Below are 144,179 nucleotides of genomic sequence, written 5' to 3' on the forward strand. Positions count from 1 at the left end.
GAGTGTCTGGTCCTCTCCTTTGACGAGCCGAAGGGCCTCATTTCCTGCACATACCAGATCTTACAACAACCCCCCTTGATACCTACCCATCCATATCAGCGCAAATGGCAGCTGACATATGACACAGAAATCTCGCACGCACAGTGAGATCGTTTATGGCGCGACATGCCCAGGGTTTTCCGCAGTATCCCTAAGAGGGAAAATGCTTATAAAATCATGACGCAATGGTATTACACACCGGAGCATTTTCACAAAATGTTCCCTGCCTCCTCCCCCAAGTGCTGGAGGTGTTCGACTGCACCTGGCGATTTCATACACATCTTGTGGGCTTGCCCGCTCCTGAACTTGTTCTGGAAGAAAGTCCTTAGTCATATAAACGGGTACTTGATTTCCCCCTGCCTGAGTCTACCAACACAATCCGGCTGGGCATCAAACCGACCACCTTAAAGGTGGTCACCCGGAGCGATTGGACTATAGCATAGCATATGCTTGGAGCAGCCAAGCAACACTGGAAGAAGACGGAGCGCCCCCTATCGCAGCTTAGTACACGCACCTATGGCATGTTATAACCATGGATCTCCTTACAGCGCGACTACAAGCACGTGATACACGCTTCACCGCAGTTTGGCAGCCCCTAATTCATTATCTTTGTAAGCTAGAACATGCACGTTATCTTCCCGCCAAGCTTAGAGCGCTGCGCCTTTTCGAAGATGCTATCCTTCCACCTGATCCCGGCAAGCTGCTCCCGCAACCGGCTCAGCCTAGCGCGTGACCTCCTTGTATAGACCATAGGCTCCCCACTGGCTTAGATTAGTGGCCCCGCCATACTTCTCCCCCTCCCTCCCACTCACTCACTCACATGATCTTTCTCTCTACTACTTTCTCAACGCTACCACTTACTCTCTATCTGGCATCCTTCTTTCTGCTCCTCTCGCTTCCTTCTCTTCTGGGCCTTTGGCCCCTGTTATAGTTGTGACGTTTTTTCTTAAAGGGCCCTGTGTAGCACCACAACAAACTAACATTGCCTGTTTACTACGCTGCCGGCCCGACAAGGGTTTAGGCGATATACTGTGTATCCAATACTGCACTATTGCCTGTTCTTAACTACCTACTACGCAGCCGGCCCTGAATACTGTTATATATTTGCTATGTGCATGCTACCTATGCCCCGGAGTGTGAACCACGTTTCTCTGCCCTGCACCTCCATTGGGGAAATTTGTTCTTGTTATGTACTGCTTTCTTTCATTCTCATAATTCTGGGAGCTGAGGGTGGAGGTGGGGGGTGTAGAGGGGCGATTGAGGATCATTGCTGGGAGATGGAGGGAGGGATGGCGGGGATGGAGAGGGGCGCGGCCTGGTTGGGGTAGGGCAAGCGTGGGAGGGGGTTGGGGTACAGTACACTGTTTTTTCCTGCACGCTGTTTTTGTGGGAAGGAATTTGGTTTTGGATTATTTGTTTGACTTTGACTTGTGTTGGCACACATACATGTAGGATGACACTCTGGACGGTGATGCGCTCGACCGCAACCAATTGCCACTTCCTACTGCACCCACTGACATGACACAACGCACTCAGGACAATGACACTCTCACCTTCCTGACGTGTATCGTCCGAGGTCTCAATGACCACTGAAAGGTCCGACGGATACTACAATACCTATCGAGACACGCGATAGGTGTAGCCATGCTCCAAGAGACTCATTTGAGGCCGGACAGCCCTACATTGTCTTATAGAGGTTTGCATAATAATACGCATGCGGCAGGCTCTACTTCCAATGCTAGGGGTGTATTGACCTGGGTGAACCCGAGGGCCTCCTTGACTCTCACACCCATAGCTACGGACTCGGAAGGCAGATACACCATCACGAAATGTGCCGGCAAGGGCATGACCTATCAACACTTATGGTCCCAGTTTTGATTGCCCCTCTTTTTACATAATGCTGGCTGGCAGGGTCAGGGACTTAGGGGAAGGATATGTTCTTTGGGGTGGTGACTTCAACATGATGCGATACCCGGCGTTAGATCGCTCCGACGGTCCTGACAGACGCCCCTCTGCCTCTGCCAGAGTGTCAGCAACTTAAATGACGAGACTGGGACTGCAGGATGTTTGGAGGGTCAGGCACCCGACGCAAGGGGGGTATACGCATTATTCGGCACAACACAACATTCATACCCGCATTGACTATTGGCTGTTGTCATCGTCCCTCCTCTCTGCGGTGCAGGCCTGCGTGACGCTACCCCGTACCTATTCGGATCATTCCCCGGTGTTGGTCACACTTCGTGCCGGCACAGCGTCCTCCCCCTATTATGTGGCGTCTTGCAACGTACGCATTTTTGGATGATGTCTTCAGGGAGGAGATGGCAAAGGCTATTGAAGAATTTTTTAAAAGAATTATTGGTTCGGTAGACTCCTTTTTGACCGTTTGGGAGACCTTTAAGGCATACATAAGAGGCGTGGCCATCTCGAAACACGCGGGCATCCTAAAGTCCATATGGGGGTGTTTAGCACTTCTAGAAAATACGCTTAAAGATATAGAAGCACGCCACCATAGAGATAATAGCGCGGAACTGACCCGGGAACTTGCAAAAACTCTTCGAGAATATCATGACGAGGCAGACGCGGAGGTGAAATACCTGGGGAAATACTCCAGCCAGATCGTACGGGGAGGGAGAACGCCCAGGGACGGTTTTGGCTAGACTCGCAAAACAGCATAGGCATGGTACCAAGACACCGATACTCCGATCGCCGCAAACGGATGAGGAGTTGACAGCAGAGCAAGTAGCAGAACGCTTTTGGAAATATTACGCTGCACTTTATGGCACTAGAGGATTGGCCTCAGAGGAACAGATCCTTGACTACCTAACGCATGTTCAGTTACCCTGGCTTACAAACACCCACCGTGAATTTCTAGTGCGCCCCTTTGAGAGAGAGGAGGTGGTCTGGGCATTGTCCTCCATGAGGGCGGGGAGCGCTCCAGGCAGTGACGGTTTTCATGCCTCGTTTTATGAAACATTATCGGATATATTAACGCCCAGGCTGCTTACGCTGTTTGAGCAGATAGCGGAAGGGGGGGTCGATGCCCCCACGATGAGAGAGGCCATTATAGTGGCTATTCTTAAACCAGGCAAACCCCCAGAAGACTGCGCGTCCTATCGACCACTATCCCTGATTAACGTGGACGATAAGATCTTTGCGAAAATTGTCGCAAACCGACTCAGTCCGCTGATCCCCAGATTAGTGGCCCCTGAGCAAGTGGGCTTTGTCCCTAATCGGAATTTGACATATAACCTTCGCACAGTTTATGCGACGTTCCAGCACACGCGCCCGGAAGTCCCGGCGGTTGCTGTCTTCCTGGATATGGAAAAGGCCTTCGACTCTGTCGAGTGGCCTTTTCTCCGACTTGTGCTCCGGCTAAGCATGGGCGGAAAATCCGTTCCGCTCGCGAATTTTGCGGATTTTCGGTAAATTCGCAATCCGCGAACGCTCGCAAATTTACTGAAAATCCTCAAATTCGCACGCAGCGGATTTTTTTTCTTGGTGATACAATTTTGCGGCGTGCGTGTAAGTTCGCAATTGCGAACATGTAGTTGCGGCGGGCAGCAACAATCTCGCAATCGCGAAATTACAAAATTGCAATTCTGCACAAGAAATCCACTAGCAAGCAGCATAGACCTTCTGAAAATGATGATTTTTATCAGAATAACTCCTCAGGTTGACATTTGCCTGCACTTTTTTGGATTTGAGGCCTTTTGACTTTCTTTGGCTCACTTTTGGATTAGAAATCAACTTTCACAAGTAAGCTTGTTTGGGGCATTACAGTTGCTGTAATGCTGTTCTGCAGAAAAACGAGTTTTGCAAAAGTGAAAGCATTCAGCAGGTGCAAAAGTTCAAACTCATCATTAGTAACCATTCCCTGTAGTGCTTCCTGACTGGGGCCCCTCCAGAGTTCAGTTGCTAGTTGCAACAATTGTATGACCCTGCTCTGACCTCACACCAGGCTCATAGAATAGCTACAAGTAGGCCACAAAGGTCCTGGAAAAAAAATTGCATTGCAACAGAAAGCAAATTACAGATAAGGAAGCAGGTGCCAGACTGGAATTTTAAAACAGTGACACATTAATAAATCAACCCCAAATTAATTCATGTCAGTTGAAGCAGGGCAGGTGTGCTTGCTTTCCCCCCCCATAATCTACAGTGATGATGAACCAGAGGGTGGCATTGATGTACCAGAGGGTGGCATGGGGGAAACAGAGGGTGGCAGGGGTGAAACAGAGGGTGCTGGGAACCTGTGATGATGAACCAGACGTAGAAACAACATAATCGCGACCGTTGCAAGCCGACATGTAAGTTCGCAATTGCAAACTGGTACAAAACCCTCGCGAACTGGCAGAAATGCTTGTGAACACAAAAAAAAATCTGCAAATTCGCGAGAATTCGCGGATTTTGCGGATTGCGAGTTCGCGAATTCGCAAAATTCGCGAATGCCAGATTCGCAAAATTTGCCCATGCTTAGCTCCGCTGCATGGGAGTAGGGGACCTCTTTATTCAACTGCTGGACACTCTTTATTCCTCCCTGATGGCGAGAGTACGAATTGGATCACTCATTACAGAACCCTTTACAATAGGCTGGGGCACTCAACAGGGTTGCCCCCTCTATCCTCTCTGGTACGCCCTGGTCGCGGAACCACTGGCATGCGCGCTCCGTGAATATCATGGCCACCGGGGAATTCGCTTTCCGGGATACAACCTGACAGTTTCTACCTATGCGGATGACACCTTGCTTTATGTGCAGAACCCGGAGGAAACCCTATCGAGAGTACTGAGGGAAGTGGTCTTGTTCAGTTCGCTGTCTGGGGTACATGTGAATTGGAATAAAACTGTCATGTTCCCACTCACCCCTGCCACCAAGAGGGTAGACTCTGATTATCCAATACAGTGGACCACGGACTCTGTACGATATTTGGGCATCCGGCTACACACGGACCCAGAGGAGGTCCTTCGGGAGAATTATGGAGGGGCGATCTCCAACCTGTAAGACACAATTGCTAAATGGATTGATCTACCCCTGTCCCTGCTGGGACGCATATCATTGAAAATGGTAGTCCTCCCCGGCCTGCTATTCCTGTTCAGTAACATCCCGATGGTCCTGTCGAGCACTTTTTTTAAACAGTTGCACGCACTGGTGCTGCGGTTGGTCTGGGCTGGTAAGCAGACCAGGGTGGCGTGGAACATTCTTATCCGACCCTATGAAAAGGGTGGCTTTAACACCCCGGATATGGAGCTTTATTACTGTGCGGCTCAAAGCGCACATGCCTATGGTTGGATGCATGGCCCTACGGAAGCACCACATTTGAGGATTGAGGGAATAGTGGCAGACCCGGTGCCGCTCCCTGCTTTGCTCGCCCACCCCAGGGATCGGCACACGGGCCTTCTAGATTCGGTAAACGCTGTGACGCACGCCTGGTTCCATCTTATGGAAGCGCAGGCTTGCCCATTGTTGTACGCCCCGGTTGCACCACTGGCTTGGTGCACATGGCTGGGCCCTTGTAGGGACAGGGGTGTTCTATCCGCTCTTGCTAAATTGAATATCAATACTATGGGTGACCTCTTTGCCGGTGGCTCTGCCCGTACTTGGGAGGACGTAGACTCAGACGGAGATTCGGGTGCCCAGATTTTACCACGCTTCCAGTTTCACAGGGTGAGATAAGCACTGAGAGCGCTCCTGGGGGAAGACATGGAGGAGCCGCAGGTGGTCCTGGCGTATGAATTTATGGCCTCTGCTAAATCACCCACTAAATTAATATCGCGACTATACGGAACGGACGACGCATTATGCGAAACCTCGACTAGCGTGGCAGGCGGACTTAAACGTGGACCTCCCTGAGGATAAATGGAGGTATTGTTGCGCAAGCATTTGGAAGGTGTCGCTCAACTGCCGACTTCGCCTGTTACATTTTAAGTTTCTTAACAGGGTCTACTATACCCCCGAGCGGCTGTGCAGTTACAGACTACGAGAGAGCCGTAGCTGCGAGAGGTGTAGTGCACAGTATGCAGACTTCCTGCACCTGGCCTTGACTTGCCCGAGGGTGGCGTACTTTTGGTTAGCAGTATACAAAGAAGTGAATGTCATCACCGGTCTGGCATTAAACCCTCCGCCGCTTCTCGCCCTGTGGGCTATTCCAAAGATATTGTGCAAGAGTTGCGGAGACTGACAGACATGGCTTTTCTACTTGCTAAATGCTGTGTTGCGCTGACTTGGATGCGAGGGCCGACTCCGACGATGTCCAGATGGGAGAATGACATGCTATATTGCTGTACGCAGACTGGTCTATACAGTGACCTACTCCCCCCTCGAAACCGGCCGAAAAATTATTGGGCGTTGTACTTAGAGAGGAGGGCCGCACGAGGCAGTTCCGATACAGGGGCCGAGACTTCAGCCATAGAGCCAGACGACGAGACGGTGCATCACCACTTGACGAAACAGAGACATTACATTAGAGTACCGCGAATACTGGCGACAGGCAAGAAGATGTGGCCGTTGATGACACCACAGTGTTAGGGGGTGCGGTTGCCTACTGTACGGGTGATGATCCATACTAATATAATAAAGAGAGAGCCCAAACTTTTGAGGCGGGTAATCTCAGAAACCACAGCACCAATCACAACACCCAATACAAAAAAGGGCAGTTGCAGCAGAAGGACATAGGCTATGCAGACGCCCACCATATACATTTAAAAGGTAAAAGAACCGTGCCAGCAAAGTAGTCCCTTGTGGGCGTGTCTGCGTTGTGCTGTGGGCGTGTGCTGGGGGCGTGATAAACACTGGGGGTGTGTGGTACGTTCCGCCCTTCATGACATGTCTCTTATAGGGTGCTAATCCCACCCTTCTCCCTTTAAATACCCCTGTACCCCATAATCATAACCCACCCTTACTCCTTAAAATACCCCAACACCCTTTAACACTAACCCATCTTAACCCTATAAATATACCCTGTACCCCAAAACCCAAACCTATCCCTAAACCCTAAAACTACCCCTGTACGCCAAAACCCAAACCTAGCCCTGAACCCTATAAATACCCTTGTACCTCAAAACCCAAACCTACCCCTGAACCCTAAAAATACCCCTGTATCCCAAAACCCAAACCTAGCCCTGAACCCTAAAAATACCCCTATACCCCAAAACCCAAACCTAGCCCTGAACCCTAAAAATACCCCTGTACCCATAACCCAAAACTATATCTAAACCCTTAAAATACCCAAACAACCCAAAACATATACCTCAGTACTCCAAAACATATACCCCTATACCCATACATACCTTATCAAAACATAAAAAAAAACATGCTTTTACCATTCATGCATTTACAACGAATTTCGCTGTAAATGTGTGCGTGGTAAAATCATATAAAATGTAATGCCATGTGTTATAATGGTATTGCGGAGTCATGGTACTTTCGTAATGAAAGTATGCGGAGTGATGGTATGCGGAAAGAAAGTTGCGGAATAATGGGTGTTTACCCTCCCTCGGTAAGTACACTGGTGGCACAGCGGCCCACATCTCCAGCAACATACTCATATTTTTTCACCACCCATTTGAAAAATGCACAGGTCTCTCTCATTGATGGTCAGCACCGACATACACTCTTAGACAAACTTCCCGCCACAAGTTCTAGAATTGCGAACTTTAGAGCTGGGGAGCTACGTTCGAATCTCGGCATCAGCTCAAAATCCTGTGATTCCAGGCAAATCGCTTTGTCTCCCCGTGCCTACCACAAATGAATGTGTTCTTCTGTAATGTAAATTGTGCTCATGCCATGTTGTCGAGTTTGGGCTATATAATATTGCAAGGAAAAATAGTCCCATGCTCTCCACACCACTGGAGTCAAGCTATTCTGGCTGAAGATGGCTGATAGCCAGTAAATTGTCCTAGGATGCTTGAGTCCGGTCCAGGAAAGACATGGCTTGGCAATTTAGTTTGGAATGTTCCCATGGGGCACAGGGTCAAGGCTGAGGTGGTGTGGAGTGCTAAAAAAATTATGGATTTAGGTCCAGATCTCTGTATTGGGGTGAATGTATAACATTGTTCTGCATTCTGTCCATCAACTGTTGTTTATACATTCCTCCCTTTATGCCATGTCTCATATCGTGTGGGCGGGTGCGGGGCGCGTGTTGTGTCAAATATTTCATTGTTTTTTCTTCCCAGGGTCTGTACATTCCAGCTCCGGGTGTTCACCCTGCTCCAAAACCCACCCTTACTCCTTAAAATACCCCAACACCCTTAAACACTAACCCATCTTAACCCTATAAATATACCCTGTACCCCAAAACCCAAACCTATACCTAAATCTTAAAAATACCCCTGTATCCCAAAAACCAAACCTACCCCTGAACCCTTAAAATACCCCTGTACCCCAAAACCCAAACCTACCCCTGAACCCTAAAAATACCCCTGCACCCCAAAACCCAAACCTAGCCCTGAACCATAAAAATAACCCTGTACCTCAAAACCCAAACCTACCCCTGACCCCTAAAATACCCCTGTACCCCCAAACCCAAACCTAGCCCTGAACCCTAAAAATACCCCTGTACCCCAAAACCCAAACCTAGCCCTGAACCCTTAAAATACCCCTGTACCCCGAAACCCCAAACTACCCCTGAACCCTAAAAATACCCCTATACCCCAAAACCCAAACCTAGCCCTGAACCCTAAAAATACGCCTGTACCCCAAAACCCCTACCTGTACCTAAATGCTAAAACTACCCCTTTGTCCCAAAACCCAAAACTATATCTGAACCCTTAAAATACCCAAACACCCCAAAACATATACCTCAGTACCCCAAAACATATACCCTTATACCTATACTTACCTTATCCGAACATTAAAAAAAAACATGCTTTTACCATTCATGCATTTACAACAAATTTAGTTGTAAATGTATGCGTGGTAAAAGCATATAAAATGTAATGCCATGCGTTATAATGCCATTGCGGAGTCATGGTACCTTCATAATAAAGTATGCCGAGTCATGGTCTGCGGAAAGAAAGTTGCAGAATAATTGGTGTTTACCGCCCCCCCCCCCCCCGGTAAATACATTGGTGGCACGGCGGCCCACATCTCCAGCAACATACTCATATTTTTGCACCACCGATTTGAAAAATGCACAGGTCTCTCTCATTGATGGCCAGCACCGACATACACTTTTAGACTCACCTCCCGCCACAAGTTCTAGAATTGTGAACTTTAGAGCTGGGGAGCTACGTTCGAATCTCGGCATCAGGTCAACATCCTGTGATTCCAGGCAAATCGCTTTGTCTCCCCGTGCCTACCACAAATCACTGTGTTCTTCTGTAATGTAAATTGTGCTCATGCCATGTTGTCAAGTTCTCGCTATATAATATTGCAAGGAAAATAAAGTAGGGAAACTCGAGTTCACACACTACTCAACTCACTCTTAAGTGCATCAGCAGTGCACTGTGAATCGGAGCGTTTCACAGGCCTGTCACAGATAAGAAATGCTATCAAAATGAAATCCTACGAAACAATATACTACTGGCCGGCAGCAATTCATACCCGGACAACGTCGGGACGGGCTGCTAGTATGTTAATAAAGAAGATATTTGATTTTCATTGATGTATACCTCGTTTTCCATATTAACATCCGCAAGATACTCATCTTTGCGAATAAAACCTGCTTTAGAATGCTGCTGTGTCTTGGCTGTTGTGAGCACCTCCTTTAACGATGGATTATCTTTCTGCCATAAACGTTACCTGGCCATATTTTATACGCATCCCAATCTAAATTGGACCCTCAACTGTTCCTCGGTAGAGACCCCAAAACTGCAAGTGGAGGCCAATTTACACAGTTCAGTGTTGTATTGTTCCTCAGATTCCCCTTGACGTTGCATTCTTGTCATGCAGTGGTAATGCACAAGTACAGTGCTTTTTTTGGGAAGATAATGCAAGTCAAGTTTTTTAAGCAAATATCTAACTCCTTCAGATTTGTAGAATCCCTGTCGGATAGGTCAGGGAGATATTCAAATACCTCTTACCCCTTAGGCCCTAAACAGTGCATCAATAAGGAAATTTTCTATTGCAGCTGAGGGAAGTGCCCCAAAGCCTTGCATAGTGACTGAAGGTTTTACTCAATCTTTGCCATTGTATGGGAGGTGCCGTAAGGAAAAATGGTGTTGCAGTAAAATTTAGCATGATAAATGATCAATAAAACAGTGTAACCACAGCGAAAGGGCAAGAAAATACACATAAAGTAAGCGATATCACAAAATGGGATTACTTTCAGTGAGGAACACTAGTAGGCACCCTCAATACCTGAAATATAGATATCAAAAATGATAACTGATACATTGAAAGCCAATGCAGTACTTAAGTAACAAGTTAGCCACATCACACGGTGTCAGTGCTTGCAATGTGAAAATGTTACAGATTCAATCCTAAACTTACTACTATTTTGGAATTCACAGAATGCACTTACTACTTTCAGCATTCACAGAATGAACTAAAGACTCAATCCTAAACTTACTACTATTTTGGTATTCACAGAATGCACTTACTACTTTTGGCATTCACAGAATGAACTTAAGACTCAATCCGAAACTTACTACTATTTTGGTATTCACAGAATGCACTTACTACTTTTGGTATTCACAGAAGTTAGGATTTTGTCTTAAGTTTGTCTTAAGACAGACTTAAGACAGACTTAAGTTAGGATTTTGTCGTAAGTCTGTCTTAAGTCTGTATTAATTTTGACTTAAGACAAATTTAAGACAAAATCCTAACTTCTGTGAATACCAAAAGTAATAAGTTCATTCTGTGAATGCCAAAAGTAGTAAGTGCATTCTGTGAATACCAAAATAGTACTAAGTTTAGGATTGAGTCTTAAGTTCATTCTGTGAATTGGGCCCGCAGTCTTTCCCACACCCAACACAACATACAAGATCTGTAAATACCGATTAATTGCTGTATATGAAATGAGAAGGCTGAATCACTGTGCTCTACTTGTATGGTGAATGTGATGTTGGAGAGGAGAGTTTTGTGTGCCGCTACTATTCCATACGCCGCTGAGGAAGCACCCTGAAAAAGCACAACCATTTCCTGGTGTACAATGTGACGTTTCAAACAATTCTGCTGTATTTGTGCGCCCTGACGCACCACTGAGGGTGTGCGACTTGGTACACGGCATGATGCAGTAACACCAACATGTCCGATTGCTTCCTGGTGTTGATATAACATTGCCCAGCAACAGCCTCTCCCCAATTAAAAATTTGGATCGAACGCCTCAATAACTATTTCGTCGCAACCCGGGAGACAGATGAAGCAGTAAAGAGGTCCCTGCTGCTGCACTACGCCGGAGACGAAATAAACTATTCAAGCACCTGCCCAGCACAGGAGCAGCGACTGATTATAACGCGGTGGTGATCGCGTTAGACGCCCATTTTGACCCACAGCTGAACCCTGATTTCGAACAGTTCAAACTACGCCAAGCCCGCCAGAGTGAGGGAGAGTCCATGGACACGTTCTGCGCCCGACTTCGCAAACTCGCCAGCACGTGCACCGAAGATGACCAATCGAAAGAGATCAGGGCACCACTCATCCAAGGATGCCGCAATAAGACATTGAGAGGCCTCATCCTACGCCAACCGAAGATCGCGCTCGAAGATATTCTGACACCGGCTAGATCACATGACCGGTCCGCAGCCAGAGCGAATGAGATGGACCAAGCGCTAATCAAGCCGTAGGGACAGTCTGACACCATCACGACGGAGCGAGCAGATGCCCTTCGAACCAAGCAAAAAGGGGACTCGTTCAGAAGGCCGAAGCCGGAAACATCCAAACCAAGGTGTGGATACTGTGGACACGAACCACACACCGCGAAGGACTGCCCTGCACAAGGAAAGACCTGCACCAACTGCGGAATACCCAACCACTTCACCACCGTATGCTGAAGGCGCAACAGAGGCCGTGACTTCAGAAACCAAAGGCCCCTGACACAGGCAGTGCGACAACTGTCAGTGACAGAATCAAAGCCATCCGAAGACAAGGGCAGGAGATACCAAGAGCCGGCTGATTACTCCCCGGAAGACGACGACGAAGAGGTGTACCTAATCTCTTTTGCGCTGGAGCTCAAGCAACGCCGCAGGCTTCAACCAACGTGCATAATCCACGTGGGGGGAACATAGATAAAGGCGGTCATTGACACTGGAGCAACTGTAAATGTCATGGGCATCCAGCAATATCGCCGACTACGGCCATGCCCTCCAGTGATGCCGTCCAAGACCAGAATCTATGCCTACTGGGCGGACACACCTCTCCCATTAAAAGGAAAAATTTCTGCCCCATCAAGGCAGACGACCTCGAAGTCGCAGCGACAATTCATGTCATCGACAGGGAAGCAGACACTTTACTGAGCAGCCACACAGCAAAGGACCTCAGACTCATCTCTTTCGCAAGGAGAATCCAGACTCACCAGGTAGAGGAGCTACTTAGTCAGTTCCCCAAACTGTTCCAAGGGCTTGGGCGCATCAAATGTGACCCCATCAAATTACACATCGACAAGACAGTCACCCCAGTTGCTCTGCAACACAGATGAGTCCTGTTCCACCTGCGGCCACTAGTAGAAGAGAAGCTAGAGACCCTGGAAAAGCAAAACATCATTGAAAAAGTGTCTGGCCTACACCCTGGGTGTCCCCAATGGTCATTGCGGAAAAACCAAAGCAGCCAGGAGTCTCTGCATCGACATGAGGCTACCAAACAAAGCCATCCAAAGGGAACGCCATATCACGCCAACAATGGATGACATCATCGCAGACATAAATGTGTCCAAGTGGTTTTCGAAAATCGACTTGAATGCAGGATATCACCAGCTCCCATTATCAGAAGAAAGCTGCTTTTTCACCACCTTCAGCACCCATCTAAGACTACGGAGATACCAAAGGCTGAATTTCGGATTATCCTCGGCAGCTGAAGTATTCCAAAATACAATACCCGAAATGCTATCAGCTTTACCCAGAGTGCTAAACGTCAGCGATGATATTCTGATCCACTCAGCGACGGCTGCCGATCACCACAAGCATCTCCGCAACACACTGAAACACCTCAGAGAACATGGAGCGACTCTGCATAAGGACAAATGTCAGTTCTTCCAGCCATCCCTTGAGTTTTTCAGGTATATGTTTGACCAAGAAGACATCCAGTGGACCAGAGACAGTCGCAGGCAATCAAGGACGCCCCCGCAACAACAACACCAACAGAAGTACGTCGTTTTCTAGGCATGGCCATGTACTGCAGGAGGTTTATCCCAGGACTGGCCACCCGAACAGAACCACTGACGGCCCTTACAAGGGCAGACGCCACGTGGCAATGGGGCCAGAGAGAAAAAGAGGCATTTCAAGGCATAAAAGATGACCTTCTGGGAGAAGCTACGTTAGCGTACTTCGATCCAGCGAAAAGAACGGAAGTACTCGTCGATGCAAGCCCATAGGACTCGGAGCAGTGCTGGCCCAAGAACATGTACCTGGCCACTGGGCAGCCCTAGCATTCGCCAGCAAGTCACTAACACCCACAGAAACAAGATACGCTCAAATTGAGCGAGAGGCACTAGCCATCAAGTGGGCCTGCAGCCATTTTCATCTTTACCTAAAAGGGAAACCGTTCATCATGGTCACCGACCACCAGCCCCTCGTTCCTCTCTTCAAAGGGAGCCAAAAATCCGGGAGCCAAAAATCCTGCAGATTTCTAGTCGACACACCCTATTCCGCCAGAGGCACAAGAGGACACAGAAGATGCCGAACACTATGTCCACATGATATCCATCGCGGCATGCCCCCAGAGTATGACCCTGGACAAAGTCAAAGAGGCGGCCGCCACTGATGCAGTGTATGCCAGAACCCTGCAAGCTGTCCACGAAGGGTCGTGGATGAATTACCTCTGCCAAGCCAACTCCTGGAGTCCAGAAGACCGCGAAAACTTAACGAAGATGTGGCGGATACGGAATGAACTCAGTGCCACAGGTGACGGAATCCTGTTAAGAGGGTCCAGGCTGGTGAGACCGCAATCCCTAAAACACAGGGCAACCCAGTTAGCCCATGGAGGGCATCAAGTAGTAACCAAAATGAAAGCACAGATGAGGGAAAAGATTTGGTTCTCAGAGCTAGTGCAGATGGTTGAGGAATATGTCTGTCGCTGCCCGCCGTGCCAACTTGACAAGTACCCCGGAGAGACCAATCCCAGTGATCACCGAAGAAGCGTGCACCCTCCCTTGGTCCAAGGTGAGCATAGACTTCGGGAATTTCCCCGGAGGGAAGCACATGCTAGTATCGTGGACGCATTCTCAAAGTACTCCATAGTGGAGCCAGTTGCATCCACTGCCTTCAACCACGTGGGCCCCATCCTGGAAAATGTGTTTGCTATGTTTGGATATCCTCACGAGATACGCAGCGACAATGGGCCACCTTTTCAAGGCGCTGAGTTTGCCACCTTCCTAAGACAGCGAGGAATCCATCACCGATGAGTCACCCCTCAGTGGCCACAAGCCAATGGCGATGTCGAACGCTTCATGCGTATACTGACTGAACAAGATGTTCCGCATAGCAGTGGTTGAACAAGTGGGTCCGGAAAAGAGACTTCACGAATTCTTGAGAGAATTCCGGAGCATCCCCCACTGCTCCACCCAAAGGAGCCTGTGGGCACTGATGCTCCATGGCCCGAGAAGAGCCCTGCTTCCCACCCGCCGAAGTGGTCACCAGACCCTCTTGAGGCAAGCAGCACGCAAGCCTGGAGAGGTCGCCAAAACCAACAAGTAAGCCTCCGCCGCTGTGTCACACCAAGAACGCTCCGCGCTGGGGCCACCGTCCTTCTGCACGACCGTGGTCCTGGAGGGAAGTTCAGAACAAACTACGAACCCGGGACCTGGAAAGTCACTGCAAACCACGGAATCATGGTAACTGCCCAAAGAGGAGAGTAAGAGGGGTCCCAAAACGTTTTGTGGTTCAAGGAAGTCCCAGCAGCACACCCTGTGAGTCCCTCCAACGATCAACCAAATGGCACAGCTACCCAAGTGCAAGAGACCCCCAACGGAAGACCGAGGAGTGGCGGAGACCGAGAGACTCCGGAGACCAACACCTTGCCACTGTCTGCTCCGAATCCAAATAGCCTAGCCCCCGGCAGCACGCGGCTGCATGGCTGCCCCCAGAGATACAGTCTGAGACCAAACCCTCGTCCGAGCCAGCTCCCGGGGGACTTTGCCTGCTGATGATACCTGGCCATCACACCTGGAGATCCACGCAAGTAACAAAACCCGTGTGCCTGCCATTTGAACTATTTGAACTATTTGAACTGTGTGAACTATTTTGTTTTCAAAGACTGAGTTGGATAGGGATGTGATAGTTACCGGTCTAGTCGCAACTAGACTGCCGCACCACATCCGCAGGCCAGGCGTGGCCTGCGGCGTTAAATAAAAGGAAGCACCAGCTCGGGGGTGATACTTCCGGTTCCAACTATTGGTGTGGCATACGTTACTGCTCGCGCTGCCCCAGCCCCTGCGCATGCTGTTAGCCACCCAAGGCCCGCTAAGCCCACACCACAGCCAGTATTATTCCCGTTTGACTTCTTATAGAACCTCCAAATACTCACGTTCTTTCAATGTGACATTGATTCAGACTGTGTTGCAAATGCTTCCAGCTGTGCTACTCTTATTTAAGTTCTGTAGTGACTCTGGCGCTGCATTATTTGTGTTTGTCTTCACCATTTTCTTTACCACTTCTCCTACTGCTATGTACTTGGCTAGAAATCCTGAATCTTGAACTTTCTTCTGTTAAACAAGGGGCCAAGTTGTTACCTGTGCCTCGCTCTTCCTATGGTCCAAGGAGGTGGTCTTCTCTATGGTTAAGAATGTGTCTGTTGATGGGAGGTGGACAACTGCCGTATAAAGTGTTATGAGCCGTAAAAGCACCCCTACTGATTTATTTATTTTTATTTATTTTACAGATTTGTAGAGCGCATGGCTGCCCATGGGCGTCCCAGCGCTAATAAACAAGAACCTGGTGGGGCGTGCCTTATGGGAAAAGCCATGTTTTGAGTGCTCTGCGGAATGATAGAAGGTTAGGTTGGGCTCTAAGGCTTGAGGGAAGCGAGTTCCATAGTTTAGCCGCGTTATATGAAAACAGTCGGCCGCCAGAGCGGGCTTTTCTGATCCTGGGTATCGAGGCTAGGTTACAGTTAGAAGAGCGGAGCGTTCTTAGAGTGGTGTGAGGTGAGATGAGATTTTGGAGTATAGAAGGGGCCTTGCCGTGCAGAATCTTGTGGGTCGTGCAGAGAGCCTTAAATTGAATTCTCTCTTGAATGGGGAGCCAATGTAGGGCCTTTAAGGAGGGTTTGGCTGAGCAGCGGCGATGGGTTCCTGTAAGGATGCGGGCTGCGGCATTTTGAGCCATTTGAAGTTTTGCCAGAACTTTTTTGGGGGGCCCCAGGTACAGGGCGTTGCCATAGTCCAAACGGGATAGCACAAGGCCGTGGATAAGGAGTTTGCGGGATTGTGCCGGAAGCAAGGGTAGGATTTTCCTTGCTGATTTAAGCAGGCCATGACAAGTTCCAGTGGTTTTCCGCGCTTGGGCTGAGAAATTAAGTTCTTCGTCTAACCAGATGCCCAAGCTCTTAATTTCTGGTTTGGGCACAGGGGGAGGGATTCTGCTTCATGTTCTGTTTTTGGATGTTGTCCCTTCTTAACTGCCATGTATGTACCACAATATTCTGCATGTCTTGACAGAATACACTATATGATGAGCATGGCTTAAATAAAAAGAGATTTAAAGAAAAAAAAAGAGTGTGGCTGTTTCTCCTGTGACTGCTTGCTCCTATCTTTCCTCTTAGCTGAGAATGTTCCCTTTCCTTGTATTAGGCACCTTAAAGACGTTTCATGATCAGGCTCTGACTTACTTGGAGATTCAGTTCCACTGCTTGAACAATCTGTGGCGTGAAGTCTGGGAGTGCACAGCAGCCTCTTCTGTAGTATTCCGCGATAGTTGTCTTTATTTATACTTTACTCCTGCTGCAGCCTTAATCTGTTGACAATGGACTTTTCTGGTCTAGCCTGAGCCAGCGCGCATGCTCTGCAGTGTGAGACTTCTTGTATGCACTCAAAACTAATTTGTGTGGTTCTGACTCCCCCCATGCATTGGGTTGGCTGTTGCCTGTGACATTTAGTTATTGTAGCCTGCAAATGGCTGAAGGCGGGCGCATGTCCCAACTCTTTTTAAAAGGCGCTGTGTATTTCACATCGTGCCTTCTGGAAAACAGGTCCAGCAATAAATGACAACCTAGTCACCCGCTATGACCCAACCAGAAATCTTCGCTCCACGGAGGCTTTCCTGGCCGTGGTGCCTAAGGTCAAGAGAGCTAGAACTGGAGGTAGGATGTTCTCCCTGAACGCCTCAAAACTGTGGAACTCACTTCCTCTACAGCTCCGGTCCAATCCTAACCTGCTCTCTTTTCATAAACAATTGAAGACCCTTCTGTTCGCCAGGTCCAACGAGCTTTAACTTCTGTCGCACCGCTCAGCCTTGTCTATATACTCAGCGCTTGGACGCCCGTGGGGCAGCAATCGCGCTATATAAATCGACATACAATACAATACAATACAATACTCCCACAGCGTTTTGCTTGTGGGAGCGAGCAGCTGCGCGCAGGGCGGCAGATGCATTCCTGTGCCCGCCCCACCACTCCTCTTGAGCTGCTTAATTGTACCTTTCCGCTGCCAGAAGTTAAGAGCGTCATACAGAAATACATAGCTATATGCGTGCCGTGCTTAATAGGTTTGGCTATTTATCTTGTTACAGATGCATACCTCTGCAGTGCATTAACTGATAAAGGTTTTTTAATGTTATAAAGTCTTGCATTATCAATAAAAGTATGAAGACTCGCCCCACTCTCTCCGAGCAGCAGCTTTGTCAGACTTGAGCAGCGTTTCTGCAGCCAGGACAGGGGGCGCGTGTTTATCCTACATGTAATGAAATATTGTTTCTAAAGATTTGGCAGCTGCTTTAATGCCCATTCACATCTGGACTGGATTCCCGTGCTGCCACGCTTCCACAGGTTCTGCCCTGGGTAGAAATTCACAGTCTGGGCTGCAGCATAGGGAGCTAGTTTGTCTAGGATCACACAATGTCCTGAGGCAGCGAAGCCGACTTTGAATCCGATCTGCTACAGTCGGTAATGTGCTCTCTTTATTGTGTTCACTGCTGGGCTGGTTTCGGAATCTGAATTTCTGGTAAGCTGCTCTCCTGTCCCCCACTGCTGTCAGAACCTGTCACCTTACCAAGGAGCCGCAGTGCAGTCCGTCCCCATTTCATTCAACCTCAACTTCCTAGGCAATCACACTGCAGCCCACAGATTTATAATTGGAAGAGATACCAATTACAAAATCAGGGGGTATAGTAGCAAGGGCCTTTTTTCAGATAAAGCGGCAATATTATTATCGCCCTATTAGCAAGCCTGCACTAACATGCATTATCGTAAGCTTTCCGGCGTTAGCTGCCGTTTTTCCTTTCGCCTTGCATGCCAGCGATAATTATAGCTAATGACATGCAAGATAGGCGTTCCTTAAAAAAATTACACAGAAAAAGTCGCTATCACCACTTCGCTCTATTACCAAAGATGTCATGCGATAACAAGAGTCGCGCTAAGCCCCGAGTAACGCATGAGTTTAACACCTGATGAAATCCTTACTAAAAATGGAGCTACATGGAGGTACATAAGGGAGACGAGCCCTGATCTCCTTCTGAGGAGCCACAACACCAAAGCGGTATAAGTATGCAGAGGCTTTCCAACTATGGTGTCAAGGCACACTACTGTGGTGTTCAGGCACACTACAGACAGCCGCCTCGAGCTGTTTCCACCTCATTCAGGATCTATTATCGATCCCCTGTTGTTTACAATGTCACCCAACACTTGTAGTGGAAAACAACCCCAGGCCACTATTTATGCCTAATGTGTTAATATCTTCTGTGTGATATAAAAAGACCTTCAGACTAAAGTGACAGTAATACGTGGTGGAGTCTTAGGTCAGACACAAATAAGGGTCAAAATACAGAAAGCTGCCAGATTGATTATATTTACAACCACATTCATTAGCGACACTTCACAGTTTTTTCCAATGAAGCATTACTTGCCTTTTATCATGTTTCTTTAAACACTAGTGCTCACTTCTGCTTTGCCACTAGCAGTGCACCCCCCTCCATTTCTGCCTTCCAGGTATTGCCTCTCCTTCTCTCTGTTTCGCTCCTCAGTGGCCGTAAAGTGGTCACATTGCTTTTATTCACAACCACACACATTAGCAACACTTAACAGAGTTTACCAGGAAGTGCTACTTTTGTTTTCTCGTGTTTCTTTAAACAAGTGTTCACGTCTCCTGCTTTGCTGCTACCAGCTGCTTCTCCCCCCTCTCTTTCTTCCACTTATTGTCTCTCTTTCTGTCTCTCTCGCCCCTCCTCCTCAGTGGTCGCAAAGTGGCCAGATTGGTGTTACTCACATCTACACACATTAGTGCCACTATACAGAGTTTGTCTTTGAAGTGCTACTTTTGTTTTCTCCTTTTAGTTTAAACAACATTGTTATCCCTGGGTAAGGAAGTGCACCATTCCTGGAGGTACTGCAAACCCTTGTGCAGCCTCAGCACATAGAGGAAAAAAAGGTTCAAAAGACAACAAGCATTTGCAATGCAATAGGTCTTGCATTTACGCGAGTTTGCGCTATTAATCGTATGGTAAATTACAGGGCACAAGTCCTAAAAAAAGAAGTGGGGGGACCAACCTATTTAATCAGTAAGCAAGTGGCATCACAGCACGTGACATCAGGCCACATGACATCACAGTGCGTGATGGGCGTGACATCACAGGAAGAGGCATCACAAGAAGTGACATCAGATCTTAAGCCCTCACATACATATTTAGCAGGTGTATCATGAGTACATTGGAGCCCATTTCGAGTATACTTGTAAACTCTCCTGAATTAGGCAGAAGATTCACACTTTTGTAAGCTACACATTAAACAATGTTGCCTTTTGTCAGAGTAAAGCTTCCTCTAGCCATAGTGCTTTAAAAGAAAAAATTGGGATATTTAAATTATTTCAACACCTCCTCAGGGGTAGTAAGCACTATTTGAATGCTATTTATTTTGTGCAAATACTGGGAAAGACCAACACATCTGCAGTTGTTACAGTGCATGCATATCACCTAAACAGAGACTGAACAAAGGGAAAAGCTGCCTCTCAAGTATGTGTGAGGTGCTAACAAGGTGTGAGCCTTTGTTTCTCCTCTGCTGCATTTGCTTCTGGGTGTGAGGCTCCTGACTGCTGCCAGCCAGGAGTCTTGAACAAAAGGAGGCCTGATGACCCCTCAGACTCGGCCTTTGTTAAGAGTCAGCAGGAGTCAGAAATAAGAGAGCCCCGTCCCGGCCTGCACGTTGTTGCCGATGGAAAGCAGATAACAACGTGCAGGCACTGCTGAAAGTGTCCCGGTGTTTGGAAATTACACCGGGACGAATTCAGCTTCTTTTCAGTGGGGCACAATTTCTTTACAGGGTGGTTGGCTTTCCCCCTGTGAAATAAGTGGGTGGACGCCATCCACCTGCATGTACTCCTGACTCGTGCCCTGGTAAATTACAATGGGGCATATTAGCAAGAACCTCCTTAAAATTATTGCTGTTTTAGCGGCAGGAAACTGCTGCTGAAACGGCAATAATGAGCTTGCTAATATGCGTTATAGAATTCCAATAGAAGCCCAGCTTAGATGTCCTGCACATCTAACCTGGGTTTCTATTGGAATTCTATAACGCAAATTAGCAAGCCCATTATCGCTGTTTTAGCGGTAAAACAGCGATCATTTTAAGGAGGTTCTTGCTAATATGCCCAATGTCTTTTATTTATGTTTTGTTTTTTAAAACAAATAAAAGGCATTGTCATTTACGATGCTAGTAGTTTAAATTCTCGCAAATGCGAGACCTATTGCATTGCAAATGCTTGTTGGCCTTGTGATTGCTGCCCCGTAAGCTAATATGCTCCCGCGTCCTTTGGTCTAGCCACCTCCTCAGTACCCAACTCCGCTTATTATTTATAACGGAATACTTGGAGTTATTCCTAACAGACAATGAGGGGAGTTCGAACTGTTTATCCTACTCCTCTGTCTGATTAATTCATTTGTATCACCAATCGGGTGGTTTTGTTCCCATCAGTCTGAATGTCTTCACCTGAGATTCCTGTGGCTTCTTCCATTTATTTGAGCAGTTGCTCCTTCAAGCACTCATATTTCTGCTTGACATGGGGCTATTTTTCCAGATAGATCCCCGCAGTCAAATATTTACCCAGGAAACAATATTACCAACGTTTAGCGATATTTACCGCCAACGCAACAAATTTTTTAACGCTGAGCATCGCCGGAAATTATCGCAGAGATAACTTGCTATTAGCAAGGTTTATCTCAGTAGTGATAAAAATCCTCGTGCTAACTGCCAATTGAGAGATTATCTCTTCAAAACCAACGCTAATCTCTCGAAGTTTGGTGTTAGCTTGATAATAGGGGCTCACAAACTTAGCCATGATATCCATCTTCCATAGGATATCATGGCTAAGTCAGGAAAATACCAGGTGTAAAAAAAGCAGTGCTAACCACGGTTAGCGCTGCTTTTTTTATCACTAACAGGGTTAGCGAAATCCTTGATAATAGGAGAAATGTCGCTTAACAACATTTCTCCTATTATTTTTCTCTGGAACGCCCCTTTTGCATCTCATTAGAGATGCAAGGGGAAGCTTAGAGAAAAAGGGTGCTAACATGCGAATTTGCGTGTTAGCACCCTGTTGCTAATAGGGAGATAATTTTATCTCCGCTTTCTTGGCTTTTAAAGCCAAAAAAGCGGAGATAAATCCCTTGATAATATGCCCCAGGATTCTTAAATGTCCAATTGTGACGCTGGCTTGACTCCTGGAATCTGCCTCAATTTACTATGAGAAATATATACCTTGTCTGCAAATATTCGTTTCATGTGTAGTTTGTAGACTTTTGCCTCATGTACTAAAATGTGATAAGATTTATGAACTAATAGCTGATTAACTGATTAGGGGGGCCCTTGTTTCTGATACCTGGTATAACATGCACGTTGCAAACTCTAATTCTCACATACTTAGTTTACCGTCCATCTTTCCTGTGTTGAGAAATTGGGTACCAGGTAGTTGAGTAATATTGACTGCAGTATTAAGTGTTACAAGAAAACATTTATATTATAAAGTATATCATATTTTGCACATTCTGCGTTGATTAAATAACAGGAGTTTACATTTTCCTACTGGATGTATGATCGTGCATCGGTGTGTCCAAAACTACAGCAGGGAGTATAGTATACTTTTTCAAAGGGTTAAAAGGTACATACTTTTGTTTGAATCGAGGCTGAATAAATAGCAAATGCCTGGGGCAAACCTTAGCCAAAAACCAATGTTTTGTTTCACTATGCCTGGGAATGTCTTTAGTTTGTCCAACCTCGAGATTGACGTTCTTTCTTTTTACAGTTGTTTGTGCTTAACATATTCGCATTACTCATCTTATTTTTGTATTCCTTCTTGACCAGATATTACTGGAATTCTTTCATATTATCTGTTGGATGCTGCATCAGTCATGCCTGTCTTGGCTCTTGGTGTGCGACCAGATAATGTTGTCCTGACATGTGTTCAGCACCAGGTGGAAAAACACTAGCCCTTCTTCAATCAATCAATCAATTAATCAAACAAACATGTAAAGTGCGCTACTCACCCGTAAGGGTCTCAACGCGCTGGGAGGGGGGAGTCGCTACTGCTCAAACAGCCAGGTCTTGAGTTGCTTCCTGAAGGAGAGATGGTCCTGGGTCAGTCGTAGGTGGGTGGGGAGGGAGTTCCACGTCTTGGCCGCCAGGTAGGAGAAGGATCTTCCTCCGGCGGTGGCTTTGCGAATTCGTGGGACGGTGGCGAGGGCGAGGCTAGCGGAACGGAGCTGGCTGGAGGGTGTGTAGAATGTGAGGGGGCTGTTGAGGTATTTGGGTCCCATGTCGTGGAGGGCCTTGTGTGCGTGGGTGACGAGTCTGAACATGATCCTCTTGCTGACGGGGGGCCAGTGCAGGTCTTTCAGAAGGGCGGAGATGTGGCTGTGACGGGGGATGTCTAGGATGAGTCTTGCCGAGGCGTTCTGAATTCGTTGGAGTCTTTTCTGGAGTTTGGCTGCGGTTCCGGCGTAGAGGGTGTTCCCGTAATCCAGACAGCTGGTGACGAGGGCCTGGGTGACCGTCTTCTTGGTTTCGGTGGGGATCCACCGGAAGATCTTTCGGAGCATTCGCAGGGTGTTGAAGCAGGAAGACGAGACGGCTTTGACTTGCTTGGTCATCGTGAGGAAGGGGTTCAGGATGAAGCCCAGGTTGCGTGCATGGTCCGTTGGCTTGGGTGCGGTGCCCAGGGCAGGGGGCTACCAGGAGACGTCCCAGGCAGAAGGGGATGGTCCCAGGATGAGGACTTCCATCTTGTCTGAGTTCAGTTTCAGACGGCTGAGCTTCATCCATTCCGCGGCGTCTTTCATTCCTTCCTGGAGGCTGGCTCTGGCGGTGGCGGGGTCGTTGGTGAGGGAGAGGATCAGCTGGGTGTCGTCGGCGTAGGTGATGATGTTGAGGTTGTGCTGGTGTGCGATGGTTGCGAGGGGGCTCATGTAGACGTTGAAGAGGGTGGGGCTGAGCGAGGATCCTTGCGGGACGCCGCAGATGACTTCGGTGGCCACGGATCGGAACGGTGGGAGGCGGACTCTCTGGGTTCTTCCAGCGAGGAACGAGATGATCCACTCCAAGGCCGTTCCTTGGATTCCGGTGTTGCTGAGGCGCTGTATCAGGTTGCGGTGGCATACAGTGTCGAAGGCTGCTGAGAGGTCCAGGAGGATGAGGGCAGCTGTTTCCCCGTTGTCGAGCAGGGACCTGATGTCGTCGGTTGCTGCGATGAGGGCTGTCTCGGTGCTGTGGTTTGCTCGGAAGCCGGACTGCGAGGGGTCGAGGGAACCGTTAGTCTTGAGGAAGGCAGAGAGTTGTTTGTTGACGGTCTTCTTAATGACTTTGGCAGGAAAAGGGAGGAGCAAGATGGGGCGGAAGTTCTTGAGGTCCATGGGGTCTGCAGTGGGTTTCTTCAGGAGGGCGCTCAGCTTGGCATGTTTCCAGCTCTCCGGGAAGGTGGCGGATGCGAAGGAGCTGTTGATGATGTCCCGGAGTTGGGGTGAGATGATGGAGCCGGCTTTGTTAAAGATGTGGTGTGGGCATGGGTCGGTAGGGGATCCGGAGTGGATGGTGTTCATCGTGCGGGTGGTGTCTTCAGTGCTGATTGAGGTCCAAGCGCAGAGGGTGGTGGTTGGATGTGCTGGTTCAGCGGTTGGGTGCGTGGTCTGTGCGCCGAAGCTGTTGTTTATGTCGGCGATCTGCGGTGAAAGAACGAGGCGAGTGAGTCGCAGAGGTCTTGAGAGGGTGTGATGTCGTTGTTGCAGGCACTGGGGTTGGTGAGCTCTTTGTTGATGCTGACGAGTTCCTTGCTGTTGTGGGTGTTGTTGTCCAGTCATTCTTTGAATGTTGTCCTTTTGGTGATGCAGATCAGCTGGTGGTGCCTGCGGGTGGCGTTCTTGAGGGCTGTCATGTTTTCTGTTGTTTGGTCGTGGCACCAGACTTTCTCGAGGGTGCGGCAGGTTTTCTTGCAGTTTTTGAGGTCGTTGGTGAACCATGAGATTTTCTTGCTGCTGGATCTGCTGGGTGAGTTCTTCAGTGGTGCGAGGTCGTCGGCTCAGGTGGTGAGCCACTGTGTGAGGTTGCGGGCTGTTTCTTTGGGGTCCGTCGGGTTGGTGGGAGGGTTCTGGCTGAGGGAGGTGATGAGCTGGTCGGCGGTGATCTTGCTCCAGCTTCTGCAGGGAACCTGTTGCGGGTGGAGGTGGGTCGTGGTTCTCCTGAAGTCGAAGTGGACGCAGCTGTGGTCTGTCCAGTGTAGTCCAGTGGAGTGGCTGAAGGAGATGTCCTTGCTGGAGGAGAAGATGGGGTCAAGCGTGTGGCTGGCGTAGTGGGTGGGGGTGTTCACCAGTTGCTTGAGTCCGAGGTTGGCGAGGTTATCCAGCAGGGTGGTGGTGTTGCTGTCCTTGTTGTTCTCCAGGTGGAAGTTGAAGTCCCCTAGGAGGATGTAGTCTGGTGAGGTTAGGGGGTGAGGGCTGTTGAAGTCTGCATTGGCTTCGCTGAATTGTGTGCGTGGTCCCGGGGGTCTGTAGATGAGAGTGCCTCTGAGGGTAGTCCTGGGGTCGGTGTGTATCTGGAAGTGAAGGTGCTCGGCGGCGGTGAGGGTGTCGTCGGAGTTGGTCGTGGCGCGGATGGTGTTTCTGTGGACGATTGCAATACCGCCTCTGGTTTGGTTACCGCGGTCCCTCCGGGTGATCTTGTAGCCATCCGGGATGGCTATGGCGATGTCAGGGGCTGAGAAGGCGTTCATCCAGGTTTCTGTGAGGAAGGCGACGTCTGGTGCTGTCGTGTCGAGGAGGTTCCAGAGTTCGACGGTGTGCCTGTGGACGGAGCGGGTGTTGAGCAGGATGCACTTGAGGTGATTGTTGCTGGTGCTGGACTTGGCGGGTGCGGTGCAGGTTCGGAGGCAGGTGAATTTGCAGTCTTGGCAGGTGAAGAGTCCGTGGGTGCGTTTCGGGGTGGCTCGGTAGCAGGCGGGGTTCCGGTCGGCGTTGAGTGCGTGGAGGGTGGCAGCGGCGTAAGTCCGTCGGGTGGGCTGGCATCGTCGAGGGCCAGGGGCCCTGGCGCTGGGCGTGGTGCAGCCACGGAAGGGCACAGACGGGCTTGCCTTTGGAGCGCCTTCGGCGCACAATCGGTGTGCCCGCTGCGCGTACGCGTGGACTCCGCCATAGATGGCAAAGTGGGAGGGAGGAGCAGCTGGGAAGCGGGAGCGGGGCGACGAATGGGAAGGGGGTACTGAAGAAAAAGGGGCGGGCCGCAGGGGAGCAGCCGCTGGGAGCGGGGAGAGGAAGAGCAGGAAACGAAGGGGCAAGACCCAATTAACAGTACAATACAATGGCAAAAACAGGCACAGAAAACAAAAAAACAGAGGCCCAGAATACTCAGCTGCACGGCAGCTGCGAATTCACGGCAGTAGCGGGGAAGCCTGGGCACACTCACAGGGAGTCACGCAGTGCGTGGAGTGACCGGCCCTGAAGCAGGGTCAAGGGTCACAGCTCACCACCGCGTGGACTCCCCCATAAATGGCCAAGTGGGAGGGAGGAGCAGCTGAGAGGCGGGAGCGGGGTGACGAACGGGAAGGGGGTACAGAAGAAAAAGGGGCGGGCCACAGGGGAGCAGCGGCGGGAAGCGGGGAGAGGAAGAGCGGGAAAAGGAGGCGAAGGGGCAAGACACAATTAACAGTACAATACGATGGCAAAAACAGGCACAGAAAACCAAAAAACAGAGGCCCAGAATACTCAGCTGCAGGGCAGCGGTGAATTTGCGGCAGTAGCGGGGAAGCCTGGGCACACTCACGGGGAGTTGCGCAGTGCGTGGAGTGACCGGCCCTGAAGCAGGGTCAAGGGTCAGACTCAGATGTGTTGTAAGTGAAGATATTCCTGCATAATCTTTGAGAGAAACACTACATGGTACAATGACACATTTTATCCAGTATTAATCTAGTAAAGTAGATAAACTTAGTTTTCAGGTTTATGTTCCAACTGGATGATGTATTAGTTTGTTCTTCCCAGATGTTTATCCGTGGCCCTTGTTGTTATTCTTGTTATCATTAGTGTTGATGTAACCTCCCTCCACACATTTTAGATCTCTAATTACATTGACTTGGCAGGTTACCTTGCAGCCAATGATATCTCTGCTTCCCACACTTCAGGACTCCAAATGGTTCTCCACAGCTACATCCCCGAAAACTACAGCAATTCAGAGAGTGTCTGTATTACTTCCTGGGATGGGAGAAGAATTGGGAAAGTCGAGAGTAGCAGATATGATAAGGTATGTACTGCATTGCATTTAAGGAAACCAGTTACTAATGTAAACAGGTGTCTGTGTTGTTTATGGTAAAACAACGGGCTACGAGCTTATTATCAAGAGAAGTATGGCTGCTTTTTTGTCACATATCGCCGAAAAAGCGGCGATTTTTCTATCGCACTTTTAACAAGGACTCGCTAACAAGCATTATCGCTTGTTACCTTGAGCTAGCAGCCGTTTTATTGCCACTTTGCATGTCAGCAATATTTATCGCTAATGACATGCAAAGTGGGCATTCCTTTACACAACTCGATGAAAAACACTTGCTAAGACAGCTTTGGGATATTAACAAGGCTGCTGAGGTAATTTGAATTTTATGGTCAATTATGTCCCCTAACGTAGACCCCAACGGCTCCATGTACGTGTTTCAAGTACATGTAATTTCCCTCCATGACCAGCTATGAAGACGCACATACATTTGCGTCCAACGTTAACATGTCCTCTTTCAGATGCACCATGAATGGATCGAGAATTCAGTTCCTAAGTGTGCCTTGCCACCGTCTTTACATGGTGCACTTTCACGTATTCCTGGCTCTATTGAGTTAGGCCCTGATTTCTGCCATCGAGCCCTTTCTGCCTTCATGCCTTCTGCCTCTCAAAGCCGCAGCCTGGATCTGTATCCATGACCTCTGCCTTACTCCCTGCCTTCAAGTTATCTGCTCCGCTCCTCGAAAATACATTCCTGTCTAGTGATTTAGGTAAACATCCTCCCAGCTGCAGAGCAAAGGGCCCGGCCTCACTGTCTCCATGCAAGTAATTCACTGCTCCTGTTACCATGGTAGGCCCATGGCCCCTAGCACTACACGCAGACACGTAGGCGCATATGCACGCATTAGCAGTCAGTATAGAATAGCCTCTGCCCGAGAGACCTTTCCTTCTAGATAATCCAGTTCCTCAAACACAAGATATCAGATATGATTGGGTTTAGATTGTCCTGACACGCCAGACTTCTGTCTCCTCTTTCGGAGCTAAATGTCAAGTCCCCTTCACCCTCCAGTTCCACGTCAATCACACGTCATGTTGCCTGCGCGCGTATCCAGCCATATATTTCTGCTGACACTGCAGGATTCCTCTATGAATCCACCCACTTGTGACACTTTCATGTGACGTCTCTAGCACACACCTCCGTGTACGCCCTTGTGCGCCCTTGTGCACGCCTTCTGTTACGCCTTCTGTTACGTACATGTGTTCTTATCTCGTTTCTCTCAGCTGTTACGCCTTTTTGTATCCATCACCATTATATGCATTAACTATATATATTGTACTCTGTCAATAAAGCATTGTCTATCCCTTCCTGAACCTTCGTGGTGATGGAACATGATACCTGGTTCGAACCAATTCCATTTTATGGAATAAAACCCTTATAAACTCAGATGCCACGGACTCTGCCTCTCATTTTCGATTGAGTTATTTTATTGAACTTTACCGCATAGAAATTCAGCATAGGTAAATCTTTATTTACCACATAATTTGGCGCCCGAATAGGGACCCCTCCCCCACCTTACACGCCGGTGGTGCGTTGCAGGCCTAGCCCCCTGCCACAGCCGTGACGGACAATTACGCGTACCCGCAGGATTTCCTGTTTCTCCTTCAGGCCAACGGAGGTGACTGAGACTGCGATCGACACCCAGACGAGGCGGTGAGGAGTGCGGAGGATCCTGACCAGAGCCCAGCCGAGAGAGCAAGGTCCGAGGAGTCTAGAGGCCCACCAGTTCCGAAGTATCTACGTCACGAGTCTAGTCAAGTCCAGTCCGGTCCAGTCCAGTGTCAAGTTTCCAAGGCCTTCCGTTCCGTGCTTCCCGGTGAGTACCGTTGCTGGGGATGCATCAAGACGGGTGCATTAATTTGTGTCCGGTCAAGACGGGTTTGGGTACACAGACCCGGTCTGCACTGTTTTAGCAGTGTATCTGTACTGTTTAGCAGTATATCCAGTATCCAGTTATCTAGTTATTCTAGTTATTATTGTTCGTTTTCGAAATGTTTAAATGTGTTTTAATGTCGTGGTATGAGTGATTGTTTTGACCTTCATCACTGTGTTTATTGTATTAATTGTATTCAAATTCGAGTAAGTATCAAGTATCAGGGTTCAGAATGCCTCTGTTCTCTAAGCTGAGACAGATAGGAACTAGAAAAGGAATACTCGAGGAAGCTGTTCCCATCCCACCCAGGGACACTCCCGGATATTTTATGTACCACAAGCACGGCTTAGACGCCGTATTATACCTCGACTTGTGGGTGGATTACACCAAGGACTTAGAGGAGAATCAGAAATGGCCCGCTACTGGGACATGGGATGCCGAGTGCATCATGAGAGTGGAGGAAGCATTATGGAAAAAGAAAGCCAGACAATCACAGAAAGATGCCATTGAATTATGGCGTAAAGAATCACATAGACGGACAGAGAAAGCACTCAGAAAAGCAGAGAAAAGTAGAGAGGATTCTGAAAAAGCCAAAGAAAAAGAACTACTAGAAGAAGGGGAACGAGTCAGAATAGATGCCCCCTCCATTGGTTCCGACTAAATTACGTCACAAGACTGCAGCAGATATTTTTCTTTCTTCCTATTTAGACGATGTAGCTCCCGAATATACCAATGTTCCACCTGTACCTATACCACCCACTGATCGCCTTCCCCAACGGCAGACCACTCCTCCACCACTTCCCGCACCCCCTACTAATCCGCTTAATCCTTTTGGAATTCCGTTACAGCCACCACTGACCCTACAGACAGATCATGCTCAAGCCTCCGCCTCAGGAGGTGCATTAGGGGGTTACCATACCCCGCCACCAGTACGCCGATTAACAGTTAGAGAACTAGCAATGGAACGAACTCCGAAACCAGTCACGATTGAAAAGCTTAAAGAGTTTCTTACAGACTGTAGATATGATCCAATACCAGGCAAAGACGGTTGCATGATATTAGCCTCAACACGTATAAGACGTGCTGCAAACTTTTTGGTTCTATTTCCAGGAATGCAAGATTATCTAGACAGGATATATCATTTTGTTCAGACTGGGGAGGGTCAGGAATGTATTCACGAGGCCATGGCACATCAGAAAGTAGACACTCAAGGTGTACTATTAAGATTCCTCATAAACTGTGTCATAAGAGAACGAGACCGGCCTGGTGTAAATAAAGAAGAGATGAGGTACTAACTACATGGGGTCAGAATATTGCAGACGGAAAACATGATAAACAAAAATGCATAGAGGCCATGTACAGGAAAATCCGTAAAGAAATAATAGTATTCCATGCAAAAGAGAAAGCTGAAAGGGAAACAGAATCAGACGCGAATAAATCCTCAGAGGAGGACGAGCCAGAAGATAAAGGAACGATAGCATATGAAGGAAAGGGTAGACCCTTTAATAAAACGATACGCCCAGAAAGCAAGAGACTTTTTCACTCTGCCATGTCAAACCCGAGGACTCCTGAACATCTGTTTCAGGCTCCCGATAAAATACTTCAAGAACGAATGGGGTACCATGTACTCGATTCCATGGATGAACAAGAATTAGCCAGGTCAGCAGTACAATGGGCTGACAATTCCGATAAATATAATGATGACGCAGTAGCGCAAACATTTTTTAACCTTTCCCCAGACGAACAGCGACTAGCTGGTATGTACATGATACAGCACCTTCTTATATTGTATAAAAGCCAACATTCTGATCCAGGTCCCCTACCGGATATACTGGTAGAATTACTCATGAATAAATGGAGAGGCCTAGGTACCGATTTAATTAAAGTAATTTTAGAACATAGACACAGATATAGTGCTTTCCCGAATCCACAGTTTGTTCCAGCTCCACCCCCAGAAAGAAAAATGTTTTACATAGATAGACAAAATCCCTTACGAGAAGTGCACCCAGTCAGGAATGATGATAATACCCTTAGACGTGTGTTTGTGTACACGCCCATAACTAAAATGGAATTATTGGAAATGAAGAAAATAGTGCCTAGTCATGATAAAGACCCAGCAGGTTTTCACCGTGAAATAAAAGACATGTTACTCATGGGAGATTACACCTATCCTGATATTATGAAAATATTGAAAGTATTACTGCCTGCCGGTATTTACGAGAAACTCAAAGAAAAAGAATGGGAGGTGGGTGACAAAAAGATAGATTGGGCTGCATTAGAAAATGAAGAAGCGACTCGAACCCCAGGTTTAGGTCTTGGGGATAAAACTAAAGCATTACCAGGATTATTAGTACAGGTTTTGCCACGATTGTTAGCAACTAAAAAGGAGGACTGGGATGCAATCTCAGCCTGCAAACAGAAACCCGATGAAGACACTAGTGATTTTTATTCCCGATTTGAGAAATGTTTCATCATTAATAGTGGCCTGAAAGCAAGTAGAGAGTCGTATCCTCATCTTTTTGTATCCAAATTAGTCGAGAATTCATTGCCCCAGGTTAAGAACCGTGTACTGAAAGTCGAGAGCACATGGCAAGCTAATTCGCCTTCACAAATGTTACAGATGTTACAGTATCACCAGAACAGAATTAGGGAAGAACATGATCACGAACATAGACATATGAAAGACACGAAAATGAAAATGCTAGTTGCTCAGTCCGTTCCATCTGACGGTAATAAAAAGGGTATGACACAGTCCAATAATTCGGCAGCTCCTGTTAAAGGGACATGCAATTATTGTAAACAGCCAGGTCACTATGTAAACGATTGTGCAGTTCTGAAACATAATATATCCACAGGTAAAACTAAAGAGAGACCACGTCAACCTAGACAAGACCAGGCCCAACAACACGTACCACAGAATGTACAGCCTATGCATGCTCCACAACAGACAGTACAGACTGTAGCGGTACCACAGCCACAGCCCATTGCCGCAACACAACATGCAACACAGCAGATGTACCAATATGCACAAACTGATTATCCAGATTACCAGCGATACACATGAAACAGCCTAGAGAGGGAGGTTGGCTTGCCTCTTATTGAGGTTCCTGTAGATCAAGAGGGTCCTTATGTACATAGTCAGGTATTAGGGAAAGATAGAAAGTTTTTGATTGATACAGGGGCAAGCAGGACGACAATAAGTCACGACGAGGTTCCAGGGGCACCCCTCTCAGGCTCACAGAATGTTTCCCTTGGATTTTCAGGAAAGCCCATTCTTAATGAAGTATCGAAACCACTTCCCCTTGCAGTTGGTCCATTGACACGTACTACAGATCTATTACTCACGAAATCATGTCCAGAAAACTTATTAGGCATCAAGACACTGAAGGCTCTAGGAGCTGTAATATGTTGTTCTCCGGAAGGAGTGAGATTGTTTCTGCGTGACTTTAAGGGTCACTATGTGTTGAGAGATATTGATCCCAGGTTACAGAATGTTCCTGCACATTTATGGGCACAAGGCCCCACTGATGTAGGTTGTATGCACATTACTCCATATCGTGTCACACTCAAGCCAGGAGTAGTACTACCACGCCTTCGACAATACAAGTTACCACCAGATGCTGTAGTGGCTTTACTGAAAATCATTGACGAGCTCATTGCACAAGGAGTGGTTGTGGAAACCGACTCAAATCTCTGTAACTCTCCTACCATTCCAATTCTTAAACGTACTGACCCAAATGCACCTCCAGTTTATCGATTAGTTATCGATTTACGAGAACAGAATAAATGCATTGTACCACAATATCCTGTGGTCCCAGACATTTCGTCTCTATTGACTGCTATTGATTCTGAAGCCACGTTCTTTACTGTAATTGACCTCAAGAACGCCTTCTTTAATGTCCCCATTGATCCCGAAAGCCAATATCTCTTCGGATTCTGTTTAAATGGCCGAAGCTTCAAATTTGCACGCGCACCTCAAGGATTCACAGAAAGCCCCAGCATCTATAGCCAAGCATTGAAAAGACAACTTGACAGTATTCACATGCCTGACAACACTGCTCTGCTTCAGTACGTCGATGATATGCTGATCACCGCCCGTAGCGAACCTGAATGTGAACAAGCATCACTGGCGGTTTTGCATTTCCTGGCTGACAAGGGACACAAAGTGTCTCCTTCGAAGCTGCAATTCTGTGTTCAGCAAGTGGTGTACCTTGGGCACTTGCTGTCCAAAGGGGGGAGACAGCTAACACCTGACCGTATCCAGTTAATTGTAAACATGTCACAACCCACGACACAAAAGGAGGTGCGGGCCTTTATAGGCCTCACTTCTTACTGCAGACAATGGATCCCCCAGTACGCATTTCTAGCCAAGCCACTCATACAGTTGACAACCCAGGAGGCAGCGACATCGACTGTCCTCCCTTGGACTCAGGAACATACACAAGCTTTTGAAGACTTAAAGAAAGCCTTATGCCAAGCACCTGTTTTAGCGACACCATGTTACAGTAAGCCTTTTACACTTTTTGTCACAGAACGCGAAGGTACTGCATTGTCAGTACTCGCCCAGGATCAAGCAGGTTCACACAAACCGTGTGCTTATTTTTCTAGTACACTAGATCCAGTAGCCCAGGCTCTGCCTGCGTGCTTGAAATCTGTAGCAGCAACAGCTCTAGCAATCAGACAAAGTGATTCCATAGTGTTAGGACACCAATTGACAGTACAAGTTCCACATTCCGTGGAAGTTCTTTTGAACCGAACACAGACCCAGCACTTGACTATAGCACGACTGACAGGTTATGAATTGACATTGTTTCAGCCACACATAGAAATCAGACGCTGTAATACACTGAATTCTGCTACACTTTTGCCATTAAGTGAGACAGACCCTTTGGCACATGATTGTGTTGAAGTCATTACCATTACGACGAAACCCAGACAAAACTTGACAGATATCGCATTACCAGATCCAGACCTGACACTTTACGTGGATGGTTCATGTATGAGAACAAGTACAGGAGAGTTAGTAGCCGCATTTGCAGTCACGACAGAAACTGAAGTCATAGACACACATCGCATTGACATCCTGTCCGCTCAAGCAGCAGAGCTCATCGCTCTGACCCAAGCCTGCATTCAAGCCAAGAATAAGAAAGTTAACATATATACAGATTCCCGTTATGCCTTCGGAGTTGTACACGACTTCGGAGTTCTCTGGCAAGAGAGAGGTTTCTTAACTTCTCACGGTGCCAAAATCCAGCACGGACCCCTCATTCAAGCTCTGTTAGAAGCAATACATTTGCCTACAGCCATAGCCATCATAAAGTGTAAGGCACATACGAAAGTCACAGATACCATTTCCCAGGGTAACGACCTGGCAGATCGAACAGCCAAGCATACAGCTCAGACTCATACTCACACAACTGACATGACAAAGACAATAGTCCCGACACCGACACATTGCATGACAGTTAGGGATCCCGCCCTAGATGTAATTGACATACAGACACATGCTACACCAGACGAAATCAAGAAATGGACTGAACTAGGAGGGATCCAGACAGAACAGGGATGGATGACGAAGGGAAAAGCCACATGGTTTCTCCCCGACTCTATGGTTCAAGTTATCATTAATACAGCACATAGTCCTGCACATTTAGGAGAAAAAGCCATGTTAGACAGTATTCAAAACCTTTGGTTCAATAAGCATTTACGAGCAGCAGCAAAACAGAAAGTGTGTACTTGCATGATCTGTTGTCAGTTCAACCCAGGTAAAGGCGTTCCCGTAGAACAAGGTGGATTCTATCCTCCCGATTACCCTTTTGAAGTCCGGATTCAAGTACGTCCTCGTAGTTGTATGTGCACTTTCCCGATGGACAGAAGCATATCCAGTCCCAGATTACACTGCTCCGACCACTGCCAAGCAGCTGGTACGTGAATTCTTCCCACGGTATGGTTTGCCCCGTGTTGTGTATTCAGATAACGGTCAGCCCTTCTCGTCCGAGCTTATGAAGCAGGTATCACTCCTGCTAGGATATCAGTGGAAGTTCCATTGTGTCCGACATCCCGAAGCAGCAGGTCTCGTAGAGAGACATAACCAGACCCTGAAAACACGCCTTGCTAAGATTTGTGCCGAGAAAGGCGTAGACTGGATAGTTGCATTGCCAGTCGCACTCTTTTACATGAGAATGGTAGCTCACTCAAGAACAGGGCTATCCCCTTACGAGGTGGTCTTTGGCAGACCACCGAATATGTGGGGGACGCCTCTGCCTCGTAAGATTACAGATGTTGATTGTAATATGCTGACAGACTACCTTGCCTCCTTGATGTCTGCACTACAATCTTGTCGTTCACAGGTAGCTGCAGCCTTTCCCGACAACACCGAGGTGAAGCCACACGAGATCATTCCGGGGGACCTTGTCTATATCAGGAACTTTGATCGGAAGAGTCCGCTGGAGCCCCGCTGGCAGGCGCCGAAGCTTGTTTTATTGACCACGAGGACCGCAGTGAAGGTGGAGGGCCGAAAAGGGTGGCTCCACTCCAGCCACATAAAAAAGTTTCATGGACTGCCGCCAAACATAGACTTCCAGCCCGGCCCCATTCCAGTGACTGATACTAAACTCCCCCTGGCAGAAAAAACTCCTCAGGAGGAGTATAAGCTAAAGTTGAGATCTAGCAAGTCAGACAGTTTAATTGTTTAAGTCCCCCTCGGGTGAAGCGGTAAGACAGGTTCCTGACATGTATAAGTTAGATCCCAATAGAGAGAGAGATAGACAGAAACAGATCAAGAAAAGGAAATATTGTAAATCTTTCCGCAGCTATTGCATCGTTGCATTATTGATTATGTCTTTTCTGAGTCTTCTGATTATTGCTGCAGGTTTATTGCTCCACATGTACCTCCCTATTTTCACACGCACACATTCTTCCTCAAATGACACTGTCGAGCACACTTTCAGTGAATTACCCCCTCACGAGTTATCATACCGACTTGCGCTGCGCAACAATACCTTCATTAGTATGTTACATCATTCTCATCAGACCAGCAACGCTACAAATTGTTGGATATGTGGCCGACTTCCCCCCTTTCAGAAATACAAGGGAGTTCTGCCCCTCTTTCCGTACCCGTTTACACACAATGGTTCCTGTGGTGCATGGTTTAGTTTAATAAATTCTTTAGATTCTGATTCCATACTTTATAAGGGAGGTTGGGTCTGGGGAGATCTGAACGTAGTTATGCATAAAGCCTGTTACCCTAACAAGGAGGGTCTTCCACAAAGGACAGGGACCGATCTAGAAAACGAAGTATATGGATTAGGTAATTATACACTTAACCTCATGATTCTAAATGTCCAAGCCGATACCAGACCAGACTTACCCTCTATGTCAGTGTTACCAGTTAAAGGTGAATTATGTGTCAGAAAGAATGGTTCAGTACACCTAGGTCATAGTGAATGTAATACTGTGATCGAATTCAGTGATAAAGGCAAGTCTACATTCAAAGCTACCCACCATTCCAATTTCATTTGTGGTCAGACAGCCTATATACGTTTGCCACTAGATTGGGATGGGACATGTTACATTGCTTTCCTTCTGCCACCTGTTTTTTTAGCTCCACCTGATTATCATGAGAACTCCCGCCTAATGCCTAATAGACCCAAGAGAGAACTCCCGATTGTCGACAATACTGAAACGGCATGGGAACAATACACAGATTTCAATAAAGGTTTCTTTCCCTATTTAGGAGCTGTCTTCAATAGCAAATCAATACGTCACTTGACCAGAACCCTTGAAGCAGTAGTGAATGAAACTACTTCCGCCCTAGGCAACTTAACAGAGGAACAGTCTGCTATGAGACTTGTTGTCCTTCAAAATCGTCTTGTTCTGGACGTCATCCTGGCCAATAGGGGCGGAGCTTGTAGAGTCATCGGATCGAGTTGCTGTGTTTTCATTCCAGAAAACGCACCGTCAGTATATAGAGCCATAACCCGTCTCCATAAGATTGCAAGTCAATTCAATTCAATTCAAAATTAGCTTTATTCGGTATTTTGACAAAAAACCATAAAAGCATACAAAATATAGACATAAGCAGACTAAATAGCTTTTCTCATTCAAAAACTTCTTACAAAGATACATATCATAAATACAAAACAGGTAGAGTTTGTTAAAATGCATACATAAATTTCTAAAATTCATTCATTAAGGACTCATGGGGTTCGTACAGTCTCCTGTATTACGTATTACCTGATGCAATGAAGTACAGTATAATACGATATTTTATGTTATATTCATGCAGTCCTAAACATTACCCATGGTCCCTCTGCACTTTAGAGTGAAGGTCAGAAATTTTATTGCTGTCACTATAGTGATTTCATCTTGCATCATGTACAATCTAACCAATGCAGTTTTGCAGGTTCTCAATCCCCATGTCTTTAACAATGGTAGCAGATATCGTTTTCTCCCCCATTGATAAAATTTGCAAAAGAAAATGCAATGTAGGTTTGACTGTTTGGATAGGTCTTCGCACGGGCATTTTGCCAAGTTAGCCGACCAGTCGTTCGGGGCAGGAAATGATATTAACCTATAGAATGACTCCGTCCTCATTCGAGTCAGGAGCATTCTATGATAGCAGGAATAGGTTGGGGCTAGGTAAGCGTGAAGGCCTGTACCATGTAGAATGTTGCGATGGGCTACTATTGTGGATTTGTGCCCGTCTAAATACCATCTCCGTTCCTCCAGTAAGTCAAGACATGCCACCTTTAGGGCTTTTTTTGTTATTTGTGAGCATGACGTGGGATTTAGGTAGAGATCTGGTTTGCCAATGGAAAAGAAAAACTTTTTCACATAGGCTAACCAGGGCTGCTTGCTGGAGGCGGGATGGTTCAAGCAGTCCTGGATTACTTCCCTGTTGAAACCTGTATCATCGCATGTCCAGATCTTGAACCACAACATCACTGGGGCTATTTTTATCAGGTCGGTGATATGGACTCTATCCAGTTCATTGTGGCAGATTGTAGTAGACGTGGAACGGGGAACTGATAATAGGTGTCTCAGGAAAGCATTTTCCACTGTTTGGATTTGTGTACAGTCTGCCAGTCCCCAAATACCCGCCCCATAAACAGCAGTGGAGACACATTTTGCTGCATAAATCTTAAGTAAAATGTCTACAGGTTTCCTGCCCAGTCTTTTAGCAAATTGTTTGAGGGCACCTATCGTGCGAGAGAAGGCCAGATTCCGAGAGGTTATTGCTGTAGACCATGTACCCCTGTTGTTAAATATGATACCTAGGTAGGAAAAGGTTTTGGTCATAGCAATCTTAGTATTGTTGACGAAGGTTTTACACTCTGGTATAATTTTCCTTGTTGTACAAGACATTGTGAATGTTTTTCCCACGTTTATTTTTAAACCTCTCATGGTCATAAAGGTTGAGAATCCTGTTAACGCTTTCTGAAGGCCCAATTGGGTACGAGCCATAATCACGGCATCATCAGCATATAGTAATAGTGGTACTGAGGTGCCGTTTATTTTAGGGTAGTCCACATCACAATCTTTTAAAAAGTCTGCTATCTCGTTGATGTATAAATTAAAAAGGAATGGTGCAAGGATGCAACCCTGTCGCACACCCTTTGCTATAGGGAATTTTCTGGTTCGCTCGCCATTTTTACCATATCTGACCGTGGCCCCAGCGTCTCTATACAGTTCCTGAATAAAGTGTAAGATGTTTTTATCTATCCCCAGCTTAACCAAGGTTTTCCATAACATGCTATGGTCTAAACAATCAAAAGCCGAGGTTAAGTCGACGAATGTCAAAAACAAATTCCCTTTTTTACTTCCAATATATTTACTTGTTATTAAGGCCAGATTTAAACCCTGCTCTACGGTGCCTACCCCAGTTTTAAAGCCATACTGTAGGTTTGATAAAATCCCTTCACTCTTGGACCAAGTTTGCAATTTTGTTAACAATACTCTGCCTGCGACTTTCATCAGGGTGTCTAGCAAGGAAATAGGGCGGTAGCATTTTGGGTCCTGTCTATCCCCTTTTTTGAATATTGGGATTACTATGGCTTCGTGCCATGTATCAGGGAAACCCCTTTTGTTATACGCATTTAATACGTTTGCTAATAGAGGAGCCCAAAGATCTACGTTTTCTTTAAATATATCGATGGGAACTCCATCTGGGCCAGGGGCCTTTAAATTAGCACTCTGCGAAATTGCTAGCTCGAGCTCTAGGGGAGTAAAAACTATATTTAAAGGAAAGCTCTCTTGCATCACTGCCTGTTCCACCTGCCTATTAATAAAATCATCTTGTGGGGTCATAGTTATTTGATCTTTTTTGTATAGGGAGGTAAAATAATCAACCCAGACGTCTTCCGTTATGGCTATCTCCATTGAATCAGCCTTACTGTCCGTGGAGAAGAAGGGGGCATTAATTTCTTTCCAGAAAGAAATATTATCCCTTAGGGCACTTCCCTTTACTAGGGCTTCCCAGGCCTGCTTTTTCAATTCATCCTGTCTCTGACGTAGGGTCTGTTTGTAGGCTCGCCTGGCATCTTTAATCAAACTAGAGTCTTTAGGGACTGTCTTTAATGCCTGTAGCAGGTCTTTATGGGCTTTGGAACAGACGGAATTAAACCAGCCGTGTAATCTTTTTACAGCCCCTTTTTTTAGTTTTTTGGTCAACTTATCATTTATAGTGGCAGTTATTCTTCCATAGGCCTCTATAATTAACTGAGGGTTAGTATTAAGTTGTAGGCAGGTCGTGAATTGTTCCAGTTCTTTCTGGACTAGCTCCTTCACGAACTTTGTGGAATCCATTTTTGCCCATTTTATGGCATATCCATTCTTTCTTGCCAGAGATACTGAGTGACCATGGAGAATACTAGGTATGCTTGTAACAAGGCTCTCGGACTTCTCAACGGCAATAGTGGTGCTAATCGGAAAGTGATCACTTATTGCCAGGTCTTCCGTGTTAAACTCCTCCAGACAGCCCTGGTTCCTATTAGACACTAGGATATAGTCAATTACAGTGCCTGACCCTCGCCCAAAGAAGGTTGTCTTAAAAGCTACAGGGGGCTCACATAATTCATTCGCAAACCCCAGGTCCCAATCATGCATTAGTTGGTTTAACATGTTACCCATAATAGAATGTTCAAAATGTGTAGTGGGGTCCCCTCTTAGATTATAAATGCCACAGTTTTTTGTGGCACTATAGGGACACAGATGACAGTTATAATCACCTACTATTAGGGTACAATCTGCATCTTGCCCACCTCTTGTGAGCATTGTGATAAGCTCAGCTATTAAAGATTTAGGATCTACTTTTGGCACATTGATGTATATGTTAATCACAAAAATGGACCACCCCTTTGCTTTGACCATAAGTCCCTGCATTGATCTGGCCACCCCTACTTTAGATCCACCTGCCCTGTATGGGGTCATTTTTATATTACACAAATTAGAGGCAAAGATACACAAACCCCCCGACCCTCTACCTCGATTACCCTGTAACGATGGGATGTAAAAGGTACTAAAGCCCTCAATGTGAGTCTCCTCCTGGTCCCAACATTCTTGTAGACATATTATGTCCTGTTTTCCCATAAAGGATACAAATGACTGGGTCCTTGATTTATTATTTAGCCCTGCGATGTTCCAGGACGTTACTTTTAGGCTGGATTTTTGTTGGTTGGCTTCTAATGCCAGTGACTGATTAGTTGGCCTCTCCGCTCCCTCTACACTGTGTTCTACCTCCCTTTTGGTTTGTGTGGTATCCCGCGGGATTGTAGATATAACCCCGCCTTTGAATTGATCTTGGGCTACGGAACCTTCCCCATTTGGGGTCTCATTTAGTTGGAATGATGGATGCTGAGGTGTTAGCAGTATTTCCCCTATTGGGGGATCGAATATGTTCCCTATTGGCCCAATACTAGCATTGAGAATCTGGTGATCATTTATGCTGGACTCATCTTGGATTGCTAAATTAATTCCTTTCTGTTTTGTTGCCATTATTGGTCAATCGACCATGTCTAGGCAGTCGAACCTGTTCCTTGTGGGGGCCCCCCTCCAGTAATCAGGATTTATGTTTTCTCTTCTCGGTGGCCAGGGGCGATTATCCCACCCTCTGTTCCAGTGGTTACTATTATTCCTATTTCTGTTTCTGTTATAGTGCCCCACCTGTGTCCAGGGCCAATCCTGGACTTCTTCCCAGCTGTTTGGGTCACCATAATTAAAAGTGTTTAGGGGTGGATAAAAGAAGGAGAGACGCTGAACGTCAACCCCCCCCCCTTTTCTCCAAGGCTGGCCATGAGGAGATTTAATCAGCTGTGGCGGGGTCTTCACAATTAAGTACAATACAATCGCCCTGTAAACTTTTTTTGGTATCGCCAATCCAGAACACTCTTCTCATTGAAATAATTCTACTATGATTTGATGGATGAAGAGGTCTGTTTTGGCTCAACCACTGCAATACCTTATTACGCAAGGACCAGGGGGGTTCGTCTGTACCATCTGCCAGCTCGGTGACCCCGGTAAGTATAACAGTATATGGGGTCGCCTCGGGTGGCAGATGTATCGGACGCCTATACCTATGGCCTTTCCTCACATTGGCCTGTGGCTGAGGTGGTTGGGCTTTTTGTGAAGTCTGTGGGGTATCCTTCGGCTTCACTACTTGGCTATTTGACTCAGCAGGAGCCGGGGTTTTTTGAGGGTTATCACTGGGGCCTTTTTGTTGTCCAATCCCTACTATTGGGGCAGGTTTTGAGGAGGTTTGTTTATTTTTTGGAGCTTCAGTGTTTATAACTCTTTCGAGCGGCGGGGGCTTGGGTCGGGTAGCTGGTAAAGACTGGGGTTGGGCCGGGTTGTTTGTATCTTTCACGTTCCCCAGAGCCTTAGCAGGTGTTCCTAGTGATTTTTGCTTAAAAGCTGGGGTATTTAATTTGGCTAATTGCTTCTCAATGATCATGATGCTCTTCTCCAAGGATTGCAGATGGTGTTTTAGCAACAGACCCATGCTTTTAGTGATGAAGTCGTGTAGTGTTACACATGCGGTGCATGGATTCTGTGTAGTGCCCCCGCGGGCTTGATTCTCTGTCAGCTCTCGGAGAACAGCGTCCTGTGAGATTGCTATACAATCAGCATTACTGTTAGTGGGGGTCAGTTGATCTGACAGGGCTATGTCAGTAGTTGATTTAAGTGAGGACGTCATGTTATGCAGAGCTGGTGTGGTCTCATGTGGGGTCGAGTCTATGTTTTGCATCTTTGCTGTAGCACCCTCCCGCTTGCCCGTGGAAATAGGGTCTACAATATCCACATGATCATAGTGGATTTGTAGATCTGGTGTTTTTTCCAAGTCCTCACTGGAGTTAGACCCCAGTGAGAGTTGGGTGGCGGATAGATCAACGGTATTTGGAACCGTGCGTATTAGTACATTCGTATTGCCCGCTTCCTTAAGTAGTGGAATAATTGGGCCCTGTTGGGTAGGGGTTTGTGCAGAGGCCAGGAGCCCCATAGATGATCTTCTTGCGACCTCCAGTTCATGGGATACCCTCCGTTCTAGGATATGTATGCTTTTATCTATTACCTCGTGGGTCTTAGTAATGAATAAGTCTAGAGGGCCTGTGATGTCGGTTAGGCTAGAGGTCTTTTTACTTCTAGTGCGCTTATTCATGGTTACGCCAGGTATAACAAAGTTATTAATAAGTACTGTTCAGATACTTGGACAAAAACCTACGAGAGGTCACAGTTCAGGGTAGCGATAAGAAAATGTGGATGTAAATACCGTGGCCCAGTCCAGTCCTGCACAGTCTGGAACGGGCTGAAACGGGCCCGCCCTTGGCCCGGGCTTCGCCCCGCGCTGCGGGAGGGACTGAACTAGTTCTTATGTTGTGTCGAGGGGGCGTGGCCGCCGGGGGAAGAGGCACCAGCTGTAAGGGCTAGAGGCTGCTGGTCCTCGCAGTCCCCCGGTGTGGTCAGCAGTAGTTTTCTCAACAGTCAAGCGCACGCTGGGAGCATGCAGAGTATCCGCCGAATGCGGTACTGCTCCCACCAGCAGCGCGACCTGTCAGATATCCCCTGTGGTCCGTGAATTGCTCCGTGGGCAGCAAGCAGCTTTCCTCAGCTGGAGTTCAATGCAGGCAAGAGCTAGTGAGCGGCACCCGCGGAGCGGGTGTCCCGAAAAGTAAAAGGCCGGTAATGAGGGGGCGTGGCCGCCGGGGGAAGAGGCACCAGCTGTAAGGGCTAGAGGCTGCTGGTCCTCGCAGTCCCCCGGTGTGGTCAGCAGTAGTTTTCTCAACAGTCAAGCGCACGCTGGGAGCATGCAGAGTATCCGCCGAATGTGGTACTGCTCCCACCAGCAGCGCGACCTGTCAGATATCCCCTGTGGTCCGTGAATTGCTCCGTGGGCAGCAAGCAGCTTTCCTCAGCTGGAGTTCAATGCAGGCAAGAGCTAGTGAGCGGCAAGTCAGATACACCAGAATCCAGGCACCTGGACATGGTCTGGTTGGTTCTGGAGCGTGTTGTCAGCCTGGGGTTGGAAAGTCCTATCCTTCCTCGGAATAGCCCTTCTCATAGTATTCAGTTGTTGCCTATGTAAACAATGTGGGCCAGCGATTTGCGGCTTGTGCGCCACATCATGCATTCCTCCTCCAAGTCCACGTTCTAAATCCCGCCTGAAAAAGGAAGAGCAAATGGTGTTACATGAACAAATAGATAGACTGATGAAGATCGATATATCATGAAGGGTCCGTAGGGGACAAGGAAGGAATGAGGTAATTTGAATTTTATGGTCAATTATGTCCCCTAACGTAGACCCCAACGGCTCCATGTACGTGTTTCAAGTACATGTAATTTCCCTCCATGACCAGCTATGAAGACGCAAATACATTTGCGTCCAACGTTAACATGTCCTCTTTCAGATGCACCATGAATGGATCGAGAATTCAGTTCTTAAGTGTGCCTTGCCACCGTCTTTACATGGTGCACTTTCACGTATTCCTGGCTCTATTGAGTTAGGCCCTGATTTCTGCCATCGAGCCCTTTCTGCCTTCCTGCCTTCTGCCTCTGAAAGCCGCAGCCTGGATCTGTATCCATGACCTCTGCCTTACTCCCTGCGCGGCAAGCGGTGCCCGGCTCGGCCTGCTTGCCTGCCAAGACTGTATTCAGCCTTCAAGTTATCTGCTCCGCTCCTCGAAAATACATTCCTGTCTAGTGATTTAGGTAAACATCCTCCCAGCTGCAGAGCAAAGGGCCCGGCCTCACTGTCTCCATGCAAGTAATTCACTGCTCCTGTTACCATGGTAGGCCCATGGCCCCTAGCACTACACGCAGACACGTAGGCGCATATGCACGCATTAGCAGTCAGTATAGAATAGCCTCTGCCCGAGAGACCTTTCCTTCTAGATAATCCAGTTCCTCAAACACAAGATATCAGATATGATTGGGTTTAGATTGTCCTGACACGCCAGACTTCTGTCTCCTCTTTCGGAGCTAAATGTCAAGTCCCCTTCACCCTCCAGTTCCACGTCAATCACACGTCATGTTGCCTGCGCGCGCATCCAGCCATATATTTCTGCTGACACTGCAGGATTCCTCTATGAATCCACCCACTTGTGACACTTTCATGTGACGTCTCTAGCACACACCTCCGTGTACGCCCTTGTGCACCCTTGTGCACGCCTTCTGTTACGCCTTCTGTTACGTACATGTGTTCTTATCTCGTTTCTCTCAGCTGTTACGCCTTTTTGTATCCATCACCATTATATGCATTAACTATATATATTGTACTCTGTCAATAAAGCATTATCTATCCCTTCCTGAACCTTCGTGGTGATGGAACATGATACCTAGTTCGAACCAATTCCATTTTATGGAATAAACCCCTTATAAACTCAGATGCCACGGACTCTGCCTCTCATTTTCGATTGAGTTATTTTATTGAACTTTACCGCATAGAAATTCAGCATAGGAAAATCTTTATTTACCACACTGCACCGGACCCTCGATGCGAGAATGAAAGCCGTGCTAAGCCTTCTTTATCGCAGGTTTTTAACTTCTGCTAAAAATATGACTTAGCCGTCTTTTATATGGGAGGTGGCTTGCAGGCCAAGTCCAAACCTGCCAATTAGCAAGGTTTTCAGTATCGCAGGAAAATAATCGCTTGTTGTCTCACAATAAACATGTTCTCACGGCTATGGCTGTATTTCATATTGCCTTGGAGCAAAGCGTTGTTAATACCGTGCTACCATGGTGATGAAATCCAGCGATAGCCGGAGATAATAAAAAGCGCGCTTTGGGATAATTATCGCAATCTGTTGATGATATGTCCCCAAATCTGTTGACTTGACAAGAGCAAGTTTAAATCCAGTGTATGAAGCAAAGCAACTCTTTTGTCTCTCCTCCACTCAAGCTCTGACTATTCTCTCACTTGCAGTGATCAAAGAACAAATGGTTTTTGAAAACTTTCGATATGTACTTTTCAGATTCTATTTCATCACCTGTGTGCACTAGAAAGAAATGATGGACTGCTAGCAGGCTTTCAAAGGTCTGTCAAATGATGATGCATGGTCGGTCAAATGGATGAAATGTTCCCTTCACACAGATCCTTGTATTGTCCATGGCAGCGCCATCCCACTCCTGGACGGGATATGGGCTCTCTGGGCCCAATTCACAGAATGAATTTAAGACTCAATCCTAATCTTACTACTATTTTGGTATTCACAGAATGAACTTACTACTTTTGGTATTCGCAGAAGTTAGGATTTTGTCTTAAGCCTGTCTTAAGTCTGTCTTAAGTCTGTCTTAAGTTTGTCTTAAGACAAACTTAAGACAAAATCCTAACTTCTGTGAATACCAAAAGTAGTAAGTTCATTCTGTGAATGCCAAAAGTAGTAAGAGCATTCTGTGAATATCAAAATAGTAGTAAGTTTAGGATTGAGTCTTAAGTTCATTCTGTGAATCAGGCCCTAAGTGTGGGGCTTGGCGCATTCACTTATCGGAGACCTCTTGCCTCTGTTTGGGATCGCCTTTCTATTTTACTTTGATGTTTGTAGAACACTCAAACCCTTAGAAGAGCATCCATGTGCTCTCATCGTGCTTCTGATGGACACTTCTATTTGCAAATTCCTCACCTCATGAATCTGCCCTGGTGCCAGAATGTATTTGGAAAAGTTGAAATATCTTTCTGGCGCAGACGTGAAGCTATGATTCCAGCTGGATTCCGGTGTTCCACGGATGTGCTGTCGCAGAGCTGTATATGTATGGCCACCCTGGCACTCTGAAACCCATTCCTTTTCATTTTGCCTGGATTCTGAGTTGCTCTCTGCTCAATGCCATTGTTTCATTCGTTTTGTCATGGTAGCTGTCCTGCAGTGGGCTCCTTCTACTCCTATATCTTTTGACTTCTTCCCGTTTGTTACGGTCATTGCTTTACATAGTTATCCTGGTGTGTCCTTTTCAATAAAAAAGTGTACATTGCTTATGGGGAATTTTCATCCTTGTCACCGTTGCAAAGGCTCTTTCTTTGGCAATATCTAGGAGGATTCTTGGCACAGATTTGGACACCTCACCCTTACCAGACCCTCCTCACTGGGGGCCTCATCTATGAGGCCGTGCGTCACTTTTACGCCACCAGTGCATCACTTTTTGTGACGCACCAGTGGCGTAAAAAATGCACCTTGTTGCGCCATATTTACAAAGTGGCGCATCTAGGTAGATGTGTCACTTTGTAAACCCCTGCGCCACATTATACCTGCGCCAGGTATAATGTATGCAAGGGGGGGCGTATTGACGCAAGGAAGGGTCGTAGAAGTGACGCAGAGAAATCTATGAGATTTCACTGCGTCACTTTTAGGATGCCGTTGCATCAAAATCTGGCACCTGCCTCACAGGAGGCGTAAGACTGACGCAGACCCTTTCACATGGGGCTTGTCCAATGTGAAAGGACGCATTGCTGGAGTTGCATCACTTTTGAGATACATTCCAGCAATGCGTCACTTTTGCGCTTACAGATACGTCAGAAATACTGATGTATCTGTAACTCCTTGCGACATGATGCGTCATACATTAAATATGACGCATCAGGAATGTCATAAGGAGTGCGCACTGAAAAGTGACGCATCGCTGCTTTCACGCAGCGATGCGTCATTTCTCATAAATGAGGCCCATGGGCTGCAGAGAGACTCCTGATGATTGGTTATAACTAAGCCTATTCTTTGTATTATCTCCACAGTCCTACCTCCTCGGAGGACTGCTTTGGCATTGATTCTTGAGGCGAGGAATGTGCAGGTAGAAGTATCCATCAGAAGAAGGTTCCTCGCTGATCTCCTGCCTCCCCGTTCTGAGGAGTTTAATATAGTTCCAAGTTAGTTTTCTCCACTGCATTCATACTGTTTTGGCTGTCTCGTCCCTGCCTTTAAGGCCAGCAAAAAAATGATAGGAACTGACGCCTGAGCAATGGAATGGGGCAATATACGATTTAGCAATATTACATCTGGTGTGGGGCGGGAGGGAACCAGGACACTAGAATCGATCGGAGTTGGGGCATCACGTCTGTGCTTTAGAGTTATGTAAACCTTTCTGTATCCAGACAGTGTCTGAGGATATTTAAGAGGTGATAAATCTAGAGGTGCATTATTTAGCCACCAGAAAGATCATTATCAAAGGTACATTACTTATTCATTGGGATAGTCATCCAAAAAGTTACTGTGCCCTGAAGAATAATGTTGTCTTCTGCTCTTCCATACACACTGCAGACAAATGTCAGTTGATACAACGCGTTGGATCACATTGTGCCCACCATTACATTGCGATACTTTATGGGACTTTTACCTCACATCTGAGGTGGTGACTTTTATTTCTAACTCCTGTGCACGCGGTTCTGGGTTGCATGACGTTACCATGCATTCCGTTGCAACCCATGCCTTAACCACGCATACGTTATAATGCGAATGCCATTACCACGCATAACCTTTACCACGAAAATGCCTTTACCACGCATATCTTTACAACGATTTTCGTTGAAAACCCATGCATGATAATGGCATATTCCTGCCCGAATTCTTTTTACTGCTCCCCTGCGCCCTCCCCTCTCCAGCTCTTTTTTTTATATAATACCCCTTCCCTGTACCCCTGTGTGACCCCCCACCCCCATTCCTTCTAATAAACTACCCCTTAACACTAAAAATCTTGCCCTGCGCGATTCCCCTACCTACAAACCCTTCTTTCAAATGACCCTCCCCTGAACCCTATAAATCTACACATCCCCCTCATCCCTTCAATTTTAATTTTTTTTTTAAGTTTGAAAAGCTTTATTGAGTTGAAGAAAACAATGTAAAACATCAGTACAATAGCACAAATAAAGAGCAATAGGAATTAAAATAATTGTGGAGAATAATGTGCCAATAAACAAGAAAGGCCCCAAGAGGGGAAAACGCTATACAAAGAAAAAATGCTTTTATAACTTTTCATGTTGTGGGGAAGAAAGAGAGAAAGAAAGAGGGAAGAAAGGGAAAAATGGGGGAATGGAAGGGGAACAGCAATAGAAAAATATATGGTAAGAGAAATAAAGAGTCAATTTTAATTTTTTTAAACTAAAATCACCCTTACCTCTCTACGTCCTCTCCTCTCTCAGCTCTTCCGTTCTGCGTCGCACGTCGTAAAGAGGAAGCGTAAGTGTCTTTCCGTTTCCTCTAACAGTTCCGATTGTCTTTACATAAGCGGCGGAAACAGGAGCGTTTTTTTGGGACGGGGGGGAGACCCTCCCGGACTCCCCTTTTTGAATCGCATGCTTTTTTGGGGGAGGGGGCCCCAGGCTCCCTTTTTTAATTTTACCTTTAGCACACATGCCTTAACTACGTATCTCGTAGTAAAGGTATGCGTGGTAAAGGCTATTTGTGGTAACCACGCATGCGTTGTAATGCATGCGTGGTTATGGTTATGAGTGGAAACGGCCGCGTTGTTGTGGCCGTTTCCCGCGGTTGTGCGGAAATATGTGGGCAGCGAAGGTCAAATGTACATCTAGTGTTTGAATTCCACAATGTGAATCCAGGGAATATGGGACTAATTCCGTCTTTCCAGCTTGACTAAATTGTGTGATCCGAGGCAATTTTCTTTTCCCAAATTTGCTTCTTTGTCCTTATCTTCAAATTATCTGATCATAGACAGTCGCCTCAATTCACTGTCCTTTTGTCCATAATCATAACATCTGTTTTAATGATGAAGCACTAAGGGGCGCAGTTAAATGAGGCTGTTGCCTACGATCAAGCGGTTTGGTCAATAGCGGAAGCTGGGATTGATAGACCACCTTGAAATAGTTCCGTTTAGAATGCAACAATGTTTAATTTGTAAAACAAATAAATACATTCCGGTGGCCACATTTTTCCCCATTTCCACGAACCATGGGGCACATTATCAACAAAAGGCGATACATTATCGCCGCTTTTATCGGCAGGAAACTGCCGATAAAAGCGGCGATAATGTATCGCCTTTTGTTGATAATATGGCCCCTAATTTATAGAGTATTGAATTTGCCATTCGCTGCATGAGAAACATTGCATGCATGCATGAAACCGGGACTTCCCTAAGGTATGAAAAGGGGATACTGAGAAGAAGAACAGGAGGTTCCCTGCTCTGGTAATTGTGTGAGTGTACACAAGGAAAGAGGGCCCAGCTGCTTTAGAATTGGGGATGTTTGCATTGGAGAACACCGCCGATGCTCACATTGGAGTCGTGATCATGAACAGAAGAGCATATGAAGTTCCAACATAACCAGTGTGTATGAGAGAATAGGTTGTCTCCATTCGGAAAAGCATGCTGGTTCTCTGTATTGGATACGCAGGGCATACAGCTTATGGGTCCTCTCTTTCAAGTGTAAACCCCATGGGCCTCATTTATGAAAAGTGATGCATCGCTGCGTGAAAACAGCGATGCGTCACTTTTCACTGCGCCCTCCTTGTGACACCAATGAGGCGTCATATTTACAGTATGACGGATCATGTCGCAAGGAGTTACAGATACGTCACTATTTCTGACGTATCTGTATGGCGCAAAAGTGACGCATTGCTGGAGTGTGTCACAAAAGTGACGCAACTCCAGCAATGTGTCCTTTCACATCATGTGAAAGGGTCTGCGTCAGTGTTACGCCTGCTGTGAGGCAGGTGTAAGAAATTGACGCATTTGTGTCCTAGAAGTGGCGCAGTGAAATCTTATAGATTTCACTGCGTCACTTCTACAACCCTTCCTTGCGTCAATAAGCCCCCCTGCATACATTATACCTGGCGCAGGTATAATGTAGCGCAGGGGTTTACAAAGTGATGCATCTACCTAGATGCGTCACTTTGTAAATATGGTGCAACAAGGCACATTTTTTACGCTGCTGGTGCGTCACAAAAAGTGACGCACCAGCAGCGTAAAAGTGACGCACGGCCTCATAAATGAGGCCCCAAGTGTCCAAGCATCTTAAATTGAGGACACTCATTATTTTTATATCATTTCAATAAACAAACAAAACGTGTTTGGAAGCTTTTAAGACGCCTTAAACACACACTTCATCTTCTCACAGCATGTTTTGCGTGCCCATTGTGCCGCTGGTTGTGTGCTCACAGTGAGCCCTGACCAGCAAGCAGGAGCAGATGCTAGGCACCACTCACTGGCCATAGCACTGAGGCAGGCTCTCCTAGGCAGCTGCAGACTGCAGAGCACGAAGGTCAGGCAGAGTGGCACACTACACGTGCAGAATCCACTACATGTCAACAGCCCAAAAAGAGTGTGGTGTTTTTAACTGAGTGCAGTGAATATAACATGGTGGGATTCTCTGCTACTCTGACCGTTGCTGTGGTCGCCTTCTTTTCACCTGGACCCTTCTCAGCAGAAGCAGCACCTCGCCGCGTGGTGCGAGGAGCTGTGTGCTTCAGGGGCGCTGTATCTCAGGAACTGACACCGGATTGGGCAAGTGAGGTCAGGCAGGCACAGGGCTGCGAGCGGACCGGCAGGGACTCCAACTACCAGGAGCCCCTGCGTGCTGGTCAACCCTCAACACCTGGGTCGCTCTCCCTGTTGGCCACGCCCCCTGCCCCAGCAGAGGTAAAAACAGCCTTTGGCAAGATCGTCGTGGGATTCTCTGCTACTCTGACCGTTGCTGTGGTCGCCTTCTTTTCACCTGGACCCTTCTCAGCAGAAGCAGCACCTCGCCGCGTGGTGCGAGGAGCTGTGTGCTTCAGGGGCGCTGTATCTCAGGAACTGACACCGGATTGGGCAAGTGAGGTCAGGCAGGCACAGGGCTGCGAGCGGACCGGCAGGGACTCCAACTACCAGGAGCCCCTGCGTGCTGGTCAACCCTCAACACCTGGGTCGCTCTCCCTGTTGGCCACGCCCCCTGCCCCAGCAGAGGTAAAAACAGCCTTTGGCAAGATCGTCGTGGGATTCTCTGCTACTCTGACCGTTGCTGTGGTCGCCGCCTTTTCACCTGGACCCTTCTCAGCAGAAGCAGCACCTCGCCGCGTGGTGCGAGGAGCTGTGTGCTTCAGGGGCGCTGTATCTCAGGAACTGACACCGGATTGGGCAAGTGAGGTCAGGCAGGCACAGGGCTGCGAGCGGACCGGCAGGGACTCCAACTACCAGGAGCCCCTGCGTGCTGGTCAACCCTCAACACCTGGGTCGCTCTCCCTGTTGGCCACGCCCCCTGCCCCAGCAGAGGTAAAAACAGCCTTTGGCAAGATCGTCGTGGGATTCTCTGCTACTCTGACCGTTGCTGTGGTCGCCTTCTTTTCACCTGGACCCTTCTCAGCAGAAGCAGCACCTCGCCGCGTGGTGCGAGGAGCTGTGTGCTTCAGGGGCGCTGTATCTCAGGAACTGACACCGGATTGGGCAAGTGAGGTCAGGCAGGCACAGGGCTGCGAGCGGACCGGCAGGGACTCCAACTACCAGGAGCCCCTGCGTGCTGGTCAACCCTCAACACCTGGGTCGCTCTCCCTGTTGGCCACGCCCCCTGCCCCAGCAGAGGTAAAAACAGCCTTTGGCAAGATCGTCGTGGGATTCTCTGCTACTCTGACCGTTGCTGTGGTCGCCTTCTTTTCACCTGGACCCTTCTCAGCAGAAGCAGCACCTCGCCGCGTGGTGCGAGGAGCTGTGTGCTTCAGGGGCGCTGTATCTCAGGAACTGACACCGGATTGGGCAAGTGAGGTCAGGCAGGCACAGGGCTGCGAGCGGACCGGCAGGGACTCCAACTACCAGGAGCCCCTGCGTGCTGGTCAACCCTCAACACCTGGGTCGCTCTCCCTGTTCGCCACGCCCCCTGCCCCACCCTTTCCTCTTTATTAGTCTACTACAACCCCGCTGCGCGGGAGCGCGCGGGAGAAGCCCGGGACAAGGGCGGGACCGTCTGTGGCTGTCCGGGGCCGAAGGAGGCCGGGCTGGGCCACCCCTCTTACCAGCGCCATTTAACATCTATCCCAGTAAGTGACATAGACTTTTCTGCATTATTTTGTAATCAATATGGCAATGACTGCTAATACAAGCCCTGCAATCAGCAATTTGATGCCTCTTCCTACGGAGCCTGGTCCGCTGGCCATTGGTCCCCTTGACAAATTCTTTTTTAATCGCTCATTGACAATAGACAAAGAACTAACTTTGGCTGAGAAGCGTGCCGAGCGCAGGTTATCCATCGAAATACTTAAGAACTCTACAGACAAGTTTCCAAATGTAGCCTACCCCACTTTGGTAACCCCTTTATCATCAGTGAACCTCCCAGTTACATACGAACACCGTGAGGCTCAGGGTGACAAAGTAAATAAGAGTGTTGTGGCAGATACAAATAATTCTTGTGGTAGCATATCCCACTCATCACCGCACTCTGATTTGGGTCTTCAGGCTACATTGACCAATTCCAAAACTGGATCCAAAAGGAAACGTCCAGCTTCCGTAAAAAAATGTAAAAAGATGGTCAGACCTCCACAAAAATTCAGGAAGCTACATAAACCCGTCAACATCGGGAGGGCAGTCAATGAACAAGTCCAAAATACAGGAAGTGTAATACCAACTATTCCTGTATCCCAGGATAATCAAGACAAAGAGGACATTTCTTGTTCTGCTTCTAATGTACCGAGTAATGAAAATGTTGTATCCTTTATAAATGTGCTTCCAGAATTGGAAAAAATGTTTAAACTGCTACTTACCCCCATTGAGGATAGAATTGCTAAGCTCACAGATAGGTTAAACCACTTTGAGCAGACAACTTTAGACAGTTTCTATTCTACAAAATCCCTGATTAAAGTAAGTAGGGTGGAAACAAACCCAAACCCCCAGGTCGTAAATAACCCTCATGTACAGGACAAGGGTAGAAATCCCCGAAATGGCTCTCCTTTACCTCCCAAACAAAACAAACTTCCAGCCAAAGCCACTGCAAAAACTGTAGATAGGGCTGAGAGAGTGACTGCGGGTTCTGAACCATCGCAGTCGATCTCAACACATCCTTCACAGCCCATATTAGCCCAGACACAAAACCAACCGGCAGTTGCAGACGCTGTGGTCACTTTGTGTCAGCAAGTGGGTAAAGTACCAACATCAGTAAACGTAACCAACAATACACGTATACCCCCAAACATCCCGGGGGGTGGTAATGGGGCTATTGTATACCAGTCGGCTGGTAAATCTTTAACATCGTCCCAAGCAAATAACAAATTACAGGTGCAGAAACCTGCCCTCCAACTTGTTCCCCAAGTTCCCAAATCTATCCCACCGCCCTTGCCAAAGCCACCTCATAGAAAACCCCCAATAAATCTTACCCCAGACTCCTTCCCCTATGTGGCAGTGCTTATCAATGTACCACCTTTACCCCCAGGGCAGAGAGAAAATTTCCAGATGCTTAAAAACAAGACCATGCACTGGTTAAAGGAAAATCGTCCTCTGCCGGGTGATATTGATGGGCTAATAATAGGGGCTAGGAGAATTGACTGGATGGGTTATACACCAAAAACCCTGGGGGGTGACTGTATAGTGGTTAACTTTCAAGATCCTAGGGTGGTGGGATGGATAACAAGGCAGGGATGGGGAACAAATAAGGGTGGTATTGGTATTGTGGACCTTACCTTCTTTTACCCCCGACCCTTAAGTGTAACTACAAGTCTACTCAACGAGCCTTTAATTCCCCCCATTGTACCATGGCCAGTTACTCCTTTACCACCTCCCCCTGTTGGTTATAATCACATTCCACATACATATTGTAATTCCTATGTGGGATGGCAGGAGTCGGGCTGGGGGTATTGACATACTGGTATTGATAGCATGGGTGGAATCATAAAAGAAGTGGAAGGGACACGTGATGCAAGTGGTAATATCATTTCTATAAATCTACTGGAGAACAACATCGAGGCTGGGTGTGTGGTTGGAGAAAGTGGTTCAAGACTGGGAACACTAAATACAAATGTCTTATATCCTGCAACAGATGATTTAATTGTGGACCCAACAGATGATTTAGATAGGCTGACTAGTCCAATGGAAAGCCCAATGTCAGCCCATGTATTTCCACTTGTCAAAGCTCGGGTCGGGACAGATGTGACCAGCGGTACTCTTTTATCTTGGAATATCGCCGGGTTGGCTAGTAAGTTGGATTCCCAACTTTGGGTGGAGTTCATAAGTGGTTTTGACATCTGTTGCTTTCAAGAAACCTGGGCTTGTGATCCACTCTTTTGCCTAGGGTACTTGAATTACTGTATACCGGCCTCAAAAGGGGGAAGAGGGCGGCCCAAGGGTGGCCTAACTGTTTGGGTTAGACAAGGTTTGGACATTGATATAAAAATCCTAGACGTGGGAAATATTGATCTACAAGCTCTCAGACTCTCCTTCGTAAAAGGCCAACCAATAGATTTATACAATGTTTATGTGAGAGGAGATAAAGTAACAAGTTTATCCACTATTGAGTTGTTGTCTGATGTCATGGAGGTCAATTCCCGGGAAAATGTAAAGATAATTGTTGGGGACTTAAACAGGACCTTTGAACCCTTGGACTGTACAAATGACTTTATGGAGAGCGAAGAGGATAATCTCTGGGGAGTACCATCTCTAAACTTAAAACCCGTGAAGCGATGGACAAAGGAGATTGTACTGCTAAATGGAATTTGCTTGGAACATGGCCTAAGAGCTCTTAACGGCAGGACACCCGGTGACAAGGAGGGCAGCTACACTTTTGATAATGGTATTAATAGGAGCCGAATTGATTATATATTGTGTAGTCTCCAACTGTGGAATGGGGTTGTCGACATGGCTGTTAGGCCCCGGGTTGAAAGTGACCACAACCCCCTATGTGTGTCACATAAGTGGTGGAATACAGGTCTAGGAAACCCTACTGAGACACACGACGAAACCCCTCTTTTAAGCAACGACGAGCGAAGGTTAAAATGGCCCAAGGTACTAGCAAATGAGGCCATTCTGACATATATTACTAATGAGGTCGATCGTGCAATTTCAGAAATTGAAGCAGTAGTCCCAGTGGTGCCAGGGGACAACGGTATCACTGAAATCCACAATAGGTTATTCTCCCTTTTAAGACCATGTTTTTTCATTAGGAAAAGTAAAGGGAAGAAAACCAAGGTAGTGGGCAGGTGGTTTGATAACCACTGTAGAGTAGCACGTCTAGATTTGGGGCATGCAATAAGGAACAGGGATCGTGCCGCAGTGGCAAAAAATAGAAAACTCTATAAATCAGCCATCTATCGCGCTAAAAAGAAATGGGACGAAGACCATTGGGCCCAATTAAAAGAAGCCTCTGATAATAAAGACTCAATGTTATTCTGGAAAGTTATCAAGTGGGGTAGTGGTGCGGGCCCAGCTAAACCCGACAACAATGTACCAGTGGAATCCTGGGTCTATTACTTCGGGCCACAGTACGCGGAAAGTAATAAATCCGTGGTTGCTGACAATATAATACTGGTTTATGCAACCGAAGATTTATTCTCCCTTAGTGAAGCAGAAATTGCCATTTGTTCCACGAAATGTGGGAGGGCGCCAGGTCCAGATGGCATTCCCCCTGACATCTTCAAACATGATGTGACTAGATGGGCGAGATATACCCTCCTTGTGGCAAATGCCTTAGCAAAGGGGGCAGTGGTTCCAGATACTTGGAAGGGTGCAACCATTATCCCCATCCACAAGAAGGGTGATCGCTCATTGCCTGCTAATTACAGGCCTATAAGTCTAATAGCCACCATGCAGAAAATAGTCGGGAGAATGGTAACAAACCAGCTAATGGACTGGGTAGAAGATAATAGCGCCCTTTCCCCATACCAAGCGGGATTCAGGCGAGCAACTAGTACCATCGACCAGGTCTTCCGCTTCACCATATTGCGGTGGAAGACCGTCGAACTGGGTAGGGGCAGCCTGTACGTCGCCTTTGTCGACCTGCGGGCGGCGTTCGATCTAGTCCCCCGGTACAAGCTATGGTCGGTTCTCCAAAAGCTGGGGATTCCTGCAGAACTGCTAACATTAATCATGCGACTGCATGAATCCAACTTTGCCAGAGTCCAGTGGGGAGGTAGTAGGGAGATAACATCGGACTTCCCTGTGGAAAGGGGTGTTAGGCAAGGCTGCTCCATGGCCCCTCTACTTTTCTCGTTATTCATTAACGGGATAGTCGAGAGAATGTTGAGGGCTAGTGTAGATGCCCCATCGTTAGCGGACACCAGGGTTCCGATCCTGATGTTCGCTGACGACACTCTTATTTTGTCTAAGACCCCCATGGGGCTGCAACGTGCATTGAGCATTTTTGATGCTTTTTGCCTGGAGCATGGGCTAGAGGTAAACGTTGGAAAAACCAAACTAATGGCCTTTTCTGCAGGACGTAGAAGCTATCCCAAAATAACTCTAAACAACAGCAGGCTCGACATAGTTAATGAATTCACGTATCTGGGAGTGCAGATCGCGGGGGGGACTGGCTGGACGCATCATGTGAACAAAGTAGTCCTGAAGCACCAGCAGCTTTCAGGTGCCCTAAGGGGGGAACACCGTAAATCAAAAACAAAACCTATAAAACCCGCAATGACAGTGTATGATGCGAAGGTTTTGGGTGCCACCCTATATGGCGCGGAACTATGGGCTTGGAATAGTCTGGTGGCTCTCCAGAATTCCGAGAACAAGTTCATGCGAGGGATTACTGGACTTCCACAGAGCACCCCCCTAATCCCATTGTTCCTGGAGTTAGGCAGACGAACGATTGTCGACAGAGCTCGACTGCGACCAGTTCTTTACTGGAGACGTCTTTGGACGACTCCAGAAATAAGACAGTACGCGGAGGGCTTTCTGTGGATAATCAAGGAAGATATCTTCCATAAGATAAAATGGTTAAAACACCTGAAAACCATGTTGGTAAATCTGGGGTTTTCGAATCTCTGGAATAACCCCGAGGGAGAAATCTTCCCAAGCAAAGAAGCCCTCAAAGAGCAATATTGGGAATGGGTGGGAGGCAAGATGCTAAATAACACCAGGACAGATTCTATGTCTGGTCGTTTTCTGGAGACCAAAATCTTTCCCGTCCTAGAAAACTACTGGTCCAACATTACGGTACCGATGGACAGGAAACTTGTCTTCCAGTTAAGGTCAGGATCTATCCCCCTTAAGAAATTAACATCTGGTTGGCACAGACCCACTGACAATCTATGTCCTGCTTGCGAAAATGCCGAGGAGAGCCTAGGCCATTTTCTCTTCGCATGTCCAGCCTATGCAAACCCGAGGAGAAAATGGCTCTCGCCGGTATGTAAAAATTTGGGGACACGCGATAGTGCAGTGGCCTTAAGAATCCTACGCACAACAAACCAGGATTCGCTAGTGACGGGGGTAGCCAAATTCATGGGTTGGGCTTGGGCGATAAGACGACGGTCTTTGGGGGGTAGTAGGTAATCAGGGATTCCCTTTAATAATTTTTGTGTAATTGGTATAAATTGTTTTATCTGTGATGTTGTATGTGCTGCACTTTGTAATTGGTATAAATTGTTTTATCTGTGATGTTGTATGTGCTGCACTTTGTTTAATGAAGCTTTTATCCTGTGATTATGTATTTTGAGTAAATTGTCTTGATTTTATGTGCTTTTATGAGAATTGTCTCGAATAAAGCTTATACAACAACAAGAATATAACATTTCCTAGCTGTCGTGAAGGACAGTTTTAATTCGATTAAGGACGTGGAAGCGAAGATTATGCTTTACTCTTCCTTTATTTTCCCGCCCAGCAACCTTATCAACATAACAGATACAGAAGACTACAAATCCCATGAGTCTTTGTGCTAGAAACATCAACAACAACCATAGAGGCAGTCCCATATAAACAATCGCAAGGAACAGCACTTCCTCTTTCTCCGGGTGAAACAGATGTTATCCCACTTTCCGTTTAATAGTCTTGCTTCTGATCTGACCCTTCGAAGAACAAAGGGAACCCGTATCTGGTAAAACGAACATCAAATAAAATGTCAAATCACACTTTTTATAAGACTAGAATATACTTTAGTGAAATTTTTTTCGAAGAAACATATCCAGTAACTCATGGATGTATCAATCTACCCCGGTACATGACAGACATCAACATGAATAACTTTCGAAAGGCAGTTATACTTATCCAACAGCCAATGGCGTGTAAATCCAGGACGGTACAAACTTGTACGACCAACTAAGGGGATTATCCTTGCCTCCGCGTCCTTAATAGAATTGAAACTTTCCTTCAAGACAGGTAGGAATTTTTATATTCTATGTGAGGACCAGACGCTCAGATTATACTAATTCAAAGCTAATCGACCACTAGCGAGGCCATGCTCAAGCTAGGCTTGAAACAGAAGGCCTTAAAAGTTGAGTCTGAGGACCAGTCCACTGCTCTAAGGATGTCCTTTAGATAGCATTGCCCCCCCATGGTGGAGTGTGCCCCAAAGGTTCAGGATTTTAGTATCCATCTCGCCCATCGGGAGATCATAGTCCTGTTTGAAAGGTTTCCTTAAAGACAGAAGCAGTTGTGAGGTACCGGGGGATGATAACCTTCCATCATTGACTCATAAGCCCTGAGACAATGTACCAGGGGCGATTTGGAACAAGAGATTTCCAGCACTCGTACATCCAATACTCGTTTACAAGGTCTCGGGCACAGAAGCATGGCTAGTTTTCCTGTTAGAGCCTTTCGTGAAAGATTGAAGCAGTCGGAGGACAATGTTTAAGTCCAATAAAGAAGAATATTTTGAACGCAGGGAAAAATACAACCGAATAACCCTCATCAATCTGCAAACCAGGTGATTTCTCCTACTGGGACCTCATGAAGGGGAACATACCCTGTCGAGATTGCAGAACGTTTGGCGGTATTTGACCGGTAGGCTAAGCTCCTATCAATCAATTCTGATAAGTAATACACTATGTGAACTATATCTGACCCCACGGGATCCAACCCCTTCACAGACACTAACGTGACCACCTTCGCTACGCCGATTTGTAACATTTGACTGTAGAGTCTGCCCATACCTTTCTGATAAGAGAGGAAGCCCCTGCCTAAAATCTGGGGCCTCATTTAGGAGAAGTGACGCAGCGCTGCGTGAAAGCAGCGATGCATCACTTCTCAGTGCGCCCTCCTTGCAACATGATTGATGCGTCATATTTATAATATGACGCATCATGTCGCAAGGAGTTATAGATACGTCAGTATTTCTGACGTATCTGTATGGCGCAAAAGTGACGCATTGCTGGAGATTGTCACAAAAGTGACGCAACTCCAGCAATGTGTCCTTTCACACGAGGCAAGCCCCATATGAAAGGGCCTGCCTCAGTCTTACACCTGCTGTGAGGCAGGTGTAAGATATTGACGCATTTGCGTCCTAGAAGAGATGCAGTGAAATCTCATAGATTTCACTGCTCCTCTTCTACGACCCTTTCTTGCGTCAATACGCCCCCCTTGCACACATTATACCTGGTGCAGGTATAATGTGGCGCAAGGGTTTACAAAGTGACGCATCTACCTAGATGCCTCACTTTGTAAATATGGCGCAACAAGGTGCATTTTGTACGCCACTGGTGCGTCACAAAAGGTGACGCACCAGCGGCGTAAAAGTGACGCCCAGCCTCATAAATGAGGCCCCCGGGATTTCCTAATGACTTCTGTAATCCTCCAGGCCATGAGTGTGATTGTCCCCTCTTGAACTAGAGGGTGCACCTTGCCACTTAAGTTCGGCAACAGTAGTCTGTAAAATATGAGGAAAGTTCCATCAGAACTGGAAATCAGACTTGCGACTTCCAGAGCGGCGTCATCAGGATCACATCTGCTTTCTGCCACCTGATTAATGCGGTGAACCAGGGAAACACATACCCCAAAACAGAGACCAGACCTGCAGGAATGCATCTGCCATTTCCATGAGCGGATCTGGTCTCCAGCTGCAGAAACAAATTATTTGGTAATTGAGACGCAAGGCAAAGAGTTCCCCCTGATAGGGACTCCAATGTGCCATGAGGCTCTGAAAGATCAAGGGATCCAACTTCCAGCCACTGAAATCCTGCAGGTGTCTGGAGTTCCAGTCTGCTGTCTGATTGAGATTGCCCAGAAGATATTCCACTGTGATGGACATTTTTTGACTGAGGTAATAGTTCCAGAATTCTTTGGGTAAGTCCACCAGAACCTTGGATCTCGTGCCCCGCAGATGATTGATATCTCACTGCGGATATATTGTCCATCTTCAGTAGGATGGCACAGGATACTTTGTTAGCCGCCAGACTCCGAATCACAAAAGAACTGGCCATGAGCTCCAAACAATTGATATGGAGAGACTCCTCATGCTCTGACTAGCGCCCGCCCTTGGTAATGTCCCCACAACGGCCTTCCCAGCCGAGGCGACTGGCATCTGACACGATCACTCGTTCTGGAGTGAGGCGAAGATGGCTCTCCTGTTCCAGGCTTGCATGTGCTCTACCCACCAAAGCAGTTCTGAGCGAGCCTCTAGAGAGTGGACATCAGACCCCGATGTAGGTGCTGTGCTCTATTCATTGTAAAGCCAAAAAAGGGAATGGGGAAAATCACCTGGATCGAGGACTACAAGAGACCAACAATCCAAACCATGTGCCACAGGGAGAATGTTTCCTTCGCCAACGTACGGCGCAGTTCCCTGCAAATCCAGCTTATTTTCAGCAAGGGTAATCGCAGGCATTGCTGCATGGTATCCACTTCAAACCCTAGGAACGTCATGCGTTGCGCCCCATGTGTACACCGATTTCAGGTCACTCAAGATAAACCCTAGGCCTTGCAAAAGGGCTTGAGTCAATTGAAGTTGGGTAAGTAACACATGCTTTTCAAGGTACATCCGAAGGATTCCATCCAGGTACATTATGAGGCGTACACCCAGTGCTCAGAACCGTTCCATGACTGGTCTCAATAGCTTTGTAAAGCACCAGGGTGCTGAGGACAGGCCGAATGGAAGACAGGTGAACTTGTAAAAGAGACAGTTCCACTGAAATTGAGGCAAGCGTCTGTTGGGGGGAAAGATTGGTACTGTCAGGTAGGGTAGTACCATCCAGTCGCCTGGTAGTAGGACATCTCTGAGAAGGTGCACACTCTCCATTTTGAAGTGACAGTAAACCACCCATCGATTAAAATCCCTAAGGTTGATCACTAGCCTGAACCCTTTGTCTTTCTTTTTGACCAGGAAGAGGTTGCTGATGAAGCCTCTGGGATTAAGAGATGCAGGAGCGATGGCGTCTTCTTGGAGGAGATCTTTCTACAACCTGTGCTCCTTCCCGTGAGAAGAACAGAGGTCGTGGGCTGTACATTTGATCCGGTGTACCGTGGAATTCTATGTGAAACCCAGAGACCGTCTATAGTACCCAAGCATATTGTGCAACCACTGCCCACCTGTGCCTGAACCACTGCTGCCTTCCCCCCACCTCTGGTTGGGAAAAAAGGGGTATTCCTTACTGGTGACATCACCCAGTGTGTTGTTGGATATGTGGAAGGCACCTTTCTGCCACGTTCCTTGCCGCGGCCTCTCGAAGGATAGAAGCCCCCTAACTTCTTCTGGTCCTGCCACTGCATGAAACGTTTAGTCTTGAGTTTGTGGGGGTTAGAATTTAACGCACAGCCGGAGGAGCACCCCCTACCTCTTCCAGCCCCTCCAAAAATGTGTTGACTGAAAACTTACATGATAGACTGCTGTGCCTTATCATAAGAGGAGAAATTAACGAACCCAGACAGTTCTTTTAAGAATGGTTCTCCGAAGAGGCATCCAGTTGCCACTGTGTCAGCCTCCGTGGTGGCTAGTTCACCAAGTCTGGGCTCAATCTTTATAAAACAGAGAACGCCTATGCTCTGTTGATGGCGTCCAATTTTCTTTTCTTAGGAAACGAAGGGCTCTTTGGGCCCAACCAGAAAGAATCACTGGATCACTCAAGTGGCTAGTCTCTTTGGCGTCCTTCACAATTTCTAGAATTTAAGTGGCCCCTGGACGTCCAGCACCTTATCTTGGCAAGAGCAGTCTAGACCCTTTGATAAACTTTGTAATAAATGTCGCCTTTCTGGCATCAATTTCTAGGGTGTGAGCCATTTTATCCGCTAGTGCGGGTAAAGGTCACTCTGCCGTCAGTGGGCCACGGACCTCTTGATCCATAGGCTTTCTTATGCGGCTGGCCATGTAACATGCCACCGAGGGCACCGGTACCCAATCTGCAGAGTGGGGGTGATAGATGTTCTCAGGATTTAGCATCCCTGATGTAACTGGGATGTTGTTAATTTGAGGTGCCTCCAGCCGGAATGTCTTCGCACCCCCCTTCTGGGTGCCAGGGTCTGCTCGGACCTGGCTCATTGTCTGAGTCCCCATCTGGGTCTGTGTCAACCCCGGTATTGACCTCCTGGGGGCAGGAATCTTCGTCAGATGGGGGGTGTCGCCCGGCCGGGAAACCTGCTGAGTGTCGTCACTATGAAGCCTCTTTAGGAAGGCCTGGCGCAGCCTCTTGAAAGCATCTGGACAAGAGGCGGTCTTGGGAGGATCAGTGCGTGCTTTGCCCTTGTATTTACCCTTGGAGGGGCCTCTTGCACCAGAAGAGGGTTCCTTCTGGTCTCCCTCTGATGAAGGTACCACTATTTTCCTGACCGTCAGTTCAATATTACTTAGGCTCGAGGGTTCAAGCGCTGAGGAGACCGCCCTCGCTAGGGATGCATCAAACACTTCCACAGTTTCCAAATAGATAGGGATCAAGGAATGTCCTCATCCTTGTGGTCAGGTTATGTAAAGGTAGGGAGATATTGAGCACCAGACAGAGGAGAAATGTAGCTAAAACCCTTGGATTAGCTAAGGCTTGTTTCGGGAGGTTTATGCACACTCCCTACATGTGTGGTCTCGACTCACTAAGAAAAACTCTCAGCAGAAGAACCGTCCCCTGGAGCTAATGAGGTCACTAGGCTCCTTAATGTAAATGAGAAAACCCTGAAAATGGTGCTGCCACAGCATAATGCGTGTGAGGCAGAAGTAGCCCTTTGCAATGCCAAGGAATGTCAGGAATTTGAGAGAGATTCCTCTCTCCATTGAGCGCATGCACACGAGTACCGTGCCCTCGATTGCCGATGGAACAAGCATTTACAATGCAACGGTCTCGCCTTTGCAAAAGTTAGAGCTATTGGCATTGTAAATGACAACATTTTTATTTATGTGTTGATTTTGATAACAGATAAATCAATGGCATTGTCATTTACAATGCCAATAGCTTAATCTCTCGCAAATGCGAGACCTATTGCATTTGCACCCACCCACACACACACAGAGCCACACACACACACACACACAGAGCCACACACACACAGAGCCCCCCCCCACACACACACAGAGCCACACTCACACACACACAGAGCCACACACACACACAGAGCCACAAACACACAGACAGAGCCACACACACATCCACAGAGCCACACACACACACAGAGCCACACACACACAGAGCCACATACACACACACAGAGCCACACACAGAGCCACACACACAGCCACACACAGCCACACACACAGAGCCTCACACACACAGAGCCACACACATACACACAGAGCCACACACACAGAGCCACAAACAGACACACAGGGACACACACACACACACACAGTCACACACACAGAGCCACACACACAGAGCCACACACACTCTCGGGCTCCCCGGGACACGACACAGCTGAGGCTCTGTCGCAAGCTGCACATCTGCTTTGGGGTGGACCTGCATCCACCCAGTACAGTAGTGTGGTGGCGTGACACGCCACTGAGTAGCACATCTGGGACAGGCGGTACTTCACCATAAGCATATAGGGGAGCCCACTAGTAATGCGCGCATACGGGGGGTGTAGCACAGTGGGGAGAGCACTAGTAATACGCACAGTGGGCGTCCATCACTTGTGGGAATCACACCGAGGAATGCACTAGTAATGCATGTGTGAGTGCTCTCTTGTGAGAAGCACATTTCGGGAGGGGCAACATCAAGAATTACAGCTGGGGTAGGGTGGAGGGCCGAGGCACATCTGGGGATGGGTGGAGGTACTCCTGAGGGGAACCGTGGCTTCCAACAGTGATTCATTGGAGGTCCGTGGAAGTCAAGAGGATATAAGAACCGCTGCATTAGAACATGCCTGCAGAGAGACATGTAACAAGAGAGACATGTAACACCTTTGGGCTTTATGAGACACTTGAAAGGCTTCAGAAATTAAAGTTTAATATTTAGATGGTAAGAGCCACTGTCAGCTATTACAGAACAGGGTGCGCCTTCGAGGAGGTAAATATCCTGAGGATAATGAGGGAAGCTGGATCTTCTCAATGAGCCGCTCAAGGCCCAGTGCGGCCACGAAAGACATGTGAGGTGTCTCGGTGAAGTAATGTGTCCACTCAAACCATGGGGTGAGACGCGCCTATATTGGAACAAGATCGGGGACCGTCTGAAGAGCTGTAGCAAATAAGGAAATGGAGGCGGTGTATATTTGCACTACAAAGGTGTGGGGCGCTTCCCATATAGCTCTGATTAAACGGGGAAAACACAGAGTCAGACTACAATTGCGCCTTGACTGCAGCTGTCCGCAGAAATCAACAAGTGCTTAGAAGGAATCGCAGCAGAATGTGTTCCTCGTGAAAGCCGAACACATGTTTAAAAACACAGTGCCCTTTTGATTTATACCGGTACAAAAGGGGTTGGTGATGGACGGAGAATCTGAATCAATCAAACACTCACACCCAGTCAAAAGATCTGGGTTTGATCCATCACCGTTCTTTAGCAAACTCTGCCACCCCAGTTCAGACATGGCTATATGGAAATCAGTCTGACCCTGTGCCTCATGGGAACAGTCCAGCCCGTAATGCCAAGCCATGTCTTCCCTGGAGCGGAAACAAGCTTCCGAGGACCGGTTTCTAGCATTCCAGCCATCTTCAGCCCGGCTTGCTTGAATCCAGTGGCAAAGTGAGCAAGGGACTCACATCTGAGCATACCCTGCCACACTTATGGCGGCCAAAAGTGGTACAAAAGGGGGTGGTGATGGACGGAGCATCTGAATCAATCAAACACTCACACCCAGTCAAAAGATCTGGGTTTAATCCATCACTGTTCTTTAGCCTACTCTGCCACCTCAGTTCAGCCATGGCTATATGCAAATCAGTCTGACCCTGTGCCTCATGGGACCAGTCCAGCCCGTAATGCCAAGCCATGTCTTCCCTGGACCGGAAACATGCTTCCGAGGACCAGTTTCTGGCATTCCAGCCGTCTTCAGCCCGGCTTGCTTGAATCCAGTGGCAAAGTGAGCAAGGGACTCACGTCTGAGCATACCCTGCCACACTTATGGCGGCCAGAAGCGGTACAAAAGGGGGTGGTGATGGACGGAGCATCTGAATCAATCAAACACTCACACCCAGTCTAAAGTTCTGGGTTTAATCCATCACTGTTCTTTAGCCCACTCTGCCACCCAAGTTCAGACATTGCTATATGCAAATCAGTCTGACCCTGTGCCTCATGGGAACAGTCCAGCCCGAACTGCCAAACCATGTCTTCCCTGGACCGGAAACAAGCTTCCGAGGACCGGTTTCTGGCATTCCAGCCATCTTCAGCCCGGCTTGCTTGAATCCAGTGGCAAAGTGAGCAAGGGACTCACGTCTGAGCATACCCTGCCACACTTATGGCGGCCAAAAGTGGTACAAAAGGGGGTGGTGATGGACGGAGCATCTGAATCAATCAAACACTCACACCCAGTCTAAAGATCTGGGTTTAATCCATCACTGTTCTTTAGCCCACTCTGCCACCCAAGTTCAGACATGGCTATATGCAAATCAGTCTGACCCTGTGCCTCATGGGAACAGTCCAGCCCGAACTGCCAAGCCATGTCTTCCCTGGACCGGAAACAAGCTTCCGAGGACCGGTTTCTGGCATTCTAGCCGTCTTCAGCCCGGCTTGCTTGAATCCAGTGGCAAAGTGAGCAAGGGACTCACTTCTGAACCATGCCACACTCATGGCGGCCAAAAGCGGTACAAAAGGGGTGGTGATGGACGGAGCATCTGAATCAATCAAACACTCACACCCAGTCAAAAGATCTGGGTTTAATCCATCACTGTTCTTTAGCCCACTCTGCCACCCCAGTTCAGACATGGCTATATGCAAATCAGTCTGACCCTGTCCATCACCACCCCCTTTTGTACCTAATTTATTTCTGAGGCAGACAGATAACAGGTTCCTCCTCTTCTGATAGTCACCGAGTCCATTTGTGTTCTGAGGTGGTAGTGGATGGAGGCCAGAAAATAGTTATACCTTAGCAATAGTGGGAGGGTGTAGTAATTACACGCTGGAGTCAGATGGAGATTTCTTCAGACTTTATTGAAGGCAGGGTCTCTGTGCTTCCAAGAGGCCAGCTGATTTCAGCTTTCTCCAGGAACAACCGGAGTTCATGACTGACTGACTGACTGACTGAGTTATTTATAGAGCGCACTATTGTCGAGGCGTCTTGGCGCTAAGTGGTGTGCAAGGACAGTGACCAACAGGTTCAGGGATGGGTAAAGAGCCATGTTTTCATTTCCTTTCTAAACACCGATCTCCTAGGCTGAAGTCTCAACTGTAGGGGCAGGGAGTTCCACAATTTGGCTGCTGAGAAAGGGAGACGTTTACCTTCCACACCTTGCTTTCTTTATCTTTGGAAGGTGTACCAATCCAAGAGAGGAGGATCTTAAAGGACGTAACGGCACATATAGAAGAAACAAGGATTGCACATCCTTAGCCCCACCACCAAAGAGGGCTTTATGTACCAGGCAGAGTGTCTTAAAATCGACCCGTCGTTGCACTGGGAGCCAGTGAAGTTGTTTTATACTTGTGGATGTGGGATGATGTTTGAGAAGTATGAGCAGAACTCTTGCTGCAGCATTTTGAATTGATTGAAGTTTGGAGAGTTGAGCAGCACCTGCTCCCAAATAAAGAGCATTGCAATAATACATTTTCGATAAGACCATGGCTCCTACCACAGTTTTTCTCAAAGAGAGAGGGATAAACGGGAGAATCTTCCTTAGGCCTTTTAACGTGAAAAAGCAGGCTGAGGAGACTTGATTGATCTGCGGTGCCAAGGTGAGGCTGTTGTCGATCATAAAGCCAAGGTTCCTTGCCTTATTAACCGGAGCCGGACAAGTACCGGCAGCAGTTGACCACCATAATTGGCTCCAACCAAATACTTTCTGTCCAATCTCCACCACCTCTGTTTTATCTGGGTTCAGTTTTAAGAAATTGGGGCCGATTCACATAACTAACTTAAGACAGAATCCTAAATTTACTACTTTTGGTAATCACAGAAGTTAGGATTTTGTCTTAAGACAGACTTAAGACAGACTTAAGTTAGGATTCTGTCTTAAATCTGTCTTAAGTCTGTCTTGAGACAAAATCCTAACTTCTGTGAATACCAAAAGTAGTAAGTTTAGGATTTTGTCCTAAGTTAGTTCTGTGAATCAGCCCCTTAGAGTTCATCCTAGACATCAGGGCGGAAAGACATTTTCAGAATTGGGCAGCCGTTACATCCACTGATTGTGCTACAGACACTATAAGCTGTGTGTCATTAGCATATGACACCAGTGTAAAGCCGTAGCTTTTAATAGGTTGAGCCATTACATTATATTTGATGACCTTCTGGGTCAGATTTAAGCTACAAAATATCTCACTTTCTGATAAACAAAAAAAATAAAACATAGCTCAATACAGGTACAGGTACATATTTCATAAAAAGTTAAAACTATCACATAAAGCTATACTTTGGACATACAAAAACAAACAAAAATGATCATTCTAAGCGCTAATAGGAGGTAACGGGCAAAGAAGAAATATAGCGCCAAACAAAAATATAATATAGGTACTGGAGAATGTTCGAGGAAGGTAGGCGCGTTAATTATTGCCATTGCTAAGTGTTTGACAGATTGTGGTTAAAATAGAGTAAAATGTTATTTTGCCTTCCTTTGTACATTTGTTAGCTTCCAGATGGTAATTAATTTAAATCATTAACCACAGCGGCAATTCCGCCGCGTTGTGGCCCTTTAGCAGAGTGGGCGGGGCCGTGTCGGCCAACGGACGTGCACGGCGCTACGGAGGTAGTGCTCACGACAGCCGTTGGCCGACGAACGCACACAACTGGTTAATCTGGCTGAAGCGCTGTGTATACTTTTAAGTTTTGTTGTAGGAGGTTGAATTATTGCAAGGAATGCACTGGATGGCACTGTTGCTTTAAGAACAGCAGGCTGTGACCCTTATTTTATTTAAAGAGTGTAGTAGTAAGTTGGATGCAAGTCGAAGTGCGTTGGTAGAAGATTAGCTTTACTGTTATTCAGGTGCTGCGCAGCAGCCGGCAGAGGCAATCATCAGGCAGTAACTCAACCGTACATTTTAAAACAAAGATTATATATTCTGTAGTGGAATACTCACGGCCAGAACCTCATGACGTGAGCATTCCAACAAGCTAAGCATGAAGAGCAGATGACTACATTATCCTCCTCCTCATAAACAAACAGAAAAGATGATAGACGGGAACAAGAAGGTAAAAAGAGGAAGGTAAGGCAAAGCAAAAGAAGAGAAGAAAAGAGCAAGAAAAATAAACTAAATACTAATGGTATTTAGCAGAAACAACACGTTGTCTGTTGCTCCTGTGTAAGCAGACCGGTGGAGAGACAATGGGAGGCAAAGTCTCAGCTTCATCAGACGGTCCACGATGCAAGTTTTCACTATTCCAATTCCCAGGAAGTTTTACAACCCTGGACACATTCCACTAATGTTTGTTATTCACTCTGACACCATTACCACAAACTTTATCCACAACCAAGGGATTAGAGAATTTCAAGTTTCCCTTCTTGCTGTGTACTGGGATCCTCACACGTACAACACCACCAACATCAAAGGAGAGAGGAATGGATCTTTTCCTGGCATCAAAATAAGATTTTTGATGAGACTGGGCTTGAGAAGCATTGTCCCTTACCCAACCATCCACATCAATCACAGAGTACATCTTCACCCACTTTGACATCCATCCAGGACACACCTTGGAACACGGTTTTCTGCCTAGCAAAAATTCATAGGGAGACACTTTGGTAGACGTGTGGGTTGTGGTGCAATAGAACCATAACATGGACCTAACAGCATTCTGAACATTGCACTTCCCAGCCAATGCCCACTGCACACAGTTGTTATGGACCCTATTCATGCGCTTGACCAGAGCGTTCGTTTGTGGATGATAGAGTGAACTTCTGAAATTAGATATTCCCTCTTACCGCAAAAAACATTCAAACTCTTGACTCACAACTGTACACCATTATCACTTACGATAGTGGAGAGAAAGCCCTCACGCAAAAAAGTTATTTGAGAAAATCAATCACATTTTTTGAGTTGGGTTCACCAACGAAACCTACTTCCGGCCATTTAGAATAGTAATCAATGGACACAATCGCAAACATTGAGGAAGCCGGGAGCACATGAAAGGACCAACTAGGTCAATGCCAATCTTCTCCCAAGGCCTAGCTGGCAAGTCAATGGATTGAAGAGGGGGAGTTTTCAGATTGAAACTTTTCTCAGGATTGGAACACACCACACAATCACCCACGAATACGTCAACATCCTTGTCCATCTGAGGCCACCAAAAATATTCATGCACCCTCCTTTTTGGTGAGTATTTTGCCCAAATGCCGTTCATGAGCACCCTTGACCAATCTTGCTCTCAGCACACCTGGCGGAAACAAGCTGTCGCCACGCACCAACAAACGATCCTCCACAGAAAGCCCCATTGAGACTTTCACTAAAGTCTGTAAAGAGTAAGGCGCATTTTTCTCTCTTGGCCAGCCTTTCTTCGAGCTCTCCCTAGCGAGAAACACTAGGGCTGCGAGCGTTTTTTACCAGAATTTACTTGCTAGAATTTGTACTTGTGAATCTGCATTTTAAAAGCTAAAAAGATAGTTTTTATGAATTTTACTGGGGGGCTTCTAAATAGAGAATCTTAATTGGGAATTTACTGAGGCACACTGACACTTCTTCCCACGCCTATACTCTCTTTCCCTGCCTCGCCCAGCCGTGTTGTTTGATTAGGTGCTGGCGGCGGCGGGCGCCATCTTAGGTGTGGCTGGGGGCTGCGCTTTAGTCGCGCCGGACTCCCGCCCTCCCAGGCTATTTAGGGCTGCTCTGTAAAGCCCTCGCTGCCTTTCTTCGAGCTCTCCCTAGCGAGAGACACTAGGGCTGCGAGCGTTTTTTACCAGAATTTACTTGCTAGAATTTGTACTTGTGAATCTGCATTTTAAAAGCTAAAAAGATCGTTTTTATGAATTTTACTGGGGGGCTTCTAAATAGAGAATCTTAATTGGGAATTTACTGAGGCACACTGACACTTCTTCCCACGCCTATACTCTCTTTCCCTGCCTCGCCCAGCCGTGTTGTTTGATTAGGTGCTGGCGGCGGCGGGCGCCATCTTAGGTGTGGCTGGGGGCTGCGCTCTAGTCGCGCCGGACTCCCACCCTCCTCACACCCTATATAATGTGTCACACGGCGCAGCGGGCTGGCGCAGCGGGCGGGCCGGATGCGCGCCAAAATCCGCGCCAAAGCCAAGCTCGTCTGCGCCCGTCCGCGACCGGACACGGCCCAGGGCCACACCCCCTGTCCCTGATGGCAGAATTACCTGGAGCAGGAGCGACTTAGTAAGTTTCACCTCGTATACTTGTACCCCGGGCCTTCATAGTATAAGGGTTGGGGAGATCGAAGGATGTAAACATTGCCAATTCCATTTTAGTACCACGCTTGCTGACTTCAGGGCTAGCGCCTCCTTGTTGTCCTGCGGCCTGATCAATGCCAGATCGCTTAGCTGCCATAAACACGATGTATATGACCTTCTCACTGATAAATATCCCGATCTGCTGTTCATCACTGAAACTTGGCTAGAGGCCAATTCTGATCCTGATGTTGTCCAAGCCTTACCAGACGACTATCAAATGGTGCGCCTGGACAGACCCGTAGGCAGAGGAGGGGGAATTGCGATCGCCTTTAAACAGCAATGGGTCTGTAAACTCGAACGAGTCAATTTGGCAGGTTGCGAGGCAGGTGTCTTTTGCATAAACATTGATGGGAGCACGACGATTAAGGGTCTGCTAGTTTACCGCCCTCCAGGACCTATGTCCAGATTCAAAGGCAACCTTTTAGAGTGTGTTACTGAATCAGCGATCAGGAGGGATAAGTTCCTACTGTTAGGAGACTTAAACACACACCTTGACGACTCCTCCGATAAAGGAGCGGTGGAGTTCCGGGATGAACTTCACACCCTATAGCTGGAACTAAAGGGGCTGCTTCCTACACACAATCATGGGCACTTGCTTGACCCAATATTTGCTAACTGGGAGGATGTCTCAGTTGATCCCCCAGTGCCCCTGCCTTGGACAGACCATTTCTTGGTCCCATTTGCCATCTTCCTGCCTAAATATAAAGCCAACGCTCCCACCCCACTCAATTATCCTCGGCTTAGGTGGGCAAGATTCTCCCTGCAAAAGTTTAATACGGCCCTCACTGCGGAAGGTCCCCCAGGAGGCAATGATGTGAATACAGCGAATAGGTTGCTCAATGACCGTATTACTGCTGCTCTGGACTGCACAGCCCCTCTGGGACGACCTACCAAAGGGGCTCAGAGACAAAGAACGGCTCCCTGGTTTGGCGAGGTGTTGCGTTGCGCCAAAAGGGACTGCAAACGTGCAGAAAGGCAGTGGAGAGTGGCATACGACGACCGGATGAAAGAGGCCTATCTCGCAAAGAGACGCGCCTATCACAACAAGATCAGGATAGAGAAGGCCACATACTATGCTGACAGAATCCACGAGGCAGAGAACTCGTCTAGGGAACTGTTCAGCATATATAAAACTCTGGCTACCCCAAAAACCTCTACTTTAGAGGAAGATCACTCAGTAGCAGCATGCAATCGCATTGCGAACTACTTTGGAGATAAAGTGTCTAAGCTTTACTCTGCTTTTCCCCACATACCTCCTGCAGCGGAAATGTCAGCACACTTATTGAGTGATGAAGCCGATCAAAATCTGCTACTTAATTTCACCACCCCTCCACCGGTGGATTTAGTTAAAATTTTCAGATCTGTTAAATCTGGCTCCCCTCGGGATCCCGCCTCCCCAAAAAGGCTGGGAGACAGTCTGGAAACACTAGAACCCTATATCAGACACTTGCTAGATATCTCCTTCCTATCCATCTCCATACCAGAGGACTGGAAACAGGCTGTGGTGCTCCCCGTACGTAAGAAGCCCAACATTAGCTTTGAGAAGTTAGATAATCATCGCCCCATCTCCTTGCTGCCTTACTTTTCTAAGATAGCGGAGAAGGTGGTAAATAAGCAGCTAATAAAATTTGTGGAAGAAAGCAACCTCCTTCACCCTACGCAATTCGGGTTTAGGCCGCGTCACTCTACGGAGTCTGCCCTCCTTAGGGCTACCGAATCCCTCAGGCAAGGTGCTGATGAGGGACAAACCATGGCCTTAATCCTCCTGGACCTCGGTGCGGCGTTCGACACTGTAGCATACTCCATCTTGCTACAGTGTCTGAGCAAAGGCGGGGTGAGAGGGGCAGCACTGAAATGGATTTACTCATTTCTTGCAGGCCGAGGCTTCCAAGTAAGGCAGGGCGACCATTACTCTGAGCGCATCTCTTTGGATCAAGGGGTGCCGCAGGGCTCGTCCCTGAGCCCAACTCTTTTTAATCTTTATGTTGCCCCGATCGCTTCCTTGGTAGAGAGTTACGGCCTCCAAATGGTGTCATATGCCGACGACACGCAGTTGGTCATCTCCCTATCACGCGCGCCCGGTCCCTCGGCGGACATCTTCAGAGCTTGCATGCAAGACCTCGCGGCCTGGATGTCCGCCAATTGCCTCAAGCTCAACGGAGGCAAGGCCGAGGTACTGGTGGTGGGGGGAGGCCAATCGGCGTGGACGTCGGCGTGGTGGCCGTCGTGCTTGGGTCCAGCACCCACCCCTTGCCAGAAAGCAAAGAACTTGGGCATTTGGTTTGATTCTGACCTTACCTTTGGTCCCCAGATCAATCAGGTGGTTGGATCTTGCTTTGGGACCCTCAAAAGTCTCAGGAAGGTATTAAGATTCTTACCTATCAGAGCCCGCCAAACCCTGGTGCATGCACTAGTCACGTCTAAGATGGATTACGGCAATCTTCTCTACTTGGGAACTCTGGAGAAGAATTTGAGCCGTCTTCAGGTTCTCCAGAATGCCGCTGCCAGACTAGTGCTTAGATTACCCAGAAGAGCAGGCTCCACAGCGGCCCTCCGGTCTCTGCACTGGCTCCCGATCCGTAGCAGGGTGGAATTCAAAGCCCTGTGCACGTGCCACCGGATCATCAACGGGAGAGCTCCGCTCCCTTTGAAAGAATTGCTGACACCCTATGAGCCGTCTCGCTCTCTGAGATCTTCCGGCTCAGGACTCCTGGCAATTCCTAAGGTGTCCAGAGCTCGGATGGGTGGAAGATCTTTTAGGCACCTCGCAGCATCCAGATGGAACAAGCTACCTATGGCGCTGCGATTAGAACCTTCAGAAACAATCTTTAGAGCCAAGCTGAAGACTGCTTTATTCACACAGTAGTTTTTCTGCATTTGTAAGTTCTGGCAGGTATCAGCTCCATAGCGCGGGGACACGCCGCTGTGCGTCACCAAGCGCTCTATAAAACCCCCTAAATAGAAAATAGAAATTCTTGACACAGTTAATTAACAACCTGGCGCAGCAAAGCATCTTTAGAGAGTTCATCTCTCAGGAAACATCCTTTACCACGCGGATTTTACTCCGCAAGGCTTTAACAACGCGTCAGTTACAACGCAAGTCATAGCCACGACTTGCGCTGGAGGGCGCTAGAGGATTAAGAATAGTATATTTACTATTCCAACACCTTCCCTAGTGTCCAAGGGGACTGGTGTTAGAATAGCAAATTATACTATTCTCAATTCGCGCCCCCAACCCAAGTCGTGGTAATGACTTGCGTTGTAAGGGACGCGTTGTTAAAGCACGCGTTGTGACGGTACGCGTCGTACCATCATACATCCTCATCTCTCCATTCCCCTTCACTCACAGCACACATGTCATTCAAGACCAGATTGGTGACAAAATAGTCATCGTCATAGTTAACATCACCATCTTCCTCAATGGGAAACCTCGAGAAGTAATCGGCCCTTCCATTTTTGTTTCCAGAAATATATGAAACTTCAAAATCGTACTGGAGTAACTTGGTGGACAAACAAGCAACCCTTTGGGTGTGTTCTTTGACTGTATCCCCTGCGAGGATAGAAATGAGGGGACTGTGATCTGTGCGTAGTTGGAAATGTTTGCCCCAAATGTAGGGATTGAACTTTCTGACAGCCGACCGACACGCTAAAAGTTCCCTTTCGATTACTGCAATGTTCAATTCTGTACCCTGCAACACCCTGGAGGCATAGCCCAATGTGTGCTCTGTCCCGTTGATACACTGGGTGAGAATGGCACCTAACCCGAGGCTAATAGCATCTACAGTGAAGATGCACATAGCATTGGGGTCAAAAGGTCTGAAAATCTTAGGACTGACCAATTGGGCTTTGACCCATTCAAACACCCCTTGAGAGCGGTCATCCCAAACAAAGGAGACATTTTCTTGAGCATGTTGGTGAGGGATTTGAACTCTTGCAGCGTAATCAGGCACAACCCGTGAGTAGAACTCACAGAGTCCAATGAAAGACTTCAGCCCAACTTTGTCTTTGGGAAAAGGACTGTCAACAATTGATTTGATAAGACCAGGTCTGGTTTCCACACCATGCTCTGAAAGCACATGGCCTAAATAATCCACCTTCTGTTCCTTAAATACACTCTTTTCTTTTTTTAAAACAACACCACTTCCTTGCAAGACTTCTAGAACACGGTACAAGGTCTCATCATGAGATTCACTTGACTCACCATAAATCAAAACGTCATCTTGGAAGACAACAACACCTTTTATACCCTTAAGCAAGGAATACATTATTCTCTGAAACACTGCCACCTCAGACGCCAACCCAAATGGCATACGCCAGAATTGGAAAGAACCAATAGGTGATACAAACGCAGTGAGGTGCCTAGAGGCGGGATCCAAAACCACCTGGTGGTAAGCTGACGCCAATTCCAGTTTGCTGAACCATTTGGAACCAATGATCATAGACAGCATGTCAGAGATTTTTGGGAGGGGATTTGAATCTAATGCTCTTATTGAGGCAACGCAAATGGGAAGTTCGCCATTTTTCTTCTTTGCAACAACCCAGGGAGAAAGTCAAAGAGACGATTCAATAGGCTCTAAGGGCCCGATGTAGGTAGCCCTTTACCGATCCGTTTCTGATCGGTAAAGGGCTACCGAGATGTAGGGGCACATTTTCGGTAATTTTACCGAAACGGTATCATTACCGAATCGGTATATTTACCGATTCGGTAATATGTACCGAATCGGTAAAATAATTACCGATTCGGTAATATTTACCGATTCGTTAAAATTACCGAAAAAGCAATGTAGGTAGAAAATTTACCTTTGGCACATGGCTTACAGAATCTGTATTTTACCATGGAATACAAATCCATGGTAAAATACCGATTCCTGTGTACATGCACATCTGTGCATGTACACATGTGCCATGTGACAGACAGACGTGCCCTTAGGGCATGTCTGTGTGCCACATTGCACACATGCCCGTTTTGGGGGTGCTAGAGGGTGTCAAAGTGACACCCCCTGCACCCTTGTGAATTCTTTAATTACCGATTCGGTAAATACCGAATCGGTAATGCCTAATCATTCCTATGGGCTTCAAAGCCCATAGGAATGAATGGGCAATACCGATTCGGTATTTACCGAATCGGTAATTAAAGAATTGTTAAGGATTCGGTAACGAATCCAGATGTTGGGACCTACATCCCATTTACCGATTTTGAAATACCGAATCGGTAAGATTCGGTATTTCTAAATCGGTAAATGGGATTTACCTACATCGGGCCCTAAATCCCTTTCTGACACAAACCATTAAGTTCCTGTTCCAATTGGTCCCTAACACTGAAAGGAACATTCCTAAGCCTGTGCTTGATAGGCATAGCGTTGTCCTTAACCCTGATGATGAGTGAATCACTTTATCTGACTAAGAGCCCCACCAAAAATAGAGGGCTAACGTTCTAACAAATTGTTACTGAAGTCATCAGAACGAATGATAAAAACCTGATCCTTGGTACCAGGTCTGAGCACCATTTTGAACAATCCTTGATGAAACCATCCAAGAATGGACAAGCCTTTAATCGCTACATACACCATCCCATGTATTCTTCAACAACTGAATTCAAGGATGTTCCGAAATAACCAGCTAGTTCAATCTTCCTTCAAAGAACGAGAGGAAGGGTTTGATTTTGTGTAAGAGTTTTAGGTTGTAGAATGTGTTTTTCTATGTGTTGGTTCGTGCTCAGATTTGGGTCCAGGTGATCCCCAGAGATTTGATAGATTCAGATAGCTTCAATTTTTAATTCAGAGTGTCTATGGTTTTTAGCCACTCTTGGACCTGTGTTGTCTGTCCATGTTTGGATAGGAGCAGCTTTCCGTCATATCTTTGTTGAGTTTCAGGAGGTTGTGAGAGAGCCAGTTTTGGACTTTTTTGAGAGTTGAGTTCAGTCGTTGTACATCTTCTAGTGAGGAAACTTCTAGGTAGAGTTGGGTGTCATCTGCATAGAGGTGGTAGAGGATGTTTGCTTGTTTCAGTATAGTATTGAGGGATTCCACGTAAATATTGAAGAGAGTAGGTGAAGGGACTGATCCTTGGGAGACACCCTTGGTTATGGTGGATGTGTGAGAGGTTGAGCTGTTGATTTTTATTTGTTGGGAGAAATTCTGAAGATATGACGTAAACCATTTCACGACCAGGCCTTTCACTCCAATTCGCTTTTGAAGGGATTCAAGAAGCATCCTGTGATCGACTGTGTTGAAGGACAATGATATGGTCAAGGAGGATGAGTAGGTATCGTTTTTCGGAATCCAGTGACTTGTGAATGTCATTAGCTATGTTAAGTAGGGCTGTTTCCATGCTACATCCTTTTTTAAAACCTGATTGGAAAGAGTCAAGAAGATTGTTGGAGTCGATGTGTTGGTTGAGTTGGGAGAGGATGCATTTCTCAAGTACTTTAGCCCGGAAAGAAAGATTGGAGATGGACCTGAAGTTGTTGAGGTCAGCACCGGGTTTCTTTAGCAGAGTGACTTGGCATAGTTTGAGGCAGTCGGGCATTGACCGTTTGTTCAGGGAGTAGTTTATTATTTTCGTCCAGAGGGGTGCTAGGGCGTGGTTGAGGCTCTTCGCTAGGGAGGCTGGAAGAATATCTGGTAGGTACAAGGTGGACTTGGAATTTGCCATAATCTTTGATATGTCTTCCTCTGTGAGCAGGTTGAATGTCCTTCAGCTCTTGAGAGTTGAGGGGGATCCTGTTTATATATTGCAACCAGAGTGGCCGGTGGGTTGCCACTCTTTTGGAGGTTGGCGAGAGTGACAAGAGTAGTTTTCTTCATTCTGAGGGGGCAGTTTCCAGTGGGAGGTGAAGTGTGGGGTCTAAGGAGAGTTCGATCTTTGAGATTTTGTTGCTACATATTTGTCACGTTGTTTTTTGAGAAATTGGGCTGAGCTGATTTTGAAGTTTGCTGTTTAATGATATTAAAAAGTTCTTTAGGGCGTTTTTTTGCTTTATTAAAAGCTTTGTGGAAGAATGCGCTGTTTTCTTTTACGATGGGTTCTTTATATTGTCTGCATTCCATTCGGAGTTATTGAAGGTTGGTGGAGAAGGGGTATATTCTCCAGAGTCTTAGTCGCTCTCAGTTTTCTTCTTTCTGTGTTGAACAAGGCTCTCGAGGGAGTGTCTCTGTTTTTTTAGGTTTCTGAAGCTCTTGTTGGGCTAGGATGGAAGAGATTATAGAGATATAGTGGTGCCTTAGATTATCTGTAGAGAGGTTGTTGGTACGGGGAGGAAGTAGAGACATCATTTTGTTTTTCAGATTGTCGAGGGGAATCTGACTCAAGTTGTGGGACCATTGTATGATATTTTGAGTGCGAGTGGGGTGTAGTTCCTATTGATTGATATGGAACAGAAGGATGTGGTGGTCCAACCAGTCAGGATGTTATTCATGCTTTCTGCTTCTTTGAGGGCATCTATGGTTGCACCTCTGGTGTGTTTGGCCTTTGCAGTGTTGGATGAGGTTGTAGCTGACCAAGAGATCTTTTAAGGATTGGATACATGTGTTATTCTCCTCGCTCAACTGCAAATTGAAATTGCCTTGGAATACGTTGTTGTCATTGGAGAGTGAGCAGTGCGTTATCAGATCCGATAGGTGTTCTTTTTTTTTTTTTTTACAGAGTTTTATATAACACAAACTTGACTTGAGTCGGTTATCAGTGCGCCCTACATAGCCCCAGTTGCATTACATAAGGACACTTTCGTTTTTTTTTTTGTTAGGCACGGGGAGATTAAGCAATTTGCCCAGAACCACAGGATGTTCAGCATCATTGCCGAAACTTGAACCCAGTTCCCCAGATTCGAGGTCGACCACCCTAGCCGTTAGGCCAACTCCTCTCCCTGTGAAGGCAAGTGAAGCAATCCTTTACTGGTGAGAGAAGAATTACATTTTTTGTACTTATTATGAACTGTGCATGCTTGCAGATGTAATGAAAGGCACAGGAGAAGTTCACTTCAGGTTACGTACATATGATTTGTCAAGCAACACTCTCGCAGTGGTGTTTATCATGAATTTTCCGCCTCAGTACGTGTAAACAGCTAGTGCACAGTTTTTGTCAGGTGAAAAAGGAAGCAAAATGTGGAGACAGGCTTTAAAAGAGCCCGATGGACTCTGGTCTCCTCGCCCCCCCAAGACCATACTCTTTACCCGGTCCATCGCACTGTGCTCGCCCGTCTCTTCCTGCAGATGAACAACCTTCAAAGAGGAAGAGGACACAGAGGTCAAGGGTGGAGGAGAGAGGAAACCAGGGAGGGGGAGAGTTCTGGGAAGCCGCCCGCATAGGGGAAGAGTAGTCCCACGGTAGGAAACCGCGCACAGACCAGAAAGCTGACAGGGACCCAGCCGCAGAGCATCAGAGATACGATGGACTTTATTAACAAATTGAGTGACATCGAATATGATCAAAATAATCACTGGATGGTAACAATGGATATAACATCTTTTTATACCCAAGTACCACAAGATGAGGGTATACAAATTCTAAGAAAAATACTGGACACAAGAGAGAAACCACAAAAGGTGCCAACTGAATTTATTGTTTAACTTGCAGAGTTCGCCCTGAAACGTAACTATTTCAATTTTGATGGAGACTTTTACTTTCAAGTAGGGGTCGTAGCAATGGGCTGTCCATTTGCTCCTGAACTAGCAGTATTGTTTATGTCAAGCTATGAGGAGGAATTTATTTATGAAAACAACCCTTTCAGCCTATGGATCAAAAATTGGAATCGTTACATCGACAATGTCTTCTTTGTGTGGACAGGCCCAGAAGATGAACTAATAAACTTCCATGGATGGCTGAATAATAGAACACATGAAATCAAATTCCGCCTCAATTACTCCAGGAGCAAAATGTCTTTCCTTGACTTTGAGATCTATCCATCAGAGGAAGGAGGATTAATAACAACTCTCTTCAAAAAAGAAACAGATCGGAACAGATCATTACACTTTGCTAGCAATCACCCCCGCAGCCTAAAGGAGAACCTTCCATACGGGCAATACCTATGGATTCGTAGGAATTGCCAACAAAATACTGAATTCATTAAACATTCTGAGAAGATGACTGCAAATTTGATTGAGCGTGGATACCCCAAAAAATTGCTCAGACGGTGTATGAAACGAGCGTGGTGGACACCACGGGAAAGCCTTTTGAAGAAGAAGGCTAAGCAAAAAATAGACCGAATGGTACTCGTAAAAACATATTGCCCCAACTCAAACATGCTAAAGAAGGTAGTCAATAGCAACTGGCATCTGATAAAGAATTTAAATGAAGAATTCACCAAACCACCTCTATTTGCTTTTCGAAAAGAAGCCAGTATAGCAAACAAACTCGTAAGAGCGTCAATGCCTGCCAGAGAACAAGTAACCCTAAGAACCACGATTGGGTTGCCACCGATCCAAGGCCACCACAAATGTGGCAGCTGCAATTGTTGTGTGACCCCTGAAGAAGGCACCATTTTCAAACATAAGGAAATCACATGGAAGCATGAAGCATTCACTAATTGCAAGTCACGTTACGTGATATATGGAGTGAAATGCCCGTGTGATTTGCTTTATATTAGCAAAACCAATCAGGAAATCAAAACAAGAATTCAACAGCATAAATCGAGAATAAAATGGAAGGTCCCCAATGCACCCTTGGTACATCATTGGCAACTTAAGAGCCATACAGAAACTGAGTTACAATGGACAGTGACCCGCGTCGTGGGTCTGAAGAACACTACAATTTATTTGTTTCAAAATATGGAGGTAAGATGCATGTAGGTGGATGTTGAGCCATCTAGTCAATCCCAATATGGTTAGAAGCAGACAGCTAATACAGGTCTCCCCTCTTCATTTACAGTGTGTGGTCCTGATGAGAACTCCACAATAAGAAGAGTTCGAAACGCGTAGACCTTGTGTTTTCAAAGCCATAAGAACATCAACTAATGGATGGAATTTTGTAGATTATAGAGTCATGTTTACATTATAATCTATGGCTACACAAAAAAGTTTGTTTTGAAAAAATAATTTGATTAATGATGTAAATAGGAATGGTATGATTGTAAGTATGTTTGAGAGTGCTTGACTGAGATCTGTAGTGATAGTGAGTGTGATTGTTTGGAGGGTAATGTTTTATTGTACAGAATGTTTTTTCATATATTGTATGTCATGAATTCTTTTTGAAATGTAAAATAATTTGATGAAAAATGATCAAAATAATTCAAATGAAGTAAAATAAAATAAAACATAGGATTGATTCAAGAAACTAAGGTCCCCTCACTTTATGTTCCAGTCAAAGGTGAGATGAAAAACAGAAGGTGAATTGAGATAGGCAGCATTGGCATTTCTCTATTATATAGTACATAAGGCAGTGGCTTGGCCTTGCTGCTTGGGAGTCCATACCCAGTGGTGTTTAGTAGTAGAGCCCGGGCAGCAAGAAACCACCGCCTCCCCCGACAAGGGCAGACTGCGTTTCCAGGTGAGGAGCTCCATAATATAAATAGTGCTACTTAAGAACACGTACTGTGTAGCAAGAGAAGTAAAGGGGCCAATAGCTATGGGAGGTGACAAATGACGACTTAGCAGTCATAATGAGGGACTAACAAGCCTCAAAATGAATCAGAAGCTTCAGTCTGTAGTGTATACTGCATGCCTCGCAAAGCGAGCATCGCATGCGCGCTGCCACTATAGACTCGACCTAAAAATAAATTGCAACATAAATATAATAAATGAATCCATGAAGCTTCAGTCTGTAGTGTATACTGCATGCCTCGCAAAGCGAGCACCGCATGCGCCCTGCCACTATAGGCTCGACCTAAAAATAAATTGCAACATAAATATAATAAATGAATCCATGAAGCTTCAGTCTGTAGTGTATACTGCATGCCTCGCAAAGCGAGCACCGCATGCGCGCTGCCACTATAGGCTCGACCTAAAAATAAATTGCAACATAAATATAATAAAACATTGTGGTGTTTAGTTAAGCACTTAAATGAGGCACATGATTCCCACGCGTTCTGGTTAAGTTGGTGTGCCTTCTTAAGGACAGAATTAGCAGAAAATCCAGCTTTGCTAAGCAAATCCTCTACTTGCCCACCTGGCTGCAGCGCAGATGCCCTTCCTACATTCTTTAACGTTTCTGACGCGCAACAGTTGAAGGGCATAGAAGTGTGACCATGAGGTGGCACAGATCCTGACGAACATTTACCAATCGATTCCACTCCCTTCCTGTGTGTTGTCATGTTGGCAGAAGCACACTTCATGCTGTTAATGGTGCTTTCTGGAAGGTATGGAGATTTTTTTTAACTCATGTAAATTGTCTGCTCAACCCTGTTATGCACACACAAGTGCTTCTCAAACCCTGTTATATACAAACAAGTGCTGCTGAAGGAGACTATGGGGCAGATTTACAAGAAAGCGACGCATCTACAGAGATGCGTCACTTTCCTTGCGCCACCCTAAAAAATGCTTGCGCCACCATGAATGCGCCGTATTTATAATACGGTGCGCTAAGGCGGAAGGATTGACAGCTGCGTCAGAAATTCTGATGCATCTGTTGGGGCAAACGTCACGCATTGCTGGAGTTGTGTCGCAAGCACGACGCAACTCCGACAATGCATTTTGTGGCCTATTCCCACTACACTGCGTCACTCCTTAAGCCTGCTTCAAGCAGGCATAAGGTTTTGACGCAGTGGCGTCCTTAAAGTGACGCAGCGAAATCTTGTGGATTTCACTGCGTCACTTTTACGAGGTTTTCCTGCGTAGGAACGACCCCTGCATACATTATACCTGGCGCAGGTATAATATGACGCAGGGATTTAAAACATGACGCATCTCCCTAGATGTGTCACGTTGTAAATAGGATGCATTGTTTGTGCCGCCGTTGCTTCACAAAAAGTGACGCAATGGGGGCGCAAAAAGGCACAAGGTGCTTGTAAATCTGCCCCTGCATATTTAACAATCATGCACACCTGAAGAAGCCATACTGTATACTAAAACAGTTATTACAGCAGTTTATTTGTTTTATTAAGTAGCTCTTTAAGTCTATATTCAAAACACATACGGGAATTAACATTGAATTCACAAATTTGACAGAACAGATTGCAAATGAAAACAATATTCTTTTTTTCTTTAATTGAAGTCAATTCACTTCAAAATGCTTCCCTTTTGTCATATAAAATGTAGAATGCATGCAAAAAAACGAAGCACACATTCAAATAGGAATTTATCACACTTTTTTGCCCCTCTAGTTAACGTTTAAATGCACAAATAGTGTCATCTGTTTGAACAAAGGACAGGTCCTGGTTCACAATATTAGGATGTGAGTGCATTTACATCAGCAAACGGTATTTGACAGTGTGGACACTCTACAAGTATCGCCAGTTTCCAGCAGCCCTTATAAAATGTTTTTTATTTACACCTTCGATAGCTCAAACTATCACTAATGCGCGACCTATTGCATTTGCAAATGCTTCTTTCCTTGAGAAGCACCGTTAGAATAGCACTTCCTGTGCAACGTGACAGCTCCGAACGAACAACATCCGGCTGCCCATAATGCAATGCACATATTGCAAACCCTTCTCCCCAAACGAAATAAGTTACACTTAGCATTGATTAGACTTTCATTTAATAATTTATGCTACATGATATACAGACGACCGACTACATTAATCGGTTTGAAGGCTGTGTGTGAACTCGGTCTAACATAGAAAGAATACGTAATTGAACTAGTTTAAAGTAGACGAAGGATCGTCACCAACAATAAAATGTCAATGTTTTTCTGAATTCAGTTGGACTTTGTGTGCCGACTGATGAAAGCATCATTTACAATTTTTGGAAGACCTTTTTAAACAAAAGGTCAGCAATCTAGTAGAAATATAAAGACCTGAATGAAATGCACTGCTTCAGGTGTCCACCGCCGTCGTGTGTGTCAGCTGGAGCGCGCGCTCACACTGTAATTGAGTCGAGTTTCACAGGTCTTAACCCCTTAAGTGCGGGGAGCGTTCATCGGTCAACGGGTAAAAGACGTGTTAATGAGGCCTTGTTGTTTTGTCACTTCTACGTAGGGCGCCTGCATCTCCACTCTTCCTATGGTGGAATTAGCCCCTCCCCCCTAAATGTGGCTCTAGTTGCGCCTCTGCCAGTGGCTTATCTATAGCTAAGATTAAGTGTTGATCCATCCCGGACACCTCTTAGAAGTTCCCGCTGAATTACGAGGAGCTTTCCCGCGATCTGTAAGAAGCTCTTCTGTGCGACATTCAAATGTTTGGTTGCATTAATATATGGATTAAAAAATTGTAAAGTGTGTAATCGAGATGAACTTGTGTATCTTTTCAGAACTCATAAATAATCGGATGTGTAGAGAAAAATGGTTGAGTTTCCAAAATATATTTAAACTGGTATCTGAGCGTTAAATCATGAGGCATTGGGGAGAATTAATAGGAAAGGAATATAGGGGCATATTATCAAGGGTGTTTATCTGCGCTTTTTTGGCTTTAAAAGCTAAGAAAGCGGAGATAAAATTATCTCCCTATTACCTAGCTGTCGCTAACACCAGTTAGCGACAGCTAGTAGGAGATAGCGACCGTCTTGTGCCCCACTTTGCATGTCAGTGATATTTATCACTAATGACATGCATGGCATGGGCGTGCCAAGATGTTAGCGACTGGAAACAGTTGCTAACATCGCTATCTCCTATTACCAGCTTTTGGAGATATTCGCGCTTAGCACGAATATCTCCAAAATCTAACACCTGCCATGAGCAGTTCTTAGCCATGTTATCCAATGGTAGGTGGATAACATGGCTAAGAGCATTTGCTCGGTAATGCATGAATATCGCTAACTTTACAGCGATATTCATGCATTTCGGCCGATTTTTATCGCTTAGGAGATAAACCTTGATAATAGCAAGGCTCCCAAGCTTTAATATTGCCGCTAAACCAACACAGCGATAATCATCGCTAGTTGTTGGTAATATGCCCCATAGTGCCATTATCAAGAACAGCGTTAAAATTATTGCCAATAGGCTTGATAATATGCTCTTGTGAATTCCCATAGCAGCCCAGGTTCTGGTGTGAACCTGGGGCCTCATTTATGAGGCTGTGCGTCACTTTTACATCACTGGTGCGTCACTTTTTGTGACACACCAGTGGCTTAAAAGCGCTTTGTTCCGCCATATTTTACAAAGTGACGCATCTAGGTAGATGCGTCACTTTGTAAACCCCTGCGCCACATTATACCTGCGCCAGGTATAATGTATGCAAGGGGGGCGTTTTGACAAAAGAAAGGGTCATGGAAGTGACGCAGTGAAATCTGTAAGATTTCACTGCGCCATTTCTTGGCCGCTGATGCATCAAAATCATACGCCTGCTTCATGGCAGGCGTAAGACTGACGCAGGCACTAACAACATGGGGCTTACCCATGTAAAAATACACATTGCTGGAGTTGCATCACTTTTGTGACACACTCCAGCAATGCGTCACTTTTGCACCTACAGATACGCCAGAAATACTGACGTATCTGTAACTCCTTGCGACAAGATGCGTCACACTGTAAATATGACGCATCAATCATGAGGCAAGGAGTGCGCACTGAGAAGTGACGCATCGCTGCTTTCACGCAGCGATGCGTCATTTCTCATAAATGAGGCTCCTGGGCTTTTCTGGGAATTCAAAAGGGCATATTATCAAGCCCATTATCGCCGCTTTAACAGCAGTTTCTTGCCGCTAAAGCGGAGATAATTTTAACGCCGTTCTTAATAATATGCCCCACAATTACCTTGGTGCCAGGGGTATTGCATTCTGAGTCCGCTTAATGCTACAACAGAGGGCTTTCAGCCTATTCAGGTACGTTCATACACTACATCCTAGGAAATGTTTGCAGCTCTTCCTTAGACTGAACGTAAAACATCCCTAGCAGGAGGTAATCTTGGGGTCTTATACAATGGTTTTTCCAAGTGCCACTGTGTGGAGTCACGTATTCCCATCCAGGGGGTTTTGTACTAAAATGAGGATGGTACAGAAACTATCTCAGGATGGTCTTTCGTCAGGCTACCGCTTGGTGTGAAGGGAGTCAGCCTCTTTGGTAGTAGGCCATCATCAAAGGCAACTTTAATGTCCTAGCCCAATTTCGGATAGTGTTCTTGTCTGTTCTTTGTGGTACCCATCTGGTATACATGTTCACTCCTCTCTCCTCCCATTAAAGTTAAGAGGTGCATAGCTAGTAATTAACTTCCCCTACCTTCCTGTCAGAGATCTGCTGTCAGGCCAGCTTCTCAGAGGGCCTTTGTTGTCTGATGGGAACCATTTCACAATTATGCCTTGCTGGGGAAATTCCGGGGCATATTATCAAGGGGGTTTATCTCCGCTTTTTTGGCTTTAAAAGCCAAGAAAGCGGAGATAAAATGATCTCCCTATTACCTAGCTGTCGCTAACACCAGTTAGCGACAGCTAGTAGGAGATAGCGACCATCTTGGGCCCCACTTTGCATGTCAGTGATATTTATCACTAATGACATGCAAAGTGGGTGTGCCAAGATGTTAGCGACTGGAAACAGTCGCTAACATCGCTATCTCCTATTACCAACTTTTGGAGATATTCGCGCTTAGCACGAATATCTCTAAAAGCTAACACCTACCCTGAGCAGTTCTTAGCCATGTTATCCAATGGGAGGTGGATAACATGGCTAAGAGCATTAGCTCGGTAATGCATGAATATCACTGACTTTTCAGCGATGTTCATTAATTTGTGGCGATTTTTATCGCATTTGCGATAAACCTTGGTAATACCAAGGTTTATTTGCGGTAAAAATTGCCGCAGCTCAGCTGTAAATTTTTGTCTCTAACCAAGCAACTAATCATTTTCAGAGTAGAAGAGGGATCCTGGTGGAACCAGTCCGAGGTTCTGCAGAGATGCCCAGCTTTTTAGAATCCACTATAGGGCATATTTATCAAAATACATGCCTGTTATTGAATTCAATTTTTTCAGTATTCCAGCAGAGCACAGATGACTTACTGTTCTAATCTAAAAGGCAATTTATAGAAAATGAGTTTGATTCTTGATCAGGCCTTCACAGTGGGAAATGGCTGTGGGGGCATTCGAACTCCATTCTCAGCATGCCTTACTATTATATGTTGTGCACCCAGAGTTTGTGTACCCCAAGGTCTACTTATAAATAACTTTGCAAATGTTAAATGTAGGTATTTCAACATGTCAAAAAGGGTTTACTGTGGCAGTCATGGGTGACACCATGTTCTCGCAAAACATTGCACACTTAGGGCCCCATTAGGAAGGCTTGCGGATTGCCACCGTCGGGCGGCGATCCGCACGGCAGACGGCCCGTATCACCCCACCATATTATTATGGCGAGGGGCACCGCGGTGGACGGGAAGACCGTCCGCTGCTCTTTCGTTGGTCGGATTTCCGACTTGGCGGAAAAGGGCCGTAATATGATGACGCTGCCTTGCAGGCACCGCCAACCATATTTGGATGTGGCATTTTCAATGCCTTTCAATGGCGGAGACTCCGCCATGGAAAGGCATGCAAAGAATGCCTTCGGGAGCCGGTTGCGGGCCCCCGGGGGGGGAGGGGAGGTGTGGGCTGCTCTTCGGGGTAGCATTGGCATGTGCAAGGTGGCGGTCGCATCCTAATTGGCAGTGCGGGACCGCCGCTCCACTGGCGGACGGTCCCAGCACCGCTAGGGTGGCGGGTGGACAGAAGTTTGTCTGCCATCCTAATGGACCCCTTAGTGTCTAGGTAGAGTGTGTTGAAAAGATCAGTGGGGAATTCAAACTCTAGTAATTGAGGGGCATATTATCAAGGACCGGTGTTAAAATTATCTCAGTTTTATTGGCAGGAAACTGCCGATAAAACGGAGATAATTGGCTTGATAATACGCCCTTGTTAATTCCCATAGAAGCCCATGTTCTGGTGTTAACATGGGCTTCTATGGAAATTAACAAGGGTGTATTGTCAAGTCCATTATCGCCGTTTTATCGGCAGTTTCCTGCCAATAAAAAAAAGATAATATTAACACCGGTCCTTGATAATATGCCCCTCAATTCCTCTTCATAAGTTATGAGTTGAAATGTATTTTGCTTGAACTCCTCCCATTGCTATAATGTACACATTCGCCTGGAATCAATATTGTCACTCTTTGATGACCCTACACCCCAGCGGCTACTTTAATGATTTTATATCCATTGACCATAATGATAGATGAATCCCCTGTAGTCTACTAGGTGAACATTTGCACCTAAATCAGTGTTTCCCAGACTGTGGGTTGTGACAGGAAAGTGCAATATATAAATAAAGACCTCTGTATATTTGTATTTAACTTGTCACATTTGCTGCGCTACAAAGGTGGGTAAATTGTCAGTGCTGCTTATGGGCCTCATTTATGAAGCTGTGCGTCACTTTTACGCCGCCGGAGCGTCACTTTTTGTGACCCATCAGTGGCGTAAAAAATGCGCCTCGATGCGCCATATGTACAAAGTGACGCATCTAAGTAGATGCATCACCTTGTAAACCCATGGGCCACATTATACCTGCGCCAGGTGTAATGTATGCAAGGCAGGCATATTGGCGCAAGAAAGGGTTGTAGAAATGACGCAGTGAAATCTATGAGATTTCACTGCGCCACTTCTAGGACACAAAGGCGTCAATTTCTTACACCTGCCTCACAGCAGGCGTAAGATAGACGCAGGCACTTTCACATGGGGCTCACCCCATGTGAAAGGAAGCATTGCTGGAGTTGCGTCACTTTTGTGACACACTCCAGCAATGCGTCACTTTTGCACCATACAGATACGTCAGAAATACTGACGTATCTGTAACTCCTTGCGACATGATGCGTCATATTATAAATATGATGAATCCAGTATGTCGCAAGGAGGGTGCAATGAAAAGTGACGCATCGCTGTTTTCACACAGCGATGCGTCACTTTTCATAAATGAGGCCCTATGTTTTTAGGTCGAGCCTAGAGCCAACATGCAAGCACTGCTCTAGGGAAGATCTGGGGTAGTTCAGTATAGAAGAGAAGCCCCGCCCATACTTTTCTTTGGCTTGTCCATTTGTCCTACATAATGCTGGTCTCTGATTGATTATGAGGCTTGTTATGCAATCCTTAGTACAGCCATGTCGTCATTTCTATCCTCCCATGGCTACTGGCCCCTTTACTTCCCATTTTTAACCTGTCTAGTCACCCACTAACCACACATGAAGTTAGCCTCTTGAGTAGAGGGTTGTCTTTTGTCCCAAATACACAGATCAATAAATTCCAGTTAAATCAAGACTTATTTTCTTTTTTTCGAAAAGGCAGACTCAGGAAATACTTCCAAGATTTAGAGCAGAGAGAAGAGGAATTGAACCTCTTAGGGTGTAAACCACCGTCGACTTTCACACCTACTTTGGACATGGTAGGCCCGGAAATATGTATCTTTGAAAAAAATGTCATCAAGGAAATTGACAGAATACTAAAATTCATCCCCAAATTTCAACCCAATTTGAACAACATGGAAAGAGATGCCTTGAAAACACTGCAAAATAACTCTACGATCACAATCAAACCCTGCGGCAAAGCAGGTGGTATAGTTGTGATTGACACAGCACAATACACTGGAAAAATTGATGCAATGTTAAAAAAACCTGAACATTACAGAAAAGCAAAAATGAGAGACTTAGTGAATTTAAAAACCACAATAGAAATGACGGTACAAAAAGCATTTGAAGACGGCTTTGTCTGTCAAAAAGAAATGGACTTTCTTGTCAGATCCCATCCAGTGACACCAGCAGTTTATGGTGTGCCCAAAACACACAAAAGTGCCACGGATCCCCCTGTAAGACCCATTGTGTCATCAATTAATTCCTGTACAGAGCCATACAGAGCCATTGTCAAAATATATTGACACATTCCTATGCCCCTTGACTACACAATATGCTTCCTATATCAAGGATACAGGGCACATGATAGCTACCCTTGAACATACATCTTTCAATCAAGAGACACAGATCTTAGTTACCCTTGATATTGAATCACTTTATACTAATATTCCCCCGGACCTAGCCATTGAGGCGGTGGCAGCGCTCTTGGTTAGGACACCGGGTGATAGGCCAGACATTTTTATTTTAGAATGTCTAACGATAGTAAGACATTCAAAATAGTAAGACTACCAAACAGAAGCCACCTTTCCCTCCTGAGGCGGAAGCCGGGAGGTCTCTGTCTTTACTTTACTTGGCACTCTAGAATCGCTACTCTTGCAATTTTATTTCGTGTTTTGTTCGTGCTTGACCCAGCAGCGCTATAAAAAGAACGGTCATGACTCCGCGCAGCGGACGCGTACTGCGGACGCGCCGGATCTGCGCCGGAGTCGTGCCAGAGTCCTGCCCGTCTGCGCCCGTCCACGCTGAGGACGGGCAGGACGGCTGGACATCTGCTTTGGATGCAGTTTCACCTCCGCCCCGCAAGTATTTGCTTCAGGAGATGTTGGAGCTTAAACCAGTAGTACTTGCGTGTTCTTACAAATGTTCACCAAACGATCTTTTACTATCTCCATGTTGTCGTTGCTTCTCGACAGGCCCTGAGGGCCCTAGCCTTTTCCCCCCTCCTCATCAGTTAGATCCCCCTGCCGACCCCGGAGTCACAGTGTTAAGAGAAGACTGCCTTCTTATCAATGCTCGTTCGTTGATTAAAAACAACATTGCCTTTAAGGAGATGGTACTTGATAGGAAACCTTCGTGGGTCTTTATCACGGAAACATGGGCGAAGGAATGCTCGGGTTCTGACCTTGTTGAAGCAGTCTCAGAAGGTTAAAGCCTGGCCCGTCACGACAGAATGGGTCGTGTAGGAGGTGGGCTAGCAATTCTTTATCAGGATATCTTCCACTGCCATATCCTTCCAGTCTCTGATCCCAAGGATACTTTCCAAGTCCTATACTTCTCTTTAACAGCTGCCCCTAGCTTTATATTCAACTAGCAGCCCGTCCCGACGTTGTCCGGGTATGAATTGTTGCCGGCCAGTAGTATATTGTTTCGTAGGATTTCGTTTTGATAGCATTTCTTATCTGTGACAGGCCTGTGAAACGCTCCGATTCACAGTGCACTGCTGATGCACTTCAGAGTGCGCGTTCAGTAATGTGTGAACTCGACTTTCCCTACTTTATTTTCCTTGCAATATTATATAGCGCGAACTCGACAACATGGCATGAGCACAATTTACATTACAGAAGAACACATTCATTTGTGGTAGGCACGGGGAGACAAAGCGATTTGCCTGGAATCACAGGATGTTGAGCTGATGCCGAGATTCGAACGTAGCTCCCCATCTCTAAAGTTCGCAATTCTAGAACTTGTGGTGGGAGGTGGGTCTAAAAGTGTATGTCGGTGCTGGGCATCAATGAGAGAGACCTGTGCATTTTTCCAATTGGTGGTGAAAAAATATGAGTATGTTGCTGGAGATGTGGGCCGCCGTGCCACCAATGTACTTACAGGGGAGGGTAAACACCCATTATTCCGCAAATTTCTTTCCGCATACCATCACTCTGCATACTTTCATTACGAAAGTACCATGACTCTGCAATGTCATTATAACGCATGGCATTACATTTTATATGCTTTTACCACGCATACATTTATGTATAGGTATTTTTAGGGTTCAGGGCTCGGTTTAGGTTTTGGGGTATAGGGGTATTTTTAGGGTTCAGGGGTAGGTTTGGGTTTTGGGGTACAGGGGTATTTTGAGGGTTCAGGGCTAGGTTTGGGTTTTGGGGTACAGGGGTATTTTTAGGGTTCAGGGCTAGGTTTGGGTTTTGGGATACAGGGGTATTTTAGGGTTCTGGGCTAGGTTTGGGTTTTGGGGTACAGGGGTATTTTTAGGGTTTAGAGGTAGGTTTGGGTTTTGGGGTACAGGGGTATTTTAAGGGTTATGGGCTAGGTTTGGGTTTTGGGGTACAGGGGTATTTTAGGGTTCAGGGGTAGGTTTGGGTTTTGGGGTACAGGGGTATTTTTAGGGTTTAGGGATAGGTTTGGGTTTTGGGGTGCAGGGTATATTTATAGGGTTAAGATGGGTTAGTGTTTAAGGGTGTTGGGGTATTTTATAGAGTAAGGGTGGGTTATGATTATGGGGTGCAGGGGTATTTAAAGTAGGGGTGGGCGGAATTGGCGCGAACTTGGTGCAATAAATCTGCAATATTTCGTTCCGTCAGATTTCCAATTAATAAAACAGAAACCTCATATATTCAAGGTAAACTAACAAGTATTTCTACATGCTAAAATGCATAAAGTCATTTCACAAAAGTGAAATTAGCTTCCAGCAAGCAGTGAGAGAGGTGATGATTTTGAGATCAAGCCCCTGCAAACCATTATGGGACGAGATTAGCAGTGGGAAGTGAATATTATAGTATCCAAATAATTCTACAAAGAGCTGCAGTTCACCTCGTTCTCCCCAGTTGTCCCCAAGAGGCAAATGCAATAGCATTTAAAATATTATACATCAAGCTGCAGTTCACCTCATGGTCCCTAGATGTCCCTGATGAGGCAAATGCAATAGCATTTAAAATATTTCACATCAAGCTGCAGTTCACCTCATGTCCCTAGATGTCCCTGATGATGTAAATGCAATAGCATTTAAAATATTATATATCAAGCTGCAGTTCACCTCGCCGTCCCTAGATGTCCTCGATGAGGCAAATGCAATAGCATTTAAAATATTATACATCACGCTGCAGTTCACCTCGTCGTACCAAGATGTCCCTGATGAGTAAAATTCAAAAACATTGAAACCCTTTCATGAATGCTAAAAATTATGCTAAGCTTATCCCATAATGCTTTGCAGGGCCTTTTAGTTGTATTTTTGCCCATAACTGTGCTTGGGGTGGTTCTAAGAGAATGGGACCTCCACTGAATTACTATTTAAACGGAGCAGGAATGTATAGAGCCTGGGAAAAAAACAACACTCGTGACGGATTGCCCTCAGCGATTGTCACGCTCCCAGCACACACCCACAGCACAATGCAGACACGCCCACAAGGGACTACTTTGCGGGCACGGTTCGTTTACCTTTTAAATGTATATGGTGGGCGTCTGCATAGCCTATGTCCTTCTGCTGCAACTGCCCTTTCCAACGCTGTATTGGGTGTTGTGATTGGTGCTGTGGTTCCCGAGTTTACCTGGCCAAAAGGTGCAAGTTCTCTCTTTATAATAGTAGTATAGATGGGATCGTAGTCTACCGTCCCCCCGGCCCTAGAGCAGGCTTCGGACAGCAATTGCTCCATGTCTTAGAACCTTATTTTGGCCGTGACAACCTCACAATATTGGGGGATTTTAATTTTCATCTGGAGCTGTTGGAGACACATGATACTCTCTCCCTGCTGGATGTTATGTCTGCCTGTGGACTTACCTAACTGGTGAAAGGGGCCACCCACCAAGCAGGACACACGCTTGACGGGATCTTCTCTAACGACCAGAGGTTGATGGTGAAAGATCCCTTCCCCCTTTCATGGTCGGACCATCTAGCTGTTCCTTTCAATGTGTTCTGTCCTACTCCGGGGAGAACTAGCAAAACCCAGAGCAAAATAGAATCTCGTAGGAACTTCAAGAACATTACGGAAAATTCCTTTGCCCCCTGGATTTCGAGTCTGTCTATATCCCAGGAGGACAATGTCCAGCCAGCGGTCTCACATTACTAAAAGACCTTAACCCAGGCCCTGGAAGAACTGGCCCCCATCCGTCAGTGCTACACAGCCAGAAAAAAACCATTGGCCCCATGGTTCTCGGAGCACTTAAGACTCCTTAGACAGGAAGCTAGAAGACAGGAGCATCTCTGGCACTCCAGCTGGGATCTAAGGGACAAGGAAGCCCATAAGATCCTGGTTAGGAAATACAAGCTGGAAGTTATTAGAACAAAACAAGAGTATTTTACGGCTCTCACTACCTCTCTCTCTTCTCCAAAAGATCTATTCAGGATAGTAGACTCTCTCACTACCCTTCAGACTCCGGACCCGGTAATCGCATCACAGGGGCTCTGTGACAGTGTAGCCTCCTTGTTTCAGACTAAAATCTCGGATATCTACACCGCCTTGGAACTGCATAGATCTTGTACTTCTGAACCTCCTGCCCCCGTTGACTTGGTACCTGCTCCTTCGGAGAAACTCCTGTTGGGAAGCTTGGAATCTTTCCCTCCTCTTTCTCTACAGGACCTAGAGACTCTTCTTATTAAAACCAAATCTGGATCCCCCTTAGATGCCTGCCCTCTCAAGATCCTGAAGCAGTGTAGAGAATCCCTCCTGCCCCCCCTTGTTGACATCATGAATATGGCCATGAGGGATGGCATTTTTCCTCAACAGTGGAAAAATGCGGTTGTAAAACCCCTACTCAAGAAGCCTTCTCTTGATCCTGGGGTATTAGAAGACCTTCGCCCCATCTCACTGCTCCCGGCCCCTGCGAAGATGTTAGAAACTCATCTAAATAAACATCTCGCTGCCTTTGTGGAAAGCTCGGGGTGTCTGGATCTTTCCCAGCACGGTTTCAGGAGGGAGCACAGCACTGAGTCTGCCCTGACCATAGTGCTGGACAATATCCGCGCACGTGTAGATAAGGGTCAGACCTCCCTCCTGATCCTTCTATACCTGACGGCGGCCTTCGACACCCTTTCTCCCTCAGTTTTAACATCTCGTCTGGAGGAGATCGGGGTTCAGGGGGCGGCCCTTAGGCTACTCACCTCTTTCCTTAATCACCGAGAGCAAAGAGTGATGCTGGGCAAATTTCTATCTCCATCCCTGTCTGTGCAATGTGGGATCCCTCAGGGGTCGGCATTTAGTCCGACCCTCTTTAACATCTATGTGACCCCCCTTGCCAGACTAATTAGATCTTTCGGGATGGAGGTAGTCTCATACGCGGATGACACGCAGATCCTCGTCTCTCTCTCCCAGTCAGTAACCTCGACTGCCTCCAACTTTAGATCTTGCATGGAGGCCGTCGGGCAATGGATGATATATAATTCGTTGAAACTGAACGGGGAGAAGACTGAGGTGATGGTGTTCGGAGGTAAGGAGGAGATAGGGTCAGCCGATTGGTGGTCAAACTCACTGGGTGCCTGCCCGGTCCCTGCCTCTTCCGCTAAAAATCTTGGAGTCATCATTGATCCCACCCTCACGATGTGCCAACAGGTCAACCGCACGGTTTCCACCTGTTGGGGTATCATTCACATACTGAGGAGGATCAGGCATTACCTCTCCCAGCAGGCAAGGAAACAACTTGCTGTCGCCCTTGTTGGTTCGCGTCTGGACTACTGCAATGCGCTGTATGCGGGTTTGAATAAAAGCCTGCTGCAGCGCCTGCAGGTGGTCCAGAACGCAGCGGCAAGGTTTGTCCTTGATCTACCCCGGCGAACCTCGGCTACCTCTGCCAGAAAATCACTTCACTGGCTCCCTATAGAGGACCGAATAGTATTCAAGACCATGTGTATGACTTATAGGGCCTTAGCAAAAAGCAGCCCCACTGGAATAGATTCCATCTTGTTCCGCTATAACCCCGGCAGGGACCTGCGCTCCTTGAATAGAGTTCTTCTTTCAGTCCCTTGTATTCGGAGAACCAGATGGGGTGGTAGAGCTTTCTCTAATCTGGCTCTCAAGTGGTGGAATACAAATTACTTTCATTTCATTCATTCATTTCATTAGTATTGCAAAACAAGTTTTTTGAATTCAATCAAGAGTTATACCAGCAGATCCAGGGGACCAGCATGGGGGCCTCTTGTGCCCCCAGTAGAGCGAACATCTTCATGGGGGAATTTGAGCGCAAACACGTCTTTAACGATGTAGCCCCCTTCTTTGAAAATATAGGGAAGTGGCACAGGCTTATAGGCAATATATTTTTTATTTGAACTGGCTCAGAATCTTATCTTCAGGAATTATTGACTTGGTTAAACTTAGCAGATACCAACCTCAAGTTCACCTGCAATTTTTCTACCACCCAGGTGGAATTCCTGGATATTTGGATCAAAGGTATGGATGGAGAGCTGTAGGTAAGCCTCTTTAGGAAACCTACGGCTAAGAACACCATACTGGAACACAGTAGTTTCCACCCTACATGCCAGAAGGACTCGAGTCCTTTCGGAGAATTCCTACGTACCCGTAGAAATTGTACCCATATGAAGGACTTTTTGCTCCATTCAGATCAGTTACAGAAACGTCTAATCTTAAGAGGGTTTCCCTAAAGACTCATTAGGCAATCGCTTAAACGAGCAAAATACTATAATAGGGAAGCTCTCATTTACAATACCCCAAAACCATCTGAGGACAAACTAGTCTGTGTAGTAGACCGCTCAAGTATTAATTACAAGATAAGACAAATTCTTGACAAAAACTGGAAGCTTCTTAACACACATGAAGCAGAACATCCCCTACAGAAATCCATGGTAGCCTTCAGAAGAAATGCCAACTTACAAGATATGCTGGTGCACAGTAGACCTAAGGCCATAGCACCATGTAGACAAACGACCATAGATGGTTTGCCACCGCCAAAGGGCAATTACAAGTGTGGCAATTGCCACTCTTGTGAATCTGTCATTGTGACACAAACATGGGTATGTGGAGATAAGTCAGGAGAAATTAAACACATGTCCAACTGTAAAAGTTCCAATGTCATTTATTTGATACTCTGCCCTTGTGGTCTAGACTACATAGGGGAAACGGCGAGAGAATTTCGAACCGGATTTTAGGAACACAAATCAGCCATAAAAACCTTGAAACTTCAAGCACCTAAGGTTTTCCATTTCCAGGAGTCACAACATACAGAAAAAGATATGAGATGGATCATTTTAGAACGTGTAAGGGATGTACCAGGTAAAGATCCGACAAAACTCAGAAAACAGAGAGAAACGTATTGGATCTACTCCTTAGATACTGTACGTAAGGGTCTCAATGAGGAAATTATATGGGTTGTGACCACTTAGACACCTGTCTATGTCAGTTATGACATTGACATTTATCTTTTTAGGGTCAGACTATCACCATATTACAATATTCTGGAGCCCAGATTCCATACAGATATAGACAAACATCTGAGAGTGTCTTCACAATGATCTTTTGTTTTTTCTAAACAGTGTTTTGAGACGGACTACCTCTGCAGGTCTAGTTTAGGCGGAAAAAATATTGTATTCTCGGAGCATACTTACTGAGCCACCAGTCCGAACGCCGTAATTTCATTTTAAAATACTGTGATCAGGCAAGTATGGCGGCCACACTCGGATAGTTTGTGCATTTTTCATCCCACGATATTTCTCCGCGATACATATTCGAAGAGCTCTTCTGTAGTTGTACTATATTAGATATGCAGTATTCCTATTCTAATATGGCGCTTGTTTTCCCCTGTGTAAAACTCACGGATACACTTCTACTCTTGCGATGTATTCTTTAGGAACTCCCGCGTATCCTCACCATATAAAAAGCGACCAAGGTAGTGTTTCTGGTTATCGCGATACTTCGGACACAGATGGCTGCGAATCTCGGCATCTCCTTAATTCGAGACACGGTAAGATGTAGATTGGGACGTGCTCTGTTTAGACCCTGGTTAGCTTAGTCCTTTTAGTCTCTTTAGCCTCATTAGTGAAATATTTCAGTAGACAGCGTGCTCGACTCTGTCTAGTGACTTCCTTAATGTCTGGGATGATAGTAGACCTTTTGTCATATACCTTGCCACAGAGTGATTTGCAAACACTAATAACACAGAGACCAGGCGAGCAGTGCGTAATTCTGTGTAAACTTGCATTTGTGTGCTGGGTCCACCATTTTGGGAGGTCTTATCCTACGTCAGATCACCACAAACCATGCTGCCTGGGGTTTTTGCCTTTCTAGGTACTGGCGCACATAGAGCAGTTTAAGGGTGCGTATTCTAGAGGATCTTCCTTTAAACGCTACAAACAAGAGAGATATCCGCATACTATATGGGACAGATAGTTATACATGTATAATCTATCTTGAAGCAGCCAAGGATATTCGCTATTTGTATATGTTGGACAATACCAGTAGCTGGTGTACTGCCTTATAATTTTTTGTAGATAATTGGCACACTACGACCTAGAAAAACGGGTTGACACAGGCTTGGAGGAAACTAAGAGAAAAATTGATCTACTCGAGTCCCTAACACATATAATAATGGTAAGCGTTGAGCATAGTATAACTTTATATTATCTGGTCTCAGAATCTCTTGTATTGTTAAACATATGTGATCCGAGCCTGTTATTTCTCCGTAGGACATATGACAACATTTTCTTCCTTCTCGCTGAGAAGTTTGTGAAACTTAGACGCCTGATTTACCCTAACAAGATTTTGTAGACACAGCCCTCAGCCCTCTATAGTAAGTAAGGGTGGTTGCCAGAATAACATGCACTTCAACACTGTGCAGAATAGTTGCATGTTTTGCAGACAGCTTTGCTCCTTTTTAGATATCTATCTATACTACTATTATAAAGAGAGAACTTGCACCTTTTGGCCAGGTAAACTTGGGAACCACAGCACCAATCACAACACCCAATACAGCGTTGGAAAGGGCAGTTGCAGCAAAAGGACATAGGCTATGCAGACGCCCACCATATACATGTAAAATGTAAAAGAACCGGGCCAGCAAAGTAGTCCCTTGTGGGTGTGTCTGCATTGTGCTGTGGGTGTGTGCTGGGGGCGTGACAATCGCTGGGGGCATTCCGTCACAAGTGTTGTTTTTTCTTCCCAGGTCCTATACATTCCTGCTCCCTTTAAATAGTAATTCAGTGGAGGTCCCATTCTCTTAGAACCACCCCAAGCACAGTTATGGGCAAAAATACAACTAAAAGGCCCTGCAAAGCATTATGGGAGAAGCTTAGCCTAATTTTTAGCATTCATGAAAGGGTATCAATGTTTTTGATTTTTTCTCATCAGAACCCTGAACCCTAAAAATACCCCTGTACCCCATAACCAAAAACTATATCTGAACCATTAAAATACCCAAACACCCGAAAACATATACCTCAGTACCCCAAAACATATACCCCAATACCCATACTTGCCTTATCCAAACATTTTTTTAAAACATGCATTTACCATTCATGCATTTACAACGAATTTCGTTGTAAATGTATACTTGGTAAAAGCATATAAAATGTAATGCCATGTGTTATAATGGCATTGCGGAGTCATGGTACTTTCGTAATGAAAGTATGCAAAGTGATGGTATGCGGAAAGAAATTTGCGGAATAATGGATGTTTACCCTCCCCCGTAAGTACATTGGTGGCACGGCGGCTCACATCTCCAGCAACATACTCTTATTTTTTCACCACCAATTGGAAAAATGCACAGGTCTCTCTCATTGATGCCCAGCACCAACATACACTTTTAGACACACCTCCCACCACAAGTTCTAGAATTGCGAACTTTAGAGATGGGGAGCTACGTTAGAATCTTGGCATCAGCTCAACATCCTGTGATTCCAGGCAAATCGCTTTGTGTCCCTGTGCCTACCACAAATCAATGTGTTCTTCTGTAATGTAAATTGTGCTCATGCCATGTTGTCGAGTTCGCGCTATATAATATTGCAAGGAAAATAAAGTAGGGAAACTCGAGTTCACACACTACTTCACGCTCACTCTTAAGTGCATCAGCAGTGCACTGTGAATCGGAGGCCTGTCACAGATAAGAAATGCTATCAAAATGAAATCCTACGAAACAATATACTACTGGCCGGCAGCAATTCATACCCGGACAACGTTGGGATGGGCTGCTAGTTAGTTTGATAAAAGCACACATACAGAGTTACATTTCACAAGTCAAAATGTACAGCAAGAGTTGAAAGAACAAGATAATACTTGAAATAGATAAGGTTTTTATCAATCATGGTGTTTCACCCACACCCTAAAGTGAACTAATACATTTAATTGATGGTCTATACAAACGCCAATCCTTTGGCCTGGTGGCAAGGCAAAAAGCAAAGTCCATCAGATTATTTAGATACATGTCTAAGTGACCCAACCTTTCCAGTTTTTAATGTGTCACAAAGCGATCTACATGTACATAAGTCATGACTTTATCAAGAAAAATATTTTTACATGCTTTAGTATCTATATCTTTATGGAGGTAAAGAAATACATTTTGTGCATCCCATAAGGCCTCTTTAGCACAGTTTAACAGTCGCCACGCAGTAGGGGGACGTCTTGCAGAAATGTCTTCTCCATGAAGAAGGGCATTAAAGGATAAAGCAGAAATACCCGCAATGTTCAAAAGGAAAGGCTGCAATAAAGTCCAAGAGTTTTTGGCATAAAGGCAACCCCACAGCAGGTGGAAAACAGTTTCTTCATTGCCGCATCTCGTGTGTGTGCGACATGCTGTGGGGGCCAATCCTCGCCGACGCTGAAAGACTTTTACAGGGAGGCATCCATGGACAGCCATAAAAGCCAGGTCTCGGTGTCTGTGGAAAATGTCTCTGTGGCCCGCCATCTTCCACACCCTCAAAGACTGTGGCTCTGACAGGATATCCAACACGATAGGCTGCTCTTGTTTCCGTACCTCCTGTTTCAGGCTGGTAGGGTGGATGCATACATCTCGATCAAAAAGTTCAGTGTCCAAAGTCTGTATGAAAGAGCAAAGCCCCTTGTAGTATGGCGGTGTATTGTGTGCCAGAGGAGAAAGGCTAGAATGGGAAAATAGTTCAAAACGTCTGAGCATTGCCCCCACAAAATAATGTGTAAATAGGGCAGGGACTGAAACCATGTCTTCATCTGTACGGGACACAACATAGCATAACAACTTTGAAAACAAAAAGGTCTTAAGATCTGACAAATTTCCCCCCCCCATTTTCCAGGTTTAACAAACCTTCTCTTTACTTAGTTTCTCCATCGTAGAGTTCCATAGGAAGGTAAACAGTATTTTTTGCAATTTCTGTAAAGTGTGGTGCTGAGGAGGGAAAACCATAGCAAGGTATGGTAACAGTGGAAACAAGACAGCTTTAATGACCAACACCTTTCCTTCCAAGATTAGTTTGCGCAAAGACCAAAGAGAAAGTTTCTTTAGTACTTTAGCCTGGACTTCCTTCCAATTTATTTCCACATGCCCTTGCCCCCCAAAATACACTCCCAAAATTTTAGTGGGTTCTGTGGTAACAGTTACCAGCAGATTTGTCAGTCGATCCCAGGGACCTGTAGTCAGGCAGACACTCTTCCCCATGTTTAAATCCAAACCTGATACTTCCTGAAAAGAGAAGCCTGCAGAAGAGTTCTGTGCACGGAAGCTGCGGTAGTACACACATTGTAACATCATCCATGTATGCGATGACCTTGTTCGGGACGCCAGAACCACTACGTACAAGTACACCTTTTATCAGTTTGTCCTTTCTTAATTTGCACAAAAATGTCTCCAACACACAAACAAAAAGAATGGGAGACATTGGGCCCCCGGACGCACTCCAGTGTGAATAGGAACAGCAGTGGTAAAGAATCCGTTGATGCTAACTTTGTTCTGAGCACCTTGGTAGAGGGTACGTATTATGTGAACAAATGCAGGAGGAACATTCATTTTTGCTAATACCACATAGAGAAATTGATGTAAAACGTTCTTGAAAGCCTTATGAAAGTCCAGGTTAAGAACACCTAGAGGGATCGCTCTTTCGTGATTATACCAAAGTGCATCTCTTAATGTAACAAGGCTATCCACAATAGTGCACCGTCTGATAGCACAAGCTTGATCTGGTTGAACACAAGAGTGCATAACTCCCCGAAGGCGGCGCAAACACTTTAGCTATGAGCTTGTAATCAACGCTCAAAAGTAAAATCGGCCGCCAATTTTGCAGGGAGGTCTCGTCCCCGGTTTTGTACAAGAGGGTGATGACCCCAGCGGAGAAATATGCAGAAAAAGTGTTATTAGTAAAACCTTCGTTGACAACCACCATCTAGTCTATACATAACAGGGCCCAAAATTTGTGGTAGGACTCCCAAGGAGGGCCTCTATCCCAGGGCTAGAACCTCTGGGAGAGGACTGTAATGCAGATAGCAATTCCTCCCCATCAAAAGGCTGTTCCAGGAATTCTACTTGTTCAGTATTAAGACCCCCTTCCAGTACTCAACAATATTCTTCAAAATCCTAAAAAGAAGAAGGTTTAGGTGGTGGTGCAGCATATAAGTGCGAATAAAAGTCAAAGGCTATCTGTTTGCAATGCTCAATACCTTACAAAATATCTCCATGCTCATTACGTGGCTTTGTCAGAAATTTAAGGGAGGATTTTGACTTTTGAAAAAAGAAAGATGTACATTTTTCATTTTCCTGATATTATTTCACTCTACAATGTAATATTGTAGCCATATTCCTTTTTGCCAAGCAGTTATTCATATCCAGTGTGACTAAGCGGATTTCATCTTTCACATCTTTTCCTGCCTCCCCCAATTGTTGGAGAAGAATAAGGCGACAATGTAATTTCTGGTAAGCGTCCCATTCGGCGCAGCATTTGAGCTGGCCTTGTTCTTGAAAGAACATTTTTTGTTTTATACTTCACCCAACACCATCATTTGTACTTATTTGGAAACCTGTTTTTCTGTCTTTCCCTGGTATGATAGCGTTTGAGGTATCTATCAAAAATGCTTTCATCTTGAAGGAGCTCATTATTTAATTTCCAAAAGCCAGGGCCCCTTTGAGGCCGGCCTGGTGTTGTGAACCAGCCAGCCAGAATATGATGATCCGAAAATGGGACTGGTGTAAGGCTGCATTTATCTGCGCTTAAAGTTTTGGATGCAAACACAAAGTCCAAGCGGGAGCTGGCATTTCCATGATCTGCCTCCCGCGTAACGCCTGTACCAGGAGGATGGTGGGGCATATTACCAACGATTAGCGATATTTATCGCTAACTAGGCTTAGCAACAAATTTTTTATCGCTAAGCACCGCCGGAAATTATCGCTGAGATAACGTGATGTTACCAACGTTTATCTCCAAAGCGATATATTTTCCGGCGATAGCGTGAATATCGCTGAGAATACAGCGATATTCTCGCATTAGCGACAAAATGCTCTTAGCCATGTTATCCACCTCCCATTGGATAACATGGCTAAGAACTGGTCAGAGCAGGCGTTTCTTTTTGACGATAGCGGGAATATTTCCATTGCTACGCCTGCCTTGCTAATAGGCGATAGCGACTCTAGCGACTGCTTTTAGTCGCTAACAGGTTGGGTACTCCCACTTTGCATGTCATTAGCGATAAATATTGCTGACATGCAAAGCGGGACTCAAACCGCTCGCTATCGCCTAAAGCTGACAGCTTGCTAATAGAGCGATAGAATTATCGCCGCTTAGCGGCTGAAAATGGCCCCTAAAGCGGCGATAATTGCCTATCGACCTGCTTGGTAATATGCCCCGGTGTGTCCTGTAAGTGTCATAGAATTCTAAATCATTAATAAGAGATGACAACAGTTTAGAAGTCACATCAATCAATCAATCAATCACTACATTTTTGCATTGCATGCAAAAAAACGAAGCACACATTCAAATAGGAATTTATCACACTTTTTTCCCCTCCAGTTAGCGTTTAAATGCACAAAAAGTGTCATCTGTTTCAACAAAGGACAGGTCCTGGTTCACAATATGAGGATGTGAGTGCATTTACCTCAGCAGATGGTATTTGATAGTGTGGACACTCTACAAGTATCGCCAGTTTCCAGCAGCCCTTATAAAATATTTTTTATTTGCAACTCCAATAGCTCAAACTATCACTAATGCGCGACCTATTGCATTCGTAAATGCTTGTTTCCTTTCAGCAGCAACGTTAGAATAGCACTTCCTGTGCAACGTGACAGCTCCGAACGCACAACATCCGGCTGCCCATAATGCAATGCACATATGGCAAACCCTCCTCTTCAAACGAAAGGAGTTACACTTCTCATTGATTAGACTTTTATTTATTGATTTATGCGACATGATATACAGACGCCCGACTACATTATTCGGTTTGAAGGATGTGTGCCAACTCGCTCTAATATAAAAAGGATACGTTATTGAACTAGTTTGAAGTAGACGAGAAGCAGTCACCCTACCATACGTTCATTTCTTGATTCAGTTGAACTGAGTGTGTCGCTGATGAGAGAATTTGAAATTTTTGGAAGACCTTTCCGATCAGAAAGGTCTGAACTTTGGTATTAAAGTAGGAGTGACTGCGAGCTCAGATGCATTCGGTTGACGGTCGAGAGGTGGCGCGCAATGCTACGGGTGTTCCTCCGTCACGTGTGTCAGCTGGGGCGCGCGCAGTTGAGGTGTCAGCCGCACTGAGTACCACTGGTTTTAATGCCCATGTACGTGTTAATGAGGCTGCTTTGTTTTATTCACCCCTACTTAGAGCGCCTGCATTTGATCCATCCCGGACAACTCCTAGAAGTACCCGCTGAATTACGAGGAGCTTATCCGCGATCTGTAAGAAGCTCTTCTGTGCGTCATTCAAATGTTTAGTTGCATTAATATATGGATTAAAAAATTGTAAAGTGTGTAATCGAGATGAACTTGTGACTTGTGTATCTTTTCAGAACTCATAAATAATCGGATGTGTAGAGAAAAATGGTTGAGTTTCCAAAATATATTTAAACTGGTGTCTGAGCGTTAAATCATGAGGCATTGGGGAGAATTAATAGGAAAGGAATATAGTGGCATATTATCAAGAACGGCGTTAAAATTGCAGGAAACTGCCAATAGGCTTGATAATATGCTCTTGTGAATTCCCATAGCAGCCCAGGTTCTGGTGTGAACCTGGGGCCTCATCTATGAGCCCGTGCGTCACTTTTACGCCGCCGGAGCGTCACTTTTTGTGACGCACCAGTGGTGAAGAAAATGCGCCTTGTTGCGCCATATTTACGAAGTGATGCATCTAGGTAGCTGCGTCACTTTGTAAACCTCTGCGCCACATTATACCTGCGCCAGGTATAATATATGTAAGGGGGGCGTTTTGACGACAGAAAGGGTCATGGAAGTGACGCATTGGAATCTATAATATTTCACTGCGCCATTTCGTGGCCGCTAATGCGTCAAAATCTTACGCCTGCTTCATGGCAGGCGTAAGACTGACGCAGGCACTAACAACATGGGACTTGCCCATGTGAAAGTACTCATTGCTGGAGTTGTGTCACTTTTGTGATACACTCCAGCAATGCGTCACTTTTGCGCCTACAGATAAGTCAGAAATACTGACGTATCAGTAACTACTTGCGACATGATGTGTCATACTGTAAATATGACGCATCAATCATGAAGCAAGGAGTGCACACTGAGAAGTGACGCAACGCTGCTTTCACGCAGCGATGCGTCATTTCTCATAAATGAGGCCCCTGGGCTTTTATGGGAATTCACAAGGGCATATTATCAAGCCCATTATTGCCGCTTTAGTGGCAGTTTCCTGCCGCTAAAGCGGCAATAATTTTAACGCTGTTCTTAATAATATGCCCCAAAATTACCTTGGTGCCAGGGGTATTGCATTCTGAGTCCGCTTAATGCTACAACAGGGGGCTTTCAGCCTATTCAGGTACGTTCATGCACTACATCCTAGGCAACGTTTGCAGCTCTTCCTTAGACTGAACGTAGAACATCCCTAGCAGGAGGTAATCTTGGGGTCTTATACAATAGTTTTTCCTAGTGCTGAGTGGAGCCACGTATTCCCATCCAGGGTGTTTTGTACTAAAATGAGGATGTCTCAGAAACGATCTCCGGATGGTTCTTTCGTCAGGCTACCGCTTGGTGTGAAGGGAGTCAGCCTCTTTGGTAGTAGGCCATCATCAAAGACCACTTTAATGTCTTAGCCCAATTTCGGAGAGTGTTCTTGCCTGTTCTTTGTGGTACCCATCTGGTATACATGTTCACTCCTCTCTCCTCCCATTAAAGTTAAGAGGTGCATAGCTAGTAATTAACTTCCCCTACCTTCCTGTCAGAGATCTGCTGTCAGGCCAGCTGCTTAGAGGGCCTTTGTTGTCTGATGAGAACCATTTCACAATTATGCCTTGCTGGGAAAATCTAATTATTTTGAGAGTAGAAGAGGGATCCTGGTGGAACCAGTCCGAGGTTCTGCAGAGATGCCCAGCTTTTTAGAATCCTCTATAGGGCATATTTATCAAAATACCTGCTTGTTAGTGAATTCAATTTTTTCAGTATTCCAGCAGAGCACAGATGACTTACTGTTCTAATCTAAAAGGCAATTTATAGAAAATTAGTTTGATTCTTGATCAGGCCTTCACAGTGCGAAATGGCTGTGGGGGCATTCGAACTCCATTCTCAGCATGCCTTACTATTATATGTTGTGCACCCAGGGTTTGTGTACCCCAAGATCTACTTATAATTAACTGTGCAAATGTTAAATGTAGGTATTTCAACATGTCAAAAAGGGTTTACTCTGGCAGTCATGGGTGACACCATGTTCCCGCAAAACATTGCACACTTAGGACCCCATTAGGATGGCATGCGGATTGCCACTGCCGGGCGGCGATCTGCACGCCAGACGGCCGGTATCACCCCGCCATATTATCATGGCGAGGGGCACCGCGGTGGACAGAAAGACCGTCCGCTGCTTTTTCGTTGGTTGGATTTCCGACTTGGCAGAAAAGGGCCGTAATATGATGACGCTGCCTTGCAGGCACCACCAACCATATTTGGATGTGGCATTTTTAATGCCTTTCAATGGCGGAGACTCCGCCATGGAAAGGCATGCGAAGAATGCCTTCGGGGCCCTGTTGGGGGCCCCCAGGGGGGAGGGGAGGTGGGGGATGCTGTTGGGGGTAGCATTGGCATGTGCAAGGTGGCAGTCGCATCCTAATTGGCAGTGCGGGACCGCCACACCACTGGCAGACAGTCCCAGCACCGCTAGGGTGGCAGGTGGACAGAAGTTCGTCTGCCATCCTAATGGACCCCTTAGTGTCTAGGTCAGAGGTCATCAAACTTTTGGATGCCGAGACCCCACTGACAACATTTACAGGCGTAAGGACACCCTCTGGACAGACATTTCTAAACCTCTAGGCAGGGCTACTGGAATTATGAGGCAGGTGAGTACTAAATTATGCAACAGGCTTGACTAAATTGTGTGAGTAGAAAATTTAAATTATGTTCTGTGATGCTGCGTATTTTGGGATAGCATTGCTTTATTATATTGAATTTTTTAAACACAGTAACACTGAGGAAAGATTTCACCCCATCAGTACCAGTTTATAACCAAAATACAGCAATTAACATCAGAAAGTTGTCTAGTCAACCTTTGTGAAGGGCCTCACACTCCGTAGGAATACGCGCTGCCACATTAGAAGCTCACCTGGCCATGGCCGGGAGTAGCAAGGGTCCCTTCAAACCCTGGCGGTCTTGTGCAGAGTTAAGCAGTTTACCCATGCCCCTTTCCTCTCACCCCTTCCTTCCATCCCTCTCTTCTCTCCTCTCCCAACCCCGGATCTCTCTCTCACATTGCAGGCAGATGGTTATTAGCCCCAGGACACCTTTTGGTAACAGTAGTGCACTACAAATGTAAATAATAACAGGCAGAAGCAGGGAATCCACTAGACTTGAACTTCGGGGGGTTTAACACTCCCAGCCAGGCTGGGCCTAGCACTGGTCGCACACGGTGCAACAGTCTTTCCACCTTCTCCATGAATTCCCTCACTACCACTCACCAACAATACACCTCATCTCTCTATAGCACCTGTCTGACAAAATACTCATAGTTTTCTCATGCTCACTTTTGTGATGTGAATGGTACATCTTCTGTGTACCAGGTACTTTAACCTTCTGCACTGTGTGGGTGACAAGAGTGCCCATGTGACTGCACGGAGAGCAATGCAACAGTGTGAGTGCAGGGTAAAAGGAGTGACTACAGGTTGAGTGAGGTGACAATATGAATTTGGGTTCGGCTGTAAGTGCAGAGTGGGACAAATTAGTGCATGGTTAGTGATGGCCTTGTTTGAGGGAGCTACAGATTGAGCAGTGAGGGGGGGCAGGTGAGTAAAGTGTCACATGAGTGCGGGATGAGAAGTGTGCTCGTGTGACTGCAGGGTGAGGTACAGAGTTAACAATGCAAGCACATTTTTAGTGCAGTGTGATCACTGTGAGAGCAGGGTGAGCGGGTGAATGTTGTGCGTGCATGGTGATCAGTGTGAGTGCATTGTGATCACTGTGAGTGCATTATTATCACTGTGAGTGCAGGGTGAGTGGGTGAATGTTGTGAGTGCATGGTGATCAGTGTGAGTGCATTGTGATCAGTGTGAGTGCATTGTGATTACTGAGTGCAGGGTGAGCGGGTGCATGGTGATCTGTGTGAGTGCATGGTGATCACTGTGAGTGCAGGGTGAGCGGGTGAATGGTTTGAGTGCATTGTGATCAGTGTGAGAGCATTATGATTGCTGTGAGTGCAGGGTGAGCGGGTAAATGTTGTGAGTGCATTGTGATCAGTGTGAGTGCATTGTGATCACTGTGAGTGCAGAGTGAGCGGGTGAATGGTGTGAGTGCATGGTGATCAGTGTGAGTGCATGTTGATCAGTGTGAGTGCACAGTGATCACTGTGAGTGCAGGGTGAGCGGGTGAATAGTGTGAGTGCATGGTGATCAGTGTGAGTGCATTGTGATCAGTGTGAGTGCATTGTGATCATTGTGAGTGCATTGTGATCAGTGTGAGTGCATTGTGATCAGTGTGAGTGCATGGCGATCAGTGTGAGTGCATGGCGATCAGTGTGAGTGCATGGCAGTCAGTGTGAGTGCATGGCGGTCAGTGTGAGTGCATGGCGGTCAGTGTGAGTGCATGGCGATCAGTGTGAGTGCATTGTGAACGCTATGAGTGCATGGTGATCAGTGCGAGTGCATTGTGATCGCTGCGAGTGCAGGTTGAGCGTGAAAGTGAAGGCGAGAATGAGAAGTGAGTTGTCTGAAAGCAGGGTGCATTCCCAGAAACTTGAAGTGTAGGGTTTCAGATATAAGTTAAACTATTGCTATAATGGCATTAATCAGGGATTGAGGGTGGAGGAAATAAATAATGTGCTGATCCTGCAACAAACTTCCAGTCTTATGATTAGGGTTACCAGCTCATTATTTTGATGGCCCAGAAATAGGCAGTCACCTAAAGCTGTATTTTTAGCACTTATCTGTGAACACTTAGAACAGCAAATATAAATAGAAAGCACTTTTAATTATTGTGTCACTTTTAATTGTGATCTAGGGTTGCCTCAATGATCCATGACCGAAAATTAAAGAAAACAAAGACAGAAAAGTCTTTTAACTAATTAATACATACTTTTTTATTTATAACTCTATTTAGTGTCAAGAGGAGGCATTTTTCTTTTGGCACCCAACTTTATATTCCTTTTCATTAAATGCAATCTCACACTACAGCAAGAAGTGTAAAAATACAAATATAAGGAATAGGCAGAGCGGGGGCCCAGGGGGTACTGGAACCATAAAAAACATTAAGTCTCTGTAACCAGTTTACAAAGGGATGTAAATATGCTAATCCATACTAATATAATAAAGAGAGAGACCAAACCTTTGAGGCGGGTAATCTCAGGAACCACAGCACCAATCACAACACCCAATACAGCGTTGGAAAGGGCAGTTGCAGCAGAAGGACATAGGCTATGCAGACGCCCACCATATACATTTAAAAAGTTAAAGAACCGTGACAGCAAAGTAGTCCCTTGTGGGCGTGTCTGCGTTGTGCTGTGGGGGCGTGACAAATGCTGGGGGCATGTGGTATGTTCCACCCTTTGGGCTGGTCTGTTCCCATGAGGCACAGGGTCAAGGCTGATTTGCATATGGCCATGTCTGAACTGGGGTGGTGTGGAGTGCAAAACAACGATGGATTTAGGGCCAGATCTCTGTACTGGGGTGAATGTATGACATTGTTCTGCATTCTGTCCATCAACTGTTGTTTTTGCATTTGTCACCCGAGTGTGATGGGTATGCTCAGACGTGAGTGCCATGCTCTCCAGGCCACTAGAGTGAAGCTATCGTGATTGAAAATGGATGATAGTCAGAAATTGGTCCTAGCATGTGTGAGTCAGATCCCGGAAAGACATGGCTTAGCAGTTCAAAGGGCCTGAAATGTTTCTCTTAGGCCCAGAGTCTTGGCTGAGGAGATGTGGAGTGCAAAAAAAATTATGGATTTTGGCCCAGATCTCTGTATTGGGGTGAACGTATGAGATTGTTCTGCATTCTGTCCATCATCTGTTGTTTATGCAATCTGCACTTCATGCCATGTCTAATATCCCGTGCTGGGGGTGTGGGCGGCTGCGGGGCGCGCGTCGTGCCAAATATTTCATTGTTTTTTATTCCCAGGTTCTGCACATTCCAGCTACGGGTGTTCACCCTGCTCCCTTTAAATACCCCTGCACCCCATAATCAAAACCCACCCTTACTCCTTTAAATACCCCAACACCCTTAAACACTAACCCATCTTAACCCTATAAATATACCCTGTACCCCAAAACCCAAACCTATACCTAAATCCTAAAAATAGCCCTGTACCCCAAAAACCAAACCTACCCCTGAACCCAAAAATACCTCTGTACCCCAAAACCCAAACCTAGCCCGAACCCTTAAAATACCCCTGTACCCCAAAACCCAAACCTACCCCTGAACCCTAAAAATACCCCGGCACCCCAAAACCCAAACCTAGCCCTGAACCAAAAAAATAACCCTGTACCCCAAAACGCAAACCTACCCCTGAACCCTAAAATACCCCTGTACCCCAAAACCCAAACCTAGCCCTGAACCCTAAAAATACCCCTGTACCCCAAAACTCAAACCTAGCCCTGAACCCTTAAAATACCCCTTTACCCTAAAGCCCAAAACTACCCCTGAACCTTAAAAATACCCCTATACCCCAAAACCCAAACCTAGCCCTGAACCCTAAAAATACGCCTGTACCCCAAAACCCATACCTATACCTAAACGCTAAAACTACCCCTGTACCCCATAACCCAAAACTATATCTGAACCCTTAAAATACCCAAACACCCCAAAACATATACCTCAGTACCCCAAAACATATACCCCTATACCTATACTTACCTTATCCGAACATTTTTAAAAAACATGCTTTTACCATTCATGCATTTACAACGAATTTCATTGTAAATGTATGCGTGGTAAAAGCATATCTATACTACTATTATAAAGAGAGAACAGACACCTTTTGGCAAGGTAAACTCGGGAACTACAGCACCAATCCACACACCCAATACAGCGTTGGAAAGGGCAGTTGCAACAGAAGGACATAGGCTATGCAGATGCCCACCATATACATTTAAAAGGTAAAAGAACCGTGCCAGCAAAGTAGTCCCTTGTGGGCGTGTCTGCATTGTGCTGTGGGTGTGTGCTGGGGGCGTGACAATCCCTGGGGGCATTCCGTCACGAGTGTTATTTTTTCTTCCAAGGTTCTATACATTCCTGCTCCCTTTAAATAATAATTCAGTGGAGGTCCCATTCTCCTAGAACCACCCCAAGCACAGTTATGGGCAAAAATACAACTAAAAGGCCCTGCAAAGCATTATGGGATAAGATTAGCATAATTTTTAGCATTCATGAAAGGGTTTCAATGTTTTTGAATTGTACTCATCAGGGACATCTAGGGATGGCGAGGTGAACTGCAGCTTGATGTATAATATTTTAAATGCTTATTGCATTTGCCTCCTCAGGGTCATCTAGGGACGACGAGGTGAACTGCAGCTTGATGTGTAATATTTTAAATGCTATTGCATTTGCCTCATCAGGGACAACTAGGGACCGCGAGGTGAACTGCAGCTTGATGTATAATATTTTAAATGCTATTGCATTTGCCTCATCAAGGACAACTAGGGACGACGAGGTGAACTGCGGCTCTTTGTAGAATTATTTGGATACTATAATATTCACTTCCCACTGCTAATCTCGTCCCATAATGCTTTGCAGGGGCTTGATCTCAAAATCATCACCTCTCTCACTGCTTGCTGGAAGCTAATTTCACTTTTGTGAAATGACTATATGCATTTTAGCATGTAGAAATACTTGTTATTTTACCTTGAATATATGAGGTTTCTGTTTTAATAATTAGAAATCAGACAGAACGAAATATTGCGGATTTATTTACCAAGTTCGCGCCAATTCCGCCCACCCCTACTTTAAATACCCCTGCACCCCATAATCATAGCCCACCCTTACTCTATAAAATACCCCAATACCCTTAAACACTAACCCATCTTAACCCTATAAATATACCCTGTACCCCAAAACCCAAACCTATCCCTAAACCCTATAAATACCCCTGTACCTCAACACCCAAACCTACCCCTGAACCCTAAAAATACCCCTGTACCCCAAAACCCAAACCTACCCCTGAACCCTAAAATACCACTGTACCCCAAAACCCAAACCTAGCCCATAACCCTTAAAATACCCCTGTACTCCAAAACCCAAACCTACCCCTGAACCCTAAAAATACCCCTGTACCCCAAAACCCAAACCTAGCCCAGAACCCCAAAATACCCCTGTATCCCAAAACCCAAACCTAGCCCTGAACCCTAAAAATACCCCTGTACCCCAAAACCCAAACCTAGCCCTGAACCCTTAAAATTCACCTGTACCCCAAAACCCAAACCTACCCCTGAACCCTAAAAATACCCCTATACCCCAAAACCCAAACCTAGCCCTGAACCCTAAAAATACCCCTGTACCCCTGAACCCAAAACTATGTCTGAACCCTTAAAATACCCAAACACCCCAAAACATATACCTCAGTTCCCCAAAACATATACCCCTATACCCATACTTGCCTTATCCAAAGATTTAAAAAAAACATGCTTTTATCATTCATGCATGTTGTAAATGTATGCGTGGTAAAAGCATGTAAAATGTAATGCCACGTGTTATAATGGCATTGCGGAGTCATGGTACTTTCGTAATGAAAGTATGCGGAGTGATGGTATGCGGAAAGAAAGTTGCGGAATAATGGGTGTTTACCCTCCTCAGTAAGTACATTGGTGGCACGGCGGCTTACATCTCCAGCAACATACTCATATTTTTTCACCACCGATTGGAAAAATGCACAGGTCTCTCTCATTGATGCCCAGCACCGACATACACTTTTAGACACACCTCCCACCACAAGTTCTAGAATTACGAACTTTAGAGATGGGGAGCTACGTTCGAATCTCGGCATCAGCTCAATATCCTGTGATTCCAGACAAATCGCTTTGTCTCCCCGTGCCTACCACAAATGAATGTGTTCTTCTGTAATGTAAATTGTGCTCATGCCATGTTGTCGAGTTCGCGCTATATAATATTACAAGGAAAATAAGGTAGGGAAACTCGAGTTCACACACTACTGAACGCGCACTCTTAAGTGCATCAGCAGTACACTGTGAATCGGAGCATTTCACAGGCCTGTCACAGATAAGAAATGCTATCAAAACGAAATCCTACAAAACAATATACTACTGGCCGGCAGCAATTCATACCCGGACAACGTCGGGACGGGCTGCTAGTGGTCTTTAAAGACCTGTGACAAACTTGGGCATGCTGGAGATAAGACTCCCGACACTGCCCAGCCGAGCCCCCAGCAGCTCGAGTTTCACTGCAGCAGCCCGGCTGAGATACAGGATGGGGGAAGAGGGGGGCTGATGCCCTGGAGGGCAGGGCAGACGTGTGACTGTGAATGCGGACCTATCCATTGAGGCGGTGGCAGCGCTCTTGGCTAGGACATCGGGTGATAGGCCAGAGATTTTTATTTTAGAATGTCTAACGATAGTATTGCAAAACAACTTTTTTGAATTCAATCAAGAGTTATACCAGCAGATCAAGGGGACCAGCATGGGGGTCTCTTGTGCCCCCAGTATAGCGAACATCTTTATGGGGGAATTTGAGCGCAAACACGTCTTTAATGATGTAGCCCCCTTCTTTGAAAATATAGGGAAGTGTCTGGTTTATAGACAATATATTTTTTATTTGGACTGGCTCAGAATCTTATCTTCAGGAATTTATGACTTGGTTAAACTTAGCAGATACCAACCTGAAGTTCACCTGCAATTTTCCTACCACCCAGGTGGAATTCCTGGATATTTGGATCAAAGCTATGGATGGAGAGCTGGAGGTAAGCCTCTTTAGGAAACCTACGGCTAAGAACACCATACTGGAACACAGTAGTTTCCACCGTACATGCCAGAAGGACTCGAGTCCTTTCGGAGAATTCCTACGTATCCGTAGAAATTGTAGTCTCTTTAGCCTCATTAGTGAAATATTTCAGTAGACAGTATGCTCGACTCTGGCTAGTGACTTCCTTGATGTCTGGGATGATAGTAGACCTTTTGTCATATACCTTGCCACAGAGTGATTTGCAAACACTAATAACACAGAGACCAGGCGAGCAGTGCGTAAATCTGTGTAAACTCGCATTTGTGTGCTGGGTCGACCATTTTGGGAGGTCTGGTCCTCCATCACATCGCCACAAACCATGCTGCCTGGGGTTTTTGCCTTTCTAGGTACCGGCGCACATAGAGCAGTTTAAGGGTGCGTATTCTAGAGGATCTTCCTTTAAACGCTAAAAACTATAGAGATATCCGCATACTATATGGGACAGATAGTTATACATATATAATCTATCTTGAAGCAGCCAAGGATATTCGCTATTTGTAAATGTTGGACAATACCAGTAGCTAGTGTACTGCCTTATAAATGTTTTTTTAGATAATTGGCACACTATGACCTAGAAAAACGGGCTGACACTGGCTTGGAGGAAACTAAGAGAAAAATTGATCTACTCGAGTCCCTAACACATATAATAATGGTAAGCGTTAAGCATTGTATAACTTTATATTATCTGGTCTCAGAATCTCTTGGATTGTTAAACATATGTGATCCGAGCCAGTTATTCCTCCGTAGGACATATGACAACATTTTCTTCCTTCTCGCTGAGACGTTTGTGAAACGTACAAACTTATTGCAGATTTATTGTACCAAGTTCGCGCCAATTCCGCCAACCCCTACTTCAAATACCCCTGCACCCCATAATCATAACCCACCCTTACTCTATAAAATACCCCAACACCCTTAAACACTAACCCATCTTAACCCTATAAATCTACCCTGTACCTCAAAACCCAAACATACCCCAGAACCCTAAAAATACCCCTGTACCCCAAAACCCAAACCTACCCCTGAACCCTAAAATACCCCTGTACCCCAAAACCTAAACCTAGCCCATTACCCTTAAAATACCCCTGTACCCCAAAACCCAAACCTACCCCCTGAACCCCAAAAATACCCCTGTACCCCAAAACCCAAACTTAGCCCAGAACCCTAAAATACCCCTGTATCCCAAAACCCAAACCTAGCCCTGAACCCTAAAAATACCCCTGTACCCCAAACCCCAAACCTAGCGCTGAACCCTTAAAATACCCCTGTACCCCAAAACCCAAACCTACCCCTGAACCCTAAAAATACCCCTATACCCCAAAACCCAAACCTAGCCCTGAACCCTAAAAATGCCCCTGTACCCCATAACCCAAAACTATATCTGACCCATTAAAATACTAAAACACCCCAAAACATATACCTGAATACCCAAAAACATATACCCATACTTGCCTTATCCAAACATTTTTAAAAAACATGCTTTTACCATTCATGCATTTACAACGAATTTCCTTGTAAATGTATGCGTGGTAAAAGCATATAAAATGTAATGCCATTTGTTATGATGGCATTGCGGAGTCATGGTACTTTCGTACTGAAAGTATGCAGAGTGATGGTATGCGGAAAGAAATTTGCGGAATAATGGGTGTTTACCCTCCCCCGTAAGTACATTGGTGGCACGGCGGCCCACATCTCCAGCAACTTACTCATATTTTTTCACCACCAATTGGAAAAATGCACAGGTCTCTCTCATTGATGTCCAGCACCGACATACACTTTTAGACACACCTCCCACCACAAGTTCTAGAATTGCGATCTTTAGATCTGGGGAGCTACGTTCGAATCTCGGCATCAGCTCAACATCCTGTGATTTCAGGCAAATCGCTTTGTCTCCCTGTGCTTACCACAAATCAATGTGTTCTTCTGTAATGTAAATTGTGCTCATGCCATGTTGTCGAGTTCGCGCTACATAATATTGCAAGTAAAATAAAGTAGGGAAACTCGAGTTCACACACTACTGAACGCGCACTCTTTAGGGCATCAGCAGTGCACTGTGAATCGGAGCGTTTCACAGGCCTGTCACAGATAAGAAATGCTATCAAAATGAAATCCTATGAAACAATCCATATTAATATAATAAAGAGAGAGCCAAAAACCTTTGAGGCGGGTAATCTCGGGAACCACAGCACCAATCACAACACCCAATACAGCGTTGGAAAGGGCAGATGCAGCAGAAGTACATAGGCTATGCAGACGCCCACCATATACATTTAAAAAGTTAAAGAACCGTGCCAGCAAAGTAGTCCCTTGTGGGCGTGTCTGCGTTGTGCTGTGGGCTTGTGGTGGGGGGGCGTGACAAATGCTGGGGGCGTGTGGTATGTTCCGCCCTTCCGGCTGAACTGTTCCCATGAGGCACAGGGTCAAGGCTGATTTGCATATGGCCATGTCTGAACTGGAGTCGTGTGGAGTGCAAAAAAACGATGGATTTAGGCCCAGATCTCTGTACTGGGGTGAATGTATGACATTGTTCTGCATTCTGTCCATCAACTGTTGTTTTTGCATTTATCACCCCGAGTGTATTGGGTATGCTCAGACGTAAGTCCCATGCTCTCCCGACCACTGGAGTCAAGCTATCCTGGCTGAAAACGGCTAATAGCCAGAAATTGGACCTAGAATGTTTGAGTCCCGTCCAGGAAAGACATGGCTTGGCAGTTTGGCATGGTATGTTTTCATGAGGCACAGGTTCAAGGCTGAGGTGGTGAGAAGTGCAGAGAAAATGATGGATTTAGGTCCAGATCTCTGTCTTGGGCTGAATGTATGACATTGTTCTCCATTCTGTCCATCAACTGTTGTTTTTTACATTCTGCCCTTCATGCCATGTCTCATATCGTGTGGTGGGGGGTGGGGGTAGGGGGGTGGGTGCGGGGCGCGCGTCGTGTCAAATATTTCATTGTTTTTTCTTCCCAGGTTCTGGATATTCCAGCTCTGGGTGTTCACCCTGCTCCCTTTAAATACACCTGCACCCCATAATCAAAACCCAACCTTACTCCTTAAAATACCCCAACACCCTTAAACACTAACCCATCTTAACCCTATAAATATACCCTGTACCCAAAAACCCAAACCTATACATAAATCCTAAAAATACCCCTGTACCCCAAAAACCAAACCTACCCCTGAACCCTAAAATACCCCTGTACACCAAAACCCAAACCTAGCCCTGAACCCTTAAAATACCCCTGTACCCCAAAACCCAAACCTACCCTGAACCCTAAAAATACCCCTGCACCCTAAAAACCCAAACCTAGCCCTGAACCATAAAAATACCCCTGTACTCCAAAACCCAAACCTACCCCTGAACCCTAAAATACCCTTGTACCCCAAAACCCCAACCTAGCCCTGAACCCTAAAAATACCCCTGTACCCCAAAACCCAAACCTAGCCGATGAACCCTTAAAATACCCCTGTACCCCAAAACCAAAAACTACCCCTGAACCCTAAAAATACCCCTATACCCCGAAACCCAAACCTAGCCCTGAACCCTAAAAATATGCCTGTACCCCAAAACCCATACCTATCCCTAAACTCTAAAACTACCCCAGTACCCCATAACCCAAAACTATATCTGAACCCTTAAAATACCCAAACACCCCAAAACATATACCTCAGTACCCCAAAACATATACCCCTTATCCAAACACTAAAAAAAAACATGCTTTTACCATTCATGCATTTACAACGAATTTCGTTGTAAATGTATGCGTGGTAAAAGCATATAAAATGTAATGCCATGCGTTATAATGGCATTGCGGAGTCATGGTACTTTCATAATGAAAGTATGCGGAGTGATGGTCTGTGGAAAGAAAGTTGCGGAATATGGGTGTTTACCCTCCCCCGGTAAGTACATTGGTGGCACAGCGGCCCACATCTCCAGCAAAATACTCCTATTTTTTCACCACCAATTTGAAAAATGCACAGGTCTCTCTCATTGATGGCCAGCACCGACATACACTTTTAGACACACCTCCCTCCACAAGTTCTAGAATTGCGAACTTTAGAGCTGGGGAGCTACATTGGAATCTCGGCATCAGGTCAACATCCTGTGATTCCAGGCAAATCGCTTTGTCTCCCCGTGCCTACCACAAATGAATGTGTTCTTCTGTAATGTAAATTGTGCTCATGCCATGTTGTCGAGTTCGCGCTATATAGTATTGCAAGGAAAATAAAGTAGGGAAACTCGAGTTCACACACTACTGAACGCGCACTCTTAAGTGCATCAGCAGTGCACTGTGAATCGGAGCGTTTCACAGGCCTGTCACAGATAAGAAATGCTATCAAAACGAAATCCTAAAAAACAATATACTACTGGCCGGTAGCACTTTATACCCGGACAACGTCGGGACAGGATGCTAATATACTAATGGCCGGCAGCAATTTATACCCGGACAACGTCGGGAAGGGCTGCTAGTATATAATATTTTAACTGCTATTGCATTTGCATCATCAGGGACATCTAGGGACATGAGGTGAACTGCAGCTTGATGTGTAATATTTTAAATGCTATTGCATTTGCCTCATCAGGGACATCTAGGGACCATAAGGTGAACTGCAGCTTGATGAATAATATTTTAAATGCCATTGCATTTGCCTCTTGGGGACAACTGGGGAGAACGAGGTGAACTGCAGCTCTTTGTAGAATTATTTGGATACTATAATATTCACTTCCCACTGCTAATCTCGTCCCATAATGGTTTGCAGGGGCTTGATCTCAAAATCATCACCTCTCTCACTGCTTGCTGGAAGCTAATTTCACTTTTGTGAAATGACTATATGCATTTTAGCATGTAGAAATACTTGTTATTTTACCTTGAATATATGAGGTTTCTGTTTTAATAACTGGAAACCTGACGGAACGAAATATTGCGGATTTATTGTACCACGTTCACGCCAATTCCGCCCACCCCTACTTTAAATACCCCTGCACCCCATAATCATAACCCACCCTTACTCTATAAAATACCCCAACACCCTTAAACACTAACCCATCTTAACCCTATAAATCTACCCTGTACCCCAAAACCCAAACCTATCCCTAAACCCTAAAAATACCCCTGTACCCCAAAACCAAAACCTAGCCCATAACCCTTAAAATACCCCTGTATCCCAAAACCCAAACCTATCCCTGAACCCTATAAACACCCCTGTACCTCAAAACCCAAACATACCCCTGAACCCTAAAAATACCCCTGTACCCCAAAACCCAAACCTACCCCTGAACCCTTAAATAACCCTGTACCCCAAAACCCAAACCTAGCCCATAACCCTTAAAATAACCATGTAACCCAAAACCCCAAACCTACCCCTGAATCCTAAAAATACCCCTGTACCTCAAACCCCAAACCTAGCCCTGAACCTTTAAAATACCCCTGTACCCCAAAACCCAAACCTACCCCTGAACCCTAAAAACACCCCTATACCCCAAAACTCAAACCTAGTCCTGAACCCTAAAAATACCCTTGTACCCCATAACCCAAAACTATATCTGTACCATTAAAATCCCCAAAAACCCCAAAACATATACCTCAGTACCCCAAAACATATAACCCTATACCCATACTTGCCTTATCCAAACATTTTTAAAAAACATGCTTTTACCATTCATGCATTTACAACGAATTTCGTTGAAAATGTATGCATGGTAAAAGCATATAAAATGTAATGCCATGCGTTATAATGGCATTGCGGAGTCATGGTACTTTCGTAATGAAAGTATGCAGAGTGATGGTATGCGGAAAGAAATTTGCGGAATGATGGGTGTTTACCCTCCCCGTAAGTACATTGGTGGCACGGGGGCCCACATCTCCAGCAACATACTCATATTTTTTCGCCACCAATTGGAAAAATGCACAGGTCTATCTCATTGATGCCCAGCACCGACATACACTTTTAGACATACCTCCCACCACAAGTTCTAGAATTGCGAACTTTAGAGATGGACAGCTACGTTAGAATCTCGGCATCAGCTCAACATCCTGTGATTCCAGGCAAATCGCTTTGTCTCCCCGTGCCTACCACAAATCAATGTGTTCTTCTGTAATGTAAATTGTGCTCATGCCATGTTGTCGAGTTCGCGCTATATAATATTGCAAGGAAAATAAAGTAGGGAAACTCGAGTTCACACACTACTGAACGCGCACTCTTAAATGCATCAGCAGTGCACTGTGAATCGGAGCGTTTCACAGGCCTGTCACAGTTAAGAAATGCTATCAAAACGAAATCCTACGAAACAATATGCTACTGGCCGACAGCAATTCATACCCGGACAACTTCGGTGTGGAAATTTGAGAAATTGATGTACATAAACAGCGTTCATTATTCCATTTTTCCCGCTCCTCTCCCTGTAAGCACCATGAATACCGTAAACTATTGACTGCACCACCCTGCCATTAAAAGCCCGCACCCATATGTACATGACAGCCATTTTAGGCACCCTGGCCTTTTTCCTGCCCATTAGAATCACCGGCTTCCCTTCTGCGCGTATCTGAGCCCCCCTCCCTCTCTCACATACATAGACTATGAAACCCCCTCCCTCTGCGCGACCCTGCCCTGAAAGGCAACCCTCCTGCCTGACTCATGCAAACCCCCCTTCCCTCTTGGTGAGACACCCTTTTGCCTTAGCTGACATAGCCCTCCCCAGCTGCACCTGACTGTCCCCGCTCTCTCACGCATAAGTCATAAGATCTCTCTCTCTCTCTCTCTCTCTCTCTCTCTGTGCGACTCTGTCCCTGTACACACCCTGGCTCCCCCTCCCTTCTCCCTCACACGGGCAAGTCATAAACCTTCTTCTTCTGCAAGACCCTGTCCTTGGGAGTCACGGCCGCGCCTGACCAGCACCTCCTCTCCTTTCATGAATAACCCATATGTTAGTAAACCCTCCCTCCGCGATTGACTGTCCACACATGTCTGAGGTCATCGCCTAAAACCAGGAGATACTGTTTACTGCTTATTGTATGGAATCACTCCTCTTCAAAGGACCCACTATTGATCCTGGGCCCCCCACCCCCTGAGCTATGATCAGGCGCACACACATCCTAAAAGTTGGCGGAACACTCAGCTGCGTGATTACCCTCTCCTCTCATCAGCAGGTCAAGGGTCCCTATTGTGAACATATGTGGGGTAGGATTGACACGAGGATCATGAGGATGTCTTTTCCGTGTTTCACAATGTCATGATTGTAATGCTATGTCTTTTGTAAGGTATAAAAGGCGAGATCTCAGCTCACTTGTTAGAGCACCTCCCGAAAGACACTGTGTTTCGTGTCCGACATGACTGGCTCTCCTCATGAGAAATAAACTCTGTTCTTGATTCCTGCTTCCAGCGCCCGTCTCTTTATTTGATAATTATTCAGAATGGGAACTAAGAGGCATCTTGCGCCAGCAGCCCGGGCATCGAGGGTGATATGGGCTCACCTTTTACAATTGGCGTCCCAACGCGGGGCCCATCAGTGACATAAGGTCCAGTAAGAGAGATCCAGACGATGAGGTGAATATCTAAATGATCGGAGTATACCTGCCTTGAGAGGGCCCTCGTCCGGCTGCCGATTGAATGAACTTCACCGATTCTGAACGGACCTCTCTCGAGTGACCTATTGTCCTGACTGGAATCCCACAGGAATGCTGCATGGAGTAAGAGAACAATCGGGCGCTGGAGGAGGAAGACGAAGAACTGTCCGTATGGTCCGGTCCGGGTAAGATTAAGTAGGGCGTTTTGCGCCTGATTGGTAGGATGGTTTTATCCATCTGAATGCTTGATTGATTGTATTGGAATCGGTATTTGAATACTGATATTGTTGTTATTGGTTCATTTAGCTTTGGATGCTACTTGAAATATTGGTTCTCTTATTGAGAACGAGACATTCTCTGTTTGCAAACAGCGGCGAATAGGAACGTCGTCTCTCTTTGCAGATGGAGAAGGGTAGGTAATGCAGACTTTTGTCCCCGTTGTAATCCGTCATGCCTACTTTTCTCCCCACTGATTGTTTGGAATCGATTAATAATCGATTGTTGCTCTTTGAGATCTTCCCTGTCTACAAACAGAGACGAATAGAAATATTCTGTCTCCCTTTATGGATAGCGAAGGGCAGGTAATGCAGACGTTTGTCCCCGTTGTAATCCGTCATGCCTGTTTTTCTCCCCACTGATTGATTGGTTGCCTGGACATTGTTGTTCCAGGAATTGTTTCGTTTGAGGTATTTTCTATTTGCAAACAACGTGGAATAGAAATATTCTGTCTAGTCTTTGCAAGTAGTAAAGGGTAGGTTATGCCCCTTTGTGAATTCGTCAGTCCTACCCACTCCCCACTGATTGTTTATTTGGGGGGTAGCTCGCATGGTCCGTCCAGGAGGCTACCCTTATGGAGGACATATGCTCCCCACTCATGGGCCATTTAGTGGAAGTAGACCGTCTGGTCCGTCCAGGAGGCTACCCTAGTAAGTGGAAGTACATCCTTTGGTCTGTCCAGGATGATACCCTAATGAAAGAATATATGTTCCCCTTTGATTGATAATCTCGTTCCACCCCGGACCATTTATTGGAGGTAACTCGTCTGGTCCGTCCAGGAGTGCCCCTAATGAAAAGGACACATAAAAATATGAAGTGATCACCGTACCCTATTAACAAGAAACTTTAGCTCGAAACACGCTAAGGACAAGAAGAATGAAAATAATATGAAATCAGGCTAAGTCAGTAACCCCCTGATGAGCTTTTGACTTCACTAAAAATAAGAAACATTAGAAACAGTTCGTAATAAGAAATATAAAATGGCGAACAATTTGATAGCAAGACAGCCACGAGGTAGCTAGGTTCCGCTGCCTACTCCTGCTCCAAACATGTTTGCCTCGTTGCCCACCACGCCCGAATAACGGTCACATGAAATAGATACAAATCAATAGGTACCTACCCCTATTCCGGAAACTCCCGAAGTGCCACAGGTCCGCGGTTACGCCCATCCGGAAGGCAAGGCCTCGAGGCACGCGGGGCTCGCCTGGCCGCAGTCGGAAGGGGAGGCTGTGGGGCGGACGGCCCAGAAAACCGTGATGGCCTCTCCTTCTCTCCTCTTCTGCTGCCCTGCAGGCCACGGGGGGGGCTGTCTTGCCTCAGCCACCGACCACCCCCCCCCTCTTTTTCTCTCGCCTGATCCGGCCCGCGAAGAAGGCCGAAGCCGAAACGAGGACGGCGGCGCTTACAGGTAGTCCCGCCACATGTCGACGCCTGGACAATTGCAGGTAGTCCCGCCACATGTCGACGCCTGGACAATTGAAGGTAGTCCCGCCACATGTCAAAGGGGGGGGGGAATGTCTTGCCTCAGCCACCGACCCCCCCCCATCTTCAATAGCCGGCACGGCCAATGCCGAAGCGGTGGAGCCGAGGAACGGCGCAGGGTCGCTGGAAGGGGGAGGCGGCGCGAACGAGCCTCCCCCACCTCCCTCCAGGTGGAGGCTTCCAGCGACACCCCAACGCTCTTGCTTAAAGAGGGTCCACATCGAAAAGCGGTCTTTTGCCCGGGACGGGCACACGCCCCATGCCTTCTCTCCTCAACTTTGAAGATTCTATGAGAGCCGGGGGGGTCCCCCGACCCCTCCGCACGGGCGCCCCGCCCCCCCTCACTGGGACCCGCGACATCGACGCACTCCTGCCGGCGCCAGCCTCAGTTTGGAAATGGCTAAAGCACAGCCAAGGTACAGACTTGTTCAGTTCCGGTGGAACACCAGAATGACCCGGTAGGAAAATTGTTGCCGCCCTCCCCACTCTTTGACTGATGGTCCATATTGTTAGACTGTTACCACATTGCGAAAAACTTTTTGAACTGCCAACGGAAGGTTCTGGTCCAACCATGAGTCATTGGAGACATTCTGACTATACCGGAACCTGCCTGACCTCGCCCAAAATGGCGCCGATACACGAAACGAAACTTTCGAACTCCCTGTTCACCCGGATTGCTCGAATATTGATGCTCTGAGATATGTATGCATTTTTGGACAATGAAAGTCGATAAAATGGATAGTGATTATGTGCTTAGAGAAGAAAAGCAATACAGATATTGATCATGTGTTTGGACAATGAACTGATTTAGGGTGGGTACTAATTATGATTGGGAACAATGAATTGGTGTAATTTGAGAACTGAGTGAGCATTTGGATAATGAATTAATGAATTAATTGAGAAACTGAATTCTTGACATGCATCATGCTTGTTCTGTAGGAAAGTTCGATACGATTTTATTGCACTGCCGCACTTTATGCAATGAACTGCCACCAACTTCTTTCTTCCTATGTACTGTTCCAATCTGCTCCGTGGCCGGTTCACTGGGTTGTAGGCCTGTATTTATACACCAGCACTTTTTATTAAAAGTATTTTGAAAAAGAAAGCATAGTTGTAGCGGTTGCATTAATGAGTTTTGAATGTATTACTACTGTGAGCAACGAGAAAGTATGATGAAGGCTGAGGGTTAAATAAAGGACCCGATATTTAGCAGCTACATTATGTGTCACAGGCAGCCGGAAAAGTGTTTTAGACGCTTTAAAAACGACACCACAGAAATGCCACCTGACCGCCACCCTCGCACACAACCGAAAGGGGTCGCGACCAAGTAACTCATGTAGATACACAGATCGTCAATGATTATCTATCCGACATTACTGGTCCCTCTGGGCTTAAACGCTGAGATGGTAAAGAAACGCACTACGTGGAGATAGGTCGAGTATGTGGTAGGTAAAAACATTTCCGGATTTCTGCATGCTGATGTGGTTTGAATGCTGCCCTCCCACCCCTTCTTTCTCCTCCCTTCTGCAGGTCGCGTTGGAACATCGGCTGAAGTATGGGAGAACGATGATCGAACCACCGACGAAGAAGGGAAGGAGGGAATATGAGCATAGTCCTTATGACGATAAGTTTTTAAAAGACGTAGACTTAAACATGACTGTTCCTCCTTAGAACATAGCGACTGGGAGGATGGACTGACATAGGGACTTGACGGGTGCTGTATGACGAAAATTGACTTGAAATAACACGTTAGAGAATGTAACTAGACGTTTGACTAGGTAGGGAAAGGACAAAAGAAAAATGCACGGGTAAGGGTTACCAAGACTGCTCCCGTATGGGAAGTTAGAAATGTTGCTGATGTTCAAAATATACTGCCCCCCCCCCTTCTCACACTCTTATAGATCTAGCCAAGCTGCCCGACTGTTCTCCCGATTAATACTTGCCGTTGCCTCAGCCTGAAGAATCCCCCCCAAAGGAAGAAACTGGAAAATGGTTTAAGATCCAACCATGGGTAAATAGCGCGACCAGGTTCATTTCTGATCGACTAATCGAGGTATAAGTGTTGGCAATTGAGAACGCTCGAAGAGATAACAAGCGAAAGGGAAAAGGAGGGAAAAGGAGGGAAAGGTAGAAAGAGCTAAGCACGTAGGTAAATAGGATAGTAAAAGATAAGTAAGATATAAAAAATAGATCTTGTTGGCCAACTATTGTTTTCTGTTTTGCTGTGAATGTCTTATATATGTAATACAGGTACTGTCTTCCTTCGTCTGAGTTTGTGTGTGTGTGTACTGTAGGGGTTTATGTTCTCCCTTTGTTTGCGTCTCTCCGTTACCTGACCCCCTACTGTTCTGTGTTGTGAACGCACTAAATGACCTATTTTTGTACACGTCTCTCCCTTTCTCTATCTCTCTCCCTCACTCTGTCTCTCTCTCTCTCTCTACATGTCATACGTGTACCAAATGGCTCGTTTAGATTGCGGACGGCTCACACTCTCTATGGGAGTATCCCTATTTCCTCTTCCTTTATATGGTAAAAATCGTGCCTCGATGGCACCAGTCTGATTGGATACTTATTGAACGCGAAGACGTTCGGCGAAATTGACCGAAACTAAAATGATTGTATCTCGCCATATTACTACCTCTCCTTTCTGCAAAATGAATGAACTCGAATTGGCCGAGAAGGAAAGGACAGGTAAGACGACTAAGGTCCCCCAATCTGGCCTTTTATAGGGGAACTGTATGTCAATGGCACCTCATTTTGCTGTTCATCAGAGACGAACGCCAACGTCTAGATTGACCCCCAATGCCCAGATTGCCCCACCCCCCTTTTTGCACCCAAGCGCGAGCGCCCGAAGCATCCCCGCCCCATTTTGATAGGCCCCAGCTGCTGTCCCGGATATAAACATGATGACCATGAGTAACTGTCGTCCCTCGAGAAAAACTTGTTTTTACCCTGACTCTCAATGATAGCGCCCCCGCCCTGTTTGAAAAGGTTAGCCAGCCTTGAAGGGAAATGTTCCGAAATGTTGAATATGATGAAATGCACAGTTGATGGGAATCTTATTTATCCCCACTTGAGTTATAAATAGGACGATGAACAAACTTGGCATGAACTCAGTAGGAATGCCGACATATGCACTGCTTGGTAATAGACCTCTGACTGTGACCGATGAGCGTATCTCCCAAGTACGTAGGGTTAAGGGAGGAATTCACATGCATAAATGTCTTCGTCTGCCAGTTCTCTAAAAGCTTGTTTTGTACCTATTCAAAGATTTACGATCACCGGATGAGAAGGGTCGGACGTGACGTACAGCCCAGCTGCAGACCTTGAGACACATGCGACCTCGACCAAAGGTGGAGCCACAGAGCAATAAGATACGGGACGAGACAGCAATTACAAACGTGGAAAATGAAACTTGACGGGCTGCCCTGAAGCCCTCCGTCTGCTAACCCACGTGTGCCTGGAGTCTCCGTCCCCCATCTTTGGGCCCGATTGATGGGCCTGCCTGCTTGTCATCTTTTGCTCCCTCGGCCCCTTTTGTGTGTCCCAGGAACTCTGACCCAACTCCGCTCTCTCTCCTATCGACAATTTGAACTACACCCACCCTCTTTTCCATGTGACTTCACGCCAAAAGGAACGGCATTCAAGTGGAAATAGGGTGTTGCAACGGAAATATAGGTGCCGAGCATAAGGCGCCACTAAAAGGACTGGTTAGGGAACAGGACTGTGGTCTAACAGCAGAGGACAGACCGCACCTTGCAACGCGAAAGGTTGAATACGAGCTGGACCTATAGCTCCACCGCCGGTGCTCAACAGCGCCAACGAGAGGATACGGACTAGAGCCTACCAGTGATGGCTCACTGCTAAAAAGACACTGGGACAGAGAGATCTTGTGTATTGAACTGAATTCCGCCCTCAACTACTTGGTCAAAATGTTCGGTGGTCACATTTAAGTCAGATACATTTGTGCTATGTAGTGCGTTCTATATGCTGCATCCTGCCAATCACATCAACTGTCCATGATTATATGCCAAATGTTAATATTGACAAATGCTAATTCTTCATCCACGCCTGGGTATTTTTGTACCCCCACCAATTACAAAAATGAACTCTGTAATGTAAAAAGGGGCGACTGTGGAAATTTGAGAAATTGATGTACATAAACAGCGTGCATTATTCCATTTTTCCCGCTCCTCTCCCTGTAAGCACCATGAATACCGTAAACTATTGACTGCACCACCCTGCCATTAAAAGCCCGCACCCATATGTACATGACAGCCATTTTAGGCACCCTGGCCTTTTTCCTGCCCATTAGAATCACCGGCTTCCCTTCTGCGCGTATCTGAGCCCCCCTCCCTCTCTCACATACATAGACTATGAAACCCCCTCCCTCTGCGCGACCCTGCCCTGAAAGGCAACCCTCCTGCCTGACTCATGAAAACCCCTCCTTCCCTCTTGGTGAGACACCCTTTTGCCTTAGCTGACATAGCCCTCTCCAGCTGCACCTGACTGTCCCCGCTCTCTCACGCATAAGTCATAAGATCTCTCTCTCTCTCTCTCTCTCTCTCTCTCTCTCTCTGTGCGACTCTGTCCCTGTACACACCCTGGCTCCCCCTCCCTTCTCCCTCACACGGGCAAGTCATAAACCTTCTTCTTCTGCAAGACCCTGTCCTTGGGAGTCACGGCCGCGCCTGACCAGCACCTCCTCTCCTTTCATGAATAACCCATCTGTTAGTAAACCCTCCCTCCGCGATTGACTGTCCACACATGTCTGAGGTCACCGCCTAAGCCAGGAGATACTGTTTACTGCTTATTGTATGGAATCACTCCTCTTCAAAGGACCCACTATTGATCCTGGGCCCCCCACCCCCTGGGCTATGATCAGGCGCACACACATCCTAAAAGTTGGCGGAACACTCAGCTGCGTGATTACCCTCTCCTCTCATCAGCAGGTCAAGGGTCCCTATTGTGAACATATGTGGGGTAGGATTGACACGAGGATCATGAGGATGTCTTTTCCGTGTTTCACAATGTCATGATTGTAATGCTATGTCTTTTGTAAGGTATAAAAGGCGAGATCTCAGCTCACTTGTTAGAGCACCTCCCGAAAGACACTGTGTTTCGTGTCCGACATGACTGGCTCTCCTCATGAGAAATAAACTCTGTTCTTGATTCCTGCTTCCAGCGCCCGTCTCTTTATTTGATAATTATTCAGAATGGGAACTAAGAGGCGTCTTGCGCCAGCAGCCCGGGCATCGAGGGTGATATGGGCTCACCATTTACATCGGGACGGGCTGCTAGTACATATATAATCTATCTTGAAGCAGCCAAGGATATTCGCTATTTGTAAATGTTGGACAATACCAGTAGCTAGTGTAATGCCTTATAATTTTTTTTTTTTAGATAATTGGCACACTACGACCTAGAAAAACGGGCTGACACAGGCTTGGAGTAAACTAAGAGAAAAATTGATCTACTCGAGTCCCTAACACATATAATAATGGTAAGCGTTGAGCATTGTATAACTTTATATTATCTGGTCTCAGAATCTCTTGTATTGTTAAACATATGTGCTCCGAGCCTGTTATTCCTCCGTAGGACATATGACAACATTTTCTTCCTTCTCGCTGAGACGTTTGTGAAACTTAGACGCCTGATTTACCCTAACAAGATTTTATAGACACAGCCCTCAGCCCCCTATAGTAAGTAAGGGTGGTTGCCAGAATGACATGCACCTCAACACTGTGCAGAATAGTTGCATGTTTTGCAGACAGCTTTGCTCCTTTTTAGATATTTACCTGTAAGGACGTCCCTGCCATCGTTTGAACTGGGACATCACATGATCCCGTTTTAAGATTTATTTCCTGATTCCTCTACCAGGAACCCACAATGTAGGTTTCTATATAAATACTTTTGACACTATGGTGATGGTTGGACTATTCTTGAAGTAGTGTGGCTCACTGGTTAGAGGTGGCAGACCCGAGAGCAGAGGACGGCCCGGGACCAGGGTTCGATTCCCGGCGCGGCAGGTTTCTGGACCAGGGTCAGCGGACTCGATAATTCTCTCGCCTCGGTGCCCACTCTGATCAGCGATCACACTCGGCAACTCTGGGCATTAGCTTGCCTCATCTTCACTAACGGCCCCACCAGACCACCGGGGATGCCTGGTCTCACCCTGGAGATACCCATTAAGGGGCCATCTCTCAGGGAAGCCAGGAAGGGTTTTGCAGCGGTCGAAGCGCCTTGGGACCCTACGGGTAAGTAGTGCGCTATATAAATGCCTATACATTACATTACATTCTTCACACATATCTATACTCTTTTTATTTTTTCTTTCATTTGTTTGAAAACTTAGGAAAGGTATTCTTACCTATTTTCATTTCTATTCACAGTGGCTATGTCTCTTCATTTCTTCTAAATTTAGTCCTTTCAATGTAGGAAAGGTCCTGGGTTGTCAACTGTCAATTAGCTAGCACATAAATAATTCCTAAGCGTGATATATATCAGTGTGGATTCCAGTGTACAGCACAGTAAAAACTGAATATTTTGTATCTATGTTGTTTCAGATATTTAGACTCTCCACTTTTCACTGTGGACATTGTTTTTACAATGTTACTATGTTTTGTTGTGTCTGTGGGGATTTCTAAATTTTGACATTTATAGAAAAATATTGTGATATTTGAAAATAATCATGTATACTGAAAAATGAAATATGAACTGTTCTTTTTTATGTATCAAAAAAAGAGTTAAAAAGTTTTTTACACTAAAAAATGAAAAAATGTTTTTGTACAAAATAAATTCAAATCATTTGAAAGATATAACTTATGTTCTTATTTGTAGTTGTGCTGTACACATAATGGACTAGAACAAAGCTATTGCCTGATGTAAATCTATTGGGTTTGACAAGAGGTTTAATTTCTTATAGTTTGCCTTGCTTCTTCCCCCTCCTCTTGAACCCTAAAGTAACTAGGGGTGCCTTTGCTTCACAACACCCTTTACTTGGTTGTTACATGGTGCATTCACTATTTATTTTTATAACTTCCACAAGGCTTTTTACTATTATGTGCGTTCTTGAGACGGGTCAGGAGGGGAGGGCTGGGGCATTAAAGGTGTCTGTTTTCATTGCAGCCCTCTTATTCTTAGTGAGGGGTCAGCATGCCGGATGCTTCATCTCTGGTACATGTTTGTTTCAAAAACCTTTATAAGTTTGATAAAAGCACACAAACAGAGTTACATTTCACAAGTCAAAATGTACAGCAGGAGTTGAAAGAACAAGATAATACTTGAAATAGATAAGGTTTTTATCAATAATGGTGGTTCACCCACACCCTATAGTGAACTAATACATTTAATTGATGGTCTATACAAACGCCAATCCTTTGGCCTGGTCGCAAGGCAAAAAGCAAAGTCCATCAGTTTATTTAGATACATGTCTGAGTGACCCAACCTTTCCAGTTTTTAATGTGCCACAAAGCGTTCGCTTCTTCCAGTCCCAGAGTAGCACGATCTACATGTACATAAGTCATGACTTTATCAAGAAAAAGATTTTTACATGCATTAGTATCCATATCTCTATGGAGGTAAAGAAACATATTTCGTGCATCCCATAAGGCCTCTTTAGCACAGTTTAACAGTCGTCACGCAGTAGGGGGACGTTTTACAGAAATGTCTTGTCCATAAAGAAGGGCAATAAAGGATAAAGCAGAAATACCAGCAATATTCAAAAGGAAAGGCTGCAATAAAGTCCAAAAGTTTTTGGCATAAAGGCAACCCCACAGCAGGTGGAAAACAGTTTCTTCATTGCCGCATCTCGTGTGTGTGCGACATGCTGTGGGGGCCAATCCTCGCCGATGCTGAAAGACTTTTACAGGGAGGCATCCATGGACAGCCATCCAAGCCAGGTCTCGGTGTCTGTGGAAAATGTCTCTGTGGCCCGCCATCTTCCTCACCCTCAATGACTGTGGCTCTGACAGGATATCCAACACGATAGGCTGCTCTTGTTTCCGTAGCTCCTGTTTCAGGCAGGTAGGATGGATGCATACATCTCGACTAAAAGGTTCATGGGCCCGATTCACAGAATAAACTTAAGACTCAATCCTAAACTTACTACTATTTTGGTATTCACAGAATGCACTTACTACTTTTGGCGTTCACAGAATGAACTTACTACTTTTGGTATTCACAGAAGTTAGGATTTTGTCTTAAGTCTGTCTTAAGTTTGTCTTAAGACAAACTTAAGACAAAATCCTAACTTCTGTGAATACCAAAAGTAGTAAGTGCATTCTGTGAATACCAAAATAGTAGTAAGTTTAGGATTGAGTCTTAAGTTCAGTCTGTAAATCGGGCCCCATGTGTCCAAAGTCTGTATGAAAGAGCAAAGCCCCTTGTAGTATGGCGGTGCATTGGGTGCCAGAGGAGAAAGGTTAGAATGGGCAAATAGTCCAAAACGTCTGAGCATTGCCCCCACAAAATAACGTGTAAATAAGGCAGGGACTGAAACCATGTCTTCATGTGTACGGGACACAACATAGCATAACAACTTTGAAAACAAAAAGATCTTAAGGTCTGGCAAATTTTTCCCCCCATTTTTCCAGGTATTACAAACTTTCTCTTTACTTAGTTTCTCCATCGTAGAGTTCCATAGGAAGAAAGAATTTTTTGCAATTTCTGTAAAGTGTGGTGCTGGAGAGGGAAAACCATAGCAAGGTATGTAACAGTGGAAACAAGACAGCTTTAATGACTAAAACTTTTCCTTCCAGGGTTAGCTTGCACAAAGACCAAAGAGAAAGTTTCTTTAGTACTTTAGCCTGAACTTCCTTCCAATGTATTTCCACATGCCCTTGCTCCCCAAAATACACTCCCAAAATGTTAGTGGGTTCTCTGGTAATAGTTACCAGCAGATTTGCCAGTCGATCCCAGGGACCTGTAGTCAGGCGGACACTCTTCCACCAGTCGTGGTATTTGTTTGCGCTTTATAAGTTTAGAAAATAAAAATAAATAAATAAATAAATTTAAATCCAAACCTGATACTTCCTGAAAAGAGAAGCCTGCAAAAGAGTTCTGCGCACAGAAGCTGCGGTAGTACACAGCATTGTAACATCATCCATGTATGCGATGACCTTGTTCGGGACGCAAAAACCACCAGGTACAAGTACACCTTTTACCAGTTTGTCCTTTCTTAATTTGCATAAAAATGGCTGACTGACTGACTGAAGTATTTATTAAGCGCACTTATGCCGTGGCGTCTTGGCGCTGCAAAAGAAGGTAAGGCTGCTGCTGGGTGACTAGGGCGTGGTAAACAGCCAGGTCTTCAGAGCCTTTCTGAAACAGCTCTTATTTGGTTGTAGGTGAAGCTTAGTTGGCATGGTATTCCTTAGCTTAGCCGCCTGACGGGAGAAAGACTTCCCACCCCAGCGTGCTCTCCTTATTCTCGTGATGGTAATTAGGCCCAGGCCAGCAGATCTTAATGCTCGGCTAGGGAAGTAGCGCGGAAAGAGAGCTTTCAGGCCCTCGGCTCCTCCTCCAACTACTGTTTTGTGTACTAGGCAGAGGGCTTTGAACTGTACTCTCTGCCGGACTGGGAGCCAATGGAGTTGGCTTATGGCCTTTGATGTTGGATGGTGTTTTGGGAGGTCCAGCAGTTCTCTTGCCGCGGCATTCTGCAGTGACTGTAATTTAGAAAGTTGCCATTCACCCATTCCCAAGTAGAAAGCGTTGCAGTAGTCGATGCGGGAGAGAACTAGAGCACCGACCACTGTTTTCCTTAGTGTTGGTGGGATCAGGGGCAGTATTTTTCTGAGGGTTTTGATGGTGAAGAAGCATGCAGATGTTACTTGATTAACTTGTGAGGTGAGAGTAAGATCTTTATCAAACCTGAACCTTCACTTCACTCCTGAGGCACAGCTGGGAGCTTTTTTAAAATTGTCTGTACTTCTTAAAATACTTTGTTTCACTTGAGAGTCATGAGTTAATTGTGTGGTGTTGATTTTAGAAACACTCACGAGCCCTCCTGACGGTCGCTGGCACACCGCGCTGCGGACCCTAGCGCATCTGCGGCCCTTCGACAAACAACCCTCAGCTGCCGCCATCAACGGCGTGCAAACCGGCCACGCCCCCCTGACCTATATATAGCGCTGACACACGAGCGCTTAGGCAGAACCTTCACTTCACTCCTGAGGCACAGCCGGGAGCTTTTTTTAAAATTGTCTGTACTTCTTAAAATACTTTGTTTCACTTGAGAGTCACGAGTTAATTGTGTGGTGTTGATTTTAAAAACACTCACAAGCCCTCCTGACGGTCGCTGGCACACCGCGCTGCGGACCCTAGCGCAGCTACGGCCCTTCGACAAACAACCCTCAGCTGCCGCCATCACCGGCGTGCAAACCGGCCACGCCCCCAGCGAGGCCACAACCCTAGACCTATATATAGCGCTGACACACGCCCGCTTAGGCAGAACCTTCACTTCACTCCTGAGGCACAGCCGGGAGCTTTTTTTAAAATTGTCTGTACTTCTTAAAATACTTTGTTTCACTTGAGAGTCACGAGTTAATTGTGTGGTGTTGATTTTAAAAACACTCACGAGCTCTCCTGACGGTCGCTGGCACACAGCGCTGCGGACCCTAGCGCAGCTGCGGCCCTTCCACAAACAACCCTCAGCTGCCGCCATCACCGGCGTGCAAACCCGCCACGCCCCCAGCGAGGCCACACCCCCCTAACACCCCCCTTATCCAATAAATCATGTGCATGTGGAGGAAGCGCAGCGGACGAGCGCAGTGGGCGCGCCGATTGCGTGCCGAAGGCGCGCTTAAGGCAAGCTTGTCTGCGCTCGTCCGCGCCGAGTCTGGGCCTAGGGCCACCCCCCTACGCCCCAGACCACACTACCCAGGCAGTACAGCTCCGCTAACCTCCAAGAACTTAGGCTCCTTCAAAAGAAGTGTAGCCAACTTCCGTTCCATGCAGAAAACCTTCCACACACATGCAACATGTGTAAATCGATCCTCAAACCCCAGCCACCCGCAGACCAATGCCACGAGTACTGCATGTTCATGCTAAATTGCAGATCACTGCCCAAACATAAGGACTAATTTGCACTCCTGATGGAGGAACGCATGCCTGACATTGTTTTCCTGACAGAAACGTGGCTCAGCTCAGACTCTGACCCGGCCCTGGTCACAGCCCTTCCACCTGGCTTTCTAATCCTCCGCCAAGACCGGACTAAAGGTAGAGGAGGAGGACTAGCAATCATCTACAAAGAGCAGTTTCTTTGCCTAGTCATCCCAGAAACCATCCCGGATTGTGAAAGCCTAGCCTTTAGCATCGAGCTCTCGCCGAATAACTGCTTTTGAGGGACCCTCATCTACCGACCTCCCGGCCCCCAAAATAATTTCACAACCAACTAGCACAGATCGTGGCCGAACGAGTCAGCACCTCCGCTAACTTCACTCTGCTAGGTGATCTTAATTTTCACTTTGACTCTAAAGCAGATCACATGGCAACCCTTATTGTAGACGATCTTGCGGCGTTGCAATTACACCAATCGGTCAGCTCTCATACCCACACTCAAGGCCATTTGCTGGATCAAGTTTTCAGCAACTTTTCTAACCTGAAAACCAGTGTACCACACCCCCTCCCATGGACTGACCATCTACTGGTCCCCCTCTCTTGGTCTACTCCCAAACCCCCAGTCGCTACACCCACGGTAAGAATAGGCAGACCTTGGTCTCGCCTGTCAACCGAGAAATGGGCCACTAAATTGGCCAGCAACCCTCCTCCTCATAATGAGGACGCATGCTGCGCAAACCTGACATACGAAAAATGGATCACCCATTCACTCGACCAATCCCTACCTAAAACGAAAAACACTACAAAACGTCCCCACAAATCTGCTCCCTGATATTCAGAATCCCTTAGGACAAAGAAACACCAGTGCAGGCAAGCTGAAAGGAAATGGCGCCTGGATCCCTCACCAGAAACCAAAACGCAATATCGTAAGCTACTTAAGGAGTATAAAGAACAAATCAAGGCCAGCCAAACAGCATATTTTTCAAAAGAAATCATCGCCGCCAAATCCAAACCTAGAGAAATCTTTCACATTGTGAAAAGCCTCACCAAACTACCACCCAGCCTGGGTGAAACCAAGTCCACAGAACACTGCAACAAGATGGCAGACTTCTTCCTTAAAAAAATCACTAACATCTATGAATCCTTCCCTCCCGCGCTCAGCACCCTGCCCACCCTGAGCGACTCGGGCCAGACACCCCCCTCCTCTCAACCTCCCCCCACTTTGGACCTTTTCACCCCCCTCAACCTCAAGACTCTGGAGTCCACTGCACGGAAAGTTAAATCTGGGTCTCCTGACGACCCAGCTCCGCCAGACATCATTATGTCAGCTTCCGAAATCACCCTCCCCATCATAATGAACCTCCTTAACTCTTCCATCACCACCGGCATAGTCCCGCCAAAATGGAAACAAGCCATGGTTCGAGCTTTATTAAAGAAGTCAATCCTAGATCCCTCAGACCTCAGTAACTATCGGCCAATCTCCCTACTACCCTGGCTGAGCAAAATCCTGGAGAAACATATCAACAGCCAGCTGGTTAATTACCTAGAAAACCACCACCTACTGGATCCCACTCAAACAGGCTTCAGACCAAAACATGGCACCGAAACCGCGCTCCTCATGGTCACCGAGGAATCCAGAACAATCCTGGATCAAGGAGGATCAGTGGCAGTGATCCTCCTTGATTTAAGCGCGGCTTTCGACACAGTTAGCCACGACATTCTGCTGAACCGCATGTCGACATCGGCATAAAAGACAAAGCATGGTCCTAGTTTGATTCGTTCCTGAAGGACAGATCCTTCCGGGTATTTGATGGAGAATCATCATCAACCAGCAGACCATTAAGATGCAGAGTTCCACAAGGCTCCTCATTAAGCCCAGGGCTCTTTAACATCTATATGAGGCCCCTGGCTGAGGTTGTTCGTCAGTTTGGAGTTAAAATCATATCCTACGCTGACGACACTCAGCTGGTGGTCTCATTAGCGCAGGAAGCCAACCTGACTACTAGGGGAGGGCTCAAGAAATGCCTAGAGGAGGTCAAAAGTTGGATGTCCGCCTCCTCACTCAAAATTAATGGGGATAAAACAGAACTAATGCTCCTGGGCCCGGCCAACCCTACCTCCCTCAACACCCTATGGCCGCCCTGCCTGGGCTTACCTCCAGCCCCCAAGCACAACATCAAGAGCCTTGGGGTATGGCTGGACAGATCTCTGTCTTTTAGCACCCAAGCCACCAAACTTGCAGCCACCTGCTTTGGCCTCCTTAGGTTGTTAAGGAAAGTTCTCCATCTCCTACCGATGGAGGCAAAACAGGTTGCCATCCAGGGCCTTATCCAGTCTCGACTGGATTTTAACAAAGCCCTGTACCTTGCTGCCCCAGAATATACGCTGCGGAGACTACAAATAGTGCAGAACTGCGCCGCCCGCACACTACTCCAGATCCCCCGACGTCAATCAGCAAAAACTGGGCTGACTAAACTACATTGGCTACCCATCCGCCAAAGAATACAATTCAAGGCCCTATGCATCGCCCACAAGGCCTTCTGGAAAACGGGCCCCCTTATCACCCTCAACCTAGTCTTGCACTACCAACCTACTAGGAACCTCAGATCAACCCAGACGTTAATGGCTACAATACCTAGAATAAAGAAATCAAGAACCGGCGGTAGGACCTTCGCTCACAACGCCTCCAAGCTATGGAACACTCTCCCCCTCCATCTGAGAGCTAACCCTAATCTCTCCTCAGCTTAAAACATTCCTCTTCAACCTCCCTCAATAAACTCCCCGGTCACCCCTCTGGATATGATGACGGTTCTTAGCGCTTGGACGCCCCCGGGCATCAACCGCGCTTCACAAATCGACATACAATACAATACAATACAATACAATACAAACCTAAGTTTCTGACTTTTTGTGTGGGCACAGGACAAGTACCTGCCTCTGGAGGCCACCAAAGTTGGCTCCAGATGGTGGTGTTGTGTCCGAACTCAATCACCTTTGTTTTTTCGGTGTTTAGTTTTAGGAAGTTCTTATTCATCCAACTCTTTATGCTTAAGAGGCAGTTTCTAAACTGTTCCGCAGTGACTTCAATCATTTGGGTGAGTGATGCCATCAGTTGTGTGTCGTCAGCATACAACACCAGTTTCAGGCCATGTGATTTTATTAGTGAGGCTAGCGGGGTCACATAGAGATTAAAAAGGATGGGAGAAAGTGCTGAGCCCTGTGGGACCCCACACGGAAGGGAGAATTCTACCGACTTCAGACCTTCCCAATAAATTTGTTGAATACTATTTTCAAGAAAAGATTTGAGTAGGGACAGTGCAGTGTCTCTGACTCCTACTGATTCTAGCCTATTAATCAGGACCCCATGGTTGACAGTATCGAATGCTGCCGTTAAATCCAGCAGTATAAACACTGCTCTGCCTCCCTTGTCCATGGTTCTATGGCTTCCTCTGTCGCAATTATTAGAGCAGTCTCAGTAGAGTGACAAGACCTAAAACCGTGCTGGGTGTTGTCAAGGATGTTGTTGAGGTTAACAAACTCCATTAGTTCCTGGTTTAAGGCTTTTTCTAATATTTTAGTCGGTAGAGGGAGACAGCATATAGGACGATAATTTTTTGTCTCCCCTGGATCTAAGGAGTCCTTCTTCAGGATAGGTCTGATGCTGGCCTTTTTCCACTGTTGTGGAAATACACCGGATTTAGTTCTTCCGTTAAGGAGTGGAGTTAAGATCTTACTAATTGTTTCAGGGGCCAGCTGAAATATGTAGGCGGGCAGGGGTCTAGAGGTGATCCCGACTTGGCTTGTGAGATCATCTTAGAGATCTGATCCTCCTCGAAGTGCGAAAATTGGGATAGGCAGTCTTGGGGGACTTCTATTTGTTCACTGATGTTGTTACTAGCTGAGTCAGATATCTCATGGAGCTCATTATAGACATCATGGACCTTTTGTTGGAAAAGCAAGGCCATCTTATCTACAAAGTGTTGGTCTGGGACAAATACTGTGTACCTCGGACATTTGAGTAAAGTTGTGACACGCTGTAACGCTGTTTTTCGCCCATACCTGCATCTTGCCACCGTGAACTGTTTAGAGCTGACAGGGGAAGGCTCCCCTCTACAAAACCCTCTGCAGGCTGTTGAGACCCCCCACCGTCTCCCTCCCGCCGTCCTGCTGAATCCAACACCTACAGCGGGGCCGCCGAGTGGAGCGAGGCGAGGGGCTGCCTACAATTCCCGGCAGCCCTCGTGGTCTCCAGCCACACCCCCAGCACGCCGCGTCAGGAGGCGCATAAAGGGCGTCACTACTCCCTCTCGCGGGACGCGAGCGGGACGCTGGGCGAAGCCTGGGCCAAGGGTGGGCCCGTCCTAGCCCGTCACAGTCCGGAGGAGACCGGGCCGGGCGCACCCCTCTAACACCTAAGCCAAGGTAAAATTCTGAGTAAAAGTTTTCCACGAAGTAAAAGAGTGTTGCACTCCTACTAACGATACATTTCTAACTCAAGATCCATACATTTTCCCTTATCCGGCTAATTAATATACAATGACTACAAGAGGTTCCAGAAGTAAAACTATGAAAAAAAACCTAACTACCACTGTTGGCCCTATTGAACAATTTCTTCACAAAGTAAATGAAACCATAGATCAAACAGTATTGATGATCGATCGCCGCGTCTCATATGAGCTAGACCAAGCACGGCGTTCATCTATGGGTATGCTGGCACAGGCCCAAACCCCAAATGCCGTACCTCTAAATAAGCCAACTGTGGAAACAAATGTTGAAATACATGCACTACCAAACACTGTCGACCTATCAGTAACTTCGCAATTGTCTAACTCACAATCCTCTCAGGATCTCGAACTGACCCCCGACATTTTTGTAAGCTTACAACCAACAAATAATGACTTAACACAGTCAGCATCCAGAGGCATAAGGGAAGGAGCAATCCCTAAAAAACAGACTCATACACAACCACGACCTAATAGTCCAACACACATGATTGTCACAAACTCAGATTCTGATTTGCTCCCTAGTCATCAAACTCAACAGAACATTGTTACTACAGGATCTTCCAAGAACATTATTTCCGACGTCCTTATAGTTGAAGACCATGCGAACAGACCTAGCACCAAACAGAATCGACAAGAAAAGTTGGCTCCTCGCACGGCAAAAAGCACAAGTCACTCCAAGGTAGATACATCTCTGTTAAATGAAATCTCGGAAATAATAAAACATCAACTACAACCCCTACAAAAAAGTCTCGAAATAATAGAAAAACAAATGGCTATATTAATTGCCTCTGCCAAAACAACCACCAACCCAAGGAAAAACGACCTTTCTGTCTCTCTATGCACTGCCACCAACCCCGGAAAAATTAATGCTACCATTTTATCGAAACAATCAGTCAATAAACTGACTACCACTAACACTACAAATACCATAACGAAAAATACAAGAGAATTGGAAAACAAATCAACTAACCAGACTAATCCCACGAAAACGAAGCCTGACCAAAACAATGTTAAAACCACTTCTGGTTCTCAAAACCAACCAACTATAAACCCCATTTCTGCAAAAGCCAACCAGGTAAAAACTCCTTCCATTCCACCTACATCAAATACCCCCAGACTTGAAAAAAACACAGAGCCATACCAGTAAACCAGAACGACCTAATAAAAGATGGCCAAAAGTAGTAAATCTCCCCCCGGAAGCAGCTCCTTTTGTAGCCATATTAACGGGTGTCCCCGAACTAAGCAGAGACACAGATGAACCCACCTGGTCTCTACTAAATAAAGCGCGATACTGGCTAAATATCAACAGGCCCAACCACCCCAATAACATCACCAGAATCACCACGGTAAGAAGGGTTTCTTGGATAGGCCACCAGCCAAAAACAATCCTTGGAGACTGCATAATAGTAAATTTCGAAAACCCACGAGCAGTCGACTACATCTGTTCTTGGGACACTCCAGAAAATAATGAAGGAATAAATGTTAAACGCTTATCCTTTTTCTACCCTCGACAAAATCATCGCTTCGAGAACCCTAACTGGCCATCAAATTGGTCCTGGAGTCAACCCGAGCAAGGACAAAGAAACTGGCACCAGGGTAACAGGGGACAGGGAATTATTCAAAGGTTCCACCCTCAGGGGGATTGGGGATACGAACACAGAGAACGAGGCGACTGGAATAATTTTGGCAGGAGACCATATCAACAATCGTACAACGAACCCTGGACTGGAATTCCAACTTTTAATCATTATAGCTGCCTAGATATGGTCGACTGACCACCATCACAGTCTCACACTCCAAGTCATCTGCCTAAAACTAGCGTGCATTTACTTTCATCAGCTAGTACCTCTACATCGAAGACACTTGGAAAGGTTCAAAGCCCATCACAACCAAGAATACAAGACACCACCCCAAAACCCGCAATTCAAAACGGAGGCAGTCAGGTTAAAGCCGGGCTTTACCATGCCAAATTCGCCTCAGGTCTACAGAAAATGCCACTATCTCCCTTAAACAACCGATTGTCCGAAGCAGCCTTGAACGTAGATCAACCAAACTCAACGGTATATGAAGTATCCCTCCCCCTCCTGACCCAACCTACTGACAACACAACTAATATCGAGAGGAACCTGTTATTCTGGAATGTGGCGGGTCTCGCAACCAAGCATCTGGAGAAAGCTTTTCTGGACTTGGCCCACACAAATGATTTAATCTGTCTTCAGGAGACATGGTTGAATGATCCAGTCCACCTGGTGGGATACAGAACATACTTCTCACACGCAACAAAATCACATTCAGGGAGAAGCAAAGGGGGTCTAATAACATACATCTTGAACCTTTGGCCCTGTCAGGAAATAACGTCTATAGTACTCCATCAGAACTATCAAGTGATCAACATTAAAGTAACTAATCTAGTCATCTATACAATAATAAACTTTTATAATAATACTAGCAGCCCGTCCCGACGTTGTACGGGCATGAATTGCTGCCGGCCAGTAGTATATTGTTTTGTAGGATTTCGTTTTGATAGCATTTCTTATCTGTGACAGGCCTGTGAAACGCTCCGATTCACAGTGCACTGCTGATGCACTTAAGAGTGCGCGTTCAGTAGTGTGTGAACTCGAGTTTTCTTACTTTATTTTTCCTTGCAATATTATAAAGCGCGAACTCGACAACATGGCATGAGCACAATTTACATTACAGAAGAACACATTAATTTGTGGTAGGCACGGGGAGACAAAGCAATTTGCCTGGAATCACAGGATGTTGACCTGATGCCGAGATTCAAACGTAGCTCCCCAGCTCTAAAGTTTGGAATTCTAGAACTTGTGGCGGGAGGTGTGTCTAAAAGTGAATGTCGGTGCTGGCCATCAATGAGAGAGACCTGTGCATTTTTCAAACCGGTGGTGAAAAAATATGAGTATGTTGCTGGAGATGTGGGCCGCCGTGCCACCAATGCACTTACCGGGGGAGGGTAAACACCCATTATTCTGCAACTTTCTTTCCGCAGACCATCACTCCGCATACTTTCATTATGAAAGTACCATGACTCCGCAAGGCCATTATAACGCATGGCATTACATGTTATATGCTTTTACCACGCATACATTTACAATGAAATTCGTTGTAAATGCATGAATGGTAAAAGCATGTTTTTTTTAAATGTTCGGATAAGGTAAGTATAGGTATAGGGGTATATGTTTTGGGGTACTGAGGTATATGTTTTGGGGTGTTTGGGTATTTTAAGGGTTCAGATATAGTTTTGGGTTAGTTTTAGCGTTTAGGGATAGGTATAGGTTTTGGGGTACAGGCGTATTTTTAGGGTTCAGGGCTAGGTTTGGGTTTTGGGGTATAGGGGTATTTTTAAGGTTCAGGGGTAGTTTTGGGCTTTGGGGTACAGGGGTATTTTAAGGGTTCAGGGCTAGGTTTGAGTTTTAGGGTACAGGGGTATTTTTAGGGTTCAGGGCTAGGTTTGGGTTTTGGGGTACAGGGGTATTTTAGGGTTCAGGGGTAGGTTTGCGTTTTGGGGTACAGGGTTATTTTTATGGTTCAGGGCTAGGTTTGGGTTTTGGGGTGCAGGGGTATTTTTAGGGTTCAGGGGTAGGTTTGGGTTTTGGGGTACAGGGGTATTTTAAGGGTTCGGGCTAGGTTTGGGTTTTGGGGTACAGAGGTATTTTTGGGTTCAGGGGTAGGTTTGGTTTTTGGGGTACAGGGGTATTTTTAGGATTTAGGTATAGGTTTGGGTTTTGGGGTACAGGGTATATTTATAGGGTTAAGATGGGTTAGTGTTTAAGGGTGTTGGGGTATTTAAAGGAGTAAGGGTGGGTTTTGATTATGGGGTGCAGAGGTATTTAAAGGGAGCAGGGTGAACACCCGGAGCTGGAATGTGCAGAACCTGGGAAGAAAAAACAATGAAATATTTGACACGACGCGCGCCCCGCAGCCGCCCACACCCCCAGCACGGTATATTAGACATGGCATGAAGTGCAGATTGTATAAACAACAGATGATGGACAGAATGCAGTACAATCTCATATGTTCACCCCAATACAGAGATCTGGGCCAAAATCCATCTTTTTGTTTGCACTCCACACCTCCTCAGCCATGACCCTGTGCCTAAGAGAAACATTCCAGGCCCTTTGAACTGCTAAGCCATCTCTTTCCTGGATCTGACTCACACATGCTAGGACCAATTTCTGGCTATCAACCGTTTTCAATCAGGATAGCTTGACTCTAGTGGCGTAGAGAGCATGGCACTCACGTCTGAGCATACCCATCCCACTCGGGGTGACAAATGCAAAAACAACAGTTGATGGACAGAATGCAGAACAATGTCATACATTCACCCCAGTACAGAGATCTGGCCCTAAATCCATCGTTGTTTTGCACTCCACACCACCCCAGTTCAGACATGGCCATATGCAAATCAGCCTTGACCCTGTCCCTCATGGGAACAGACCAGCCCAAAGGGTGGAACATACCACATGCCCCCAGCATTTGTCACGCCCCCACAGCACAACGCAGACACGCCCACAAGGGACTACTTTGCTGTCACGGTTCTTTAACTTTTTAAATGTATATGGTGGGTGTCTGCATAGCCTATGTCCTTCTGCTGCAACTGCCCTGTCAAACGCTGTATTGGGTGTTGTGATTGGTGCTGTGGTTCCTGAGATTACCCGCCTCAAAGGTTTGGGCTCTCACTTTATTATATTAGTACTAGCAGCCCGTCCCGACGTTGTCCGGGTATGAATTGCTGCAGGCCAGTAGTATATTGTTTCGTAGGATTTCATTTTGATAGCATTTCTTATCTGTGACAGGCCTGTGAAACGCTCCGATTCACAGTGCACTGCTGATGCACTTAAGAGTTCGAGTTAGGTAGTGTGTGAACTCGAGTTTCCTTACTTTATTTTTCCTTGCAATATTATATAGCGCGAACTCGACAACATGGCATGAGCACAATTTACATTACAGAAGACCACATTATTTGTGGTAGGCAAGGGGAGACAAAGCGATTTGCCTGGAATCACAGGATGTTGACCTGATGCTG

This window comes from Lissotriton vulgaris, chromosome 1_2 (assembly GCF_964263255.1).
Source record: "Lissotriton vulgaris chromosome 1_2, aLisVul1.2, whole genome shotgun sequence".
Lineage (NCBI taxonomy): Eukaryota > Metazoa > Chordata > Amphibia > Caudata > Salamandridae > Lissotriton > Lissotriton vulgaris.